This window comes from Homalodisca vitripennis, chromosome 4, assembly GCF_021130785.1.
Source record: "Homalodisca vitripennis isolate AUS2020 chromosome 4, UT_GWSS_2.1, whole genome shotgun sequence".
Lineage (NCBI taxonomy): Eukaryota > Metazoa > Arthropoda > Insecta > Hemiptera > Cicadellidae > Homalodisca > Homalodisca vitripennis.
Window position 1 is genome coordinate 68,417,370 of NC_060210.1, and position 144,179 is coordinate 68,561,548.

At 34.2% G+C, this 144,179-nt stretch overlaps 3 protein-coding genes across 3 annotated transcripts in view; 2 read left to right on the forward strand and 1 right to left on the reverse strand.

The window, feature by feature from the left end:
- The first annotated feature begins 654 nt into the window (after positions 1-654).
- On the forward strand, positions 655-9,667 carry LOC124359471 (huntingtin-like). Its single transcript, XM_046812234.1, has 3 exons — positions 655-1,034; positions 8,422-8,605; positions 9,294-9,667. The coding sequence occupies exons 1-3, from the start codon at positions 943-945 to the stop codon at positions 9,420-9,422; spliced, it is 405 nt and encodes a 134-aa protein (XP_046668190.1). The 5' UTR covers positions 655-942; the 3' UTR covers positions 9,423-9,667.
- Positions 9,668-12,584: 2,917 nt separating this feature from the next.
- On the forward strand, positions 12,585-110,970 carry LOC124359472 (huntingtin-like). Its single transcript, XM_046812235.1, has 33 exons — positions 12,585-12,791; positions 15,511-15,741; positions 18,276-18,466; positions 20,629-20,768; positions 21,541-21,733; positions 28,051-28,147; positions 32,456-32,632; positions 35,817-35,956; positions 37,537-37,650; positions 40,198-40,347; positions 42,455-42,602; positions 43,654-43,764; positions 45,747-45,971; positions 47,320-47,530; positions 52,965-53,045; positions 56,610-56,745; positions 66,046-66,195; positions 70,816-70,939; positions 71,873-72,003; positions 74,567-74,704; positions 77,267-77,343; positions 78,056-78,165; positions 78,506-78,706; positions 86,518-86,643; positions 86,940-87,052; positions 88,557-88,716; positions 91,111-91,249; positions 91,440-91,530; positions 92,118-92,280; positions 94,055-94,215; positions 104,841-104,928; positions 107,848-107,959; positions 109,863-110,970. Exons 1-32 carry the CDS (start codon positions 12,600-12,602, stop codon positions 107,944-107,946), a joined length of 4,608 nt encoding a protein of 1,535 aa, XP_046668191.1. The 5' UTR covers positions 12,585-12,599; the 3' UTR covers positions 107,947-107,959; positions 109,863-110,970.
- A 12,699-nt stretch (positions 110,971-123,669) lies between these two features.
- LOC124359473 (facilitated trehalose transporter Tret1-like) overlaps positions 123,670-144,179 on the reverse strand; it is a gene marked incomplete at its 5' end in the record, with an annotated part of 22,393 nt that continues 1,883 nt past the window's right edge. The window contains 4 exons of the mRNA XM_046812236.1: positions 123,670-123,858; positions 134,482-134,786; positions 135,819-135,927; positions 138,585-138,893. Of these exons, the coding sequence (XP_046668192.1) occupies positions 123,808-123,858; positions 134,482-134,786; positions 135,819-135,927; positions 138,585-138,893 (774 nt within the window). The remainder of the gene's footprint in view (positions 123,859-134,481; positions 134,787-135,818; positions 135,928-138,584; positions 138,894-144,179) is intronic.

Genomic DNA, 144,179 nt, shown 5'->3' on the forward strand with positions numbered 1-144,179 from the left:
ACTGGAAAATGATATTATTTTGTGTTTGACAAAAATCAACCCAGACATTCTACAGTTAGTTAATTCAAAGCAAGCTCAAGTTTCTCATTAAGTCATTCTGCTGGACTTAAAAAGAATGTATTTTTTGCAATGTATTTTGTGTAGTGTGCCTTTTTTAGAATAAGCAAATTTTGTCTCACAACAATAAGGCCTACGTTACGATACAAGCGGCGCGGCAGGCACCATCATTTTTAGCAGCGATGTTGAGTCATTTAGAGCTCCATTTGTTCCTTTTTGTTAATTATAGTTGTATTTTAAAATAGTATTGATTAATATTGTTAATTGATTAAATAATATACTTATTTTATATAACAAGCGGACTCAACTCAGTTTCTAAATAAGTATATGGTCGCTTCATTTGATATTCGCCGCTCATATGGTATATGGCCTGAATTTTTTAGTTTTTTTCATTTATCACCTATCTCGCGACCCCCCAGACCCGTCCCGCGACCCCCCTGGGGGTCGCGACCCACCGGTTGAGAACCCCTGGTTTAGTGTGTATATCACTCAACACATTTCCTCCACATATCCTTGGCTCTGCAAGATTGGTGTTTTTGCCGCCTAAGAAACTTTTGATTGAAGTGTTTTTTAACCTACTACTAGCACAAAAAAGCTACATGTAGCGCTCCTTTCGGTCAGCATTTCTAACTTTTAATAAAAAATGTCAAAGCAGACGGTTGTCTGCAACTTAGTTCATAATATACCTTTGCATGTGCGAAAATTGGATTGCACTATTCTATTTTAGTTTCAGATTGTGTCTGACTGTTGTTATGTGCTTAGAGATGTCAAAAGTAATACTGGAAGCTGGAAAGTGTCGTTTCTGTTTCGATGTTATCATAATTAGTATGAAATAAAGATTATTTTAACGTTGTGTAATAGTTATTGTGAATAGCCTAGTTGAAAATGGCTACTTTAGACAAACTTATGAAAGCCTTAGAGGCTTTAAAACTCAGTAAAGATCCTCCATCTACTATGGAGGATGAGGCAGCTTTAAGGTATGCTAGTAGAGAAAGTAATACCTATAAACTAGCCATAATCTACATAACCTCCATTTACACCTTAATCACAAAAGGGCTAATGATCATGAAATAATTTTCTTGGTAATTGTGAACTTACAAAGGCTGTTGCAGGAAAAAAATGAGTTGATCGCATTATTAACCTATTGCTATCGACCTTCTGAACAAAACAATAGCCTATAAGGTTTGAATGGGTGGAAATGACAAATAACGAAGTTATAGGACTAGAACAAAGTGGAAGTAGGCTACTTTTCTAGCATGGAGTAATATTTCATTGTCCTATGGGTGTCATGTGGTCTTGTTATGATTATAAGTTAACCTCCTATTAGCTGCTGCTGATGTCGGTTGTTACGCCATTTTTGGATATGTTAAATAACAATAATGCTAAAATCAGGGGAATTTCACCTAAAAGAAATTTTTGTTAATTTAGACCTAAGAAGAAAAGTTCATATTAGCCTGACACAATTTCCTCCGGCCATCAGCACTGGATGGGGCAGAGGTGCTGCCGGGTAGGGTACGATAAGCGGACCCGGTATTTTATATCGAAGAATGTAATCATCGATACCTAATATTCGTGTCACAAATCCTAGACCATCAATCGGTATAAAAGTATAGTCCTTAATAACAATCATATGTTTTATATTAAAATATTAATTTTATATTTACAGTGATTAAACTAATTATTATAACAAAAATTAGGAAAACTGAAGACAACCATATTTGCTCCTGTCACAGTTACAATTGTTTCTTTCCCGCAAATTTCACATAATGGGTTTTTCGGTACGAGTCCAACATGTTGAAATCACGTAAAAAATGTCATCATTTTTCAAAGCAATGTCGTGTATTTATCTAAAATTGACTGCCATTTTTAATGATCAAATGTTATTTATGTAAAATCGAAATATTACTTTACTTGTATTATTTGAAAGTGTTTACAGCTGTTGATATAGATTATTTGAGTTAACTATTCAAGTAATTTAATCAGTATCGATTGATTATATCGATTGTTATGGTTAAGTAATATCGTTTGGCAATTTTGATATAAAAAATCGGGTCCGCTTATCGTACCCTACCCGTGCTGCCCCTCGCTGATTTCAACATACGAAAAACATCCCTCGAGGTAGTACCTATCAGTAAAATATTAGAAATGGTCTGATCACTAATGCCTCCAGCCATTACTGTTTTTGAGGAAACGCAACTTGAAAGTGCAAACAAATATTGTAATTCCCCTAACCATAACTTCCTACTACCTTGCAAGAAAAGTAGTTTTACTTTTAATGTTCTAAAATTTATGATTTGTCATTTTCATACCCTAAAACCTTATATTGTTTTGTTCAGTTGGACAATAGCAATAAAATAATACATCAAATCTCGTTTCCGACATGAATAAAAATAAATTAGAAAATAATGCATAAAAAACTTTCAACAAACCAATAAATAGTGTAAAAAGAAAACACAAGTTTAATAAATAAGCCAAACATACGTAACCATAACTTCATATTTACGTACCATGTACTTATATACTACATGGTAACTTCTGATCATATAATAATAGCTTTTCTTGATTTGAAAATAATATACGATTACATAACACAGTTCTACTTTGAAAATACACGATTACCAATTAAAAAGAAATTAATTAATTTTGTAATATTTGAACTGATCACGTTATCCACAATCAAACACATAAATAACTTTCAAAATTAATTAACTGTATTAGAGTTAATGCGCCATTTTGGGTAATAGAAAGCAATTGAGGAGACAGTGAGGGTACTGGACTAGACAATTGATGTTACTTAACTGAGCTGTTCTGACCATAGAAAACTTAGACAAGCTATTAGGAGCAGATAATGCTGAAAAATCATAGATAGGCTAAAAAGAAGCACAGTACACAAATATAACCACAAATTTACATTTACATTTCTATTATTAAAAACCAAAGTTTTTTGTTATTTCCACCCCCTCAAACCATATACATTTTTGTTCATGAGGATGAGCAGTTTACGTTAATAAGTTGAAATTTTGATTGCCTATTTTGGCCCTTAGCCTCACTGATACTGTTTTCTTTAACACATCGCATACGGTGCAGTCACTGGCAACCGCCACAGTAATGGTGTTTGGGGTCATGAGTAACACTTTAGGTCATGCTAAACTTTATTTTTACATTTTCACTTACCATAGTGATAGAGTAGTATAGTACAGGAAATAGAATTGGTTTAGAGTCATCCGTTCCCCCGGATGTGACGTCATCAAGTTATGGGACGCGGGTCACCCATCAGCACTGCCGAAGATTCCACCATGTTGGATGCCGGCAGCCCACGTGCATTGCCGAATGTTTTAGTTGTATACCATAAATCTTTTGGTTTTCACAAAAGCTCTTGTTAGAAAATAAATAAAATTGTCACATTTACATTCCTCCTACTACCATACACTTTTTAGATGATTAGGAGTGGTACTTGTCAAAACAAGCCAACGGGCACAGGGATGATTCTCCAGGGCACTGTGCGCAAAAATATAGAGTACGCTTTTCCCATACTTCAGAATGGCAGACCCTGCACCACTTCCTCTTTTGCCGATTCATATTGTCTGTGCCCTCCATCATGGACATCACATGAAGTTCCCTGCCAGTGCTTCTTCGTGGGCGTTCTGGAGCAGGCTGTTCTTTTGGTGGCAGAAGGGCCTCAATTACTGAGAGTCTGAAATTGTATAGTGTTATGGTTGTGAGGGGATTTGCAAAGTTGTACAGTTTATGGGTGTTGATTACTGCCATTTGAACGATATGGACAAAGATTTTTTTGTACCACCGAAGAGATTTTCGTTCACTTGGGTAGTATGAGAGCATCTGATCTGCTCGATCCACTCCCTTCATGTAAGTGTTGTACTTTACAATGGGAAGTGGCTTTTCTCTAGGGACTCCGTGACGATTGTGGGTGATCACCATGTCATTCTGGAACTCGGTGGACAGGTATGTCACATCCCGCTTGTCCCTCCACTTTGCGACCATGACATTATCAGCATACCTGGCAGTTGTTTCCCCCTTTTTGACTTTTGCAGTCTTCATTTCTTCTGGGAGGTGTTTTCGATCAATTCGAAGAGTCCCAGTGCAATAGGTCTTCTTTGCAAGTAGTTCATGGGCCAAGGGAAAGCTGTTGTAAAAATTGTCCATGTACAACGAGTGCCCATGATTCAATTTTCCTCTCATCAGGTGAAGTACGACTTTTGTTGCGTGACCTTTCCCGCCTAAATTGCTAAGGGATCCTGAATAGACTAAAAAACGCAGGATAAGGCCACCTGGTTCACAAAGGGTATAGAGCTTGATGCCATATTTGTGGCGTCTTCCTTTTATATACTGCCGGAAGATGAGCCGGCCACGCCACAAAACCATTGCTTTGTCCAGAGACAGCTCTTTCGATGGATAGTAAATATCATCCATTTTTTTGTTAAAATGATCAACCAACAGTCGAACTTTAGAGAGTCGGTCTTCCTGGACTCCGGCAAATTCAGTGGTACCATGGGAAAAATGGATGCATCACAGAACGAGTATGAAATCACAGAAGCTGGTGACAAACGCACAATGGCAATAGTGGGAAACTAAGCGCGCCAAATGAACAAAGGGATTGGTTCCACCACGCGCACAAGCAATAGTTTTCTCCCTACAGAGCCTGAGCCCACATTGAAATGAAGAAAACAAGGCAAGATGGTGGGACGCCGGTCACCCATGCGCATGCGCTATGGAACCGAAATGGGATGCCGGCGTCCCACGCGCAGTGAACGTTTTAATAAGGCTGAGTTAACTGAAGATAATAACTTATCATCAGAGGGAATCTCACAACGATTTAAAAATCTGATAAAATTAACTTTGACTTCATTTTAATTTTTTCTTTCAGTAAGTAGATATAGGGAGTTCAAAAGTTAATTTTATGTTGTACAATCAGGAAACCAAAATAGTGTGTAGAGTAGTTGTGTAGTTTCTTACTTCTAAAAGCGTGGAGCCATTGTGGGCAGAGTACAAAAATAAAACGATTAAATATTTGTATAGCCTACTGACTGATACCAAATTCTCTATCTACTATTCAGCACTGTACGACTTCTACCACAGTTAACATGTAAAATGGTTTACTTAACTGTCACAGACTTGATTTATCTAATCTGGAGTAATGTTCGTCTGATGAGATCCAAAAAAGTCAGTATGAAGAAGCTCAAAATGTACTCTTTACATTGTTTTGGCATCAAAGACACCTTGAGTATGAAAAGTAGTGTAATCTAGGTGAAGAGGTGTTGCCCCATGCTGATGGCAATGAACGAAAAACATCCCTCAATCAAGTAAAATATCCAAAAGGCTGATCACTAATGCTTGAGGACTAAAATTATTACAAACTCACCTGATCTTATTATTGTACAAAGCAGGGCAATGACTGCTGTTTGCTACTATAGAAGTACACAAATTCACATTATGAAGTAAAACAAAACAACATGTCTTGTCCGTCCATTCTAACAATAATAAATAATATAGGCTACTATAAAATGCACTCATGACACTAACTGTTACATTAAATAATATGCAGAAAAAAATCATTCAATAGCACCAAAAAGGAGAATAACAATGGCAAACCTATTTCTGTTAATGATTACACAACCAAATCTTTAAACCAATCAGGAAAAGCAATGTCAAGATGCCCAAAGTAGTTGCACAATAGTCTATAAAGCTGAAATAACAACAGAAAAACAATGCATTATCCTCACCATAGAGTTAGAAACTGTGGTCATAATGAAGAAAAACATAAAAAAGGACTGAAGAACTCTTAAATTACCTTAAAATATGATGGTAGACCTATTCCCTAGGTGAAATTCTCACGTGGATGTTGAGATCTTTGATATCCCCTCCCCTTAAACCTACCCTTCTCTAGTTTGTTATCCTCCCTCAGAAACCCCATTACTCTCTATCCACTAGATTGTACTAATAAACATATAAGCTAAAATTGAAACTGTAATAATTTTTGTGCAATATGTAACTTAAGACCACCAAAAAATTCTTTTTGAAAATTAAAATATATGTACCATTTTAAGAAATTGTTAAAAGTGGTTTTACATTTTTCTTTTAGGAAACGTGGCTAAAGTAGTGATTATTCAATTAAATTACTATACAATAACAGTCTAGCAATGAAGTGTATCCAGAAAGTCAGTGTACTGAGGCTCTCATGGCCAGAAGAAATTTTTTTCACCATGTTGGCTACACTGCTGTGTAGCCTGATTCCTTCCCCCTGCAACAAGACTGGTTTGAAGTCAATACATTGAGAACTGTCGATGCGATAATATGTTTCGTAAAAAGTGTTAATCCAATCTCCCGCCAAGTGCGAAATATATGGTGTCTTCTGTTACCTTGTTTGGAAGGGAAAATTTCCAGTTGAGATTTATAATAAGGCAACAACCGCATATGGTGCATGATGATCAGAAGAATGAATGATCATCAGTTGTGACTAAAATTCTAGAAAAAATTTAAAATGCGATCCGTAATAATCACAAATTGTCAGTGGATGAGCTTTCTGCAATATTTCCGCAAATCTCCAAATCTCTGCTACAAAAAACCATCACAGAAACCCTTGGATATAGGAAAATGTCCGCAATGTGTCCCAAAGCAGTTGAAAAATCAACGTAAGTTGAATCGAGTGGAGGCCGGGCAGGAGTTGTTAGATGCTACAAATTCCTTAGAGATAAATTTATCCTCTCCATCGTTTTAAATTATGCAGTTTTTACCTTATTATAAACCTGAACCATAGTCTTTCCCTTCCAGGTGAGATACTGGATGAAACCGTGTATTTTACACTTGGCAGGAGATTGAATTGACATTTTTCACAAAACCATATTGTCGTATCAACAGTTCTCAACGTATTGACCTCGAACCGGTCTAATCATAATGAGACCGGTTCAAGGGACTTTTTTTTCTCTGCATCACAATTTAGATAAAAAAAAATCCCTCTGGCAGTGAGAGCCTTAGTAGACTTACTTTCTGGATAAGCCCTATATAATACAAGTAGTTAACAACTTCACTGCTGCTTTTTATTGTAGTAGTTGCACAAGAGAACCATTTATATCTTCTCTATATATTCTTATCATTTATATGGACGAGGTTTGCTGAGGTCCGGGGATTATTTCATTTAGTTCCGAGGTCTGTTGCTTGGGTTGCACCACATAACTTGGATATTTACAATTTAAATATCTACTACCTGAGCTACCAGAGTCTCTCATTCCTTAGAGGGCAGTCCGAGAGCTCACTTTTTCCATTTTGTACTGGGTTGAGACAGAAAGCTCTAGTTTCCACTGTTCTTCTTTTATCAAGACCTTTCAAATGAGGCGTCACTTAATGGGTTGGTCATTACATTTAAACATTTTGAGCCGCTCCCCTCCCCCAAAATCAATTTTAGGTATATGGACAAAGTTATAACAGTGGCTAAAAAGTTCACATAATTATATTTCTTAGAAAGGTGTCCTGAGTTCCAGCCCTCCCTCCATCTTTATGCATCAAAAACTAAACAGAGTGTATCCATACTTTTAACTCACAATGCATATTTTTCTCTAAATTTTGATATATTTTAGAAACATTTAGTGTAAGAATTGTTTTTGTGTAAAAATGGAAAATATTTGTACCCATCCATATTAACAAATTTAGCCTTTCATGCACTATTTGTGGTTTTTGCAATATATATATTGCTTCAAAATTGCTTCAATTGTATATTTTCTGAAAATAGATAAAATGGAGAATAAATTAGCTATCACATTAATGATATTATCACACTTTACCAGGGGCAGTTCTACCACTTGAGTAAAAAAATTGAGTAGTAATTTTTTTAATTGTTATGCACAATGATTATATGCTATAATTATCTCCACATAAAAAAAATCTATTAGACATATAGGTTTATAGTAAAAATGTATTTTTTTTACAAAATGTTTAAAGCATGTGTATAAAACTCTCAAAAATGGCCTGCCATCTGAGGAAAACATTCCAGGGTTAATATTGCTGAAAACATTAATGTTTCAATATATTGCTGTTGATTTACTAAATATGATTGTACTCAAATGATTTTTGCCCTTGAAGATAAGATAAATGAATACATTTTATATTTGTATACATTTTCAAAGGTGTTTGTAGAATAAGAAAATCATTAACCATAGTTTTCCAATCAAGAAGGTTTTCCAACATTTCTAACACTTAATATGATGGATGGTAACAGTAGTATATCTATTTTACATGTCTTTTGTAAATCTTTGCCAATACAGTATAATTATTACACCCCCTTATTTGGAAAAATGTAAAGAATTGAATAAACTTCTTATTTTTGTTTTGATCAAACTATATATTTTTCAGCCGAAAGAAGAAAGTGGATCTGTGCAGTTTTGTTGCAGACACCATGTGCTCTCCAAGTGTGAAAAATATTCAAAACTTTGCCTTTCATTTGTCTAAATCTATGGAGGCCTTGCTACAGCTTTGTGATGACCCTGACTCGAACGTCAGAATGGTTGCAGATGAAAGCCTCAATAGAATAATCAGAGTAAGTAGGCATGTGATGAATGCTTTTATTATTATATTAATCATCATGATGTTCCTTATATAACTGTACAGTATAAGACAACATCATATACAACAGGGCTGAGAATATATATCTGAGTTCCCATTCCATACTCTATCTATTATATTTAAACTTAAAATAATAAATGTGAAAAACTAAATATATAAATTATAGCCTATGCCAAAGTTTATTGAAAAACTAGCAATTTCCTTAAACACTACATTACAGTTGGATTGTTCAAAAATATAAAAAAAATATTTTGGACCTAAAATACTGTAAGATAGATATTTCCTTCACAAAATTTATAGTTTAGATTTAAATAACTGAAAACTGGGAAATATAGTTAATATTGCTAACTTTTTATAACCATAAAATATAATTTTTGTTATAAGCTGCTGTAGTTTTTCTAATTACGGAAAATATTCATACCAGGAAAATTTTATGATTTTCTATTTGGATAATTGAAGTGAATGGGACAATTTTGTTAGTTTTTATAACGTACACAATCGTTTTTATAATTGTATTATTAGGAGTGTGAGGGTCTTCTGGGACACATGGTACTAACTCCTTACCAATGACTTGGTTACGAAACTATTAGGTTCTTAAGCCTGGAAGTAATTAAAAATCCAGTCACATATTTAAAGCTAAAATATGTTTGCTTCTGATTTAGGCAATGATGGATAACAATGTGGTTAAAGTGCATATGGAGCTCCATAAAGAGATTAAGAAGAATGGCAATGTGCGGTCTTTGCGAGCAGCTCTCTCAAGGTTTGCCCAGCTTGCCCACATGATCCGGTAAGACCAGAGATAGTCAGTTTTGTCTTCATGAGAATCTTGTTTTATATTTATTTTATAACAACATTGGATGCAATAAGTTTTTGAAATAATCCTGGCATCAGTGGACTACAAAACATGTTGCAGTTCTTTTCCAAATTGTATGACCAAATTTAATTTTGTTTGAGAGCTAAAAGATCCTTAAGCTGGAGTTCTCCTGGAGAAACAAAAGATTTAGTTCCTTAAACACTTATTCTCTACCATCACTGAAGCCCAGAGACATTATAGTCGTAATCTGTGTCAGGCCATAAATATTAAGGTTTAATGTATTAAACCTCTTAGGAGATGGAGAAAGGTAAATAATTTATTCTAATTACTTTTTTCTGATCTTTCAAAATTTCATCAAGATTATACTTGCTAGTTTATCAATAAGTACAAAAAACTTATGATATAAGAATGAATGTATGAAAAGTAAATATTTGTCAGGAAATCCCTATTGCACAAAAGTGACATTTTTTATGGCATGAAGACCATTGTTTATTTTTTTGAGAAAGTGAGTTTACATGATCATTCCAATCCTAGTTTGAGTTTGCAATTCATATCTACAATTATTTTATAATATTAAATATTGTCGTAATAGTCTTTGTCACTGATGCTGACGATTTTATGCTCTTTTTCACTGTAATTGCATCTACACTATGGCACTCAAATGCTTAAAAAAAGACATTTTGTTTAAACACTCTTCTCAACTGTCTGTCACTCCTGTAGTCTCTGCACACTGACCAAATAATAAAGTGATATATTTAAATGTCTCTTCACAAGGTTGGTTTCTTGAGTTTAGACAATAGACAATAGACAATAGACAATATTCTTTATTTGTGCATTCTTAGAGAATTACATTAGCGTCAATACAAAATAATAAGATTTTCATAATGGTTTATGTAGTCCATTGAGTTCTCCAGCTCAGAAATTCTTCAATGGTGTAGAAGGGATGACTCAGCAGCCATCTTTTTAGTTCCTTCTTAAAGTTCAGGCTTCCTTCTTGAGATTTGATTCCCCCCCCCCCCCACCCCCCCCCCCCCCCACCCCCCCCCCCCCCCACCCCCCCCCCCCCCCACCCCCCCCCCCCCCCACCCCCCCCCCCCCCCACCCCCACGACGGTCTTTATAGTTATGTCTGCTGTTTTGTTGATGTCTGCATAATTGATTTATTTTTAGTTTATGTTTTGTATTATTTATTAGTAATATGGCTGATGAAGATACATTAAATTTTTAGGGACAAATCGAGTGATTGAAGATAACTGTTAACTGAACAGGAACCAGTGTCTAGTAAAGACAAATATAACAGTGTTCTGAAAACTATAGTAACAATAATAAACGGTTATTATTCCTTGAGTTTTTCAACCTCCAGTATTTATACCATGATGGCCCGACACATGGCAAGTCCACAGTAGTCAATCATACATCATCCCCGCTACAATATTTGTCAACACTGAGTTAGAATGGCCTGTTTGCACTGAGCTGCAGTCACATAAATATGGCCACCTCTATTAATTCTCCCACAAAATTTAAATTGAGAAGTGTTATTCGTATCCTGCAAACAGAAGGGAATAGTACAGCAGAAATTCATTGGAGAATGTGTATGTTTACTGAGAAAAACATCATAAGTGATGGTATTGTGTGTGAATTGTGTCACAATTTTAAAGATGGGCAAAATTCTATTTTTAATAGCCTAAATTTTCTGTAATTGTAACACTTCATAAGATTCCAAAGCCAAAGCATCCTATACTACTTAAGTATTTTGTGTGTGTGTGTGTGTGTGTGTGTGTGTGTGTGTGTGTATGCGCGCGTGTGTGCGTGCATGTGTGTGCAGGCAGTGCAAAAATCAGATTTTAATACCATGTCCCACCAGAGATGTAGGGTTTCAAACTTTGAAAAATTTAAGATTTAAAAATTCATAAAAAATTAAGGAAACATGTTTTAAGGCTCTATTTTATGTTAGTAAGCTACCCCACCTAACTGAGCAAAAAGTTTAAGTTATGATAAAACATACCTTTGATTTTTAAGCTTTAAAAAAGTTAGAATTCCCAATTGTTAATACCAAACTTTGGAAGCTATTTTGGGAATATACTTTGAATTTAGAGTTATAAAGAAGATAACAAATATTATATAAGAAATGTTTCTTAAAATAATAGTGTTGGTTTGAAAGCTCTATCGTAATCCAATCCAGAGATAATAAATTCAACGCTAAAGCAAAAGAAAAAAGCAAAATATCACTGGATTTTCATGAACAAAAGTGGCCTCCATACATAAACATTGAAAGATAAAATGGTCAAGCAACTAATTTAATTTTATTGGATCATTTCATATGGATTGCTCCATTTATTGTGAATCAACCGTTTTATCTAAGCACTTTATTGAACAAGGCCATCTGTAGTGACAGACTTGTGTGCTTGATCTTCTTCATTGTACATGTCAGCAAACTAGCTACTGAAACTCATCAGTGACAAATGTTGTAGCGTGGAAGATGCGTGATCAACTACTGTGGATACCATGGACCTATCGAGTGTCTGGATGTCATGGCATGAGATCGGAGGTTGAAATTAAGCCCTTGTATTATAAGATAGTGCAAAGTTAGAAAATGCAAGATTTTTTTATGAAGCACTTTCAAACACCGAAAGTTTTTTGAAAATAGTAATAGAAATAATTTGTTATTACTTTCCATTATGACTACACATTACTATTACTACACATTATGAAAACAATAATATATTATAAGTTTTATATTTGTCGAATTTTAAAAGGTATATAACAGTTTAATGAAAAGCTTACAAACGACTGAAAAAGGATGCTAGTACAAGAGCTGACACTACCTGTTCGAGGGCTGAGCTAAATATAAATTTTATTATATTTTCTGTCTTACTCTCATTTACACATAGCAGTGGGTAGTAAATCAGAGGTTAGGTCTTTCCCTCGTACAGCTTCATCATCACAAAATTAATTTCAGTATATCTAATGTAGTGCCAGCATAAAGAATACACTTTTAGGCACAAAATTTGAAAGCTCATCAATTAAGATTGGCTCCACATCCATATCTAATTTATTTTGTTTTTTATATTTCTCTATCTCTAATCTATTGCTTCTTAAATTAAAATTAGTTTTCTAATGATTACTTGAGGTATGTTATTCACATATCTGAAAATATGGTGTATTTGTGTAATGTCCCATTTTTCTTACAGTGTCAGGATGTTCACATAACTGTTGCAGGTATTCCAGCTCTCTCACCAGTTGTGGAACACGTGTTCATGACCACTAGCTCCACTAGTGCTTGGCAAGTCAAGACACAGAGGGATGTGGTGTTGTCCATGCTACTTAGGCTCGTGGAATACCCTCAGGTACAAAACTCCCATGCAAACCCGGCATTGTAACGGTACTTACTTGTATTGTACAGTCCCAACTAATATCCATTACCTGTTGTATTTTGTAGAGTGACCAAAAGTAATGATGATAATGCTGCTCCATTTTACCACTATTCTAATCCAAAATTGGTAAATTAGAACTTTGATCACTAATCATGTTGCTGTTTAAGATGTCAAATCCTACAATGTAAGGGGAATTCAGTTGTTATCAGAAAAAAATTGTTTACTGGTCTTCAGCCTTCCAATTTTGTTTAGTTTCCCTTAAAGGCCAGATTCATATTCACAAGAAACAGCAGACTATCTCTTAGGGTCCATCCATGAGGCTTGGAAGAGAATAAATTCATCCAAATCTTCTTTTATGACAATCCTATTACATAACATATGACATGCCTGCATATCCAATCTGTTTACCAATCGATGCTGCTCAGAGTACTGGATATGTTAAATGTTTCTTCTAGAATTTACAGTGTTTTACATGTAAAAGATCAAATTGTTATTGTTATACCAGGTGTTCTAAACGTCATGCACACTGAAGAGATCGAGGAAGTTATAAGAGATACATCAAAGATTAAATGGACAAAGTTGTGCGAAATAACTAGGCCAACAGATCAATGTTGTTAAGTTAATTATTAGTTGAATTAATTGCTGTGGTCAAGAAACAGTTTTTGGTACAAATTTTCAAACTATCATAGTTTTTTTGTTATTACGTATAATGGAACATGAAATCTGCTAGAAATTTCTTCTATTTTCAAGTATCGTAATGAAAAATGAAAAATATTTCAAGATAAGCAAGTAGGAGGTGTAAGAGTTTGAGTAAATTAAAAAAATGGAACAACCCATTTTATACTTAATCAAAAGAAAGTAGATTTTTTATTGATTTAAAAAAATACTATGTATGTTATACTTTCCTTGTGATTTTTGTCAAATGATCCATAAAATTGGGTTTTTTTAGTTGTTTGAAGGAAATTTTTATTCTGCTATTCGAATGGATGGAAACCTGACTGATATTTCACTGCACATAGTATTGGAATCAGATGTTAAGTAAAACATAGCAATTATTCTGACAAGGTCTGTCTACGAATGACTTTTATTGAGATTTTTTTGACTAATAAGCACAATGCCATGTTAGTTTCAAATATTGTTTAATATTTTATAATATTATAAAAAATAAACATAGAAATTATCACATAAACATAATTAAACCATTTAATATTTGTTGTATCTCTTATAGTTTCTAAGATTCCTTCATTGATCATAATATTTGGAACACCTAGTATACTAGCTCCAATACAAAAGCCTATAGTGCATGATTTATAATGAATTTGAAGTCTATGCCCTCAGGACAGTATAAAAGAATTGTTCTCTAAGTGGTTTGTAGGCTAGTGGCATTTATCAAAATGGTCCTCTCAGGTCAGGTTTACAGCAATACTGTTTTGTTTATATTTAATGGCATCAAACCCTGCATGTATTGTCGCATATTGTATATTTCACTGAATAGAGATGGTTTCTTGTGAATGTTATATATTGCTTGCTATTTTCTTAACACTTTTGTTCATATATTATTATAACAGCATCAAAATTTGCATGTATTGTAGCATGTTTTATATTTTGCTAAATGGAAATGGTTTCTTGTGATTTTTTTTTATATATATCAATGAACATAGGCTACGCTAATCTTTATTTTTTTCTTTCGTATTGTATTTGTTCATATGCATATGTATGTCTCAGTAGTATATAAGTAACTCTATATTTTATACGCTACCGGTACTTTAATTAAGTCTTTTTTACGGTTCCACCTTCATGTTGCACTTGTTTATGAACTATATTGCTGTTGTAATTTTTCTTTTTATTCACGATGTTGATGTTATTTGGCACTTGTTTTGCTTATTTTTTTGCTTCTGTTTGCTTTAGCATGTATGCATGTAAACTATTTATGTAAGTTGTTTATATCAAGCCTCTTGTATTTTCTCAATACCTATAACAAATGTGAAATGGTGTATACCGTATGTAAATAAATAAATAAATAAATAAATAAATACTGACAAATAATTTTGTTTCCCTAGCAATCTCCTATAATATAATACAAGGTAGTAGTATGTCACATCATGTGTCTAATAACAGGTTTCACCGAGGTTTAATTCCAAATTTTAAGTCTATAGCTCATATCATTATAGAATTTGGAAATTGAACAAATGTTCAATTTGGATACTCCTCATGTTAACAAGTATGAAGTTTTGTAATATTTCTTGAGTACTTCTAGTGTGCACCAATTCAGTTTTCTGTCTTAGTCTTCAAACTAGTTCTTAAATTGGTTTTTCATTTGGTTTCTGCTGATAGGGTCGTGTCATGTTTTTTGAGAAATCAAAGGGAGGCTTTCTAAAATCAAATAATATAGGTTCTTACAATCAGTTTTCGCAATTGAAGACGGTTAAATTTAAATTCTTTCATCTTTATAATGGATTTTGTTAATTAACACTCTAGAAGTCATGTTCATCATCTGTAAAAATTTAATTTTGCTTATTAATACATTATATGAGTGAAATTTTTGCTAACATTTTGTGAAATTACAAAAAAGTAATAGTGGTATGTAATTACTTATCTTTGATATAAACAATGAAGGTATGTTTTACTTATGCTGTTATAGTGAACAGTAAAGTACTGTTCTTGGATTGTAGCACTTCTGTTATTGTTGCAGGTACTGAGTTTACTAGCTCGGATCCTAAGTGCTGACAGCAGTGGAGAGGAATGCAAGCGCTGGTCCCACCAGACTGCTGATGTGCTCATGCCACTTCTGGCTCAGGGCAGAGTGAGGCTGGACTCTGCCGAGGCTATTGGTTCCTTGCTGAGTCTCCTCGGCAGCTTCTTACCCCGAACCCTTAGCCCCCCAGATCCTGTATTGAGGGTGCTCTTTACCTCCCAGCTCTATGTAAGTTGATTATGTATTTTTATGGCACTGCTTCTGTATTAATTCACTGTGCCTTGGCAATTTTCTTCTGCTAACTGGTAAGCTCCACTCTTTTGCTTTGAGAGTTTTTGCCAAAGTTTTGCCGCCAAACTGCTCCAGTTATAGGTTAGTTCTGTTATTTATTGTGTATTGTGTTATATTAATGCAATTGTCTGAGTTCTGATTGTGTTTTTATTGGTGATTTATGTTTTAAGTTTGATTTCCGGTTTTATAAATCCTGTTCTTTATGTGAGATACTAGTTTTGGCTTCTTACTTATTTTTTCACTGCAGTTACATGATGAGGAATTCAGAGTAGCTTCAGAAGGCTGTCTCGGATACTCGGCACGCCCGGTATCAATGCCTAGGTAACCATCTAACCACTTTTTGTTTCACTTGGGATGGAATTCTGCTTCAATGAATGATGTGCTACCAGACACCGAGTGCTGTGGTATTGAAAACTAGAGACAAGATTATACATATATTTCAATAATTTGGTTAACATCTTTCCGAAAAGTATCTGCAATGAGTGATAGGGGGATTTTTAAGGGATTTACCAGCCTAATTGGTACCAAATAAATAGACAGTAGTTGTGGAGCCTAGGCCTGTGTGTAAGTTGTATGTTCTTTGTTGATTTAATAGGGATTTTAAAAGAGCTGTCAATCCTAGTTTCATCTTGGAGCTATCCAGGTTGCAACTGGCTGTGGTGAATTGGATTCCTTTTTGGTTGGTTATCTGTGACCCTATTATATGGATGTCGTAAAAATGGCATCAACTCCCTCCCAGGAGGGAGGGAGGGGCAGTGGGAGAGGGATGAGGGGGTTTCAGCACTAAAATACTATTTGCTTGATAATAATAATATTTTTACAATTGAAAAGAAAGCGAGACACCCATATGGTATATGGATTTATTATTCTGTTAGAATTTAATAAATACAGGATATTAATTGCTGATGTATTTCCATTACTGATAGCTTCTTCAGAGCAGAGGGAAGAAGGGAGTTAAAATTAAATAGTAAGATTGTATTGATCAAATTCAAATCAAATTATCCAATCCATTATACTAAATGAATTTACATTTATTGACTATGTATGGTCTCCAAATTAAAGCAAAATAGAGCACTTTTTGTTCCAAAAACCCCAAAATTAAATATTATATCCTGAGAATAATATTGTAAACAAGTTAACTGTAATAAATGTATCTTTCTAACCCCATTGATCAAACATTTGTAGAATCTATAACAATTTTTAAATGGCACATCAACAAATCTGTACAGTTAAATAAAATTTCAGTTAATTTTTTAAAATAAATTTATGCTTTATTTTTATAGTAATTCAAATCTAAGAACAGGTCAAGGAACAAATAGAATCAGCTGTGAATAAGAAATGGTATCACAGTAAACTTCCATTAATCCAGCACAGTCAGGACTTGAGCCTTGCCAGCGTGCTGAATAATCAAATATTCCGGCTTATTGGATATATATCAGAGAAATATTGTAGACATAATAAACAATCACAGTAATACATGTTTTTATTATTCAAATACAACCTTCAGGTAGCTCTCATTGTATATGGATCTATGAGAACTATTTTTTAAAACGATCCATTTACAGTGTGTAATGTACACATCACAGTTGGGTGGAACATAGTCAAGTTCATCCTGATTCATCATAGCCTTGAATTCTCAAGCTTCTTCACTATGTCAAGTTTTTGAGTCAATGTAAGAGTCAAATGTGTGTTCTATTTTTTTTTTTTTTAAGACACATAGACTTTAGGACCCATGTCACACAAGCTCATCACTCACAAGCTTTTTTAGAGTACTATAACTGTACTGCAAAAGATTATTAAAAATTTATTACTGTACTCTAAAAATAAATAGCAGACTGATAGAATAGAATGATAACTAAGTGCAAACATATAACAAGATGAAACAATGGCAACTGGTTACACAGGCTGACAGCCGTTAGCCGTGGTTAGTCACGTGACTTAGAGTCTAATCGATATCACCCTAAGTTGGATGGATATGACTCCTAGCCTCCTGTCCACACCTGCATAAACAATGGGTCCACCACGAAAAAACTTCATTGCTTATAAATGATTGATGTTTTGTGTTGTTCAGGAAAATGTTACTTTTTCAAAAAGGCATGCCGGATTACCAATCATGCCGAACTATAGGATGCCGGATGAATGGAATTTTACTCTATTATACTCAGTAAAAGTATAAGGGAACCGGCTAAAATAGTGAAGCAAGCCTCTAATAATGTCTTGCTTTGTTATTTTACAATGTGCAAAAGAATATTTAAAAAACCCTATAATAAAAATGCTTGAACTCTAGTTAAAGCTGAATTAGAGAATAAAAACATTAAACCAATGTTTTTTATATTTAAGTACAATGTTAATGAAAATAAATCTCTCAAAGCTTCTTCTAAAAGTGTTTAAATATATGGTTATAGTTTAAATATAAGTGATGACAAATTGATGATGGTCCCCTCAAATAATTTTGCATTGTTTCCCTCCAGGAGGTGGAGTATTGTAGCCGTAGCCTGGGAACGATGTTGGCAATGCTGGTGTACATTGTTAGACGAAACGAGGAGGACAGTATGTTGGCCAGACTGGAAGATCTCAAGCTGTGTGTGAGGGAACAAAGTGATGATCCTCTCAATGCCAGTTCTGCTAATCTTAATGATCCTCCACAGACAGTTTTTGCAAGGTAAAATATTTAAATACATATTCATATTCAGAAAGTAAGTATTGTTTTATTGTACCGCTGTCGCAGTATTGCAGTCAGCATTCCAGGCATTACTGTCTCTATGTTCACTGACTCTACTAACAGCGTTTTGGTGGCTTTATGTTGTGTTTTCTGGTTGATGTGAACGTTTAGAATGTTTAAGACCATTACTGAGTCCATCGACTGTGATAATTCAAACGCAAAGAGTATGAAACGGGCTGAAATTTGTCATAAAATTGAAGGCATTTACAGAGAAGATGCAATAAGTGATGGAATGGTGAGAAATTAGCTTAGAATGTTCAATGAAAGTTGAACAAATGTCCACGGTGAGGTCTTGAGTGATTGTCCTTCTGTTGTCAATGATGATCTGGTAAGAAAAGTTGATGAAAAACCTTGAAATCAGAGGGTGCACAACAACTACGTTTTCAAATGAATTCCCACAAATTTCACAAACTGGTTTGTACGAGATTGTTACAGACCGCCTAGGTTATCACAAGCTGTGTTCCCGATGGGTTCCAAAAAGTGCCCACTGATGTTTACAAAATTATGCGACTTGGCAGTGATTTCAGCGGTTACTGCTATACAGCCCGGATTTGGCACCATCCCACTACCACTTACTCCTGCACATGAAGCGCAAGTTCAGTGAAGCACTTTGGATCCGACGATGAGTTTAAAAATGCTTTAAAATTGGGGCTATTCTTACTGGTGGGAATTTTTTATGCAGAAAGAATTTAAAAGCTGGTCACCCGTTATGACAAGTGTTATTGGTGGATACTGTGTCTAAAAATAATTTAGAGTATGCTTTTTCATTTACGAGGCCTCTCCAGAAATTGATTATGTTTCCGTCTGTAGACGCTACGGTGGGACAATCGTGGCCATTTTGATATCAGGGTGTTTTCTTCGTTAAGTGGCTATCCACCCTGTGTTAGTGAGAGGTTATTGTCACTCTTTGTTTTACAAATAGCAGTTTAAAATGTGTGATGCAATTGAAAATTTTACGAGTTGTGAAGTGCGGTTGGTAATACGGTTTTTGTTGACTAAGCCAATAAACCAATTGATATTTATTGCCATCTCTGTGAAGTTTATGGAAACGATGTGATTACTAAAGGTGGAGTGTTTCAGTGGTGCATTAGGTTTAAAAATGGCTGAACTAATGTGCATGATGACGAACAAAGTGGTCGGCTGAGCGTTGTGACCGATGAAATTGTCTCTAAAGTCGATGAGGTGATAAAAGAAGACCGCTTCACAATAACAGAACTCTCACTTAGTTTTCTTCGAATTTCAAGGAGTTTGTTACACAGAAGTGTTTTGAAGAAGTTAACTTAGAATTGTTATGAAGAAGTTAGCTTACCATAAATGTTGTTGTGAAAGATGGGTATCGAAAATCTGGTTGAAGTCTCAGGCGGCATAATTTTAAAACTAGTTTAACGCTATGATAATGCTAATGATCCTAAATGTGCATGATGACTAGATTGAAAAATAGCATTTTAGTGTAACTTTCAAATGTATATAATAACATTCTTTTCTTGTTTTTTTTGCTTATATCAAAATGAAATCTAGTTTCTGGATTTCATTTTTAGAAATTTCATTGCCACAAACACGGAGTGGTGTAACTGTTGTAGTTCAAAAATCATAATTATTCTTTTCTAAAATTGACTTGAATCATCAAATAAAGGTTTACTACTGATGATATGATTCTGTATGTAGAGAAAGATACTTTTGTATAATGTCCTCTAGATATATTGGGTTGATTTTTAAATGAGTTTTTATGTACATTCGTACATTGTAGCCTTGTCCTCCAAGAGTAAAACTGTTAACTATTAATTAAAATAATTTAACATACATTACATTATATTATTTGTTTAATATATTTTTGGCTTTTAACTCAAAACGTTTTGTGCTATGTCATAGATATACTATTTTCTGTATCCTACACATCAATTTAATACATGACGTAATTTATAAGCACTATTATTTAGAAATTATTTATGACAATTAAGCGAATTGTCTAATTAAAAATTCAGATATTCTCTTAACAAAAAACTTATGCAGTATATTTTAATGTTTAGGTTTAACGTTTGCTCGTTAAAGTCATTTGTTTTTATTAGAGTAATTTAAAAAAAGCCATCTCCTGTGATTAACAGGCTCCTGCTGCGTACCTTGCTCTGCATGACCACACAGCTTCATACCGCAGTGTTCTGTTGCCACAGTGACCTCTCAGTTCCATATCTGCAGTATCTGTTAGCCCACTTCCTGGTCACCTGTACCTACTTGTTCAAGTCCAGTGAGTTCAATACAAATAATATATTTAATATAGATGCCCTGATACCAGACATGGAAAAGATCCAAGCAGCTTAAAACTATTTTCAATTTACAAATAGTCAAGTATTCATTATTGTTTTCGGGTTCATCTCTCATAAGCCATTTCACATTAACATCCATGGACGTCCATTGATGAGAATGGAATAAATGCTTGACAAGTATATGAATGGAGATATTCATACTGGCGTATACAGACATCTGGGGATGCTTTGGATGCATCTCCACAGATTGCTTGTAGATTAGGTTAGGTAGGAGTCCACATGCCGTTGAATTGGCACATTCATGGATGCTGTGAAAAGATCTTTAAACTGATAGTCATTCATAAAATATGGAGTACAACCAATGGTCTTCCTTTATAATAACTTGAAAAGTTTGTAAATATTTTACTCAGTGTACATGGTTAAATATTTAAATATTTTATGATCAATAACAGTAAGATTTGTTTTTTTTTTATGTAAACATAGCTAAAACTTAGCAGTTTGAACACTGAACCATGTGATGATTTCGAAGAATTATTTTCATTGGATAAAACTGAAGTTATTCAAGTAAATTGTTTTCAAATGTGCTGTAGCAAGAATTAGAGAAACTATGAATGAAATATACAGTGGAACACAAAAAACCTGTGTGTGTGTGTGTGCGTGTTCGTGTGCGTGGGTGCGTGGGGACATGTGCATTATTTGTGTGTCGAGTGTATTTAAAGTGATCTCTCTAAATGTGGGGGACATTTGTTACAGACAGTCATCAGTTAGTAACTGCAGGCTTCACATCACTGGTGACACAGACAGAACCTGCCGCTATCCCGGATCTTAGCCGGACTGTTCTCTCCCTGAGGTGTAGATGTCCTCTGATTGTTGTACTGTGGGCTCAACTGCTGACTTCAATGGGGTATCAGGACAAGGTATTCTGGTCAGCAGTTAAAGATAATAGGTGAGTAATTTCAGGAGAAATGAGTTAGTGATTATTTTTCTGTAATTCTTTTAGGTTTACCATCAAAATAAATTAATTGACTCCAATTTAATAGTTCTCTTGTTGTTGCGTGCTGCTCTTTCTCATCTTTTTACTCCGATCTAGAATTGTACTAGACATGAAAGCAAAATGTATTGTAACATTGTATAAAAAAATGTGCAAATCTATTAACCCTTTGAGGTCTCAATAAAAATTGCTTCGACTGTCCTCAGGTCGTATTTAATTTCTGTTAGTTTACAGTTCAAGAATCAAGAATCAAGAATCTGTTTATTGTCGTCCCACAATATTACAATGCATTGACAAAGTCATTTTGTTATACATTTACACAGTATAACAAGATAGTATAAAATAAAATACATACTAGACACTTATGGTTAAAAGTACAAGTCAAAAGGAAATAAAATCTAAAAGGCTAAATCGTCTATACTACACAGAAGCATTTCATCTATACTATAAAAGGCTTTTCTTTTAACCACTTAATTACAACATTTTTTAAAGTTTTTACAGGTAACATCCTTAGCAGACATAGGCAGCTTGTTAAACAGTTTGATACCAATATAAAGAGTATGCCGTGCTGAGTTTTTGTTAGTCTAGCGTGCTTTAGGTCAATAAGGTCTCGTTGTCTAGTGCAGTAGTCATGCTTAGAGCGTCTAAGTTTAAAAATAAATCTAGATTTTCCTTAACATACATTAAGCTTTGCAAGATATAAATGGAAGGAACAGTGAGTATACTATGCTTTATAAATAGTGGCTTACAAGAGTCCAGTGACCATTAAAATTAAACATTATGCGCAAAGCTTTCTTTTGGCATGAGAAGACCTCCTTAGCCCCACCTGAATTTCCCCAAAGAAAAGTTCCATACAAAAGATGTGAGTGGAATAATGCAAAGTATGCTTTCATTAATAGACTACAGCTTGTACAGGTTTTAAAGTTTTTTTAGTAAAAATATAACTCTAGACAACCGAGCACAAAGAGCATCTGTGTGATGTTTCCAGGTAAGCTTAGAGTCTAAGTTAATTCCAAGTAGCTTAACTGACTTATGTTACAGAACTGGTGCTTAGGCTAAAGATGATGTTTTCTGTCTTATCTTCATTCACACATAGGCCATTGGCAGAAAACCAGAGGTTGGACCTTTCTCTCATATATGTGAGTTCATGGCTGCATTGATTTTCAGGATTTAAGTTAGAGCACATTAACGTAGTGTCATCAGCATAAAGTACACATTTATTAGGAACAAAATTTGGAAAATCGTTAATAAAGACAGTGAATAAGAAGGGACCCAGGACAGAGCCCTGGGGAACCCCGCTTACCCACCTGCTTAAGATCCGACCTCTGTTCGCCTATTTTAACAAACTGGTATCGCTGTGATATATAAGAAGTTATAAGTGATAATTCGTTACCTTCAACTCCATAGTACTTTAGTTTCTTAATAAGTTCTTGGTGAGGCACAGTATCAAAAGCCTTGCTTAAGTCCAATAGCAAAGTGTTAACTTCTTCTTTATTTTCAAAACTATTAATAATATATGAGACAACACTCTCAACAGCCTTAATAGTAGATAAGCTTTGCCTAAAACCAAACTGTGCAGATAAAAGCAGGTGGTTAAATTCAAATATAATACTCAATTTGACACTTAATAATATATTCAAACCAACTTAGATAAGACAGGTACCAAGGCAATAGGTCTGTAGTTATTTTTACATTATTTTTATCACCTTTCTTATAAATAGGGACAGTGACTGTTACTTTTAGGCACTGTGGGAAGAGTCCAGCGTTGAACATCCAGTTTACAAGAAAAGTAAAAGGATACAAAATTTCACAAATTATTTTTTTAATTACAAACATTGGAGAGTCCAAAGACATCCTCAGCTCTTGAGTTACTAAGCCTAGTGGTTGTCTTAAGAATATCAGTAGGATTTACAGTGTGCCATTTTAAAGATGGTGCCTTAGGTCTATTTATGCCAGACGACTCTATCATATCACTGGAACTAGCTGTATTTAAGCCTAAATTCACATTTGTACTATTTACATGACTAGAAATATTTACAAAATAGTTGTTAAATTCATTAACAGAGATAGGAGGTAGCGTTTGAGAGCATTTTTTTGAAGCACGCCCTGTTTCTGTATTAATTACTCTCCAAGCTGCTTTGCATAGGTTATGCGACTGTAAATATGAATTCATCATTGGCGTTCTTTTTTGCTAAGATTATCTGGTTCCGATATAACTTCTTAATTCTCCTATGGTTTTCTAATAGGTCAGGATTAATTTTACATTTTTCATAACTTACATCAAGTAGTATCTTAATTTTAGCTAACAGAGGTGTATACAACATTGGGCTTTAGTACCTTATTGCCAAGATTATTTCCTAACTTAGTTTTCAAAGGACAGCAGTCATTAAAGTTGTGAGACACAACTTCCATAAAGTTGTTAAAAAGCTACATCAAGATCATCTCCAGCAATTGCCTCTGTCCAGTCAGTGTTGCTTAGTCTATACTTTAATTTATTAATACTAACATCATTTAATACTCTGTAAGTATAGTTTGATTTTACAGACATATTAGCAGGCGAGGAAGAGACATCAGCATTCGTGCAGACTAATTTAAATATTAAAAGCAGACCCAGGTGGTCAGAAATATGAGCCTGTACTGTTTTACAACTATACATTGAGGGGTGAAGGTTTGAGACAAAATTATCTAAGCATGAATTTCCTCTAGTAGGTAAATGGTTGAGGCAAAAAACAGTCGTAGGGACCTTGAGGGTGTTGATAAATTTAGTTTTTTTGAAGAGCTGCATCTATTGAGATCAACATTTAGGTCTCCCGCAATAACAAATCTTAAAAATTTCGATACTTAGCATTGTTGTTAACAAAATCAAGAAGCTGAGACAACTTATATACAAAACCATCTAAAGATGAATCAGGGTACGATATACAGCTATGACTAACAATTTTATAGTACCAAAGGCTATCATTACAGATTCAAACAGTTTATGTTCACAAATAGAGTCAATATTTACAACCGAAAAAGGGTGTGGAAAGGCTTCCTTTACAAAAATTGCAGCTCCACCGTATGAAGATGTCCTGCAGAAGCTATCAGCCAAGATGAAATTTATCTGGTACATATAGATTAATCTCGTCTTTGGTACACCAATGTTCATTCACACAAAGTATGTCGCAATTGGTACTGCTGTTAAATATGTTAAGTAAGTTCAATTTATTCCTTATAGACTGGATATTAATGTGGGCTAAGTGAAGTATAGTTTCACAAGGTCCATTAGGCCCAAGTTGGGAAGCACTTAAAATAGGCTTTTGGCAATATACTTGCACTGACGATAATAGTCCTATGTACCCGGTTCCTTTGCACAATGCACAAATGCAATTTTTAAATCCTTTTTTCTACAACTTTTTTTATTTTTTTCTCTTTATATATCAATGTAAATAACCTAAAAAGAATATTTACATTATTTTATAGTATTTTTTTATAACTTTAAGTAACATTTAAAAAATATAAAAAAGAAGTATAAAAATATAAAAACGTAATTTTTATTTTTTTATACATTTGTAGTAAACCAAAATTACATGAATACAGGTGAAAAGGCACTAGGATCTCATCAGATACATGTTATTCATTACTTACTAGGTTATCTGAAGTTTTTTTGGGTGTGGTACTTTTCGAAGCACTCTCCTATATGCATTGCAGGTTCCTTGGGGCACGTCTTGCAGTATATTGAGCATTCTCTCCTCCCACCAGGTGTTTTTCTGTCACTGCAAACTGTGCAGTCCCTTGTTTTCTTGTTGGGTAGTTTATGAAGAGCATGAAATTTATTGTTTAGTCTGAAATCCTCATCAATAGAGGCAGGCCTACCTCGTTTTCGGTTTACATTTCTCACGTTGCCAACAAGTTGGCGGATTAGATTCTGTCTGAACCTCCTGTCTCACAGGTTTATCTACTGTCATATAGGCATTTACAACTGATGTTTCAATAAGCCACAAAAAAGCTTCCGCCACCATTTTAGGGATTTTCTAGTGAAACCATAACTAGATATATAGTTATCAGAAATGTCCACCCCACCCATGTTTCTGTTATATTGGCAGATTACACTAGGTTTGATAATTGTTTCGTTAACACCTTCTCTGACTATTCTAGACACTTCTTCTGTCTGGTTATTGCAGTAAGTTGACAGCATTGTAACCACTCTCTTATCCTTCCAAACCAAAGTCATGCAGTTGTCTTTCCGACATGAAATAATTTAATGATGTTTTATATTTTTCACATTTTTGGATTTTATAACATCTGGTAGACCAAGTCTAGAAGGCATAATTGTACCAGTTAAATGTACTTCCATTTTGAGTAATTCTAAGGCCAAAAAATAAGTGGTATAAAATCTATCAGTAAATACATGTAGGCCTGATACATCATTTTCTTCCAATAGTTTGGTTACTAAATGCAAAACTATCCTAATAGTAAATGGCTGTTCAGGGTGACTCAAACGGTTGGTTGGGACTGAACCATAATATGGCTCAATTGCACAAATGTAACCATTGCAGGAATCAGAAAGAACATAAATTCTCACTCCCCATTTGATAGGTTTTAGTTTGTTATAACATTTGAAAAGAACTTTACCTTTGAAACCTACTGTACTCTCATCAACAGATACATTTTTACTAGGACAATAATGTTCTCTGAATTTACAATCAAGGTAGGTTGCAATCTTTTTTACTTTTTAACTTCTTGTTAGGGGTGTTTGGGCAGGCCTATCCTCCGGTGCACACAAATGTAAAGTCCAAAAGATTTGGAAAAACCTATCTCTAGAAAAAATGTCTTTGAAAAAAGGTTGCATTAACCAATCTTCACTAAAATAATCTTTGATTTCACTTTTTCTATTCATAGCCATGTTCAGGATAACTCCTAAAAATGCTTTTATTTCCTGTATATCTACATCTCTCCAAGTATGCCAGATAGATCTTTTTTGTAAAGGAATATTTTGTTTTATTTTTTCCTTGGCATAGCAGTTTGTTTCTGAGGTTATTTCACTAATGAGTTCATCAGTAAAAAATAACTGCCAGTAGTCCAATTCAGTGGCCATTTCTTTACCTAATGGGGGCCTAAAATGAGGATAGTTATTGTAAATAAACTTGTGAAGGGGTCATCATTTTCCTGACACGGGTTCCAACCTATATTATAATTTTGCCTTGGTCCAGCCCTAGGCCTAATTTGGGTAACATGTCTAGCTCTTCCTCTTAGTCTACTAGTTTGTAGCCTAGGCCTACCTCTATTATTTGCATCTCCTTGTCCTACTTCTATCACATTATCCACGAATTGATCAAATTCTTCCCCATCGTTACCTAAAGTTTCCAATCCAAACACATCACTTTCGTCATCTAGGTTACCGGCGTCTAGGTTACCGTCATTTACCACAAATGTTTTCAGAAGAATTTTCACTATGATTCAACTCACAATCACTATCATGGTCTTCTTCAATAATCTGTTGTTCATTTTGGATACTAATTTCACTGAAAATACTATCACAATCATCTAATTCATCTAATATTTCGTCATCGTCAATAAAACTTGTACTTGGACCAGCCATATTTGTAAACACGACGCAAGTGCAGACGTCAGTTGTATTGGTCTTCTATTTTCACTTCCAATGCCTCCTATATCGTGAATAAAGATCGACGTAGCATTCACGTAACCAAAATAGAAGTCCAAAGTACCGAATAACTCAAATACCGAACAGCAATAGATTAGAAATGGCCAAACAAGCAGTGACATTATCTGGTCGACCTATTGTCGACATGCGAGTGTTCAGCGAAACTGCCGCGGTCGACCTATAGTCGACGACCGATCGTAAAGGGTTAATTGTTATTGTCTGAAATAAAAATTACTGCAACATAATGATTTTACTGAGTTGTTACGTAGCACTGATTGATATTTATTTCCTGCTTTTTTTTGGTAGCAACATGGTTTTATTTTATTATTCAAACTTGTGGTTTCAATTATTATTAAAATCTACTGTAACTATAAGAAATTGTGCAAATATATTTAAAAGTTTCACTGCATTGTATTCTGACACAGACTTTTCATATTATAACATTAATAATTAAATATCAGATTGCCTTTTTGTGATTGCCTACGTATTTCATCATGTGCATCTTAATAAAGTCTTATGAAAGAGTAAATTATTTAAACATTTGTTCCTAGTTACTTTACATCTTGATTTTACGTAAATTGTCAACAAGTTATAACATTATCAAATAAGATAAATATATATTTTTCAGTTTGGACACACATATTTTAAAAACAAAGAAGGAAGTGTGTTTGAACTCAGAAATCGCCCAGAGAGGATGTCTGATTGCATTCTGTGAATATATTGTGGTAAGTTTAATTTGGATTTAATGTAGGTAATAAGTTTTAAACTATTGGGTTTGCCAAGCAGAATATGACCAGAACTTGCGCAGGACCAGGTTATGCCTGACATATTCCTATAGGTGGATCGTAACTTACTAGTAATATTTCTTTCACCCATTTTCTATTCTTATCTCTGATTATCTGTCAGGCAGAAGATAACCAGAACCTTGCATAGGACCAACTTATGCCTGACATTTTCCTATAGGTGGATCGTAACTAGTAATCTTACTTTCATCCATTTTCTATTCTTATCTCTAATTATCTGTCAGGCAGAAGATAACCAGAACCTTGCATAGGACCAACTTATGCCTGACATTTTCCTATAGGTGGATCGTAACTAGTAATCTTACTTTCATCCATTTTCTATTCTTATCTCTAATTATCTGTCAGGTAGAAGATAACCAGAACCTTGCATAGGACCAACTTATGCCTGACATTTTCCTATAGGTGGATCGTAACTAGTAATCTTACTTTCATCCATTTTCTATTCTTATCTCTGATTATCTGTCAGGCAGAAGATAACCAGAACCTTGCATAGGACCAACTTATGCCTGACATTTTCCTATAGGTGGATCGTAACTAGTAATCTTACTTTCATCCATTTTCTATTCTTATCTCTAATTATCTGTCAGGCAGAAGATAACCAGAACCTTGCATTGGACCAACTTATGCCTGACATTTTTCTACAGGTGGATCATAACTAGTAATCTTAATTTCACCCATTTTCTATTCTTATCTCTAATTATCTGCCAGGAAGAAGATGACCAAAACTTGCACAGGATCAGCTTATGATTGCCGTATTCCTATATGTGAATAGTAATTAGTACTCTTACTTTAATTTATTTTCTATTTTTATCTCTAATTATCTACCATTAGGGACAACAATAACATTAATCAATAAATAAAACCTTTTTACTGCCATAAAAAAGATCATTGACAAAGTCTTATTACATCTATCATTATAAATATAGCCAAGTCAGTTATAAATCTTATATTGTCTATATCTTATATTATTAAATATAAGCTGCAATACACAAAGAATATAGCCAGTGGCTTTGGGGAATAAAAATAAAAATTGTTGTTATTCTGAAGAACTTGCCCAGTGCATACAATGGGTTATGTACTAACAGCCATAAGTAATATTTATTTTTAAAATGTCTTTTTGTTTTACTTCCTTATCATAAGGGTAGCAAGTGGTTGTATACCCTCAGTACAATAATGGAATGGCTTTCAAGAATCTTGCTCAATGTATTAAAATGAGTATGTGCAGCATTTTTTACTCTTGGTACTGTGGGAGTGTTTGATACTGCAAAGCCGCACTAATAGTGGGTTTTGAAAGATATATTTCATAAGATCAAAGAGATACAGGTTTATTACGATACGATTTTTACAAATAGGATAAAGAGGTTTACAATGTTCAAGTGTGGCAGAGAGTTCGTATAGATCTGTTTTGAAAGAGAAAGATCTCCTTCTCCTTAGATAATTTCTAAAGGTTTCTAATAACAATGCATGTTACTAATCTTGCTTGCATTGTCCCACACTACAAGTTCATATCATACAGCAGATTAAAAAAAGGCAAAATAAGTTGTTCTCACATAATGAGTATGAACAGAGTGTAAGTTATCTGTGAAGATAAATTACTATAGACAATTTAGTTGAAAGATAATTGATATGGACATCCCAATTTAAATTAATGTCAGTAAAGATTTCTGATTAGATAGGTTGCTTTAAGAATTGTAATTTACAGGTTTTCTTCAACTGAACAAGATATTTTTAGTTTTAGATACATTTAGATCGAAACTGTTGTTTTTAAACCAACTTGAAGCTTCTAGTGAAGTATTTTGTGTTAGAATGTTCAGTTCCTCAATGCCAATTGCTTGTATTTAAAAATGTTGAGGCATCTGCATATAAGATTGTTGCGACTGAGATCGATGACAGCAAGTCATTAATACAGACCAAGAATAGCAAAGGACCTAATATGGATCTCTGAGGGACGTCATATGTAACATTTACTTCCCGAGACCAGTTACCATTGTTATAAACATCTTGCTTTCTGTTGGTTAGATAGGATCTTAGAAATGAGAGAGGTACGTTGGTTAACCCATATTGTGATGATTTCATGGTGAGATCTTTGATGTCAACGCAAGCCCTGCTCAGGTCATATAAAGTGTGCTGAGCGATTGCCTCTCAAAGGATTGTGAGACATATCAAACTACTTTGTCTAGAACAAATGAAAGGTAGATTTATTTTCCTAAAAGCAAATTGCATAGAATTTACAAGGTTATTTGTTTCAAAATAATTAGAAATTTGCTTTTAATCCAGGATTTCAAGTAGTTTACCAACAATCGGAACTATAGAAATGGGGTGATAACTTTGAAGTTTATATTTGGAACCCATCTCAAACACTGGACAGACTCTTAAAATTTAAGTTCTTCAGAAAAATAACTTTAATTTAAACATAGATTAAAATATATTGTAAGAGGAACAACAATACCTAGAATAATTTTCTTTAAAATGTTATTGGATATGTTTTTTATGTCGCTACTGTCAGAGTTGCTTAGGTTTTTAACAGATTCGATTATATCCTCGGGTCTGATGTCTGTCATTTAAAGGTTTCTGATGTTAGTTGTTCATTGGTGAACAACTACCATCATGTTAATGGTTATAGATATTTTCATGGTTATCTATGTAAATCGGAGTTTGCATCAATACACTCGATACAAGCTAGATAAGGAAATTTATAGATATTACAATGGATCATTCAATTTATTGTCATGTAGTAAGAATCACTATTGACAATATCAGAGTACAGCAGATGTGCTGAGTCAACAGGTTTACAGTTAATTCAATAATATAAATTAATAACTGGTATTTCATTCTATTACTCCAAATTATAACATAAGTTATATAATATTTTATTTGACCATTTTAACAATTATTTTATTCTAACAATGAATTGTAATGTTGAAATTGAAGTATTCTTGATTATTAAAAACATACTTAACTATATCAAATACAAGATAAAGATTTATAATTATTGTTTTTATTTTTAACTTAATAGGTGTGGTTTACATTATTCGTATGGTTGGATTTATTTACTAATCTTACAACTTTTTCATCTAAAAACGGACACTCATAAATAAACTTGTGTAATGTAATAGGTTTTGTTAATAATTACACTTGTCACAACTTTTTCAACCATTCCTAATTACACTCACCACTTTAACTCATTATTCATACATACAGTAGAACACCTCTCATATCTGACCATAACGGGACCGAGCCATGGTCGTAAATCAGGAGGAACAAAAAACGACTCTCTTAGGTAGAAAAAACTACATCTATGCAGTGTACTATAATAACCAAACAACTTTATTGTACTTGTAAATATCAGCATTTGTGTGTTGCTGGCAAAGTTTCAAACATTTTTTAAACTAAGTTCAAGTTCAAATAACTTTTATTTATTTAGGAATTTACACGTATTACTACATTTCATATGCCAACATGGCACGTGCAAAATGAAAAAAACAAAAACAAATTTATACAATTATATTTAATAGAGTCCTTCAGCTGGCTGCGGTTTTACTTTCAGTCCCTAATATATAATCGAGGATAAAAGCTCAGTGTATATAATTTTCTATAAATTCTTTAGTAGCATTGTCATCAGCTGAGAGTTTTTCCTCTGCAATTATAACTTGTTGTATGCTATGACGCAATTTCCATTTATGTAGCCACTCCTTCACTAGCACTAAACCTTTGTAGATCACCTTCCAACTTGTCATGCAATTTTATGGCTTTTTCTTTACGATAGGGTCTGACAATGGTGTTCCTTTGCGCCTTTCGTGACAAAACCAAATTCATAAGGATTCATCAACAAGTTCCAGTTTTGGTTTTTTCAACATTTCTGTGCTTTTTAACACATCATCTTACCAACAGAGTATGGTCGGGTCACACAGACGATCGGACACAAGGTCGGATATCAGGGAGAGTCGGATGTGGGGATATGAGAGATTCTACTGTACATTAATCCCATTACAACCATTCATAATAACGTTAAGTCCATTGCTTCAATAATGCTGCACAACAGGGAACGTTCCAAAAGTAGTTGATGTTCATTAAGTTTTTAGTTGTCAATTCTGGTTTGTATGAGTTAATTCATGCAATGCGGTACGTTGTTACTAATAAAAATAAAAATGTTATGCATGCAGAGTTATTTTACCTCAAGGCCATGTGTTTAATATGATATGAAGTTGTTGAGCAGATATTTGTTAACAGAATAAACCAAAACTGATAGATGAGAGTGCAGTTCTGCTGTCCAAGCACTTCACACACCTGTTGACTCTGTATAATGAAGGACCAGTAGCAGAGTATCTAGAGACCTGCAAAAACAACCCTGCGACTAGTGGTCTGCTGCTGCCAGCTGTTGCAACTGTGTGCGCCAATAACCCTCAGGTGAGAGTGCAGTTCTACTGTCCAAGCACTTCACACACCTGTAGACTCTGTATAATGAAGGACCAGTAGCAGAGTATCTAGAGACCTGCAAAAACAACCCTGCGACTAGTGGTCTGCTGCTGCCAGCTGTTGCAACTGTGTGCGCCAATAACCCTCAGGTGAGAGTGCAGTTCTACTGTCCAAGCAATTCACACACCTGTTGACTCTGTATAATGAAGGACCAGTAGCAGAGTATCTAGAGACCTGCAAAAACAACCCTGCGACTAGTGGTCTGCTGCTGCCAGCTGTTGCAACTGTGTGCGCCAATAACCCTCAGGTGAGAGTGCAGTTCTACTGTCCAAGCAATTCACACACCTGTTGACTCTGTATAATGAAGGACCAGTAGCAGAGTATCTAGAGACCTGCAAAAACAACCCTGCGACTAGTGGTCTGCTGCTGCCAGCTGTTGCAACTGTGTGCGCCAATAACCCTCAGGTGAGAGTGCAGTTCTACTGTCCAAGCAATTCACACACCTGTTGACTCTGTATAATGAAGGACCAGTAGCAGAGTATCTAGAGACCTGCAAAAACAACCCTGCGACTAGTGGTCTGCTGCTGCCAGCTGTTGCAACTGTGTGCGCCAATAACCCTCAGGTGAGAGTGCAGTTCTACTGTCCAAGCAATTCACACACCTGTTGACTCTGTATAATGAAGGACCAGTAGCAGAGTATCTAGAGACCTGCAAAAACAACCCTGCGACTAGTGGTCTGCTGCTGCCAGCTGTTGCAACTGTGTGCGCCAATAACCCTCAGGTGAGAGTGCAGTTCTACTGTCCAAGCAACTCACACACCTGTAGACTCTGTATAATGAAGGACCAGTAGCAGAGTATCTAGAGACCTGCAAAAACAACCCTGCGACTAGTGGTCTGCTGCTGCCAGCTGTTGCAACTGTGTGCACCAATAACCCTCAGGTGAGAGTGCAGTTCTACTGTCCAAGCAACTCACACACCTGTAGACTCTGTATAATGAAGGGCGAATAGCAGAGAATCAAGAGACCTGCAAGAACAAGTGATTATGGAAGATGGTGGTATCTTCCAACCATCACTTGTCTTAGATTGCTTAGGATACTAATTAATAAGCAAATTTCTAATTATTTTGAAACAAATAACCTTCTAAATTCTATGCAATTCGGTTTTAGGAAAAATAAATCAACCTTTCAAGCCCTAGACAAATTAGTTAGAGATGTCTCACAAGCCTTTGAAGAAAAGGCAATTGCTCAGGCTCAGGCCACTTTATGTGACCTGAGCAGGGCTCTTGACTGTGTTGATATGAATAATCTTACCATGAAATTATCATACTATGGGTTGGGCAGTGTACCGCTCTCATTTCTAAAATCATATTTAAGCAATAGAAAGCAAAAGGTTTATAACAATGGTAACTGGTCTCAGGAAGTAAATGTCACATATGGCGTCCCCCAGGGATCCATACTCGGTCCTTTGTTATTCTTGGTCTGTATTAATGACTTGCCGTTGTCAGTCTCTGCCACAACAATCTTGTATGCAGATGACTCAACATTTTTAAATATAGGCAATAGCATTGAGGAACTAAACACTCTAACACAAAATACTCTATTGGAAGCTTCAAGCTGGTTTAAAAACAATAGTTTCCATCTAAATGTATCTAAAACCCAAAATACCCTGTTTAGTTTAAGAAAATCTGTAAACTCTCAAAGCAATCTATCGAATCATGCTAAATTCTTAGGAATCATTATTGACAGAAATTTAAATTGGGATGCCCATATTAATTATATTTCAACTAAGTTATCTAGAGTGATTTATCTTCTCAGACGGCTTACACTCTATGTTAATACAAATTATGTGAGAATGGCTTATTTTGCCTTTTTTCAATCGATTATAAGGTATGGACTAATAGTGTGGGGCAATGCAAGTAAAATTAATAACATTCTTATTCTTAAAAAAAAAATCTATAAGAATTATTACTAACTCACAGCCACTTGAACGTTGTAGACATCTTTTCACTATTTGTAAAATTCAGACCATAATAAACCTGTATCTTTTTGATCTTATGAAATATATCTTTCAAAATCCTCAATTAGTAAAGCCTAACAGTATAAAACACTCCCACAATACAAGGAATAAAACTGCTGCATCTATTAATTTTAATAGATTGAGCAAAACTCGTGAAAGCCATTCTGTTATTGCACTGAGGGTGTACAACCATTTGTTACCCTTAGTCCAAAAGTACAATAAAAAAATATTTTTGAATAAATATTACTTATGGCTGTTAGATAACCCATTTTATGCACTGGACGAGTTCTTCCAATTAAAAAACATTTTATTTTAAATTCCCCAATGCCACTGGCTGTATTTGAGTATTGTGGTTTATGTTTATGTAACTTGAGATATAATTGATCTAAGCTTTATAACTGACTTTGCTATATTCATATAAAGCTGGAATAAGACTTTGTCAATGATCTTTATTTTATGGCAATAAAAAATGTTGTTTGATTGTTGATATACTAATTGTTAAATTTTATATATTAATTTTTAAATTTTATATATTGATTATTAAGTTTTATATTTGTTCTTGATTTTTATATTTCTTGTAGAATTTTATACCTATTGTTGATTTCTATATTTGTTGGGGACTTTTGTTAAATTGTGGACATTTGGTTACAATCTTGTTGCTTTTAACAATTGTTAATGCTTGTTCTAACTATTTTTAATGCAGCCTGCTTAAAGAAACAAAAAGTACTAGAAATACTGTCTCAAACCACTAAGCTTATACAATGTTGCTGTAAATGCTACTTTTGGACCTCTGTATGATGTTTATTTTATTTAGTGTTTAGTTAATAGTACATTTGACTTGGCCATCTGGTGGCAAATAGACATTGTCAATACTTGCATAAGTCTACGACAATAAACATAATTTGAATTTGAATTTAATAAATGATTGCCCATCACATTACTTTGTATTGGGGGAAGTGCTTTATTGGTGACTGCTAGCAGATGAGATACTGTGTTTGGGAATTCACTTCATCAATCTTTCCAATTCTTATAAGCTGCAACATCATACTTCCTGGAATTCTGAAAAGATGTTTCCAATTGGAATATCCATTAAAATAATAAATTTACCAATAATTTTTCCCTTATTGTTTTGTAAAAGAATATGTTGAATATGTTTCAGCCTCGCTTGGTCAGCAGAATACTGGACTATCTGGTGTCAGTGAGCCTGGACGACTCAGGATCTGTGCTGACTGTGCTGTCCTCCCTGTTACAACACCCTCACCTAGTGCTTGCTCGGAGAGCTGCCGTATTGGCCTGCTCGTGAGTCTTGTTTTGTTGAAGAAATTATCGCTTAATATTTTTAAATTTCCTCTGAAAATATGTCTTTACTAAAAGTCAGTAAGAAATAAAAGTTCAAATCGTGTGTTGAAGCATTTTAGTGAATAACTTTCACAGGTTAAACATTGACTGTTCATAACTAAAGAGGCAAATTTCTGTATAGCATGCAAGATGTTGTATGGAGGAATATATTTAAGTGATACACCAATATCTTGATCATGGGGCTAATGTTATAAAATATTAACCAGTTTTATGTACAGTATCTGAAATTTCTTATATGTTTATCAGTGTTTAAGAGTTCAGACAAATTATAAGAAATTCTGAATCTATATAAGAAATTTGTTTGTAATTAATAAATCATTTGCATGTTCTTAAATTCTTACCATATTGGGAATTGAAGGTTCATTCATATGAATTGATTCTGGTTCTAGCTTTGGAATAATATTTCCTCACTTTCTTTACCTGATAAAGATTTTCCATCTTTTTATAAACATATTTATAATAATATAGTTCTTGGTTTGCTGATTTGTATATAGAGGATTGTAGATATATTTATTTGGGTTAATTGGACTCAAAGAGGCTTTTCATTTTCAGGATTGAATTCTTGACAGAAGTAGTAGGCTATTAAAAAATTGAAGACATTTTTATGGGTTTTTATTACCGAATTTAAAACTAGAGGATATGACTATATTGAAAATACCACATATATATATATATATATATATACAGCGTAAAGTATCTTTTAACCCATTACGGATCACTGACGAGCTGGGCTCATCACGCAGCGGCCGGGCCTAACTGCGATCAACACGATGAAGAGCTCAGGTCTTTTAAGTTTCCCTCCAAATAGTTCTATTAATGTCTGATAGATCGGGCGATCGTATTCACTTGTCAACTAAGAGTGTTTAACAACGGTCTACGTTTAGAGTTTTCAAAAGTTTTATAAATATCCTACAGATCGCAGTTGTATGTCGAAGTTGAAAAATCATTTATATGAGTTTACTCTCTGCTTTTTAGCGCTTCTGATTGGGTGTTTTCCTCAGTTGTTATTATAATACTTTTGAGGTTAGTGACATAGAACTAAACGACGCAGACGTACAATGTTGGCGGGTTTAGTCTAGACAAAGGCTCGGATGTTATAATCACTCCGCCCAAGCCGCTTTATTTAGACTATGATTCAGACATCATCCCTGCCACCTCGAAAGCTTGCTTGCGTGTTATCGTTCCTACATTACGGATACCCCAGCAGGCCCATGTTCCATTTGAATGAATACCTTCACAGCTGAATTTTCTAGCGATACGATGTGGCGCACCATTCCTGTTCGTGCGGCCACTGACCGTAAATTAATTCGTGCCCGCTGGTGCCTGCGCGTCATAACAATACGATCCGCAATGGGTTAAGAAGTTTGTTGATTGCTTTGATACTTTTTTATATCAGTGTTTTATTTAGCTAGTATTTATTCTTTAGCTAAGCAGCTATTGGCAGAGTTAAATCTTTTATTAATTTAATAGTAAATAGTTGATTTATTTAATTTTAAACATAAATTTATTTCATTTTCCAGAAGAGTGGAGTATTTGTTGATCCTCGAGAGGGAGGAAGTTATCAAACTATTGGATCAAGAAGATCTGGTTAACTTGCTGAAAATGTTGACCACCAATAGTAGATTGGCTTTGAAGTGAGTAATTACAAAGCTTAATTACTTTGAATTCAGATGTTATTTTATTTACATTTTATTATAGATATCACATATTATTATTGTATTTGAAAAGAAATACTGTAAAACAGTATTTGTTAATAGCTTTTATGTTAAATGGAAGTTAGTAACTCGCTGTAGTAATTCTGGTGATTGTGTTCTTCTTCCAAGGGGTGGCCTAATGCCATGCACTTACGCCTCAAGGGCCTTTCGTGCACCCCAGTAGTATACCATGAGGCCAACCAGTTTATGGTGTCAGCAGTTCTACCAACCGCTGAAAACAACTGATTAGATCCTTCTTGGAAAATTCATCATCCTTGTCCAGTCTACCAAAGATGGTGTAGCACTCCCTTGCTATTGCAGGACAGTCAATGAGCAGGTGTTCAGCAGTCTCCTCCTGCTCGCCACACATTATACAGAGTGAATCCTCCCGGAGTATGCTGACTCAGTGAAGATGCTTCCTCAGGTAACCATAATCAGACTTGTAACCCGAGAAGACACCGATCTACTTAAGGAGAAAAGGAGGGAACCCATTTTGATACAGCTCTAAAGGATTCACCTATAAATACCTCAGAACGGTTAAGGTACCATCATGTTGGAGGTTCAACCGAAGTTGCCCAGGGCATCAGCTCTTTCAATCCCGCAGATTCCCTCATGACCAGGAACTCAAGAAACATTCACATCGTTGATTCTGTCAAGGGAGAACAATTACAATCCCAGAGAAGTTTGGAGTTGAACACACAAGAGTTCAACACCTTTAATGCTGCCTGGCTATCTGTGAAATTGCCAGTTGAATCGTATTACTCCTACTATGGCTCTAATTTCTGCTTGAAAGACTGTGGGATAAGGACCCATAAGGACCATCAGCTTCCTACATGGTCTCATTTCCACAATTCCAGCGCCTGTGCCTTTGTTTTAGAGCCATCTATAAACCATTCTAGCTCCGCTGGTGGAAGAGGTTTCCTACCCTCCGACTAATTCTCCCTAGAAGGTATAACAATAAGGGTTTGTCAAAGGAAAATCTTTGTGGCATCTGATCAGAAATGCCTTTGGTTGTCCTTGCACTGTTACTCGCTCCCATAAGAGTGGTAGTAACCAACCTATCTGTGAGTAGTGCCCTTATCCAGTCACATATTTGGCTATTAAAACCACATCTCGAGATCACATTTACAATCATCTGAGTGCCTGTATTGTCAAAAGCTCCTTTGATGTCCAGAAAGACACCTATGGCTACTTCTTTCGCTGCTAGAGCATTTTCAATTCTGCATACCAATTGATGCAGGACTGGATCACATTATCTTCCTGAAGTGTAACCATACTGATTTGGATGTAGATGGCACTCCAAAAAAGATCCCTCCCAAACAAACCTAGCAATCATCTTCTCCAAGGTTTTTAGAAGAAAGGAGGACAAACATATCGGCTTAAAGGATATATCGATCCAGGGTAGACCTCCCCTGCTTCAGTATAAACACTACTCTGGATACCCTCCAGGATAGAGGAAAGTACCGTAGGGCCACAGAGACCCTGAACAGCCTGCACAGCAGTGGAAAGAGAATATCCAACCCCTGCTGTAAGCAAACGGGTCTCACTCTTACTCCCCTGCTCTTACTGCTGCTACTTACAGCTGTGGAGGGAGACCTACGAGCGTGCCACTCACTCACTCAACCCTTCTGAAGGTTATTACACAATATGCCAAACTCCATTGTGAGTAAGTGGCACGCCCGTAGGTCTCCCTCCACAGCTGGGTGGTTGATCCTTGTCATAAGTAATGCAGTCCAGAAAGTGTGTTCCCACCATAACTTGTAGAACTCTCTCCGGTTCGTTAATATATCTTACCAAGATCTTTCTTTAGACTACCAAGCGGCGAGATGGGATTTATTACTAAATGCTTCTGAAGCCTTGCATGACCCTGCATACATTCAATGTCAGTGCAGAGTTTCTTCCAGGCTCTTAACCATACAAACTTTTGGTTGTACTGTGCAAGAGCCTCATGGTAGGACTCCGAATTAATTACCTCAAGTAAATTTTGCTCTCCTGAATAAGGCCCTGACTCTCTTCCTCAAAGAGTCCAGTCCAGAGCTCCGTCCATCTACTTTGGATTTCCTCCTGTTGATAAGTTTTTTTACAACCAAAAACAAATTAAAGATTACACTTCATAACTGGTGGGATTTTCGATTGCAGCGCACATTTCAAATTTGAATATAAAAAAAACGTGCAGTGTAGAGATGTTCCCGTGGTAATGGCTAGATTCTGAGCACAAGCTCACCATTATATACGCAATTAGTGCGTGCCTGGTAGCGTCTGTTGGAAATGTTACTTACTTTCTGAATAGCCCTTGTAGAAAAACCATGTGTTCAAAACTCACATTAATGTATTTGTAATAGGTTATTTCAAATAGGTTATTTAATTGCTCATCCAGTTTTGCTAAATTCACTCACTCCTTTTGTTAGTATATTTGATCATACTCAATATGTTGCATACTCTTACATGTTTGTGTATAGCGTTAATAATTTATAATGACTATTGCAGGCACAGTGGGCTGGTCAGCCTGCTCAACAAGTTGGCCTCCACCCACTACAACTTGTCTCCTGTGTGTGACCAGGGTCGCAGTGTCAACACAGCCAACATTCACACCATCGCCCTGGACAAGGCTTGGTTTCTCACCCAGGTGCGGCTCAGGTAGGTCATAACTAATTAATTATTCTGTTTCTTGGAAAGAATAAGAATAATTTATTTTCACTTCTTTTGTACATAATTTTTTTACAAAAATAAATACTTGTACAGTAAAAAGATTCTTAGAAAAAAATTACAAAATGAAAACAATAAAAGAGAGCACTAGGTAACACTAAGAATAATAGAGCATCATGCCAGGAATGACTGTACAAAAAAAATCTTAGTCAAATTTACATTTAATCTAGGAACTAAAAAAAAATATTAATAAGTATCAGAGAAATTATTACAAATTACATACAAGTATTTATATTAAATCAAAAGTGAAAATTTAGGACCTCTAAGGTAAAAAACCTGTTTAGAGGCTCCATTGCTAAAATAGAAATAACAAAAATAAATATCAGCTCTCAGAGACATTAGACATATAATAAAAAGTAATTTTCTAGTGCTAAAACAAAATATTTCACGAGTCTAAAAAGTTTATAAATTAGAGATAGCTTATACAACTTATATACAGCAATATATAAAAGAATCTAATTAACAGTTAAATAAAAAATTTAACTTATTCAGAAAAAAAAAACAAAATACTACATTTGAATATTTAAAAGAAAGTTTACATCTTCAAATTTCAAAAGCCACTGTTTCAGACGTTTTAAGAAGGTATTCTTACCTTTTGATTGCTTTAAGAATGGGGGGATTTTATGATAAATTCTTGGAGCTAAAAAGTTGAAAGTTTTGGTAAAAAAAGTGGTATATGGTTTCAGTAACAATGCTTGATTTGGATTTCTTAATATGCATTTGTAATTATTGTATTGTTGTGTGTGTCCACTTCTGTTATAAAATAGCTTTAAAACCTTATATATAAATATATATATATAAACAAATTTTTTATATATAAAAAAAGTACAGATAGATTCTAACAATGACTTTAAAACTATATTTATATTCTGGCTTACTGGCTTACTACTTGTATACAGATTAGTGGTAAGATATGTATGTTAGGTGTGAATGGTAGTGTTTTTTAATTGGGGTAGGATCAAGTGAAAATTATTTTGTTATGGTAGTATTGGAAAGTTTTAACCCCCATAAAACTATCCCTAAAAGATATTTGAGAATCAAAAACCTTTTTACACATCTATAATCTATAACCGAAGGACTTTATTTTAACATGTCGATTTTGGTTCAGTATAAGGACGATAGACTTTTCACAAAAATTACATTCACGTATTATATATTCACCTATTTTTCAAAATTCATTAACCCTCTGAGTTAAGTGATTGGGAAATAAGTGTAGATTTAATACTCTGTAGAATATTGGGGTATGATGGATTCACAATTCATGAATAGTCAGAAATTTTCAAAGTGTAGTTGGTTTTTTCCTGTTGCAAACTTAGTAGATTACTCATTAAATTCTATAATGTTTGTGCAACTGAAATTAAAATTACAAAATTAAAATTACTTAAGAATTAAGTGACATTTTTAGATTATGGTAGGCTAAGGTTATAACTTTGAAAAGAAATGGTGTTTTGTATAATACATCACATATTTTACAAAACACAATTGAAAATAATTAAGATAATTTAATGAATACAAATTTTGTTCATGAATTTGATTCTCTACAAACAAATGAACAAACATTGAAAAATATAATATTTATTTCTGAAAATTAACCTTTTAAAATTTATTGAATATTTTTCCTTTTCAGCAGTTTTAATGTGAAACTATAGTCATAGCCTTTATGCCAAAATATGTCATTGAATTATGAAATTCAGCAATTCTGAATAGAATCATATAAATCCATAATAGCACTTTGAACATGAGAAAGTGGTATTTGTGCTAATTGTAAAATCTGTTGAGAATGTTCCATTTCTATAATTTTGAATTGTAGGCATACAGTGTATTGCAAAATTAGGGGGAAATTTTCATACGAATCATGGAAAATATTAAGATGATTATTTGTTACATATTATAAAAATGTAAAATTATTGAAGGATTGAAGGAAAGATAAAACAAATTTATTGTGAAGCTCTTTAACAGTCTGATGTATTAATAGATTTACCATGTTGTACGGTTGAAGAATTTGTATAGGAGAGTTTATGGAATAATGCTAGTGCAGATGTTGCCAGGCTGACAGTGCGCAGCAGTGCAGCCAACTGTTGAGTCAGCTGGAGTATGCAGATATTGTATGTGTGCTGCGCTGCCAACAGTTCAACAACTGTATTCTGCAGCACTGCTTCACTCTCGGTACCCAGCTCTCTATACAGGTGTGTTAGCTCACCAATTTATGTATTTAGAAAGTAAGTTCATATAATTTTACTTTTTACACAGAAGTATAGCACTAGATGAAGAGAGAAGAAGGTGGCTGTGATTGTGCTGTAGAACCCACTGAATTTTCTTATGTTTTGGGGTATGAAGACCCCAACACTCTCCACTCCCTTCAAACTCATGATATATGTTTAACTCTTTAAGTGCTGCGGCACTTTGCTATATTGTATGCATAATTCACTTTCAGTTACGCTATCTTATACTCCATTTAATTGTTTACAAAAAGACATAAAAACTGTTTTATACTTACAAATAAAGTTTGGAAAATAAATATGAAAATATGAACCGCTACAAAACTAGAAAGTTTCTAACCTAACCTAACACTCTAGTATTGTCTACACTGCTAATGCTTAAATCTAATGCCTGCAATACTAGGTCTTCATTGTCAGCAATGTTTTTATGTCTCATTGTTTATAAATATCTCTGAACAAACATAAAAAACCATAAAACTATACAAATGTATTTAGTAAAGTACTAACTGCTTACATCACCGTAACTCACGGTTAAGTCATTGTTCTACTTACACACAGACTAGAACAACATACACAAACGAAATAATATGAAGATACTAACACTATAAACCAAACATTTTCAATATTTACAATCATTTGTGAAATAAACACCAGCGCAAACAAAACATGTATTGTCATGTAGCTCGTCCGTCTAGCTGTCGATTCTAAACTCGATGCGCTCTTTTTACAACCGCCGTAAAAATCAGAATCTACCCAGAATGCAACAAAACCTTCATCAAAAGTTACGTTGAAGCCTTTGGAATGCGTATGCATAGTCATTGAGCCAATTTAGATAATACCATATAAAATATAAGCGTTACTGCAGAAGTTGCAAAACGATTCCGGCATTTCTTGCATATAATGTAGGATCGCAAATAGCGATGCTTCGGCACTCAAAGGGTTAAACATTTATAATATTTCGAGTCCACCAGAAGCTGATTTTTCTAAACCCTACCAAACTGTGCATTGCTGTGGACAGGAGAGCCAGACACAGGAAGGGGAACAGCTATCACCTCTGTATTGTGCAGCCAGAACAGCTTTACTGCAACACATCCACCACCTGCTGTCCCAGCTACCCAGAGCGCACCAGGTACACTATCAGATCATGCTTTAATCTAAAACATTGAAAAGAAGTTTCAATTTGATATAAATTAAACTGGTATTAATTCAGTATATATTTATCTACATATCACACTTCTATGAATATATATTCCATCAGATATTGAATTAATATATAAATATAGATTATTTAAAATAAGAATGACTACATTAATTAGGCCTAAAAAAACTTCAGTGAATATTAAAAATAATTTAACTAAAAGTATTTGTACTTGTTTAATATTTATTCTGATCCATCTTATTTTCTATGCAAATAGTTTTCTAAAATTTTGTTTCCAGTTGGTAGATTTTTAATAACACATTTGGTACAAGAGATTATAACAGCAATCCTTCTATACTTAAGGTGGTCATCATTGGGATCTCTGAAAGCATTCAGTTTACAGTAAACTTAATTGGTAACTTCACATAATTTTTGTTGCTGATTACAATTAAAATTTCAATATTCAATTGTCATTGTCCAATTTGGTGATCAACTTTAAAATTTTGAATGGAAACCACTGTTTTTTTTTCTGACAAATTTAGATGTAGATTATTTTATCCTTGGTATTAATTTGATTTATTTCACACTTTAGGCACTAGGGGTACTGAAAGTTTCAGAAGCTCTTTTTCAACAGTAATTGAAGAAGCCGTTTTATCATTTTCTTAAAAAATTAACTCAGAGTGCAATATTTTTGTGCAATTGAATGTTAGAAAGCTTCCACGAATACTTTATTTTGTACTTAAATTACTGTTAAACGTAGTTAATTCTTATGATGACTTAAAGCAGGCTTTTAAAGTGTTCCTCCATCCTCATAAATAGATGTGTGCACCTTCCCATTTAGCAAGTCAAGTCATTTACAGCTCATGCTAAAGTGTTATGGTGAAAGTTATGCAAAATGTTGCACTTGGTTGCACATTTCTTCCACCGTATTGGTGTACAGTTCGACCTTCAAGTGTCCTGTAGTGGGGTTGCAATTATGTTGCTGGTAAAGCTACATTTGCGATTGAGACCAATTTTTTGAAGTGTTAAACTGTCAAAAAAGCCATTATTGATCAATGCTGTGATCGAAAGAGAGTATGATCGCCAAGTTAGATTTTCCATAAACTGCTTGGACGCCTTATTGGATAATCGTATCTTGGATGTCCATTTTTATCATGGCAGTTGTACAGAAACCCCAGAGTTCAGTTTAGAGAAAGCTTTGTTGGCCACTATTTGCCACTAGCTGATTTGCCGCTGAATGTGAGAATGCAATTTATGTTTCAACAAGACGGAGTTCCAGCACACAATGCTCACACATTCTGAATTTCTTTTTGCAAATGATAAAACACGCCTCTGTAATAACTGTTGAAAAAAAGTTTCTGTAACTTTCAGCTCCCTAGCAGCTAAATAGTTACTTATGTAAAAATAATACAAAGAATACAACAGTATTAGAATTGCATGTTAAAACCCAAATCATCAGAAGAATTAGTTTCTATTTCGAATTTCAAAATTGACTGCCTATTGCAAAATGTCTGAATTTTGAAACTTTAAGTACATAATTGGAATAAGCATAAAAAATACAGTAAAGTTAGCAATTTAAAGTACTCTGTCAAATTAATACTTGTTAAGTTCCCAATGGTGGCCTCCTTGAGTTGACTTCCAATATAAGTCAAAATTTATGTTTTAAACTTCAACTTATATTAGAATAATTTGTATTAGAATTATTTATATTACTGACACATGCAACACACTTGTAAAAAAAATTGTCTACTGGAATAAAGAAAATTTGAGAATAATGACTTATAGTGGATAAGTGTTTTGTACTATTAAGAATTATGAAAGCTGATGAAAAAAGATTAGGTTACAGAATGGTATTGCAAGAGCAATGAGCTTTTACAAGTGTACAAAATATAAACAAAGTAGATCTGCGGCTCACATATCTTAAGAAGGTTTTATGTCACTCAGGTGTACTGACATACTGTTGTAATGTCCAGGTATATAGTCCTGTTGGACGGCCGATGTACCCGAAGGAGAGCAAGTACGCAGACCGGCTGAATGAACTATTCAGTGACACCCAGTTCCTGGAGACCCTCTTCCGTTTAGTGCCTGCTGTCACGAGCTACCTCCTATCCCTTACGGAAATGTCCTCATCAGTACAAGCAACCATACCTTCTGAGGCCAAAGATGATTTGGCCAGATTTGGAGTCCTTTGTATGGAGGTATGTCAAGAAATCAGTATGCATGACGTTAAACATTGAATGTCTGCTGAAGTAAATGGTTTAATTTCATAACTCTCTGTAGACAATATCAAATGTCTTGACTTTGTCTAAGATCAACTCATATTCAAAGATTCGAAGTTGACAAAGAATTCCATGGAACGTTTGGTACCAATATTGGTGTCAATGACTCATTCTGAATCTTTGAGAACAGTTGGGGCATGAAAAACAGAGAGTTGACCACTTCTTTTGTTCATTATGGAATATTTTTCTGGCTTTTAATACTGTTTTTGTTCTTGTGCCAATCCACATATGTATTTTGTTCCTGTTGTGTTACAAACTGTCTATACAGAAACTTAAATCTTATTTAATTTATGTTTAATCATGTTCTATTAAGATTTTCGTTTATTTTCAATTAAAAACAATTTACTGTAATTTTCTTTTGCTTTTGAAAATGCAGAAAATTATATGTAGAAACAATATTTTACATATAAGACCAGTGTAAATTTAAGCTAAAAATAAGTTTTATTACTCCAAATGATACTGATATAAACTAGTTTCAGTAATGTAAAATTGTTTCACATCAGTCGTGTTTTAATTTCAAGAAAACCTATTTCACATATTAACAGTTTCACACGCTCACTATTGCAGCTTACACAAGCTCACTGTTCCTTATTAATATAAAACATCAGTGTATGCTATATAGTGTGTAATAACTCTCAAATAATACAATCTTATGTTATCATACAGCACACTTTCCATGAAGTGAGTTACTACTATCCTTGATCACAGTTTATTGATATTTTGCCTATTTCCTTAAAGTGATACATGTACTCTAGAATGTTCTACATGTTTTATGCAGTCCATTTTAGGTTTAGAAAAAAATAATTTAGAAAACCTATTTCACATATTAACAGTTTCACATGCTCACTATTGCAGCTTACACAAGTCCATAGATTTAAAAATGTTTTACAATCATAAATTATCTATATACAACATTGTTATACACATATAAAAAATGTGTCTGTTTAATGTAACTTGAATGGTGAAAAATGGATTATTTTTTATATTTTAATCATATTGATTTGAATCTATGCATATGGCTCATGATGTGTTGGGTAAGTATAAAGTTGCAGGGTATGAACCAATCTATCAATCAATCTCTTTTTGCTAAACATTTTTTTGTACAGGCATGCGTCACAATTCTACAATTATTCAATGTATTAAACTATTATAATATTATACTAATAAAACGCTGTTGTTAGTTTACTCCCTAGTTTGCCTCATCTACCTTTGGACATATTAATATAGATTAGGTTTTAATCATGTAGGTTTCAATGTGTGTCTTTAGGTGGTGCAGTGGCTTGTGATGTGTGGAGGTAGCCGCTGCAGGGGGTGGCCTAGTCTGCTCCATCTTGCTTTGGAATCTGCGGGGAGTGTACTGCGCCTGGATTCTCTTAGTGGTCAACTATCTGTCAGTCAACTAGGCTCAGTTACATCGGCCTTGGCCAGCCTGGTCCACCTTGCTACAGGAAATGACCTCTCCTTGCCCAGGCACCCAGGTACAATGTGTGCTAGCATACCATGGTCGCATGATCTGTAAATACTGGTTGTGGATTTTATCAACAATTCAAAGTAGATACATTTCTTTGGCTTGCTAATCACTGTTAGCTATGTATAAAATATTTCAACTAATAATTAAATAAGTTTTGAAAACTTGTTGTAAAACAAATGCTACAGGTAGAGGTGACAGTGGAAAGTTACTTTTTATTTTAGGTCATTCATCTTATTTGCAAATAAAAAAGACATTAATACTGAAGATAGAGCGTATTTTGGTATTTAATGTGTGGTAGTAATAAAAATACTGTACACAAACCAATAACTACATATGTTTTTTTTTGTAAAAGTCTGATAAAGACAGCCTTGCTGTTGAAAATCCTTTCAAAATAAAAGGTACAAAAGTATTGGTTTGTGTAATTTTGAATTTAGTGGTATATTACAGTAAGTGGTGCAAGTGGAAACACTCGGCCCAGTTTTAGCAGAATGGGTGAAGGGAGGAGTGGGGATTTTTTCATGATTTCTTCTATGATGAGTAAAAATAAATCAACAAAAACCCAAACCACCTAGAGAACTCTAGCAGCTCTCAAAAAGTGGATGAAAGTCCACAAAAACCTCCTTTCCTAAGAAGGAACCCACCCTGAAAGAACCATCAGTTTCGGTCAGGCACTGTCTCCAAACATTCCAAAAATATGGACAGGGATGGGCAACCTGGGCAGATGGTAAAGAGATGTAAATATACACCTCATTCAGATAAACCTCCACCATGCTAAGGGCGCAACTGACATGTTAGGAAGGAGATTTATCACAACAGGCCTGGATTTATCATCCTAATCCAGGAACCTTAGGTCAACAAAGGTGAAATAAGGGACCTATCGACTCAGGTTGGTAGTTATATATATGATCAAATGAAAACCCAAGAGCATGTGTCTTGCATTCAAAACATATAACTGGTTTTCCTGTTACAAATCTAAATAGGCAGTGAATGTAGCTTCACAACAAGCGGGTAAAGATAGTTTTTGCCTCAGCATATTTACCTAACCCTTTGACACACTACCCACCAGTGGAAATACAAAGGCTATTGCAGTATTGCGATTATAATGATATGATTATAGAAAATAGGGTGTCTAATCCCACTTTTATAACTAGAGTAAGACAAGAGGTTTTAGTTATTACCTTATCCAAAGGTCTTAAAGACGTTAAGATTGTAAGCTGGCATGTCTCATAAGAGACCTCACTCTCAGACCATTGTCTTATTAGGGTCTACATTGAGGGGAGAGTAGAGACGAATGTGACACACAGGGTTCCAAAATTCACCAACTGGAAAGGATACATAGTGTCCCTAGCAGAAGAGTTGGAAGAAATAAAACCCTATCAGAAAAATTAATTTGAATTAGAAAGGTCGGCTCAATTGGTAGAGAATGCCATCATAAAGGCCTATGAGAAAACCTGCCCCCTCAGACACAGACATAGGCTAAAGAAATCTGTGCCTTGGTGGACTAGGAGACTAGAAACACTCAAAAACAAAACGAGAAAACTTCTTAAATAGGTAAAAAGAACAGATTACTGGTTTCCATACCAAAATGCCTTAAATGAGACAATGGTCAAAAAGAATCTTTACCTCAGAAAGAATTAAATGGGCAATAACATCCTTCAAATCCTTTAAATCTCCTGGGGCAGATGGAGTCTTCCCGGTCCTTCTTCAAGAGGGGAAGTTAAATACAATATCGTTTTTAGAAGCAACCTAAGATTTATTCCAAAGAACTGGAGGACGGCACTTGTGGAACAAAAACAGCTACCAAAAGGCTACAGAGTCTTCAAAGATTGGCTTGCATAAGCATCACAGGGACAATGAGCTCCTGTCCAATACTGACACTTGAACTCTGGGACATACTCCTCAGGGGCATGAGGTGATGAAGACAACTGCATTAAGTGCTCTGCGGAGAAGCAGAAGAAGCAGTGGAACACCTATGGCTAAACTATCCTGCCATATCAAATAGTAGGAAACAATTCCTAGGGGATAACCAGGGATATCAGGGAACAGGAGCCCTCTAATTTGATTGGCTTCTGTAAAAGTATCAGATTCTGACAGCACAAATATAAGTAAAAGATTCGCAAAGGTCCTTTTAGGAATACGTTGGAGGCAACTATCTCTTTCCCTCAAGAATAAAAAAAAGAAAAAAAAACTGCTTTTATTTCGGTTTTAGATAAGTTTGCAAAAGTTATATTTTCAGCAATAATTAGTAATTTTATGTAATTGTTAATGTTTTGTTAGGGTAATAATAATTACATATGAAGATGTTTGTAATGTTAATAACATATGAATAATTTATACAGTTCTTTTAATTTATAAAAATAATCAAGATTGTGATTCTTATTAGATTTTTAAATAAAGATAAACACAGACATTGTGACGATAAAACATGTACAATGTAGAAAATACACAATGCGTGTGGACATAGTGCTTAAGACTGGCACATCAAATTGGCATGTGTCTTCCGTTTTCTTTCCTTTTAATCTTCCTAGTCAAACTAATCTTCTACACAAAAATAAATCAATAAAAAAATATTTTGTTTATCTCAAAAATATTTCTGAAGACAAAAATTGCCTGACCAAAATAATAAACTTCCTCACAAAGTTACTTTTCCATTTTACATCTCACAACATTGTTTTTATAGTTTCATATTTCATAACGAATATAAATGAAAAGATAATTCAATTTTACAATCACTACAAGCAACATCTGCTACATCCCAAATTTCAAAATTCTATTCAACATTTCCTTGTTTAAAGTGCATTTATTTTATGAAACTTTTCAGTGTAAGCGTAGGTTTGTCATTGATTTGAGGCAATGTTTTTATAGGATAGTTTTGTTTTATCGATCTTTCAAGTGTCTCCATTTGTGTCACTTACTGTAACTGCTGTAATTAGTTTGTGCAGCCTACAATATATAACTTTCTTTTCAAACAAAATTATCAATTTAATTACAATAAAATGTTGTACTCACAGCTACTTTTATAGCGTAATACATCCAAAATTAGTTATGTAAATTAGTTTAAAAGTAAGTACCGTTTTTAATTTGCCACTGCAGTGCTGTGATTGCTGCTGCATGCGCAATGTGTAGCTACAGGTGTTGGGAAGCCACAGAGGCCATTATGGAACCATTCGATTAAGTCTACTACATTTGTTTGCGTGATTTTCAAATGCCGTCTCCTATTGAGAATCCCGCCGGCTGTGAAGTGCGTGCAATAGTGCATAGTACATTTTCTCAGTGCTAATGGCTTTCAAGCAGCTGAAATTCAACAACCAAATCAGTGATTTTTATAGTGAAAATATTATGAGTGATGTACTGGTGCAGAAATGGGTAGGGCCTAAGTGGAAAACATTATGTTTTTTTTCTCTCTTAGGATAAGAAGCTTATAAATTGCACTTAGTCCTGTAAGAACCTTTGTGCTGCTTCCGGAGTAACAGGATATTCAGGATGAGCAAGGTTAGGGAGTAGGGGCCGCCTCCTATCGAGATCCATGAGGAAGAATTAGAGCACTACATCTCAAAGTCATGTCTCCCCGGAAGAAGGGGAGGCCAGCTCTGAACCTGCCTCTCTAGTCAAAGTAGGCAGGGGTGGCACACCCTTGTTGAGGCTAACAAGAACCTCTGAGGTTAGGGAACAAACCCCACCAACTCCAGCAGTCATCTCCCACTGTAGACTAGACTTATCGAATTGCCCATGAATCCCAGAATCTCGACATTTGCGGTTAGTAATGTGCCGCTCTAGGACATCCATAAGGTTGCCCAGATTTAAGTGACACATCGGTTTTTGCTGTGCCCGGTAGTGGGTTCAACTGGAAGGTATAAACCAGCCAGAAGTGTTCCCTGCTGGGTAGACAACCTTCAGTCATTACCGATGACTTGATTCAAAAGTGGACTGTAAAATGAAAGAGAACAGACGATTCACAATTTCGTCTTTATCTTAAGAGTTTCGTGCTGTCCTAAGAATTGTTCTTTATGAAACTGTGTCCGAACATTTGAATTAACGAAAATTGTGCTCATATTATCGTTTTGTTCCACAATAATGTTTGTCCACATACAGCAAATCATACACAAGACCTTATCACTTCTTTTGGCTGAGAACAGTTGGACCACCCTCCATACATTTCAATTTGGCGTCGAGCGACTACCATTGGTTTCTGCACTTGGAGACACACCGATGATGACAAAGTAAAAACGACCATGATGCAGTAGTTATCTAATCAGGTGGCGGCCTCCTTTGACAATGTAATACAAAAGCTGGTCCCACGTTACAATAAGTGATATTGTAAGCCTTAATATTGATGGGAATTATGTAGAAAAATGGGTAAAGGTATGGTCTTTCAAGCGAATAAATAATTTTTGAAAAATGTGTACTTGTTTTTTTTTATTTCAATACGGTACTTACCTTTAAAACACGCCTCGTATATTGTAGATACATGATCTAACTTAATATGTTAGTTAACCTCTTATAAATTCTGTTACAATACAGAATTAGTAATAATAGTTGATATCAAGTGCAATAAGAACTGTTAATTTTCTAAAAAAAAAAATGGGTAAAGGATTCATTAGGTTTTCTTTATAGACCGAGGTTTGCCTGCTCCGACATTAAAGAACCCTCTGTGATTTAGAAAGAAATAGATTCTTGTGAGGTTTCATAGGATCAGTTTGTTTGCCACCATGAATTTACAAATCAAAAGAGTGTAATGAAATGCTGCCTTAACTGATCACCTTGCCAATGGTGTTAAGTAACATTACAGGTCATTGGACTGTTTTATTCTTAAAATATTAATATTAATGAAATTTTTGATTCTTGATTCTTATAGCAATAGCTTAATCTGATCATTAGCTGTGTTTGTTTTTGTTAATGTAGATTTGGAATTTTGTTAATGACTCAGATCTGTATTCTATAAAAACTAACCATCCTTCTTTAGTTTTATACATCAACTTTGGACTGCACTGCCAATGTACCTGGAAGTGATAATAAGATGCACATTTACCTAATTATTCTATTTTTTGACCAAACCATGAAGTATACATCGAGTTCAGGAAGATCCTATCTGACAGTAGTAGTGTACAGATCATCCTACCAAGAGTGGTAAATAGAAAGTAGGCAAACTTCTGTCTATAAACATGTGTTTCTTTCCTTAGTTAAACTAGAAATTGCCCGACATATGCTTTATTTTGTCTTTTAGGGATAAATAAAGAATTTGACATGTTTAAATCCTTAAAATTTCTACAGAGGTAATATCTCTTGTTAAGAAATAAATTACAAACTTAATAAGGTTTGGTTCTTCTACTGTTATTCACAATTTATTAATTTTATTTCATCTTCTATGTTGGAAGTAATCTTTATAATTTTGGAAATGCAACTTAGTTAGCTTTTCTTGAGATATTTGAACACTGTTTAAGGGGATTCGGTAAATGAATTGCTCACGGTAAGGATTCAAGATGACTCTAACATTTCTATATCCAAGTCACCAGAATCTGAAGGTAAGTGTTGTTATAAATATATTGTAAACATAACAAATATTACTAAACCATAATTAATATTAGTAATAAAATACAGTAATATATAAAGGGTTTACAAAAGTCCAGGAAAGGCAATTTTTTGAACTATTACAGATAAAGCAACAAAACTTTACATATAAGTAAGTACTCTTCCTAAAAATCAACTTTTTTAAGCAAATATAAATTTGTCCATTATTGGCTTGGTTTAAAGTTGCAAACGTGGGCTTTGTTGAATAAAGCTTAGTTATCATTCCTTGTTTTAGACAAAATAATGAAACCCCAAAATCCTCACAGCACACAAAAACATTTGTTCTGAATTGTGAATGACAACACCACATTCGAAAACGGTTTAGGAGGAGACCTTTGAAAATTTTCTGCACGTTACAAAATAACAAAACTTTCAGTTGTTCCAGATGAGGTTAACATTATGTGGTGTAACATGTTTGGAAATGGTCTAGGAGGAGGTCTGTGGACATTTTAAATGTAGACCTTTACTAAATATTAACTTAAATGAAACTGCAATTTTAATCAATCATCATGAAGACAACATGGAAAAAAGAGTACTGCGGCAAGTAATGCCTTCGATCACAAAGTTAAGAAATTTTTAAACAATTTAAAATTAAATAACATTGACTCGACAGTTAAGTTAGCTTTTTCAGGCATCTTGTACATACCAATTCAGATATGCTCCTTATCAGCTGGTGTTGTGGCCAACAATAGGCTATTAGTAGTACATTAATCGTTGTTTGAAGAAATCCCATTTTCTTGTCTTTCCCGGTCAGATGTTGGAATGTGTGCACCTCTAGTTTATTATTATAATTGATTCTACTTAAAAATGTGTCAGCGTCAAGAAAATACTTGAATAATACAAAATCAAAGTGGAAGTTGAAAAAATTATTGTACTGATTATGAGAGGATACAGCTATCTACAATCATACCAACAGGTAGCTGATCTATGTAATGATAGATTTCAGAACAGACCATCTATTTCAAAACATGCAGTTAAGCCACAGTCCGACACTTGAAAGAATTTGGAAGTGTAAAAGATCGTCTACTCAGTAGTAGACCTAAATCAACGACCTGTGATGGATATGGCTATTGATGTGCTTCTATCTTTTGTTGAAGATCCACACTGTTTAATTACAAAAGTTGTTACTGAACATGACACAAGTAACAGTTCTGTGGTTAATATTTTAAAACATAACAAATAACACTCTTTCAAAGTAAGACTTGTATATGAACACGATCTGAACACATCTGAACAAGATTGTGAACAGTGTATGGATTACTGTGATGCAATGATGTTAAAATTGGATGCAGACCCAAATTTTGTGAACAACACAGTTTTTAATGATGAAGCAAATGTATGTTAAATAGAAATGTCAATCGACATAACAGGAGATATTGGGGTGATACAAACTCTGACTGGATGATAGAGGTCTACACTCAAAATTTGAATGTGTAGGCAGGCATTGTAGGACAAAGTATTATAGATCCTTTATTATCAATGGAAATTTGAATGGAGAAATTTACTATGACATGTTGGTTAATAGAATTAAACTTGGATTCGGTTTGGTTCCAAGATGGAGCACCCCCTCATTATGCAGTGGACGTATATAATGTTTTTAACCAAACATTTTGAGAACATTGGATAGGTCAGAGAGTTCCAATTGAGTGGCCTGCTAGGTCACCTGACCTGTCACCTTTAGACTATTTTTTTGGGGTAATTTAAAAAGCAAAGTTTATGAAACAAAGCCCTCTAACCTAAATGTTATGAATGGTTACTACAACTGCCTTGTTCACTGTCAAACTGCAGAGGGAAAACAATTTGACCATCTATGTAAAAAAGGTATGCTACAATGATAACCTCATCTGGAACCACTAACAGTTTTATTATTTTATGACAGGCAGATAATTTTCAAAGGCCTGCTACTAAACTGTTTCCGAATGTGGTGTAAAGTCGTTTATAGTGAGGAAAAATAGTTTTTGTATGCTGTGAGGCCTTTAGAGTTTCATTATTTTATCTACATGATAAAAGAATGACAACTAAGCTTTATTAAACATGGAAATTCTTGGAGTATTAGAAAGATTTTAATTTAATATCACTAGTAAATGATTACACATTTTCCAATAATAAAAATAAAATTAGTTCTTTCAGCACATTTTATTATTAATTATTGGTTTTAATAATAAAAGAACTTTTGGCTGCGGTGTTTTACAAGATTCAGAATGGAATTTAACCAAACATAAGGAAAAGTGTAAGTAATGTACTTGTTATACCTGGTTGTGTATTATTTAATATAGATGCAGCATGTGAGTTTATTTTTATGCATGAAATGTACTTTGGGTTATGTTATATTTCTTAATTCTGAATATAAATAGTATATGCATATAAAATTAATCCTACAACCATTAAAATGCAATTAATGGTATTAAAGCGTAATTTGAAAAGTCACAGTAAAATAAAACAAATGTGGTTTAAATAAGTTAGTTAATATTCTATGGAATAGATTCAATAGTAAAAACAATATACATGTTAAATCATGTAATTAAATCTCAGTTCCAACTAAGACATGAATGAAATTAATTTTTATTTACTGAGGCGATTTGTGATTACAAACTCTTTCGCTAATCAATCTCAAAGGGAAATAGTGAATTTTCTAAGGATTATGAACACAATTCCTGCCTAGGGAATTTTAAGTCGTCTTTCCTGTGTCTGCATTTAATATAAACATTCATGAAAATTTTTAATTTCCATTCTATAGCTAAATTGGTTTGTATATACAGTATACACACTAAGAATAAACTGTTGTTTAGATTATCATGCATGTTGCCAGTTTAACGTTCAAGCAGAAGTTTTATTTTCTTAGTATTAGTCCGGGTTACCCATGACACTAAATTATTTGAGACTAGATTAACACAACCTATATTGTATAGTATGTCTCATCGTTGAGTGTTAGTGATTTGATCATTTACAGATTTTCTTACTAGTTAACCCTTTCAGTCTCATGTGTGCAGCAGCAGTAATTCCCTTCCTGGCTTGAGCATTTTTCACAAAATAGTAGCTTTTAGCATTATAACGTCCAACTTTTATAATGAGATAGCAATTTTTCTTTGTTATTGTTATTTTTGCTAAAGTTTGATAAACCCAGACATGTAATTTTGGAAAGACATTTAAATATATTATATCTTCATCAGTAACTCATTTCCAATGAGATAATGTAACATATTTGTTTAAAAACAACCAACAAGTGATGAAATCTTCAAAATATTGAGTCATTAAATACTGACAATGTAGACAGATAAAACCAATTATATTATGAAAAGTGCTGGTGTCATGAACAATTCTGGATCTGACTCATTCCAATACTCTTTATAGTATTAAATTGGTTGGTCAGTGGTGCACCAACAGAACTCAAAGGGTTCAATATACATTGTGCACGAGATAATGTAGTAATGATTGGTGAATATTGACATGAAAAATCCAGAGATAAAAAATTATTATTATTATTGTTTGGTGATATCAAAGTTCTGGTTACTGTCCAGACGAAGGAGAGATAACGGAACATGAAGCTGTTGTCAGTCTGCATACTCGCTACCAGGTGGCAGGACTGGTCTGCTGGTTGGAAAAGTCTCCAGAACTATTGGCTAACGTGCCACAGTTCATCTTCCAATCAATCAGGTCAGTTAAGTACCAACTAAAACATTAGGTGGTTTCGAACTAATTATTTTTTTGTTCCAAAACAATATATAGGGAGCGGCAAAATGATCTGACGGTTTTCGATGCCGCGCTGTCAAGCGAGTGAGTGGTGGGGGATGGTGGGGATAGGGGCGTGGCAGAGCCTACGTGCGGACATTTTTAGTAGCCATGGAGCGGTGGACGGCTGGGCACCGTGCGTTCGTTGTGAAAGCATTTTTTAAAAGTGGCGATAGTGTTGTTGCTGTTCAGCGGCAGTTCCGCAGACGATTTAATGTGGCTCCAAGAGGGAAAGTGTCAACTCGAAACACCATTTTGCTGTGGGTGTGTAACTTTAGAGCTACCGGTTCAGCTTTAAAACGAAAATCAACAGGCCGTCCAAGGTTAGCCCGGACGCCAGAGAACGTCGAGAGAGTGAGAGGAGCTGTGGAAGCCAGTCCTCGGCGGCCCGCACGTGAACAAGCTGCAGCTCTGCAAATGTCTGACCGCTCGGTAAGAAGAATATTAAGGTACGACCTGCACTTTCATCCGTACAAAATGGCTATCGTGCAACAGTTGAAGCCCAGTGATTATGCAAAACGCATTGAATTTTCAGAGCAAATGATTGATTTGCTTATGGATGAAAAAATTCTCATTATGAGCGACGAAGCTCATTTTCATTTGAATGGTTATGTTAATAAACAGAATTTCCGATATTGGTCAGAAAACAATCCAGAAGAACTGCATGATGAACGACCTCTTCACAGTCCCAAGGTCACTGTGTGGTGTGGCGTAACAAAAAATTGTGTTATAGGCCCATACTTTTTTGAAGAGAACGGTCTAACTGTAACCGTCAATTCACAATGATACCTGACTATGTTGAAAAACTTCCTGATCCCCGAAATACGCATAAATCGCTTCAACCGCCACAGAATTTGGTTCCAGCAGGATGGGGCAACTGCCCACACAGCCAATGTGGTAATAAACTTCTTAAGAAGCAAGTTTCGTGGCCGAGTCATCTCGCGTTTCGCGGACATTGCGTGGCCACCTCGCTCCCCGGATCTCAGCATCTGTGACTTCTTCTTGTGGGGACTGCTGAAATCTAGAGTATACACAAACAAACCCCGCACATTGGATGAACTGAAGGAAACCATACGCCAAGAAATAGCCAACCTCTCTCCTGAAATGTTAGGGAAAGTATTTGACAATTTCAGTGCAAGATTGGAAGAATGCATCGCCAAAAACGGACATTATTTGAAAGACGTTATATTCAAATCTTAAACGGATCAACTCGCCCTTTTTTGGTTATTTTTATAAATTTTCATAAATACAAATCTGAAATCTGCAATAAAACACTTTGTACCACTTTAAACGTTTGAGTTGTTTACATTATAAAACCGTCAGATCATTTTGCCGCTCCCTGTAGTACATGAAAGTTGCATTTAATATACAGTAAACTCTTTATCATCCATCCGTAAGCAGTTTATCCATTGTGCTGATTGTCTGGGAAACTCTTAAACATTAGAATAATTTTTCAAATTAAAAAAATACCCTGTAAATATGAAAGTTCTGTAATACCTTAACCAAAATAAATAGCCACTATTGGCTGTTTTGTACCTAGTATTAGCAATTTTGTGGATTATACGCAAAATTTACTTATCCCTGATGTCCACAATGGTTAAATTCATGGATAATTGAAAGTCTATTTTAAATTTAAAAAAGGAATCACAGCAATTATTAACTGATGATATTTTATGGTCACACACAACCACTAAAATTAAAAGAAGTTTATTCATTTTCTTATTTCTTTGTAATTACAGTAGAGTCCCGCCAATCCGAACTAATTGGGACCGAACCTTGTTCGGATTGACGGGAAATTCGGACTAGGCGGATTTTTGTTAAATAGTACCATTTATCAACTTTCAAGTGCAATTTACGTGGTTTTAAAACAATTAAATGCATACAATAATCAAATGCAATAAACAATAGTAAGTACGTATTAAACGTAATAATAATATTACAGCTTCCTGTCTTTGTACGGTAACATCGCGTGGTCGAAACTGAGTGCCATTGTTTGTGCGTAATGAATCTAGTAGAAGCCACCTGTCTGTGGTGGGCGGGGCGAGTTGGTCGGTGACCTTGAAACAGTGTGGCGCGCAAAACTGTTGGACTGCCACTACCTCACCCCTATCCCCTCCACCACCCACCCCGGTGACGAGTGGCGAGACGACAGTTTAGTGCAATCTTCCATACGCGCAGCACGTGCTCTTACTGTGTATTCTGTAGTTTGTGGTTTGCAGTTTTGTTTGTTCTTTGCTCTGCTCTGTGCGTATATCCGATATCATTATGGCTAGTAAACGTAAACACAACTCGTGTACGTTAAAAGAAAAACTCGAAGTTCTCAAAAGACTAGACAATGGTGAAAGTGCTACTCAACTTTCAATTGAATTTGGTGTCGGTAAAGCGACGATCAGTGACTGGAAAAAGAAGCGGGCAAAAATCGAACAATTTTGCTCTGTTACAAGTGAAAACACTCTAGAAAAACGTCAAACTACTACTGTGTCATCGTATGACAAACTCGATGAAGCACTTTACTTGTGGTTTTCTCAAGAGAGACAAAAAGGCATTCCCATTACCGGCCCTCTTATTAAAGAAAAGGCGCTTCTACTAAACATCCTTATGGGAGGCGATCCGTCATTTTCGGCTAGTTGCGGTTTTTTAGATCGGTGGAAAAAAAGGCACGGTATCAGGCAACTGACTGTAACTGGCGAAAAGATGTCTGCAGACAGCAACGCAGCCGCAGAGTATCTTCAGGAGTTCAAAGAAATTACATCCTCCTACTCACCCCAGCAAGTGTACAACGCTGATGAAACGGGGCTAAATTTCAAAGCGTTGCCAACAAAGAGCCTAGCTTCAAGAGAAGAAAAGTCCGCTCCAGGATTTAAAATGGATAAGCAACGACTAACCGTATTAGCATGCAGCAACGCTTCCGCCACCAATAAGATACCTTTGATGGTTATCGGTAAATCCAAAAAACCTCGATGTTTTAAAAACATGAATATGAACGCTCTGCCGGTTTACTATAAAAACCAAAAGAAAGCTTGGATGGATCGTGCTTTGTTTCAAGAATGGTTTGAGAAACAATTTGTGCCCAACGTGAGAGCCTACAATGAAGAAAATGGACTGCCTGATAGAGCGTTGTTACTCATAGATAACGCTCCGTCCCATCCGGATGACTTAGAGCTGGTTATTGGTGATATAAAAGCCATTTTTCTACCACCGAACGTTACTTCGATCATACAACCAATGGACCAAGGAGTTCTACAAGCGTTGAAGCAAAATTATCGGAAAAAGCTGCTCCGAAGCCTGCTTGAGGAAAATGAAGACCTCACAATTCTCCAAAAGCTTAAGAAAATCACGATCAAAGATGTAATTTTCTGGGTGGCAGAGGCTTGGGAGAACACAAGCGTAGGAGCTCTGCAGAAATCTTGGAAAAATCTTTGGCCTGATCTGCAGTTTGTTGAAGAGGTTGTTCCACCGGTAAATGAATGCGAACTTCTTCCTCTTGTAAAAAAAATACCGGGATGCGAAAATGTAGAGAAGGAGTGTGTTGATGAGTGGACGGCTGTAGATGACAAAGGCTTCGAGGAGTACACAGACGAAGACATCGTGGCACAGGTGCAAGGAGTCCCAGCTGATGACTCATGTAGCAGTGAGGATGAGGGAGACGCCCAAACTACCGATATTGTTCCACACAGCACAGCTGCAAGTGCCTTTGACCTCGCTCTACGCTACGTCGAGCAACATGCCGCTGCTACTCCCAATGACGTAATGTTCATTCGGCGTTGGCGAAACATTGCATCGTCCAGTCGTTTTAGTGTGTTGCGTCAAAAGAAGATCACTGACTTTAGGTCTTAAGAAAGTGTTGGGTTTTGCAGTGTTTTGTTTTACGTTTTTATCCCTTATTGTGTCCAAGTTAAAGTACAAATTATTTGCTAAGCCTTGCGTAGGGGTTTGTACATTATAAATACAGTACAGTACAGTACTATGTTTCATTTATTAACAGTATAAATTCCGTACAATGTATGTATCATCTAACGTTTCAAATGTAATTTCAGTTTCTATATGTCAGTAAGTAAATGCTTTGAGGAATAAAACTTACGTTTTACTATAATAACTGGTTTTAATTTATTTTCCTGCCTTTTTAGCAATTTTATATTTTCTCCTAGCCGTGTTCGGATTAGGCGGATTTTCGGATTGGCGGGGTTCGGATCGGCGGGACTCTACTGTATTAAAATATTTCAGATATATGAGGCCTATTTAGAAAGTGAAGAACGTTCGTGGAATTTTAAAAAAAACCAAAAGTTCTTGCGCATGGTTTGCCGTTTGAGTTGAGCATTGTCATGCAAAAGCAATGTTTTGGACAATTTTCCTCTGCGCTTGTTTTGGACAGCTCTCCAAAGGTTTTGCAATGTTGGAAAGTATTACTCAGAGTTTATTGTTGCATCACACTCGAGGAAATTAATAAGAAGAACACCTTGCCTGTCTCAGGACATTGTTGCCATGATCTTCCTTGCCGACAAAGTTTGCAGACATTTCCTTGGTTTTTAAGAGAACATATGTGCCCCACTCCATGGACTGTAATTTTATCTCACAATTCACATGTTTCATCCAGGTTTCGTCTCCTGATACAGTTCAATCTTGTAGTGTATTATCATGACTGTGGTAGGTCAAAACCTTCAAAACTACCATCATTTGTTATTCTTTATGGTGATCTGTAAGCATTTTCGGCACCCATCTTGCTCAAAGTTTGTGGTAGCCGAGCTTCTGTGAGACAATTTCAAACAATAAAGTCCGTGAAACTTGTGGGAACATAGAGAAAGCTCAGTTATTGTGAAACAGCAGTTTTCATGAATCTTTTCGTCAACTTTGGTAACTAGATCGTCAATCACAATGCTCGGATGTCCACTCTTCTCTTGATCTGAAGTTTTTTGCTAACTAAAATGAATCACAGACTGCACTTTACAACTGGTGGGATTTTCTATTTCAGCACACATTTCAAATTTGAATAAAAAAAAAAACAAACAGGCAGCATGGAGATATTACAGTTGTCATGGCTGGACGCTGACTGAGGTGCCGAGTACGAGCACACCAATACATATGAGGTGTGTTCAAAAAGTATCACGAATTTTGTGTATTTTCAAAAATTATTTATTTATTCGTGAATATCTATTTTGTCCCCTTCAAAGTAATCCCCCGGGATATTATACACTTGTGCCAACGTTTTTTTCCAATCTTCGAAGCACTTCAAAAAATAATTTTTTTGTATCTTGTTCAGCTCCTCCTTCGATGCCGTCTCTATCTCGTCAATCGTGGCGTAGCGTCGTCCTTTCATAGGTCTCTTCAGTTTCAGGAACAAGAAAAAGTCACAGGGGGCCAGATACAGTGGCTGCGGTATCATTAGTGTGTTGTTTCTAGCCAAGAAGTCACGTACAAGCAGCGATGTGTGAGCAGGGGCGTTATCGTGGTGCTAAAGCCAATTTTTGTTTTTCCACAAATTCAGGCGTTTCTGGCGGATTGCTTCGTGCAAATTGTACATAACTTGCAGGTAATATTCCTTATTCAGCGTTCTACCTTGTGGCAAGAACTCATGATGCACCACACCCCTGCAATCGAAGAAAACTGCAAGCAAAACTTTCACATTTGACTGAACTTGGCGTGCTTTTTTCGGTCTTGGTTCGTGCGGCAGCTTCCATTGAAGTGATTGAGCTTTGGTTTCCATGTCATAACCATAAACCCATGATTCGTCACCAGTTATGACCTTCTGGAGCAAATTCGGGTCATCGCGGACAGATTCCAACATCTCATTAGCAATATTCATGCGATGCTGTTTTTGATTAAAATTGAGCAATTTTGGTAAGAATTTTGCGGCGACCCGTCTCATGCCCAAATTATTGATTAAAATCGAATGGCACGAGCCAATCGATATGCCTAGGTCCTCGGCAATTTCTCTAACGGTGATTCGACGATTGGCCAATACCATTTTCTTCAATTCATCAATTGTTTCATCTGTTGTTGAAGTGCGTCCGGCACGCTCTTCGTCAATCACATCTTCTCAGCCTTCTGAAAATATTTTTTACCACCGATAAACGTTGCTTTTGTCCAATGTAGCTTCTCCGAATGCCACAGTCAACATTCGGAATGCATCCGCACACTTAATTTCGTTTTTCACATAAAATTTGATACAGGTTCTTTGTTCCATTTTTTTGAATAGGTAAAAATCGAAGACAAACCAAAACACGTGCAAGCAAAGCAGCTGTCAAAAATTAACTGAACATTAAAAATGGCCGAAATTGTCAACATAAGTGAGAGACATATGTACCAACATAACGCCGAAATTCGAATATACGTAACCCGTGAAATTTCAAAATTCACGATACTTTTTGAACACACCTTGTATGCAATTGGCACATGTCTGGCAACGTTAGGAGGAAGCATCCCTTACTTTTTGAATAGCACTCCTATATGATATGTCTTCATTTATTTGCCTAATGAGTAAATTTTTTAATCAGTAGTGTTCATATATGAATTTTATTGAATCAGGTTTGAAGACAGTTAGATGTTAGCAAATCATCATTATCCAAACTGATTGACTTTTAAAAGAATAAGATCAATGTTGTTAAGTATAAATTCAGTATTTCGACCTACATGGGAAAAAGAGGCTTTCGCTTAATAAAACTGTAGTTATCGACAGAATGAAATTATAGTTGCTACCTATTAAAAATATGCCTATATAAGATTATTAAGTCCATATTATATTGACATACAATAATAGTGCTTTAGGACAAAGGAAAGATATCAAAAGTTGCCAATTTCAAAAGGTGTAGTCCATTTTACACAGACATAGATTAATGGTATAGTAACCAAAGTAAAGATATCGTAGAAACCAAGTTTCTAAAGGTTAGGTTCATATTACATGGCCATAGATGAGCATTACAGTAAATTAAATGTAGATATCAAAGGCTTCACAATTTCAAAAAGTTAAATCTGTATCATATGGTCAAAGATTAACAATAAAGTAATTGTATATATATAAAGTAAAAATAATACAGTTTAACAAATTCCAAAAGGTTGGGCTCATATTACACTATTATAGATTGGTAGTAAAGTAATAAAGCTATTTAAAAATTCCAAATTTTAAAAGCCAAAGTCCATATTGCGTGCTTATAGACCACACATATCTTTTACTTTATGATATGTAGTAAAGATATCAAGTGTTAAGTCCATATTTCACGGATAAAGATTATACATTAAATAGTTAAAATATAAAAAATTCCAACATTTTAAAGTGTTAAGTCCATATTAGATGGACATAGATTAGTGGTACAGTAAGTTAAGTAAAAATATCAAGGTAACAAAATTATTGAGTGTTAATTTTGTATTACACAGAAATGTATATCTGTACTTAATTCTTGCATACTGCAGCATTTTGAAATGAATATTACAATATAAACATGTCTTTGTGTACAATTTTTTTAATGTCTGTTCGTGTTCAATCTTAATCAAATAATTAAATCAACATTTAATAATGTATGGAATAAAAAATTATGATTAAAAAAATAATAAATTAAAATATGAAAACTTAACATAGTTATATATTAGAAATAAAAGTTAAATATTTACATGGTTTTGCCATTTTCATTTTGTAAATAATGTTTCTCAAGTCCTTCTACATCTACACAGGCCTCCTACCTTTCCTGCATACTTGCAGTTACCTTCCACTTAATTTATTATACACTGCTTTAAATAAATGCTCTAAAATGATGTCTCGGGGATTAGATACAAGGATTCTTCAGATAGCCTCATAGCCAACAGTCATAAGACGTAGTCTGAGGATTGTGGAAACCATGAAACATCAAATCATAAAATCAGGTGTCCCGGAAAGAGTTGTAAAAAAGTCATTGAGAGTTGTGATGTATACAAGTCGCACCATCCTGCTGAAACCAAACAGCTTTGGTTTACATTTCTAACAAGCGTAACTGTGGCAGAAGTAAACTTCTTTTGGTTGACCAGTTACAAACATTTTGTTCATTTGCCTGACAATTCAAAATGTGCTTCTTCGTGTATAACAAAACTTGAAGGAGATTCGCTTCATTTGCAACATGCAGTAGTCTATATTCTGTAATACAAGGTAAGGCATTAAAGTCTGTCATTCAGTACAGGAAATTTATATCTATATGCAATATTCAGAGCACAGAAGTGTCACAGAGTGTTTATGGGCTGATCAGAACTTTTCTGTACACTTGCATGAATCATTTTAATGTTTTCCAGAACTCACTGGGTGTGATTTTCAAAGCAGAAGCCGTATCCTGGAAATTATAAACTCACTTTAAATTCATATTACAACAAGGAATTGCACCATGACCACGATTAATTGCCTAATGTTGAAGTGAGCATTAAAGTATTGTTGAAACCCGTGAATACATTTATTAGCACTAAGTGGTGTTTCATGGTGGCTCCTTACTAAGTGATCTTGACAATTGTTATGAGACTACTGTGCAAGGCGTCTGCTACAGTTAATGTGTTAAATTGTTGTAAGGAAACTCAGCAAAACAAAATTAAAGAGTGTAACTTTTTATGGTCATTTTTAAGAATTTTGTAGAAAAAAAACAATGTTAGATAAATTGAGATATGTTATGTTCTTAGAATAATTATGATTATTTTAATGGCCTCAATCTCGTGGTAAAATTTAGCTCATCTTTTAGTGGGTAGTAGCTTATCTCCTGAGCCCAAAGGATAGAACAGGAGCCTTCATATCTCATAGGTTTCTGTAAAAAGCCTCATATTCTAAGGGTCTAAACTTAAGTAAGTTAGGCGCAAAGGTTCTTTCCAGACTATGAGCAGGGACTAAAACTTTTCCCTCTATAACTAAATTTTAAAAAAGCATAACTTTGGCAAATGTATGAAATCCTATTATCCTTCCATAGCACATGTTGTTTTTTTGTTCTATCTGTAATGACGTGAACTTTGCTTTCTATTCCATGGATATAAATTGTATTATTAATACTTATTATCTACAGGTAAATGGCTTGGAACATCACATCTGTTGACTGTGTATTAGAATTTATACACTTCAGTAATAAAGTCAATTATATCAGTTGTTTATGGAAAAGATCTTTACAAAACCAAACCACAATTAAAATACAATTTTTATACACAAGTTTTGTAATTATAATTCACTAAATTGTTAGTTGTAAGCATTTAAATGGAAAATTAAAAAAAAAAGTAATTTATATGTTGTTACAGAGATATTGTTAAAAGTATTGGCCGTTGCAGTCTGGTGTTGTGGTACAGCTGCTCCCCTCCAGATACATGGCCCACCTCACCTCCCTCTCAGCCTCCTCTTCCCACACCTCTTCTACAGGACATTGATATGCTGCGTCAAGTCATATTCAGGTCAGATTAATTTTTATAACAATATTTCTCTACTTAAGATACGCTAGCTGTTGTCCGCAACACATTTTCTTACACTTCAACCGAAAACGAAATCCAGCATTTCTGAGATAATTGATTGCTATTGAAAATCACTAACTTTGAAACCTTTTATGATTTGTTGACTGTCTTGAACATTACGAACAGTGGTTTAGAGCTGTAATGATGGAGAGCAAAACTTGATGATTGACAAATTAGGGAAGACATATAGCTTTATGTCTGGTATTGGGAATGCTTTTTGCGTGCCTAAAATCAGCTTTTACACTTACTGGTCTTCCTCTGTAGTTTCAAAAAGAATAAAAGTACTTAGTGACTCAAATTCTGTGTTTTGCATGCTAAGTCCTTATTTGCATTTACATTCCTTGTATGTACAGCTTGCTTTGCTTTTATACATTGTATGCCATTTTGTACATAACAGATTTACTTTGGAATCTTTTGAAAACATTTATTAAATGTATCACTAATTTAAAAATATTTAAAATATATTAAACTAAAATAAAATATCTTAGGTATGGTACAATTTTAAAATTGAATACAACATATAGCTGCACTATTTGGTAATTTAAAAGCCTATTTGCTGGTTATAATAATACATTTCATCTCGGCCTTAAGATAAATTGTTTATAGATGATTTAAAAGTTTAAATTGATAGATTTTTACATACCTCTCTATATTATAAATTTTGAATGTTTAAATTATATTCTTTTCAATGCTCATGTTAACTTACATACAAGGTGTGGCTAGAAAATTACTGAAATGAGGCTGAAAATAAAAACAATCTTTACTTACAGATATTTACAGTTTGATGTTATTTTCTTACATGTACTCCCATCCTCGATCTGTAAAAAGTCTGCATCATTATATGTGAAATTTCCACTGCGCAAAACAATGGGTGGATGATCTAAGACAGGGAGTTAGTGTTTGGCAAAAACGTCATCACCAACAGAGCTTTGTGAGCTTTAAGCATTGTGCTGGTGGAGGATTCATTACTTGTTTTTCCACAAATCATTCCGTTTTATCCTTACATGCTCATGTAGCGTAGTCAGGACTCTAGTGTTGTAATTCTGATTCACTGTCTGCCCCTCCGGTAACCAATCAATGACCACGATCCGTTTGATATAAAAAACACAATCATCATGGCCCTGAGTTTTGATTTTGTCATTCATGCTTTTTTTGCCTTGGAAAAGCAGGATATTTCTAATGCATCGATTGACGTCATCACTGTACACTTGAAACATTACAAATGTATCACTTGCAGATTTTACAAGTTTGAAAAGAAATTTCATGTTCTTATGCTGTTCTTTCTGGATACTCAAAATGTTTGCAGAGACAGAAGGTTAACTGCTTATAACTGATGCTACAGGCAGAATAATTATGGGAGCCAGACGAAATTCAAGGAGTGGTGGAAAGGGCAGAAACATGACCGTCCATATGATGTTCAGCCTAATTGCGTTTGTTCTGTGACTCTGTCAATACTAATCCGGTTTTTTAGCCATACTTCTTACTATTGAATTTCATTCAGTTCTGTTAATTCTGTTAGATTTTATATTAGTTTGTGAAAGATCCAGACATAACCTCGTTTTTTAAGAATTTACCATCAAATCAAAAGTGGGTAGTCTGAATTTAACCAGTGGTTTTATTTTGACCCTTTAGTTTAATTCAACTGTAGTGAGTAGAAGTTGAGAAAACCATTTGTAATGTAAACTAAATAAACTAAACTTTTGGAATTTTCAGGGAAAAACAGAACTAATCTTAAGTTTCATGTCCAAATATTAAGCTTATATTACAAAGTGATAGAACATACTAATGAAATGAAATCATAATATTATGGCTAAACTAAAATGCAAAAACTAAATTATAAAATGAAGATGTTCTTTTGAATTGTACTTGGTGGTTGTGTAATAGCAATTTACAAATGCATTTGTAATTACCACCCGATTTTTAACACTGAACTTTGTTTTAATCATATTAACATTAACAAAATTGACTTCTACAGTTTTACATTGATTGATTATGCATGCTAGAATTATTATTAAATAAATACATATAAGCAGCTTTATTATTTTAAAATTAATAACGCAAATTTATGTTAATACAACTGGGCATTTCATTTTACTTTTCATACAAACTCCTAAAGCCAAACGTCCTGAGATCGGTTAATAAAACTGTTATTGAGTGTGTACATATATCTGTTGGAACATTTAATCAATCACAAGATAGTTTAAATGCTATATTAACCCTTTGAGTGCCGCAGCGTTTTGTTATATGGTATGCATAAAATCCCGAGCGATAATGCCTGATTCTGCAAGGGTCTAATAAAAATTCATAACAAAATTATTTATTGGTATAATGTCCTGGTTTTTTGTTTTTTTTTTTAGATAAACATATTTTCTTTATAAATAATACATTGATCACTTATTTTACGTTTTTATACCAATAAAAAAAAACATTAACAAACATTTTATGAGCAAAAACATTTTGTTTTTTATTTTGACACAACTTAATGTTATTGAAATATTTTATTTTCACTTTTAGTTATTCTATCTTATACTCCATTTAATTCTTTACAAAAAGACATATAAAAACTGTTTTTATACTTATAAAGTTTGGAATATAAATATGAAAATATGAACCACTACAAAACTAGAAATTTTCTAACATAACCTAACACTCTGTGTATTGTTTACACTACTAATGCTTAAATCTAATGCCTGCAATACTAGGTCTTCATTGTCAGCAATGTTTTTACGACTCATTGTTTATAAATATCACTGAACAAACATAAAAAACATAAAACTATACAAATGTATTTAGTAAAGTACTAGCTGTTTCCCGCGGCTTCGCACGCGTCTCTTAAGCTTTGCCCGTATATTTCTTTGCCTTCAAATAGTGTTTGGATATTTTAATATACGTAACTACTGTGTTGTAATTGCAGTTTATAATGTGCAGGCGCTTTGATAACTTTTATATCTTGCAGTACAGCCTGGTGGTTAGTTACATCAATGGGCATTGCGTATAAACCTTCTACATAGAAAAATACAAATTTTCATAGTGATCGGTCCAATAGTTTCTGAGTCTATAAAGGACAAACACACAAACATTCATTTTTATATATTATGATTGCAGAAACAGTTTAAACAAAATTTGTCGTTTCTCTTAAGCTTACTCTATGCTTTAAAACTATAAGTGTAAAGAAATTTATATATAAATATATTTTTTGTCGCATTATATATGTTTACAAAGAACAGCTGATTAAAAATTTGAAAAGACTCTTTCACTTAATAACATATGTTTGCTGCAATGCATTTCTTACGGGTATTTCTGTAACCAGTGGGGCGGAATCATGAATCGGGAAAGGGATAAAAAGTATCCTATAACCTTCTACAGATCAAGACGAACAAATTAAAAAAAAATTAGGCGAATCCGTCCAGCCGTTTGTGAGTGATGCTGTTACACACGAACAGTTTCATTTTTATATATATAGACTAGCTGCTTATGATCACCGTAACTCACGGTCAAGTCATTGTTCTACTTACACACAGACTAGAACAACATACACAAACGAAATAATTTGAAGATACTAACACTACAAACCCATTTACACTTAAAAACTGTCAATATTTACAATCATTTGTGAAATAAGCATCAGCGCAACAAAACATGCGACGGCTCCTCCGCGTAGCGGTCGATTCGAAACTCGACTGACGTGCTCACTTTACAACCGCCGTAAAAATCAGAATCTAACCAGAATGCAACAAAACCTACATCAAAAGTTACGTTGAAGCCTTTGGAATGCGTATGTATAGTCATTGAGCCAATTTAGATAAATACTATATATATATATATATATATATATATATATAAGCGTTACTACAGAAGTCGTAAATAGCGATTCTGGCATTTCTTGCATATAACGCAGGATCGCAAATAGCGATGCTCCGGCACTCAAGACAAATTGTAATAAATTTAAAGATTCATGAAAATAAATTCTTATCTGATATATGTTTTGTCTACTTATATACTGTTTCTTTGTAACCCCATCACCATATAATCTGATTTATCAGATTTGTTTTAAATAGCCACAATCTGATATATCAGGCTGTTTATTTTATATATTAATATTTCTTCACTTCTGACCATCCAAATGCTTTGAAATGGCACAAAATAACAATTGTATTAGTTACACAAGAAAAATATTTTATTTGTTTTGTATGTATGTAGTAAACATACTTTGCATTTTTTAATATTTTTTGTGACACAAAAGCTTGTACAATAAACAATATTACATGTCATACACATTTCAACGTAAGACTAAAATTTTTCAAGAATACTAGAAAACAACCTAATAATAAAATACATTTTTTTGCAAAAGCCTCATATTGTTTGGAAGCATATTAAACTACTTATAATTAAAACATTACAAGTTTTCAAAAAGTTATTTACGTTAAAGTTTGCATTTAAAATTAAGTATGCATGGACATTTTTAGCTAAATAAAAAGTGTGGAAGGGTTAATTAACATGGAGTTACGATGAAATAATTCAAAAACTTTTCAATTCCAAGGAAATGTTTGTCTTACAAACCAGGACATCACTGTTTGGTTGGACGAGCAGAACACAGTTTGAGGAGACATGGATGTCCTTGTTGACTGTCCTGAGTGCCAGCCCGAGCCCAGACTCTGAACAGGACGAAGTGCAAGCCATCATGCAGGTCAGTGCCATCTACCCTCTATTGGTGAAAGAAGACTATCAAGAAAATAAGGCTTATAGCACGGAGATAAATCCATTCCAGAAACATTTAATTATAATTAAAAATTGCCATTTAAATTTTTTATTTTGACTTTTGATGTAAGAACATGGCTATACAATATTTTAATTGTAATATCGTCATTGCATGTAATAAATGTTGGAAAATGTACCAATTTTAATATTTTATCATATTCCGAGAATTAAAATTCTTACTATACATCCAAGGTGACAAAAATATGAGGTATAGTAGACTGCATAGTGAACTACTATTTCACCACAACATTGTTGTTTGTTTTTTAGTTATAGCAATAAGACACTACCCTAATATAAGTGTCATATATTTTATTGGGTAATGATAACCTAAGAGTTTTTCACCCTTCAAAGAAAGCAGAATAGTGTGGATGTTGTTTTAATGTATATTGTTATTTTGTTTCCTTTAGTTTATACTCGTAACAAGTCCATTTTAAACCCTAGATCTTATTTATGCACTTAAAAACTATGGTAGTGTTTAAAGTTATATGTTATTGCTACCGAAATGGTGATTTTTATGGTTAGAAACTTATTTTTGATAATAAATCATTTTATGTACTGCACACTTTTGGGAGCTTCAGTAGGATCTGTCCCATCCATATTAGTGATAGTACTGTTATTTACAATTACAATTTTAGGGATAATGTCCTCCGCATATGTGGTTACCACCATGATCATTAACTTTATTCTGAATCTGCTTATATACTCATATTTTTAGGTCTATATGTATATAGGTCTGAGGAAAAAGAAACAGCAAATGTAACAACATTGGAAGCAACAAAAACAAGTGCTAATTCTTCTAACTGATTACTCAACATTAGTGACCAGTTTCGATGTAAATAGTCGTGCTTGTGTTGTGTTGCAGGGCAACAGTGTAGCAGTGCAGGCCATTACATCTCTGCTGGTACAGACTCTGCTGCTGCCGACCCCAGGCCACCCCAATACTGGCTGTCTGCTACATTCGTCCAGGGACAAGACTCTGGTTCTGCCGTCTCAGTGAGTATAAAAAAAATACTCATCACTTATGCAGAATCTGGAAGAATGGCACACAACGTTTCTTATTTGGCCAAAATAGCATCTGTGATGTGGGATGAAGAAGATAGTGGCATAAGGGGGATAGGCATAACAAAGATACTTTATCTTAAGATTGAAATAAACGTTAATTTATGAATACTGCATCATAAAATGTGGCTTTTAGAAAGGTTTGTGGGGGAAATAATGTATCAAAACCAAATACAGTACAACTTCATGTATTTGGACCTCATTTATCTGATTCTCCAGGTTTCCTGGATCGGTTTTATAGTGTGAATGGAGTTAAATTTTTAAAGAATAAACAATTTTTGTTGAATTTCCAGGTTAGTTTCTTTATCAACACATGTTCGTCGTTCAAAATAATGTAACATGCATACATCAGAAAGGTCAATTCCAAGCCCTGAATCAAACTCCTTGAAGGGTCGACTGAAACCACATACCGATACGGACATGATCACAATTGACCAAGCCGTCCACTTATGATACTCGTCCATCAACTCGTTCAGCGGTTCACCATGAGGGACATCACTACCTAGTAAAGTCACATTGAATTGAGCCTTCAAGTGTATGTTAGTACCTACAAGGTGGGGTTCGACCTTAGATGCGTTCATGCATAATTTTATGGGTTGTAGCTTCGCACCGACAGATTGGTTTGAGCAAACCGAATGTCTGAACATGTGGTTGCTTTTGTTATGAGAGCAGTCTTGTACAATTACAACTTTTTTTTCAGTAGGCATAACTAACCTGCCAAATGACAGTTAAACCCAGCCAGTTCAGACCACATTACGTAATAAACCGCTGCATTGTTATGCTATGAACCATGTTCTAGTAGGCCTATAAGAGGTTGATAATAAAATTTTGGAAATGTTAGTAATTGCCTTTAGACCACCACTAGCATTGATGAGATGATCGGCTTATGAATTGTTTTGGTCTCTTAATCTTCAATGGTAACAGAAGACATTGATAATGGTTCTGACAATGAAGATTTCATGACATCCTGATGCCATGGTGCAGATAGACCTGCGCATGGCTATTTTGAGCTACAGTCCATCACTTCATCAGTAACTAGCCTTATAATGTCTGTATGATCGTACTTAACAGAAGCATTGGACCATAGTTGAACAAAAGAGACTGAGTAAGATTTTTACGAAACAGGAAACAACATCACTTTCTTTTGTTATTTTATTCATTTTCTCTCTATTGTTAATCTCTATAAATCAAAATTATTGATTGGCTCTTTTTACTATCATATTAATTTGTAACAAATAGATTCCTCATAACCTTTAATCTGTTATGATTTTACTATATTCCCAGTTTATTCAGATATATGTTTATGTATGAGACATACATACTTATCTGTGTGAGTATGATATAAAAGGCAACAAATCAGTAGTCTTTTCCAGTATAGTAAGAGAAAAACTGAGTGTATTAGGTCATCGATAGGAACAGCATCAAAAGCCAGTATCATGAGAGCCTCATTTTCTCGCCATATGTGTAATTGTAGCCTGTTGATGCAGTGTAAGTAAATGCTCAATTTGGAAGAACTAGTGGATATTAGAACAATTGGAGCAAATAGAACTATTCAGCAAACTGTATGTAGCTAGTTGGTGATATGTGTGTATCTGTATCTGGTGTAGCACTGGATGTGTACGGATGGGGGCCCAACCTGGAAGGAGTCGTGGACAAACTATACTGGAAGTGGAAGGAGTGTCAGAGAATGACCAGGACTAGTGAGCATGTCTAGCTGGTGATACGTGTTTTTGTAATCTGGTGCAGCACTGGATGTGTAGTGTACAGGTGGGGGTCCAAGCTGGAAGGAGTGGTGAACAAGCTCTACTGGAAGTTGAAGGAGTGTCAGAGAATGATCAGGACTAGTGAGCATATCTTGCTCTAGCTGGTGATATGTGTATCTGTAATCTGGTGCAGCACTGGATGTGTAGTGTACAGGTGGGGGTCCAAGCTGGAAGGAGTGGTGGACAAGCTCTACTGGAAGTTGAAGGAATGTCAGAGAAAGATCAAGACTAGTGAGCATATCTTGCTCTAGCTGGTGATATGTGTATCTGAAATGTGGTGTAGCACTTGATATGTACAGGTGGGGGCCCAAGCTGGAAGGAGTGGTGGACAAGCTCTACTGGAAGTTGAAGGAATGTCAGAGAATGATCAAGACTAGTGAGCATATCTTGCTCTAGCTGGTGATATGTGTATCTGTAATGTGGTGTAGCACTAGATATGTACAGGTGGGGGCCCTAGCTGGTAGAAGTCGTGGACAAACTCTACTGGAAGTGGAAGGAATGTCAGAGAATTACCAGGACTAGTGAGCATGTCTAGCTCTAGCTGGTGATATGTGTATCTGTAATGTGGTGTAGCACTGGATATGTACAGGTGGGGGCCCAAGCTGGAAGGAGTGGTGGACAAGCTCTACTGGAAGTGGAAGGAATGTCAGAGAATTACCAGGACTAGTGAGCATGTCTAGCTCTAGCTGTTGATATGTGTATCTGTAATGTGGTGTAGCACTGGATATGTACAGGTGGGGGCCCAAGCTGGAAGGAGTGGTGGACAAGCTCTACTGGAAGTTGAAGGAGTGTCAGAGAATGACCAGGACTAGTGTGCGGATCTGTCATTTACATCACAGGAGTAACATTGATAGGCTCCATAATTCATGCAGGTTTGTGTGTAGTTATTTGTTAACCCTTTTCACTCGGATTTTTTTCACCAGTCTGCCCCCTCAGCTCGTATTTATTTCAGCATATTTTCAGTAAAAACCTATTTTTAGCAAACTGGAAGTCAATAAAGTATATACATTATTATATTGTATAATAATTTTATTTTATTTCTAATTTATAGTATAGATTAGTTATAGTATAGATCGCAGCCGACCAATCAATGCCGTGCGATCGCAGCACCAATCGGAAACATCGTAGGCCGGCTAAAAATTAAGTAAAGCTGACGTCATTGCAATGTTGGATGGCGTCCGACACACGAGTGGAAAGGTTTAAGTATTGATATTAACTATCTTAATTTTTTTATGCAATGTTATGTTAAAATATTTTTTTAAAGTAATTTATACATTTCCTGTTCACTTAGTTGGTATTATTAACATGTTCATTAGCTAGCACCACATATGTATGCTAAATCCATTCATGTACCGACTGTTGTTTGAATATACAGCATTCCATACGGCACTGTAAATAACTGGTATGATGTTCACCACAGATTATGAGCATAATTTTATTCATAATTCATTTTCATAATTTACCTTAACCCTAGAAGTGGCAGGCGCCGGAATTCCGGCCCGATTACGTTGCGTCGTATTATGTTATTTTTGAAGGAGTAAATATAATCTGATTGTGATAAAAATCATATATTTGGAAAGATGAAGAATCATACTTTACAATGATAACGTATTTTATTAGGTTTTATACTATTTATAGATATCCTCTATGGATATATATAAACAGTTGTGCAGCAGACACCTGGCCCGCCCGCACAACATTTGTTTACTTTCTATTGTTGTACCAAATCCATAGTTTGGAGTTTATTTCAGCTAGTTATTACTTATGAGCTAAATAATAGTATATTACACATATTTTTGTTAATAATTTGTGATAAAATGAGTGAAATCTTTAGAGATAGATCAAGTGACTTGAGAGAACTGCTATTCAAACTACTTGAGGAGCTGAATTCTACACTTGTCTTGTATATATTGTAAATATAGGTATGTAACATCAATGCGTTTTATATTTATTTTTTAGTTGATTTATAACCAAAATGATTCATAAAGATGGTTTTAGGGTATTGAATATACATTACATGTCAACAATAACATATAATGTATCGGCCTTATCGGCTTTAAGTCTTACCCCTGTGCATAAAAAATAAGTGCTTTGGTCAATTTCCGTAAGAAAACACAAAAAGTGTAAATATGGATTTTAAAAGTCATATAAAATATATATTTCTGATATCACCAATAAATTCTAGATAAAATGTATATATTAGAAATGTTTTTTTATACGCTTGAAGTCAAGTACAAAACGGAATCCAAGGATAAAATTTAATTTTTTACTTTTTTAAATCTTTTTGCCGCATCAAAAATTTATGACAAGAAAAATATTTGTTTTTTGTAGAACATGTTTTTCTGTGTTCTTTTATAAAAAAATGATGTATAATATGTTAAGTTTAGAGCATTAGTTGAGGTAGTAATATATATTAGAAAAATACATGAACAGTTGGCCTAAAACACGGTGCCACTACAGAGAATTTACAATGCCATCTCTAGGGTTAACCTAATAGTACCTGAAGATGGATTCCTAGAATTTGGAATGTACATTGTACGAAATAAAAAAAGATCAAAAAGTGTTAAAAAGGTTTATTATTGTGTATGTATATATATATATATATATATATATATATATATATATATATATATATATATAGTAAGAATAAGCCTATGTATTAACCAGGGACACTAAGAATGTCCATGTAAAATTTCAGTACAGTTGGTTTTTATGCTCACTTTAGCATCTCTAATATATATATTAGGATGTCGGCTTTTCGTTTAGGGGTAAAACTAGTTTACTCACTATTACAGAAGTGTAGAACAAAAGTATACCACTGTCGTCATACCAACTGTAATGTGATGTTACTAGTCCTATTTTAATGAAACCAATGCTTTTGTGGTGCCTAATCTATAACTTTGGAATTTGTTTAACATGGCGATAGAGGACTTGTTAAAGTAGACACTTTTAGGTTAGCTCTATATTTAGCAGCTGAATATTACTTTTTGACTCCTGAAGATTTTCGTGAAATGTAGAGGAGAATACTTGGAAAAGATGTAACCAATAGAACGAATTTTTAATCTTGTAACCATTGTATTGTAATCATGTAAACATTTTTAGTATTCATTGTGTGTCAGCCATTGTGGATATATGTTATGCTTGTTATTATTGTATTTTAAAACTAATTGTAAAATAATGAAATCTGATCTCTTCAGAACATGCAATTAGAAAACACTTTGTCACCTTATTGTTCTACAAGTTGTGGACAGAAACTGACTCTGTGGCCTTGTAAGGGTTCAGAATCCTGAGATTCTTGTATCAACTTACAGCGATTGCTCAGATTTTCAAAATGTTTAATTTACCACAAGTTAATCTCTTCTCACTTCAAAACTTTAGTGAATGATGTAGTGGTTTGCTATTTACTTTTTCTGTTAACAAAGTCTGGTTTGTAGGTATGGATATGGGCAAGTGTCTGTTGATTTCCTCAAGACTGCTGTCATGTCGGTTGAGGAAAGGGCCACCAGCACTGGTAAGTATAAATAATTCATTTTTACACTTGTCTTTTTAAATTGAACTTTTGTGAATATAACAGTTCAAATGGTTTCTTACTTTAATTGTTTAATTCTTGATACTAAAGCTTGAAATTCTTTATTTTGTACTTTTTATTGTATTTTAGTTTATTCCTAACTTGTGTTACTGTTGAATTTAACCACCTGTATATATTATGAGCAAATAATTATTACAATTAACATATTCACGACCTCAACTCTTTTCCGGATTTGTTTATTTGTCATTGAATTTTTAAATAATAGTTGCAAAAACCCAAAATTGGTTATTTTACCTCAAACAAAGACATTTAAAATTAAAATTTAACTAACCATCAAGACAGGCAAATAATGAAAACACAATTCATAGTAACATGTACCCCATCGGATGCACAACGCACTTTATAAAAGCCTGGTGTGTACTCAATGAAGTACATGGCAGCAGTTGTGAAAAATCGTGTGCACCCAACTGGGAATGGGGTACACGTCGTCGTTAACGTGTTAATGTTACAGGACTTCTTAGAAGAACAAATATTTTTTTGAAATATTGGGACCATGACCAAAATGTGAAACTGCAATTTAGTTATATCAGCTTTGTGAATAAATGCAATAACAATTTGTGTCCATATTCTTTTTATTTGAATAAATGTTTATTCCTTAGAACCATTTATACTGATTGTTACTGTGATGATACAGTAAACCCGGACTACCTGGAACATCAGAAGAGGATATCTGAGAGTGGATTGGACCTGCAGTCTTGTCTACAGTTTCTGTTAGACCTGTATTCACAGTGGACTCAGCCCAAGGTAACATGGTATTAAAATTTAAGTTAGATTTTTTGGTTTTTCATGCTTCAAGCTTCATGCAAAATGTAAAGTCTATAGGTAAGTTTTTTTTAGACATCATGCAGTAAGTAAGACATACTAAAAGATTTTTCCAGCCCCTTAAGTGATAGGCTTTGCTAATACTCAGCCAACTACAACAGTCACATAACTCTAAAAACTATAAGTAAAATTGTCTCATTTGTCTCTGATCTGTTCAACTTATGGTACATTTTTAGTATTATTACTAGTCGTTAATGCAATAAATAAAAAACATTATGAAATGTTGTAACTTTCCTACTAACAGATGATGTATTGTTATCAGGTGAATGTTACCTTAAGCCTGCTGTTGGAAATTGTACGCTCAACGGTTACTATCTCAGATCTATTCTCTGAACGATCACACTTTGCCTGGCTGTTGGACCTGTGTCTGGAGCTGTCAAACAATCATCCCCCAGAGGATGAGATCCTACACCAGTACCTGGTAGTGGCAGTGTGCAAGGCTGCTGCTGTTCTTCCTGCCCTGGTGAGTTGATGTTACTATCTCAGATCTGTTCTCTGAACGATCACACTTTGCCTGGCTGTTGGACCTGTGTCTGGAGCTGTCAAACAATCATCCCCCAGAGGATGACTAAAATTCGGGAACTAAAATGTGCTTGTATGCTGATGATTCTAATCTCATTATATCAAACAAATCTTTGCAGGTAATTGAAGATCAAGCACAAAGTGATTTGATCTTAGTCAGAAACAATTTCTCCAACAAAAATTTGTTACTTAATCTTGAAAAGACAAATTTTGTCTTATTCAGTACTCGCCAAAATAAATGTGTAGACAGTCCAAAGATCGAAATTGGACAAGTAAAACTTAATCAATTAGACAGTACTAAATTTTTAGGAATGGTTTTAGACAAAAACTTAACGTAGAATGAGCATACACATGCAGTTCTAAATAAATTATCTTCTGGGTTGTATGCTTTAAGGAGCATATCAAAATTCTGTAGGTTGGATGTTTTAAAATTGGTTTATTTTGCCCATATACACTCCCATATATCTTTTGGTATTGTGTTGTATTGTGCAACAAGTGATCAAAATTTACAAAGTATTCTTCACATTCAGAAACAAGCCATTCGTATAATGATTAATCTGGAGGATCGTGAATCGGCAAAGCAACATTTTCAAACTCTAGGTATTCTTACTGTGTATGGCTTGTACATATTAGACACTGTGGTGGCTGTTAGGAAGGCTAGGGATAGACTTCCTGTATTGGGATCATCACATGGCTACTTGACTAGAAATCGAAACCAGTTGGCAGTACCAAAATTAAAATTAGAATTTAAGAGAAAAAACCCATTAGTTGCTGGAGTAAAGTTTTACAATAGTATCCCCGAAAATATAAAAAGCATTCCTAATGTCAAATTGTTCAGATTAAAATTAAAGGAATATCTTGTTGACAAAACATTATACTCATTTAATGAGTTTTTTGAGAGCAGGGTGGAATAAACTATAGATTATTGGTTAAATATTAATTATACTTTTGTTTAAATACATACTGTTTTAGCAAATTAACTTATGTATTTAGTTCTTAAATCTAAGTTCATACTATTGACACCGTTTATATTTGTATATTTATTCTTGTAATGTAATGTGCAAATGGTAAATAAAGATTGTTTTGAATTTGAATTTGAATGAGATCCTACACCAGTACCTGGTAGTGGCAGTGTGCAAGGCTGCTGCTGTTCTTCCTGCCCTGGTGAGTTGATGTTACTATCTCAGATCTGTTCTCTGAACGATCACACTTTGCCTGGCTGTTGGACCTGTGTCTGGAGCTGTCAAACAATCATCTCCCAGAGGATGAGATCCTACACCAGTACCTGGTAGTGGCAGTGTGGAAGGCTGCTGCTGTTATTCCTGCCCTGGTGAGTTGATGTTACTATCTCAGATCTGTTCTCTGAACGATCACACTTTGCCTGGCTGTTGGACCTGTGTCTGGAGCTGTCAAACAATCATCCCCCATAGGATGAGATCCTACACCAGTACCTGGTAGTGGCAGTGTGCAAGGCTGCTGCTGCTGTTCTTCCTGCCCTGGTGAGTTGATGTTACTATCTCAGATCTGTTCTCTGAACGATCACACTTTGCCTGGCTGTTGGACCTGTGTCTGGAGCTGTCAAACAATCATCTCCTAGAGGATGAGATCCTACACCAGTACCTGGTAGTGGCAGTGTGCAAGGCTGCTGCTGTTATTCCTGCCCTGGTGAGTTGACGTTACTATCTCAGATCTGTTCTCTGAACGATCACACTTTGCCTGGCTGTTGGACCTGTGTCTGGAGCTGTCAAACAATCATCTCCCAGAGGATGAGATCCTATACCAGTACCTGGTAGTGGCAGTGTGCAAGGCTGCTGCTGTTCTTCCTGCCCTGGTGAGTTGATGTTACTATATCAGATCTGTTCTCTGAACGATCACACTTTGCCTGGCTGTTGGACCTGTGTCTGGAGCTGTCAAACAATCATCTCCCAGAGGATGAGATCCTACACCAGTACCTGGTAGTGGCAGTGTGCAAGGCTGCTGCTGTTCTTCCTGCCCTGGTGAGTTGATGTTACTATCTCAGATCTGTTCTCTGAACGATCACACTTTGCCTGGCTGTTGGACCTGTGTCTGGAGCTGTCAAACAATCATCCCCCAGAGGACTGTGTCTGGAGTTTTTCAAAGCGTAGGAGCTTATAGTAGGCAATTTATATATTTAAAGAATTTTCCCCAGGTACTTGTTTTATTATTAGTTATTTCTTTCTTATATTTGGTTAGGCCACTTTTATACAAATTCCATTTGCCTGTCATCTTGACCTGTCTAAAGTATTTCCTCTTAAATTTTTATTAATTTGTTTTGTCTACCAAGGCAAATTTTTCTTAAGGCTATTGCTTCTAATTGAACAATTTTGCTAATTATATCTTTATTATGGCATCTTCTACCATTTGAGCATTCTTTTCAAGTTCCATTTAATTTTTCTGATATGGATGTATCTATAGAAACATGAATGTGTGTTCATATTTCTTTTGAAATGTATGTGTGTTTATTAAGAGCAGTTTTGGGTTACACTCAAAATAAGCAGGCTACTATAAAATAGCAAAATAGCTCATCATGTGTAATAAGGTAATTGTTGCAATTTACTTGTGGACATTTTTTTTAATAATTGATATTAAATTTGACAAATAGGCTCTGACACATACATTTACATCTGAAACACAACATTATGTTTTAACTTATGAAGAGGGTTGAAGAAAATGGCGGGGTGATATGGTGAAGTGTCTGTGCGGCTCTTGCAATAAAACGGTACAGGACCGGCACCATGCCTTGTTATGTGAAGGAATATGTGGAAAACGTTGGCATATTAATTGCGCTAACATTAATAAAAAGCAATTTGAGGTTTTCAAGGAAATTGAGGACATGCAGGGCTTAAAATGGTACTGCCCAAAGTGTTTGACCAAAGTGACGTGTACAGAATTAAAGAACTTTAGATGACCATTTACTTTTACAACATACTCAAGATAGTTCCGCTTTAATTAGCATCATAACATCCGAACTTGAAAATATTACCAAAAACAATTTGGTTATATCTGAAAGACTAACTCAATTGGCAAGTGAAAGTGAGGTTATGAAAATACAGTTGAATGAAGTTGTTCAAAATAACTGTAACCAACAAATCAGTAAGGAGAGTAGTTTCAGTTGAATCGTATAGTTCAGTGCTCGTGAACGGTTCCGTGGGAGGGAGTAATTCTCCACTTCCCGACCCGGTACGTATCGGATGGTACAGTACAAGCTACGTCATCCCAAAGCAGAACTGCAAACTCCGTGTGTGCTGAGTTGTCGTCTACCGACTCCGGCGACATTCGTGGATTGGACTCGGCTGTTACATTGGACGGCCTAAATCGTAATAATATGTGGAATACTGTGGTTGCCAAGAAAAACAGAAAACTGAAGATCAGTTCTGAGAATTTTGAACTTATAAAAAAATAGACAATGTGTCATCTGAAAATTCTAGGTTATCCAAGAAGTGGTTATGCTTAAGCAAGTGATTAGTGAATTTTGGTACTGAGCCTAGGCCTACCTCAACGTTGAGTAAGCCTAGTTCTAACGAAGCAGGGTCAGATTGAGAATTATGTACCCAAGGTCTGGTCCTAGTGAGAATGTGGAAGGCACTATAGAAAGATGATGACAGTGTCCAGCAAAATTCTAATCGTGTGTTCACTAATTCTAACCGAGGTTGGAAAACTGCGAGTTATAGAGGTGGAAAAAGTGGAAACAACATGAGAGGGAATATGGACAAATCTAAGCCTAATGTGAGACACATTTTTGCTACTGAGCATAAGACTAAAGAAACTGGTTCATAGGGCCTAAGTATGGTGAAGGTATAGGCCTAGTTTTAGTGATGCAGTGAAGTCAAGTAAGAACAATGTGGTGCATGGTACGAGACAGGTGAGTGAAGATTTTTTGTAATCAAGCCAGCTAAGAAAATGTTCTGGGATGTTCCTCTCAGGGCTCGATCCTTCAGTGAGCTCGGAGGATATAGTTACGTACTTGAAGTCGTTTTAAAAGAGTCTGAGACATTTGTGTGTGAGAACTTGAGACAAGATACAATACATATAGCTCTTTTTAAAATTGGAGTTTCTTATGCTTTGGGGGAGGAGCTTATGCACCCTAACTTATGGTTCGAGGGATGCATTATTGGCAAGTACCGGGCTCCTAGGAATAGGCCTAAGCCTTTTGTGAAAAGAAATGATTCTTTTTTGGACAGCAACAATCAGTCACTTCGGGCCACCTAAGTGAGCCTAGTTCAGATCCCTCGCAATTCAATATGTAGACTTCACAGTGGTTCACTGGAATGTTCAGGGTGTCCTTCATAAGATAGATGAAATTAGTCTTCTCTCTAACAAATTTGGCTGTCATGTGGTCTGCATATGTGAACATTGGGAGCATCTAGACAATCTTGCAGAATTGGTCATTCCTGGGTTCGTATTGGCAAGTGCGTATCATCGGCCTTCAGCTAAACGAGGCGGCACAGCAGTTTTTCTCAAATCTGATTTGAAGTTTAAAGAATTGTCTTTTCTTGTAAATCTCTCGTACCTTCTGTGTGTGAAGTAGCGGCGGTTTATATTGAGAATTTAAATGTTATTTGTTTAGAAATTTATAGAGTTCCTGTATATGAAAATTTTTGATAGTTTTATTGAAAACTTGCATAATGTGTTAAATATTTTATCTGATAAAAATTAAAACTGGTGCCTCGATTATTTTATGTAATGATTTTAATGTAGATATTTTAAGTGACAGCTTGCATAATAGGGTTTTAAAACAACTTGTTTTGAGTTTTAACTTGAGGAATACTGTGTATGATATTACTAGACCTTAGCCTATATGTTATTCTGTTGGTACATGTATAGACAACATAGCTGTATCTGTGCATCCTGATAGAATTTGTTCTGCTTTTGTGCAACCAATGGCAATGTTCTAACCACCATAGCGTGGTTTTTTAAAGGTAAATTGGATCCATGTCAAAATGATGTCTCAATTGGTAACAAAAATTTTAAAAGTAGGCCTAATTTTTAAGATATCCAGATCAATTGATAATGTCACTAGTGCATATTTTGGGTTCCTGCTAAGCAAGGTTAACTGGTTGGTATTGTATTCGTTAAGCTCAGTTAATGATAAGTTTGAGTTGTTTTTAGCTAAGTTTTTAGAAATTGTTGATATAGCCTGCCCTATTAAATACAGTAGGGTTGTTAAAAATAAGCCTAAAAAGCCAAACTGGTATAATGAGCAGCTTAGATTAGTGAAAGAGCAATGTTTTTGTTTATGTATGAATTGTTTAAAAATACTGGTCAGGTTTGTTTTAAGGATTCATACAGAGTTCTGAAATCAAGGTATAAATGCAATGTAAGGCAAGCCAAGCGAGTCATTATGGTAATAAAGTTAAGAATGCTATAGATAAACCTAAAGCAATCTGGTCAATTGTAAAAGAAACCTTAGGTGCTAATGAATGTTCCTCTGTTAATAAGGTTGATGTAAATTTAACTAGTAGTGGTTTTAATAATTTTTTTCGTAAGTAAAAGTTGAGTCTATTGTCCAAGAAGTGCCTCAGCAAATACATGATATGTCATACTATCTTGATAAGTTAAGATTAACAAGTGTCATTAAAGGTAAATAATGTAAATTCAACTTTTTTCATTTGGCTGTGTTAGTGTTGAACAGGTTCATAAAGCTATTTTATCTTTGAGTAATAGTTCATGTTTAGATGTATACAATCTCAACTCTCATGTTTTAAAATTGGCATCACCATTTATTGCTGAATTTTTGTCATACTTGTTTAAATATCTGTATTGAAGGGTGTATTGTCCCACAATGTCTTAAGTTAGTGAAGGTTGTTCCCTTGCATAAGAAGGGCTCAACAGGTGACTATGTTAATTATCGTCCTGTGTCAATAGTACCTGTTGTATCTAAGGTTTTTGAAGTTCTTTTAAATAAACCAAGTAATTAAGTATTTTGAACATAATAATCTTTTTTCCAATAGTCAGTATGGCTTTAGACCAGGGAAGAGTACCAGTATGGCGTTAGTCGATTATGTGAAGGAGTGTACAATTAATGTAGACGCAGAAAAATTTGTGGTTGTAGTTTTTTACGATATGTCGAAGGCCTTTGACACTATTGATCATGTGATACTTTTAAATAAACTCAAATTTTATGGATTTGATGAAAAGTCTGTTAAACTTGTTTCATTCATATTTATCTGATAGGTTTCAATCAGTGTTTTATAATGGTTGCTTCTCTCAATACTTGGAAGTAATTACAGGTGTGCCACAAGGGTCAATATTAGGACCAACTATGTTTATTGTTTATATTAATGACTTGCCCTCTGCCCTTAATAATGTTTGTGTATCATCTTTTATGTATGCAGATGACTTCGCAATACAAATTAGTTGTTCAAATATAAATCTAGTAAATCAAATAATGTCTCATTTTAACTCTGTAGCTGAGGATTGGACTGCGGCCAATGGTTTATGTCTAAATAAAGATAAAACTCAATGTATTAAATTTAGTTTGAGTAACTCTATTGATGTCAATGATGTTAAGTTTTTGGGTTGTGTTGTTGCAGTCAAATATTAAATGGGAGGCTCATATTGTAAATGTCTGTAATAAGATTTCTAAAGGTACCTTTATGATTAGAAGACTGAAACAATATGTAACTCTAGATGTATTATTGTCAGTATATTATGCATACATACAAAGTCATTTATCTTATGGAATCATTGTTTGGGGCTGTGATAGTAATATAAAAAAACTTTTAATCTTGAAAAAAGAGAGTTTTAAGAATTATGTGCAATGCTAGCTGTAGGGACTCACTGTAAGCCTTTATTTAAAGATTTAGGTATTCTGACTGTTACATCATTGTATATACTACAGTTATTATTGTATGTTAGGATAAATTTAAATGTTTTACCTACAAATAGTTCAATTCATGATCATGATACTAGACAAAGAAACTTGCTTAGAATCAGGCAATGCAATTACCAAGCAACCATTAAATCAACATATGAAATGGGGATTAAAATTTATAATATGTTACCTAGGGAAATTAAATGCTTAGATGACAATAAATTTAAAATTAAGCTTAAGTCATTGTTGATTGAATTAAGTATCTATGATGTAAAAGAGTTCATTTTATATTGTACTAATTATTAAATACATTTATTAGTATCACTGTTTAAATATTGACGATGTCATACATGTATACAATGTTGTTTATGGCAATAAAGAATTTGACTTTGACTTTTATAATAACTGTTCTTCTAAACTAACTGTATTGCCTGTAGTTTTTCAACTCCCGTAGGTAATGTGTTTTTTTTACAGCTACATTCAGGTCAAACATTACAAATCGATGCCTCCTATGAGAAGTACCATCTGATTAGTTGTATATCGTTGAGGGCTTCAGTTAAATCTAACACCACTTGCCTCACCTTTGCAATAAAAGTGGGTTCTGCCCCTTTATTAGTTAATTTTAAATCAAATAAAAAAATAAACCAGGAGCTCCTCACCCCAGAAGGTATGGTGGGCATGTTATCACAACTAAAGATCAGTGCACTGCTACTCCCAACAACCCTCCTCAGTAGTGTCCTCTGCAGTATTCCAACAACCTTTCCTCTTCTGTTGGTTGACAGATTGTAGATGGGTTCAGGAAGTACTGTACAATGAGGCTACCCTCACTTTTCTGTTGTACTGCATTTTTACTTTCTAATATCTTTCTATTGATAGATTGATTGTATAGCAAAATAATGACAATGTTATGTTGACAGGAGACTGAAGTGTGTGAGCGAGTGTTGAGGTTGGTGGAGTCAAGTCTCAAGTGTGTGTTTCTGCCCACCAGAGTAGCAGCTGTCCATGGTCTGCTGTACCTCCTTGAGAGTTTTATTCACATCAAGGTGATTTCAAGTTTTGTTTTGTGACAATTGTATATAGTACAGTGAACATCTTATGTCATAACTCAATGATTATATTTAAATTTTCAATACAAAATATTGAAGTGTTATGATTCCATATCATGTACTGTGACAATATGTTAATAAAACAGACATATCATTGGCAGTGTCAACAATAAACATAATAAATATTATAAAGCATATTGGTATTCTCAAAAACTATTTTTGTGATTAGAAAAAAATAAAAACCAATTTCTTACATAATTAGAAATTTTCTTCAATATGCTAATGTTGTGAAGGAGGAGGAGCTAGTGAGTGAGGTCTCCAGTAAAACTCCAGACACCAGGCAGAGGCTACTGCAGATGGCCAGGGAGCACATCGGCAGACACTTCCCACCTGAGTCTTCTGCAGGGTTAGTGCTCAACTCAAAGTGTGATAGTGTCATTAAATAAATCAATGGTGATGGCAAAAACAATAGATACATAAAACAATATTTTGCCATTAATGTGAGTCGTTGGCAAATTAAGTTCCTTTGCTATCTGGTTTCATAAGTATTAGAAATGTAGAAAGTCAGGTGAGCAATTCGAGACCATCATTTGGATAAATAGTGTCAGGTAAAGTCTCTCTTGTGGTAATCTACTGAACAATGAATTGTTTTGATTTGTACTAAGTCATTAAAGGAAGCAGACGTACCTGAGCCGATACATCTTGTTTTGTTGTGTAAGCTTTAATTTTATTTGGCTAGTAGTGGTAAACAGTAGTCAAATATTATTATTTGAGATTCCAGTAGATTGGAAAAATTATCACCTAGTTTCATTCAAGTTTAAATATTGACCTTCTTATAATTTTATTAAAGTTAATTATAAGAAATTATAGTTTTCATTACCGGGATACTAGCCATAAATCGTATCCAAAGGTCACGAGGGAGCAGTGGAGCAGTCAGCCATTTTTTATTAATTTAAGAAACAATAATAAATTAATTACAAATCTCTTATCTATAATTTACATCCCCTTACCCAAACATTATTAATCTAGCCCACAACAAAAAGTGTACAGGTGACAGGATTTTATTTTTTGAATACTAAAAAGCTTGCGACCAAATTAGGATGTACAAAATTTATGTACAAGAACTTATCAGAAAGTAAGGAATGTTTTGGATTTTAAAACACCAAGTACAAGAAAAACATGTTATTATACATGTGAAAGAGAGACTTAAATACTACTTTTAGAAGTGCCTGTGCCATTCTTGAGACCGGCATGTCTGTGCCACTCTTGAGACTGGTGTTTCTGTGCCACTCTTGAAACCGGCTTGTCTGTGCCACTGTTCAGACCGGCGTGTCTGTGCCACTCTTGGGACCGGCGTGTCTGTGCCACCCTTGAGACTGGCGTGTAAGCTTTGTTCCTATGTTGTGTTACGACTGAGAGGAGTTTTATTTCTTTGTAATAGTGTTTGTATATGTGTCTGCAGTGAATTCTGTTTAGTGTAATCATAAACTACTGGCTTATCCAGATGGTGAAAACTTTGATCAATTATCAGTGACATTATAAAACAAAACAAAACAAAACAACAAAAGTATAAAAATATTTGTATTGTATTAGCACACTAGGGGGAAGTACCGAAATTTATATTCAGTGTTTTAAGGATTAAAATAGCTGCCTAGAGTTTTTTTATAAAGGGAACTTATTTTCTGAACAACCATTGTAGCTCCTTGGTACGAGAAATGAGAAAAGATGGTTCACAAGGTCAAAAGGTTAAATTATAGCATCTTTGTAGTGAGTAATGTAGTGAGATGGTAGGAAGATTAAATACATATCTACAGTTTTGTTAAAGATAGTAGAATCCACACCTAAAGTAAAATATATGTACTTTTTCAAATTCAAAAGTCATGTTTTTATTAATTTATTTGTGTGCTCAGGCAAAGTGAGGAGAGTCAGCTGGTTCTGTACAGTCTGGTTTTGTATATAATGGAGCACTCCCCTCAAGAGCTATCACCAGAAGTACAGTCACAACTGTTACAACTAGTCATTTCCACCTCCAGCAGTCGACAGATAGTACTATACCAAGCACTCATGCAGGTAAATGCTCTTCCACCGTAATTTTGTTTAAATTTATTTTCATTCATTATCTAAAAGATAAATATTGTAATGATAATAAAATTATAGGTTGTGATATAAAGAAATGTATGAAGAAACTCTACATAACATAATACTTGAAAAGCAGCATTCAGTAATTCTTTTCTTCAATTCAATATTTTATAAAGGATTCAATAGAGTTCTATTAGAAGTGATCTATGTCCTCTCAGTCATGCTCTTTTTGTTTTCTCATCTATCTAACTTCAGTACACTTTATGAAACTATACAGTACTACAAGGGTTATTCAGTAATCCAGAAACGTTTTGATTTTTTTTTAACCAAGGACAAGAAAAACATGTTATTATATACATGTGAAAGAGGGACTAAAATACTACTTTTCTACATAATCACCATACAAATTCAGGCACTTATCTTAGTGGTGGACAAGATTTGAATATCCTGCGTCATAGAGTTCTGCTGCCTGTGATCTCAACCACTCAGTGATGCGTACATGGAGCTCCTCATTTGTTGTCAAAACGCTGTGTTGCTAGCCACGTCTTCATTTTTGGGAACATGTGAAAATAACTTGGAACAAGATCAGGACGGTAGGGGGGATGAGGAAAAACTTCCAAGTTGAACAAGTTCAAGAGTTCTTGCATACCATTTGCCTTGTGAGGTTGGCCATTGTCAAGCAAAAGCAAAATTTTGGTTGCCAATTTTCCTTGGCACTTGTTTTGGACAGCTCTCCTAAGGTTTTACAATGTTTGGGAGTATCGCTCAGAGTTTATTGTTACACCACGCTCAAGAAAATCAATAAGAAGAACATCTTGCCTGTCCCAGAATACTGTTGCCATGATCTTCCTTGCCGACATAGTTTGCAGACATTTCCTTGACTTTTTAGGGGAACTTGTGTGCTCAAACTCCAAGGACTGTTATTTAGTCTCAGAATTCACATGTTTCGCTCAGGTTTCGTCTCCTGTTATGGTTTGATCCAGTAGTGCATCACCATGATTGTAGTAGGCCTCCAAAAACGTTAAAACTGCCTTCATTCGTTGTTTCTTTTAGATTTGGTTGTTTTTATGGTTTAGAGTGAACTATAAGCATTTTCAGCACCCATGTTGCACAAAATTTGTGGTAGCCTAGCTCATGTGAAACAATTATTGCAAACAATAAAGTCCGTGGGATTTGTAGGGAACAGAAAAAGCTCAGTTATTGTGAAACAGGAGTTTTCACGAATCCTTTCATCAACTTTCCACCATATCGTCTAGTCACAATGCTTGGACGTCCACTCTCTCTTGATCATAAACGTTTGTTCTGCAATTTTTAAACTTAATACACCACTTACTGAATGATGTGTCAGTTATTATATTGTTCCTGTACACTTCACACAATTCCTGATAAATTTCTATTGGTTTTAAATTTTTTGCCAACAAAAAATGAATCGTAGACCGCACTTTACAAGTTCAGGATTTTCTATTGCAGCACACATAACAAATTTGAATATAATAAAACGGACATCGCAGAGATGTTCCCGTTGTCACGGCTGGACACTGACTGAAGTGCTAAGCACAAGCTTGCCAATATATACAATCTAAACAACTCTTCCAAATTCCTATGCCAAAAAGTTTTTTTCTAGTATATTAAAATTAACAGTGCCTTGCTAAGATAAAAAAAGAACATGCAGCAACCTTATTCTTTGCACTGTTTCAATAAATTGGATTAGTGTTGATTTATTTGGCCTGAAGCCGAATTGTAAAGGATTTAATTTATTATTAATTCCTAAAAAATGTAAAATTTGATTATAAACTACTCGTTTTACAATTTTAGAAAACGATGGTAGAAGAGATATTGGATAATAGCTGTCCCTCAGAGTTTCCTCCCCCTCTGACAGAGAGGTATCTTTGAAATTTTTAGTCTCGAGGGCTCTAACTCTCTATCCTGTGATGCTCTCATGAACCATTATTGATACTCTCAGGACTGTCTTTCCTGTGACATAATAAACAATGATTCCAGTATGGAAAAGGTTTCTGTTGTGAATTTTCAAATGAAAATTTCACTCTGTTATATTGTGCTTTGTACATTTTTGCTACTTTTTGAATGGAATGTTAAATCACTAATCTAGTGTTTATAAATAGTGAACTAAGTGAGCTGGGAAGATGGAAATTCTTATATATGGTGATGAAGGAGGGAGGTTGGACTACAGCTACCGCTGTATGTAGATTGTCACTAACTTTCTAGCCAAATCTTGTACATCATTTACATGTATACTATGCTCATCCACACTGTTTTAGACATACTTTCCGCAATTTAAAATAACCCAATTCCATACATAAATTATTCCAGTGGGAGATGATGAAGTGTTAGGGTAGTACTAAGCCCAGTTTGTATGGGTTACAGGGGCTGTGTAGACTGGTGATGGCAGGAGTGTCTGGTGTGTGGGAGCCTGTGACAAGACTGGCCATGGACAGGCTAGGTCAGTCAGATCCTGCGGTATCAGTGGTGGCACTCAAGCTGCTGCTCACCTGCATGTATTCTGGTTAGTCATTTTTATTTTGGTTTTAATATCAGATTATATTTTTATATTTATATTTTACTCGTGAAACATGAAAAAATGTACTTCTGACCATAAAATATCAGTCAGTTTAAACAACTGAGAATGTTTAAAATACGTTTAAAATGATAAATTGAAAAGAGAAATTTAAAAAAAAAATGTGTTATTTGTTTAGGAGAATATAGCAAGATGAGAGGAGAAGAGGGTATTGTTGATCCGGAGCAGATGGTAGCTACGATAGAGAAAACATCTGCACTATTTGATAGGTAATGTTAATTATTCCTACTTCGGAGATAAAGTGTGAGAAAGGCATGATGAAAATACTCGTAATTAGAATTTTACACTGTTCCTGTGACCAAAAAAAAGTTTCTCAAGATTTTTGTAACGAACAGTGGCTATAAAAATCTGTGTTTTTATGGTGAATTTGAGGAGGTTAGCTACTGAATTGGTTTGAATTATAAATAATTTAATTATATAAGTAATGTCTCTGGTGAATTTGAAAGCAGTTTGATGATTTTAGAAAAAGTTCAGAAATAATTCTAACAGAAATGGAAATAATTTGTTGGGCTCTACAATGTTGATTGGATCAAATGGGAATCCCATGGGATAACTTATGGATTCTTTGTCGGATAGTTTTACAATGGTGAATCAATAGAAGAATTCTTAACCTGAATCCATACCTTGTGCTAAATAGAAAATTCAAAAACTTCAGAGGCTTTATAATGGTATAATATCAGTGGAAATATCTAAAATTAGAATATGTTTATACTTTAATAAAATTGAAATGCTTTCAAGATTCTTTCTAAATTTAGCCTTAATTTAACATGTAAAGTTAGCAAGTGAGTGTGTGCAGGGTCAAGAAAGGGAGTCCGCTGGAAGTAGAATGTGTGTGTGCTGTGCTGCCTTACTTGCTGGCAGATTTCTTCCCAGCATCGGAGGTTCTCACCAAGGCCATTGGAGAGTTCCTGTCTCCCCACCAACCCCACCACCGACCTCTCTCTGCCGTCATTTTTCAGGTTCAACTGAGAAGTTTGATAATAATTTTTTTTAACCCGTCAACTTTTATATCCTTGGGCAGTTTTTTTATGAAAACTTTTTGACAAATAATCAATTCTTTTGTAATTTATATCATTAAACAGGATATATCTTTACTCAGGAACTGATATGAATCATGTATTATGATTCTTAACTTACATAGTCATAATTTGCTTTAAATGTTTTGTTGCATTACTAAGCAACCGCAAGATGTGTTTCTATAAAACATGCACAAATTCATCTTTAGTTCATTCTTTATATAAAATGTAATTTAACTGAATATTTAAAATTATGTTTTTTGCTATAAATTTGTCTCAAAGAAAAAAAAAACGCTTCAGTGCCTAGCCAGCTGACGTGTTTTTCATGATTGCTTCTCAACATTACAACTGGACATTGTTTATTTCTGTAAATAACAACACAAATGATTTGTATTAATCCATTGACATTACAGATATTTTGCAACAGGAAAGTGATAGTTGTGGTGACGAAATTGGTTTACATAATGAGGATCTAAATACTGGATAGTGTGTTTTTTTTTACATTACTTGTCAGGTACATTGTTTTGGTTTTTAAGTGTATAATGAGTTTATCTTTAGTTTTATTGTAGGTACATATGTTTCCAAAATATTATTTTTTAATGAGATGGTGAATATTCTCTTTACTTGATATTCGTTATAGGCAAATTATATCTAATGCTATTAGAGCAATTGTTTATTGATATATACCTTTTTTGTTAATATTACAAATTCTCTAGTTTATTAAAATTTGATAGAAATATTTTTATATGAAGACTGTTTTGAACTCAGTAAGTAATGTAGTTATTATTTTTAGTTCTGAATTGGGTTCCAACATTCATTGGAATTCTCATGCACCATTAGAATGGTGTAACATATATTGTAAATGAGTTCAATATTCAATTACAAACTACATAAAGACAGATAGACACAAATAAAAGAATTGACACTAGACTATTATCTTTTTAGTGCAAAATATAATAAACAAAAACATTTTTTATCCAAGGAATAATTTTGATCCCTTAAGTACTGATGCTATCTAGTTAAACAAAGTTAAATTTTTTAAACATAAAGAAAGCATTATATAATTATGAAATAGTCCTAAAGCTATATAATTCTATATTTGCAATTGTTCGAGAAGAGTAAGAATGTAGGAGGGTAGGTTGTGGTGGAGGGTTTAATTTAGAATAGTTTTATTATGTATAATATTATAATGAAAATGATAATACACAGAAACACATACACTATGAAAACAGCAGATAGTGAATTCACACCAGTGATTTGGAGTTTCACGGAATCCAAACTGGGAGTCCAAAATATGTTGATAAAATTGAAAAAATATTAATATTCTTCTCCTAACTGCTTTTGCTAATAATTTTGAAAATATAGAGAGCAAGGAAATTGGCCTGTAATTTTCAAATGAATGGATTGATCCAGTTTTGAATATATGAGATACTCCAGAGTGTTTTGGATATACAGAATTAGTTTGGATACATTAGATTGGTTTTAATGTAAGCAATTGATTTGGATATAGCTTTGAGTGGTTAAACAGAAATTAATTCTTAAATCAATGACAAAGTGTTAAAGAATATAGTTTTATACTGCTATAAACCAAAAATTGAATTCAGCTCTTTTAGTAATTTGAATTTGATTCAAATTTTACAGAGTTAATAGTAACAAAATATAAATGTTGCTAGTAATGTGAGTTAGTTGTGTATAGAATTGATATTTCTGTTGACAGGTGTTGTCTCAAGCCTGCAGAGAGGACCAACTGCCTCTGTTACAAGCCTGGTTGGTCATGTCTCTACACATCTTCACCCAAACATTGCCTGTTGCCATGGCCACCTGGTGCCTCTCCTGTTTCTTCATCAGTGCCTCCACCAACCCCTGGCTTAGAGCTGTGTATCCTTCCAGGACATACAAAGCCATTGTTTAGTGTTACACACACACATAACGAAAGCAATTAAAAATGGCTGACAGACTATAGTCTATGTGAAGTAGCTCCCAGTATAAGTGAATTTAAGTGTGTAATTCCCTAACATATAATTACTCACTTGTGTGGAAGCTTATCTGGTTACTGTAAGTTCATTTTTACTGTAACACTAAGATTAATAACATCAATATAACAAGAATATAACACTCATTCTAAAATACTCAAGAAACTGACATCATTCTTGATCTGAGGCAAACAATTCAGATTATCATGACTTCACTAACTTATAAAGAGATTCTTTTCCTCATAAAACTTATTTACATTTAATTTGATTGCTTTTCAAGTATTATACAGAAAAAGTTATAAGTAATACATAAGTGAACATATATGGCATCAATGAAGGTCTAATAATAACAACAACTGCTGATTTATTCCATCTGCCACCACTGACCTCCCTCACACAGCTGGCTGCAATAAATAACTTACTACAGTACAATAACATATACATCCTCACTTATTGCAATAGTAACAAAAATAGAAAAAGAACCTAAACTTTACAGATATTTTCATTAGTATCAATTTGACATGTACTAGTAAAATAGCTTATAACAAGTGACCTAACTGTCAAGTCATGATCTACTTGATATCAAGTAGCTACATCATTGCTTTCCTGACACCCAGCTGCTTGACCACTGACCCAGTCCCTGTGTCAGCATTGTCCAGCTGCAGACCTCAACTGACGGCACCACAGCTATATGTCGAAATATTTTAGAAAAAAAGACATGAACAAAGGCCACCTATGAAATATAAATTGGCAATGCATTGAGTGCAGGGTGATTCAAACTCCAAACTCTTCAAGCCATGGAATAGTTGACCTGGTAAAAATGAATATCTCTGATATCATTCAGGACCTGGAAATGAGTATCATTGAAAATGACTAACCAGAGAATTACAATAGTCGAGAGGATGAGCTACAGATAACTGCCAAAATTGGAATCTGCATTAGCAGCTGAGAACGAGAATTTAAAATTAAAGATACAGAAAATTATTACAAAATAATGCAGATATCCAAGTCAATATGATAACGAGAAATCCACGTAGAAATCCAGAGTACTTTTCATGATTTCAAATTAGATGAAATCATAGATAATTATGCAAAACAAATAGCTGAATTTGAAAAAAAAACAATTCTGGGTTGAAAGAGAAAATTCAAAGCAGTGAACTAACAAATAAAACCTGTAGGGATTCAATTACACGGATATCCTCTCCTGTACAAGATGCCCAAGTAGCTGAGATCAATCACACAGCTCTACTTCTGAGTGTCAGATATGAATATCAAACTTGACAAAACGGCACTTACTATTAAACTTTAGCTTTGGACCCTGCAAAACATGTAGCAAAAAACAAATAATACTTTGACCTTGTCCACTACACACCAAACAGAACACTCCATTATAGAACTAACTCACAATTTAGTAAAATTCTCATCTAGTACAGTTCTTGAATTTGAAGACACCGTGAAGATACATGGTAAAGAGGAGAAATTAGGTCAAGTTAACGAATTAGAAGATGTAAACCAAGAAAATTCACTTTTTCCTAAATTGGTGCCAACTCAAAAAAACTACTTCAAAATTCTGATGAAATATAAACAATCCAACAAAGTGCAAGACAAAATTGAACTAGCCACTTATAAAAAAGAACTACGATCTTAGACTGAGAGAGTTAAGAAAAGAGGGTTCAGCCATTTCATAAACAATCCATCAGTCAAGGCCAATTTGCATGAGCAATAAAACTGGCAGAAGTGATCCCAATATACAAAAACGGCAGTAAAACAGAAGAGTATAATTACAGACTGGTTTAAATCATACAAACCTCTAAAGTTTTAGAGAAAGTAGTACTAGAAAGGCTTTTGGACCACTGTGAGTGCTATAACTTAATAACAGACAAAGTTATGAATCAAGAGCTATCTTGGAAACCGAAGGCAAATTGTAGAGATAAAACAAATAAGAAATGGGGCTACTGAAATTCAGATCAAGATCTCTATCTGTAAAACGAGGAGTACCACAGGGATCAGATCTAGACACTCCAACTCATCACCATCTGGAATAACAGCTGTGAGTGTGTCAACTCAGTCTAGGAGTGATGACCGGCTGCTGCTGTCACTGCAATCACACACATAACTGACCTCACTGTATACTGCTGCCTGGCTTCCATCGCCTACTCAGCCTAGATATTCGTACCTGACTAGGAATTTGATTACACCTTGTAATCAACTACAATAATTATACTCTTGACCCTCCTCAGAAAATTACATTTTTTAAACAACAGACTGAGAAACCCAAAAAACTTTTTATACAAACAACATTTACAGTTTGTTCCCTAATACTCTGACACACATTGAAATGCCTGCCAAGTACCCATGTGGAGTCTGCACCATTGGGGTCAAATGCTCAGGAATAAAATGTACAGGTCCATGTGGTATGTGGTATCATGCAGGATGCCAGGGTGTGTTGGAAAAAAATCTTAAAAAATGGGACCATCAACAGACTACAGTTTGGAAATGTATAAAGTGCAAAGACCTCTCACAAGAGACAGACTCAAATACAAGGTCCCCTATTCAAAATGTACCAAATATAACTACCAAAAATGATCCTGACTTCCTGAACAATTCTGTAAAAGAACTTGAAAACAGCCTTACGGAAAACAATTTTTTTGAGAACGAAACTAGTGAAGAAGAAAAACTAGAAATGGCTGCAAAAATAGGCTCTGTTCTTCTCAACGAGAATAATTCTTTAAAAGAACAAAATCTTAGAATGAAAGCAGAACTTGCCAGCTGTGAAGAAAAAATTGAAGACATGAGAAATAGGGAAGATAAATACACTGAAAGACTTGAAAACTTACAACATCAACTGATAGAAATGCAGGCTCAACTTGACAGGGAAAAACAACTACGACTAAATAGTCAAAATGTCTTTGAAGAGCACGACACTAAACTAGGACCTATAATTGATGACTTCTCAAAAAAGATAGATAATCAAGAAAAAATTATCAAAAACCTAAATTTAAAAATTGAAAATCAAAGTGACCTTATCAATATGCCTGAATCAATTAGTATTTCTACCCAAACCCCAAACAGCGAAAATGCAAATTCATCCACAGCTAACTTTTCATCTCTGCTATATGAAATCCTAAATATAAATAAAAAACAAGAGCACATGGAAGATATGATCAGAACACTGACATCACAGATCAAACCTTTTTTTACTACCACAGAGATAACAGATATTATTAACCTGACTCCTAGAGTCAGCCAAACCAGTCGAGAAAAACTGAACCATCACCATTTGACAAATACTGAGATGACTAATAGCAACAACCCGACCCCTGGAATCAGTCAAACTAGAAGAAAAAAACTGATCAAACCTCTTTTGACAACCACAGAGATTACAGATATTGACAACCCGACCCCTGGAATCAGTCAAACCAGAAGCAAAAAACTGATCAAACCCTCACTGACAACCACAGAGATGACAGATTAACAACCCAACCCCTGGAATCAGTCAAACCAGAAGCAAAAAACTGATCAAACCTCTTTTGACGGCCACAGAGATAACAAACTGACCCCTGGAGCCAGCCAAACCAGCCAGGAAAAACTGAACCATCAGCATTTAACAAATACTGAGATAACTCATAATAACACCTTGACCCCTGGAATCAGTCAAACCAGAAGAACAAAACTGAATCATCATTCTCTGATAAAGGCTCATCCCATAACACAATACCAGATGGAGGAGGACTTTAAACAACCAAAACAAACCTTGAAGAAAAATGTTTTTAGTGTCTCCCTCCAAGCAGCAAAGTATCGAAATGCATGTAAAGTTGACTCTCACTCCAACCAAATAAGAAATACTTTCAACGTTCAAATTGGCCCACCAGTGACTGCCAAACTACTAGGAGAAAAGGAATCACTTGAAGAATTTTTCACAAAAAATATAGAAGAAGCTACCAAATTGCATATCTCCTTCTCTTCTATCACTAACCCAGGATCCTTGAGCACACCAGGACATCAGATGAACTGCCAAAAAAGGGAACCTTTTTTAGCCCAACCCTCAGAGAAAAAAACAAAATTCAAAACTGGACAACTATAAAATACAACCCCAAAAACTATTTAACAATACTGCACCAAAATATTTGTGGGCTAAGAAAAAAATTAGATAGACTTCATCACCTTCTTCGTGACATAAATCCAGCTATTGTGGTCCTTACAGAACACGGTTTAAAAAGAGAAGAATTAGAACTAACACCAGTTGAAGAGTACTCTTTAATAACACACTATAGCAGAGAAAATCATAAGTTAGATGGAGTAGCCATATACGCAAAGGATGTGTTAGCCCCCAGCTGTAAATCAGTTGACATATCCCACCTCTGTCTTCAGTTCAGCTGTGAAACAGGAATGGTATCTATTGAGTCTGGAAAAAACATTGTACATATTCTCGGAATATACAGATCACCAAGTGAAAATGTAAGGGCAAGTGTAAACACTCTAGCAAACATCCTCGAGCATATACAATCACACAACAAACAGCTCGTACTGATTAGTGACATCAATATAGACAGACTGAAGAATACGGTGGATCAGTCAAACCAGAAGAACAAAACTAAATCATCATTCTCTGATAAAGGCTCATCCCATAACACAATACCAGATGGAGGAGGACTTTAAACAACCAAAACAAACCTTGAAGAAAAATGTTTTTAGTGTACCACTTTAGAAGATGAACGTACTTCTCACCAAATCAAAAGACTGCCTTTACCAGCCACCCGCATCACCCATAATACTGTGACCTCAATTGACTGTATATGCACAAATTTACCAGAAGGCAACATCGACACGGCCATAATTCAGTCCGGACTCTCTGACCACACTGCACAAATTTGCAGGATTCACAGCTATGAATTGAAAACTTCGTCAGAGTATGCTTACAAAAGATGTTTCAGTAAATGGAACCTTGATACGCTTACATCTATCCTTTACAATAAAAATTGGGACCAAATTCATCTCGCTAGTAACTCAGATGCAGCATACAATATCTTTCAAGGGATCCTACAAGCGTTTCTTGACATTGCCTGTCCCAAAAAGAAATGTATTAAGAAAAGAAAAAAGAGAACTTTCCCCTATGACAATGAGGCAGAAAATTTTAAATTTGACTTTCTAAATGCTCTACATAAATATGAAACAACAGGAAATGTGCAAGACAAAGAGATCATGGTAGAAAGGAAGAAAAATTATGACAAGAAACTCAGACAATTAAACCAAAACGCAAATGCAAATTACATCAAATCAGCTGATAACAAGAGTAAAGCCCTATGGAGCCTTATAAACAATGAAAAAAGAGGAAAAACCCAACTAAAATATCCACAAATGCATATTAAAATTAATAACAGAGAGACTGATAGCCCTCAGGAAATAGCTGAACATTTTAATACTTATTTTACTAATGTAGCCGAGCTGACGCTGAAAAAGAATAGACAGGTCATAGGGAACCATGACATAAATGCACCTGACCTTCAAACAGAAATAATCTGCCAAGAGTCCTTAATTCTTACACCAACAAACAATGACGAGGTCAGGGATATTATAAACCCCCTTAAATCAAAACAGTCAAGTGGAATGGATGAATACTCATCTAAGCTTGTCAAATACTGCAGAAAAGAACTGACTCCACCTCTTTCCTGGTGGAGTATAATAAACAATGTAATGTAAGTATAATAAACAAATCATTCAGCCTAGGCCAGTTTCCCTCTGCATTAAAGTTGTCGAAAGTATACCCGAAGCACAAAAAAGGATCTACAAATGATGTGCAAAATTATCGTCCTATCTCCCTGATTTCTACATTTTCAAAGATTATTGAAAAAGTTGTCCTCATCAGACTTATGACACACCTCAAGAAGCTAAATTTAATCAACGACTGCCAACATGGATTCTCAAAAGGAAAATCTACCATTTCTGCCATAATCAGCCTAATTGAAGACATTATTGACCAAATAGACAAGGGACAATATATCTCCGCACTTCTTCTCGATTATAGTAAGGCATTCGACTGTTTGGGACATGACCTCATCTTAAGGAAACTAACATTACTGGGAATCACAGACACAGCAAACAAATGGTTTGCAAGCTACCTGTCAGGACGAACCCAAGTAGTTGAGGTATAGACAACCACACTTGGAATTACAAAAACACACCAGTCAAAACCACTTCCTATTCTCCGAGGAGTTCCACAAGGGTCTGTACTGGGCCCAGTCCTCTTTATTCTATTTGTAAATGATTTCCCAACACACACCCAAGATAATAATACATCATGCGTAATGTACGCAGACGACACAACACTCCTGATAAGGAATCTCACTGCAGAAGGTGTTTGTGCAGCTGCTACAGCCTCTCTAAACAAGGCTCTGAATTATTGTAAAACAAATGACCTGGCTATAAACCCACAAAAAACAATACAAATTAATTTCAGTAAGAAAAGAGACACTACTCCCAGCATCGCCAATGTAACAGTTGAAAATCATGTAAAATTTCTTGGAGTCATTCTGGACAGAAACCTAACCTGGACTGAGCAAGTGAACAATGTCTGCAAAAAATTAACATCTGGAATATATGTTGTTCGATGCATTAAATGGATCAGCAACTTGGAATCAACCAAAACAGCTTACTACTCATTAGTAGAAAATCACATGAGGTATGGACTTGCGGTTTGGGGTGGCTCCTCAGTTGGAAACCTTAATAGAGTTCTTACCCTACAGAAAAAAGCCATCCGAGTTTTGGCTGACTTAGAACCAAGGCAGAGCTGCAGACATGCCTTCCAGACACGCCAAATAATGACTGTTACTGCGCTATACATCCAAGAAGTTATCATGTATGCACACCAGAAGAATCTCAAAACTGGAAAGGACCTTCATCACTACAACACACGTTATGCAACAAGCTACACTCTACCCATACACCGCACAGCACTTTTCGAGGAGAAACCAACCTACATTGGGCGAAAGCTATGGAACCATCTACCACAACCATTAAGAGAGCTTCAGGGTAATCCTTTTAAAAAAGCACTCCATGACTTGCTTGTTGGACAGCCTTTCTACACCATTGACGAATTCTTGAACCAAGACTGGAGGCCTCAACTGGAACTCAACAATCGCTCTCAAATGTGATGCATCATCGGACTAAAAAATTATTTTTCCAAAACAAGTTTATCTAATTTCTGACTCTATTACTGTTCTTGATGAATATGCTAATAAAGAAGTTTGTCTATTGTCTATTGTCTATTAGGATCAGTATTATTTATACTGTTTACAAATGACTTACCTGAATACCTTGAAACTTTCTGCATAACTTTGATGCATGCTAATGACACCACCTTTCTCTTGAGTGGGAAAAAAGACAGATAATCTTGATATTAAATGTTACACCATTCAACATGGCTTATCAATATTGCCACTCAAATGACCTTGTAGTTAACCCAGGGTATGACAAATCAACTAGCTTTCGGAAGATGTGAGAAGTTACAGCAATTCCGGACATGGGCAGAAAATCCCAAGTAAAGTTTCTGGGAGTCATTGTTCATGAGAGCCTCTCCTAATCACAGTATATTGAAAATCTCCTTCCTAAACTTAACTCTTCACTTAATGTTATAAAGTGAATAAAATCAATAAGTAATACAACTACTGCTAAAGTAACTTATCGCTCTTTGTTTGAAACACACCTTAGATATGTCCTAGTGTTATGGGGAGGAACCTCAACAAGTAAGCTTCAGAGAGTATTGGTGTTGCAAAAGAAGGCTATAAGAGCCTTAACAGGGCTAGGCTTCAGGGAAAATTGTAGAGAAGCATTTATAAATCTGAAGATCATGACTGTAGTAAACCTCTACACAAAAGAGGTTCTAATGTATGCTGTTGGACAATCTATGACACGAGGTAGAGATCTTCATGACTACAACACCTGATATAGCACAAGATACTATCTCTCAGCTCACTACCTTTTCCAATATGGGAAGAAACCATCTTATATTGGCATAAAGCTGTTTAACCCTCCAACTGTTAATCGACAAAATTTTGTCTGTCATTGCCGCTTCTGTAGTGTTAACCGACAAAATTTTGTCGGTCAAACATTCCCTCGTATACTTTTTACAATATACTCCGGTAACGTATCGATTTAATTCATTGAATTCGGGAAGAAAAATGCTAGGAGACAGATAAGTTTTATTCCTCTTTGTATTATTGTTATGACTTAGCAAGCTTGTTATTTTAAAAGTAAAAGAAAACGCGACGTGGTTTGTTGTGACCGCCATGTTGCCACTGCCGTTCAGTATCACTTTCGTGCCGAGCTGTGGATATTTGGAAGTTTTAATAGTTTTATGCATGTTTTAGTGTCGTATTTAATGTGTAGTGTGTTGTTGGATGTCGTAGTAGTGTAAACATATATATTTTAGAATAAATCAATTTCTATTTACTGAAATATGTTTGACAAATTATCGGCTCTGTGTAGGCTATGGCAAAATGACTTGGCTAAAATTCATTTCACATAGTTTGTTATTGTTTTCACTTACTAAACGTTATTTATAGCACTCTTTTAGCTCTGAAGTAACTATTTAGTTTTGGTAAATAGATATTTTTCACAATAAAATATATATTTCCTGTAATTTCTTTGGTTATATATAAAAACTGTTTGGGTTATTCTATAATTTTTCCATATATTTAGTTATATTTATAGTTTTCTAAAACTACATAATATTTCCTGTTACTTATAAATCATAAATTTAAAAACTTTGATATAGTACAAACTTTAGAAACTATTTTATATTTTGCTGAATGAAAATTTGTCGCAAAAGTTTTGAATAATGGCAAAATGTAACTTTTTTTACTTTTCAAAAAATAATTTATGGAAATTATTTCATTAGTACTGTACATTCTATTTTATTCTAAGTAAGAAAATATGCAATACAACATATATTCACAGATAAATTAATGTATTAGCAAAACTTGTTTTACCAAAGTCTTATGTGTACACCTGATTTTCAGAATTTATGCGCATCACTGCTTTTTGTTCTATAGCTTTATGATGCTTTAATAAATGTGTAAAATGTTTATGTTTTTCTGAAACTAGATAAAATTTGACACAGAATAGCTATCTCACTTTTAAATATATCTCACTATAACTTCATTTGCTAGGTATGGTCCCCCCAAATTTAAAAAATATTTTTCTTAAATTTTATATTTGATTAAAAAAGTGTTTATTAAAAAATGTTGTATGGTTAATTTTACAATATAGTGTAATTCTACGTTTAATCCTGAACACAAAAATATATACTTTTATTTATATTGCTTTTATTTTATATTTTTAATAATTTTTTTTAAAAAACCTTGTGCGAAGCTCCATAACAGGCCGACACTACAGGATGAATGACTGCCAGTTCTAGGGTTAACGCACTATCAGAGGAAATGTGTCTCTCTGGAGGAAGGTTAGAGAATGCTCTTACTGATTAGTTAATCAGCAATTCATTCTACTCAGTGGCTGAGTTCCATGAAAGAAGACGATGAACAATCTTATTTTATTTAAATTACTTAACACCATTTCAATATTTAATGTATTTGGAAATAAAGTGATTTTGTATTCGTACAATAAAAGAAAACATTTAGAGGACTGAAATATATCCTCTTCTGCAAATGTCCAATACTGAAGCATAAGTATAAGCATGCAAAAGTAAACTAATTATATATAATTATGGGCACTCTAAAGTCAAAGTTAATAATAAAACACTTTAAAACAAATTTTCTTTTGTTGTTACAAATAGCAATGTAAAATGTCTGTAAGCTTCTTCTCTTTCCAAATCATATATCATCAAACTTAAACAAAGAATATGGTGTTGTTAACATTAGTTCAGCTGTACCAAACTTCCAACTAATAGAAATAACTATGTAAATTATTTATAACATTATTTTATTGAATTGTTGATAGTATGATATGTACAGTTTCTTTGTAATAAGAAAAATTCCAATTTATTTTAATAGTAAAATGGGTAATTGCACTTAAAACCCAATATTTTACAAAAACCAAGTCTGACAATTTTTACTAAAACAGTATTTTAAGTGCAGATTTATTTCACACTATTTTCATAAATTAATTAAGCTGCATTTCTTACTGTTTCCATGATCCTTGTAGTGTGCATGAAACTAGAAACACAGTTTATATACATGTGTACTTGATGTTGAAATAGCACATACATGTATTCTACAGTTTAGAATTGATGTAAATTTTATCCCTTCGAGTTTTGATGTCGCTATGAAGGTGACCATATTATTAATAATTCAAAAAATGTTCTTGGCTGCCTTTTTACTAATTTATACCATAGGCATTGTATTTTAAATTTTGTATGTTTTTTAAGTCTGGACATAAGCAAACAGTCTTAACCAATATTTTGTATCTATTCCTCTCATGTTTGCAATACCAGTTATAAAAGCTGACATCTACTAAATAATTAGAATACTTCAGTATAACACAATATTAGTAGTTGAAACCTTGACTCCAAATCAGTTTCCCACACGTCCAGTCTCGGATGGGCAAGTGCACTTATGAGGACCGCAAGTTGTTGTGTATAGCAGCATCAGACTTTTACAGACAGGTAATTAACATTTGTAAATTTATAAATGTCACCTATCGAATTCATTGTCATATAGTCATGAAAAATAAAAATATCATATGATTTAATATTGCATATTACGAGGCGTGTTTTTTTAGTAAGGTCCGTTTGAACATAAGTACACAACGAAAGGTTGTTTCAAAATAGTAAATTTATTTTCAGAAAGTACATACTTCACTCTATTTTTCGACATAGTTGCCAAGTTTGTTCAAACACTTATCATACCTCTCAATCAATTTAAAAATACCCTCTTCATAAAAACTTCCACCTGCTCCTGTAACCAAGAGGTCACTGCCGTTTTTACGTCGTCGTCATCATTGTAATGGTTGCCACTGAGATGTTGTTTGAGATGGAGGAACATATGGTAATCGTTCGGCGCAAGATCATGACTGTAAGGAGGATGGTCAAAAACTTCTCAGGCAAAACTGTTCAATAATTGCGGGTCTGACGTGCAGTGTGAGGTTTGCATTGTCATGGAGAAGGTCAATTCCCTTTGTCAGCATGCTGCGTCTTTTGTTTTGAATCGTTTTGCGTAGCTTTGTCAGGTTTGGCAGTACGCTTCCGCATTGATAGTTATGATCTGACTCAAGAAGCCGTCACCTTCTTCCTGATATCAAGTCAAGAACTCCATCGTACACTCAAATCTTTGGTTTTGTGGTCCTCTGTTAGAAGTTTCAGGACCCAACGGGAGCACAGTTTCCTAAACTAGATGTTCAGAAATAATTTTATGAAGCACTGATCTCAACATGTCAGGAAATTCGTTTGAGAGACCTGTTATTGTGAAGTGCCTGTTCTCATGAATCCCTGCTTCAACTGAAGCTACCAAATCGTCTGTAACCAAAGAAGAGTGACTGCAGCGGTCCTCGTGATGGACGTTGTCACGGCCATCTTTGAATTGAAGTACCCACTTACGCACTTGCTTTCACTCAACAGTATCACCATACACTTCACAAGTCTGTTGAATTTTTGCAGCAGGCAGGTTCCTTGCTGACAAAAACTGTATCACTGAAAGAACCTCACACAGGGTGGGTGAGTTGATAGTTTTAAACATTTTGAAAGCACAGAACAGAACTGTACAAATTAGCTACAGAGCTGAAACTGAGCACAGTTTTTCCCAAGGCTTGCACACGCTCGTTGCGGTATGCACATGAACTACTAGTATCTAGAACAAAACAGACCTTACTTACAAAACACGCCTTGTATATATTAATTCATCACTTATGTACAGCTGCAAATTCCTAAACAAAGTGAAAACCGATATTCAGATCAGAGTTTCATTGTATGAAATTATTGCACTGCAGACCTCAAACTCACTGTGCTGGACTGCGCTCTGCCCAGCTGCTTATGATAGTATATGCTAGTAGTAGTTAATTAGTTCTTTTTATTTTTTGTCTGAAATGGATACACATTTTCCAAACATCACAGAATGTTAAAAGAAGAATATGTTACACATACACCGTGTTACATCAAAACATTGAAAGACAGAGATATAAACAAAGGTGACAGACGGGATGAATTGTCATTGTGAAACTACTCTTAGTTTGTGATGAAGTTTTAGTGTCACAGAAGTGATATTTTTTTCATGTACAGAATTTTTCATGGCACTCAAAGTACTAATTAAAGAATTACAGTTGTATAGGTTTTTATTAAAAGATTCACAGTTTACTTTTCCGTAAAACTTGCAAACAGCGTTAGAGCTATGATCTCTAATGTAAGAAAACAGCATTATTCATTTATCTAAATAAATAACAGCATTATTATTTATGCTAACTTAATAAAAAAACAAAATAAAGAACTAAATATAATATTGGAAACTAGGTTATCCGTAACTCTCAGTTGTTTTCATTGTATATTAGCTTCATGTAGAGAACAAACTATTTTAGGGCTCATACAGTAAGCAAAAATTACTAAATAACTATAATAATAATATAACAAGGTACTATATTTCATGCTCTTTCTTAATATATTTGACAAAAGTCATTTATAAAAATATTCATACTTAAAAATGGAATGTTTGTACACATCTGCTTTGGCAACAAATATCTGTCTTTGCCAATTCAGATGGACCTTTGGAAATGAGTATTTATCACATACTAGCTCTGGATTTGCCTGATTAATTGGAAAACAAGGTTTGATCCTAAGTTTTTTCAATAACTGGCTATAACTAGTTTATGTTTTCTTGTATTATTGTACTATATAGATGTTCTAGCAGATAATTCTTTATACACATGTTCATGAGATTTTGTGGAAGGAAACCATGTATTCTTGTATCCTTTCCTTAATTAATTTTCTTCGTTTTTATTGGTTTTGTATCTTTTTTAAGTGACAATAATGTACACAAGATATGGAATACAGAAGGGAAGAAATACAAAACTATGCTATTGATAGATCTTTATTTCAGCATCGTAGACCAGAATTATATGCAAAAACAAACTTCCAAAATGTGTGCAAAATCTATAAACTAATAACGTATAATGGAAAAGACATTTCTTAGATACTTCCACAATAAATTTATTAAAAATAGCGCTTTCGCCGGTTAAGGCATCATCAGTTAAAACTTATGATGCCTTAACCGGCGAAAGCGCTATTTTAAATAAATTTATTGTGGAAGTATCTAAGAAATGTCTTTTCCATTAAAACCCATCTACTTCCACCAAGGATACAAAGCAGATAATAACGTATAACTTCAGATAAGATTATAGATGGTATAAAATAAAATAAGTAAGAATGTTTAATATCTGATAGTTACATTTATATTTAATTTATGGGTTAAAAATAATAATCTTATGATATACAGAAGAGATTTAATATAATATTGTACATAAAAAATAATGCACTTTTCCTGTATTCAAATACCTCAGTTTCTAGTATTTTAATCATCCTGTTATTGATATGTTGCAGTTAACTGATGTTCAGCAAAAAGAAACATTTGTAAAGACATTCAAAGAAGCAGCGTCTACACCCCGTAGTCCGTTTGCTGATGTCATTGCCAGTTTGTAGATATTAAACTTCTGTAAGTCATTTTGATCTAACCAGCATCTTTAGTAGTGCTTTTGTTAAGCCTCTACTCTGGAAACTGTTAAAAGCAGAGTGCTATGCCCAACCTGCTCCATGTCTAAGTGGGCAAAGTCACTGGCATTTTCCCACAATATGATGCTACTAGCAGATACTCTTGTAACTATTAAATGACTCTTCATCCAATTGAACATGATTTTTCATTGTTTCTGCATATCAGTGCCATTGTTTTAACACAAAATAATATTGCTTTTAGTTGTTTATTTGTGTGAAAAAGGCTGGCTAAAGTCTTAATGTGCGAGTGAAGAGGATCACAATTTACCAAATGATTTAGGAAGATCTGAGCTCTAGTGGCAGTGCAAATTTGCTCTGAAAGACAGTTAATGAGCTATAGTGGCCTCTATTTGATGTTTTTTCCTAGAAGAGTGGTAGTAGTTACCATCCCATCTAATGAGAAAAGGCCCTTTTCCACTTTGACCATAAATGCTGTGTCCCACGACTGTATCACTCATCACCCAAGTGCCAGTGTTGTCAAAAGTCTTCTCAATGACAAGAAAAGCTCCCAGAACATTTTTTTACGCTGCCAGGGCTTTCTCTATCCTGCACACCAATTGGTACAGAGCAGAGTCAGATAATTTCCCTGAAGTGTAAGCATGTTGATTTATATGAAGAGGATGCTTCAAAAGACAACTCTCAAACTAACCTTGCAATCATCTTCTCCAAAGGTCCTAGAGAGTTAAGGATGACAAACAGGTTGGTCTAAAGGATTTAGGCTGATTCGCACAATCTCCAAGACAAAGGAATGTTTGGAGGGCTCACATTCCTCCATCAGATACCCTGATAGCAGTCCTCACAATTGAGGAAGGAAAAGGTCTAACCCGCTGTAAGCAGATTGATACTGTTCCTCCAGGTGATTTATAAGGAGTGAAACAATTTATCCCTCACTCAATCCTTTTGAAACCTGGTGCACCAAACTCCATTGTGAGTGACTGGCATGCTCTGCAGATCTCCTAAAACTAGTGGTTTATCCTCGTAATGGATAATGAAGTCTGGAAAGTGGGTGCTTGCCATTAGATTCAGTACTCCTCCAGCTCTGTAATGTATTTGCATTGGTCGCTCTTGCAACTACTTAATATTTAGGTAGAGTCTTTTATTTTTAATTTCTAAATAATCTCCATAATAATCAGTGCCGAATTTCTTCTTGGCTAGTCTTTTGGCCATGAGAACTTTACCACTCTTTTAAACAGTTTTACTAGAGTTATCTGAGTTTTGTTACCAAGATTGATTTACCATTGATTTCTGTATTGGAGTATTTGTATTTTATTTTATCTTGCATCTCAGACCAAATCTAATATTTACAATTAGTCCAGAATTCCTTCTACCCTATGAGGAAAAACTTAAATTGTCCTCAGGTATCTATTTTGGGCCAATTAAAAGTAGGTAGTTTCTGATTAATTGTCTTGAAATTTTACCAAATTTGTTGACTTAACATTATGCATGTCTTTTTGCATTGAAAATGTTATCAATTTTAGTATAAAAATGTATTGATCTTGCATGTATAAGTATATACATGTTCATGTACATAGGTCTTCATGAATGAATGTGAGTCTTACAGGTTCTTCTTTTATGACATTCAAATACTTTAGAGTTAACTAAGTGGACATGCTTGCAACAATATGTTAAAATACTACTATACAATTACATTATCACCTTTGTATTAATTAATCATAATAATTGGATCAATGAACAAAATGTTTTTGGTTCATGCTGTTTTCCCAAGAACCGGTGACATGGAAATCATCACTGTTGAACGAATAATTTCAAATATAACAATGTTTGAAGTAGTTCTTGTTTGTAATTTTTATAATATTGTGTATAATTAAAAATAAATTCTGTTTCAGAAATGGCTCTAAAATGAAACTTCCATCGAAGAGGCTCAAAAGATTTAGCCCCCATACATATACTTACGTATACTGAAAGTTTTGTATTTATTTTTCAAGGATGATATGTTGTAGATGTTTTGTTATGTTTGTAAATTGTTCTTTATTGATAATCAATTTAGAACTGAGTTTTTATTGTTGAATAATGTGATATTTACAATAGGGATTTACAGTCATATTGATAGACTTAATGCAATGTACAAGCACTCTATTTTAAGTACGCTTTTAAAATCAAAGTCTAACCATTACAGTTAAGTTTTATTGTACATCCTTCTTAGTCATAGCTAACCAAAGTCCAAAAACAGTACAATTGTATTAATAAACATTCCAAGTCAAGTCTTCTTATACTTTGTTAATTTTGTTAATCATTAGATCTTTTTGTCTTCTTATGTACATCTTATAGTTATGTAAACACAGTTTATTGTAGACTTTTACTATCTTATATAGTGAATCATATTTCCAGTCTTTCTGACATATTATGTTCGTTTTCAGTTTATGACTATGTTTTGTAAATTTAACAGTAAATTAATTATATTTTACTTTATTGTCTGTTGCTATGCGACGGCTTACACAGACATATACCTTAGTTTCTGATCTTATGAGGATTAAACTGTAATTGCAAGTTTTAAAATTATATATTAAAATTACAACAATTTATTTTTTTACAAACCAATATAATTTTAAAATCAAATTGCAGTTAAACATAGCCAAGTGTAAACATCATATTAACTTACAGATTTTTGTAGCAATATTATTTGAGAAACCTCGAAAAAAGTATACAAAATATTTACTAGTTTTAAATTGGAAGAAATATGTTTTTATTTATTTTAGCAAAATAAATAAAAATGAACTGTTTTACATACTACTAAACCTTGTTGATATGAGTTTGTGTAATTAAATATAAAACAAATGCAAATTGATTCAAAACTATTACTTTCCAACAGTACAGTAATTATAATAGTGTTAAATACATCAACACTTTAAGGAGTGCGTGTAAACGCTACATAATGAGTAAGGACGTCATATGATGTATATTCTTATAGTGGCCCAAAGGAGTACGGACGTCTTATGACGTTTAGCCTCTGTATTTTTGTATTACCGTAAATGCATTGCTATTACTGATTGTGTTTAGGTAGATGTCTGTAAAGTGGTTCCATCTATCGGCAACATACTTAACTTCCATGTTTGTGCTCGCATTCACTTGTAATCTGATTTTACCACCAGGTTGCAGTAGCCACCGACTCAAGGTCGCGTTGCGCGCGCATAGCTTTGCTGTCAGAATATGCTGCTACATTATATTAGCCATTCCTTGTATACTGCATTTTTGGCCATATTTATCTTGTGAGAGTGACATATTTGTTAAACAACCATCTAGTTTGTTACTGTTGTCCAAATGGCAGACAATACTGATTGAGTCTGCCGTAGTGAGGAAATAAGACATTTTATTATGAAAAAGTACTGAAATATTGACTTGTAGAACACGTCCTTTTTTATTAAGCTTTCAAATGTAAATAAACATTTTTAAGAGATTTTAATTTTTTACTCCTCTTGGTATTTTTTTGGGATTTCATCCATTACTCATTTTAACCTATCAAAGGATGACATCACATGACGTCCATACTCCTTAAAGGGTTAAATACAAGGTGATTGTTGAGAGGTGGCTTGTATTAGTGTTCACTAAGTATTTTTTTTTAATGTTATCAAGCTCTAATACAAGTTATCAATTAATAGTAGATTAGTTTAATGAAATGAGCATTTGCTTTGTAATGGAGTCTAATGGTGGGAAAAGTGTAGTAAGAAGGCTGAGTGAATTTCAAACATCTCAGATAGGCTCACTGTGCAAGTTTTATTTAAACAAACTCATGTCAAACTAGCTTTGGTGCAAATATCTCCAAGTTACAGAATTAATATAAAGTACAAGTTACTATGAATTATAACTGGAGTATTTTAAACTAACGAAAATAGCACAATCACAAATCTAGTATTACCAAGGCCTTGAATTTAATACTTAAAACAGCTCTATATTACATTTACAAACAATATGCGTACTTGGTTTTTAAGCACAATCTTTGACAGATTGGTACTTTTCCCGTCATGTAAAAATTGGCATTGGGCAAGCATGTTGCTTTTCCGATTTCAGACAAACACAAGGGCTGATTCAGAGATGATGATGTCTTCTGGTGAGTGTTTATTGGTCTGTTATTACTCATGCTGGAGGCCATTGAGAGAGATTGTCCACTTACTGCACTGCACGAAGACACATGAAATTGTGGAGTAGACATCACCCAATATTGAGGGAGGAGTATTCCTTGTTGAGAAATTCTGTTATAACATAAGTATTCAATGTCACTTTTAATGTCAGAAATTATGACTGCAGTGTTTTGTCTACGTGTCATAATTTCTCCTGTCATATTTGGACCCTCATTCTGGACCTCGATCAGTGTGTTCCAGCAGATGTCCTCTGATTGGCTGGTCTTAGTCATTAGCTCATTGACATTACTGACCGATTCATTATTAATTACATTTAATATAAACTACTTACATATTCGTTTGAAAATTAAACATGGATCAAACATGTTATTGTTTAATATGAATCAAAATTGAGGAATCTCGTTAGCTTTCTATTGGATTTCGATAATATAAATTTTTTTGGGTTAAAAATGTAATTTTGTGTAAGGTACTTAATGGATGTTTTTCTCAGAACTGAAGAACAGTGCTTTGTAACAAATTGGAACATAGGTCAAATTTTATGTACCTCAAATCTCTGTAGATAAAATAACAAAGAAGTGATTAGACAAATAGCCAAAAACTTTAAATGATTTCTATACATACAAGATAATAAAATAGGTGTTGATGTAAGTAGGTTTCCTGAAATAGGTATTATCAGGGCGGGGGAAATAGCTGTTTCTTTAGTTTTTCCTGAGCACTATGTCTTTAGTAGCAGATTTCTCTTAAATTAGGTAAACATTTTTCATGAAAATACACAGTTTTTGCCATAGTACATGAGTAGATACTTAATAAAAGTATTTATAAAACCGCATCCTTGCTTGTGGATTTTAATTCAGCTATGTTATTAGGAGCACAGTTGGAATGCTTAATGTAAATGTTGTCATAGCAGAAATTAAAATGATGAAATGTGACTTATTAAAATAATGATATTGGATAAAATACTGTATTGTCGCAATTCATTTTTACTTTTAAACTCTGAGCTATTTTCGAGCCAATTTGCTAAGGTGTATGATGTATCGTATATTATAACAAAGTCTTGTAGTAAAGTTATATCAATTTATTTTTATAGCCGGAACTCTTAAATTATTCATAACCTGAGTGTAAACTTGTTAATGTAACATACTATTACTATATTTGTATAATGAATTGTTGTGTAACTAACACCTACTGTATTTCCAATTAAAAGTGAAAGTGTAATGTATTTTTAATGAACACAGAGATATAGAACTATTGTTGAATTAAAAGTAGAGATTTGCGAATATCCCAAATGAAATAAATGTCTCGAAATTTTTGGATATTTAAGTGGTATAGAATATTTAGACTAATAACTAATATGGAGTAGGAAATGAAACAATTGGAGGAAATTACTCCTGAATTATCATTGATATGTCAGCTCAGTAGATGATAAAAATATACCTATGAGAGGAGCTATATAAGGAGCTATATATTGATACAGTGATAGACAAAACAATTGATTAAATATCAAAGAAATATGTTTTTTTTTTTTTAATAAGGCAAGTTAAAATTCTTTTATTTTAATAGCATTGAAATTATAGGCAAGTGTTTTAACCTAAAGCAATATTTGTGTGAAACATCTAATAATCTAATTATTCTAGTTTTGAATTTATTTATTGTTGTTGGATACAACAGAACAGAAATTGTATCTATCAAGTTTTTTGTTGATATGCAACTTTTAAGAGTGTTTTATTAATTTACTTTCTAATTTGTTTTAAATTTCACTTCATTCATCTTTTTTATATCTAATTACAATCCATTTAATTATTAAGAAATACTTACAGTGCTATTGTGTAAAATAATATTCTATTAATGTTTTATAGCTATTAATGAAAATACAATGATGCACTGAAGTACGTGTTACAGAGTTTTTAAAATGGCATAATATTGACAGAATTATTATTAATTTACATTAAATACTATACCTCTAAAAAATTTAATAAATTCAAATGATTAAAGTTAAAAAATTGTATTTATGAGTAACCTTTTCTTGGAATGTAGTATATTTTATAGTGCTTAATTTTTATTTGAACAAGTAACAGAAAAGACTAAAATAGCTAATTTGAATCTTTTTATTTGTGTAAATCATGTTTTGTGTTAAATTACCAAATAATTCTTAGTCATTATCAACAATATATCAAATTTGGTTTTAAAATTAAATGATCAATGAAGGACAAAATTAATATAAATACAATGAATAACAAAATTAATATACAATATAAATAAATTATTGAACCGGCAAGGCTATGTAAAAATAGATATTAATAATTTTTTCTTTGGAAGTATTTCAGTAAAGGACGTTCAATAGTCGTAATGATTCATAAATCATCACTATACCGGAATTAGTTTTCTTATATAAATTTCCAACTTCTTATACTAAGCAAAAAAAGCATTCAATGAAACATTTTAAATCTTCTGCAAAAAATAACCCTTGTGTTATGCTCACCTTTACTTTGTACATTATTTATAAGGTTTTGCTGAGGTTGCATGCAAAATTTCAAGTCTATAAATCATTTCATTAGATTACAAGTGTTACTACATCACATGTTAAAATTCCATATAATTGTGTGTAGTTTATTACAGATGTATTTTACGATTTTTCTGTTACAATCATTGTTACTCATAAGACCTATTTAAAAATTTTTCATAATGTTCGGCCAAATCCCTTAGAGTGACATGCACCATCGTCAAACTAATGTTGCTTAAATAAAAATGAAGCTTTCATTCAAAGTTTTGTAAGTCTATAGATTAGTTCGTTCTTAAGATATGATGCAGAGAGATAGACAGACATAATATTTTTCCAGCCCTCGAGTAATAGGCTTTGCTTACTCCCAGCCAATTAATTATCAAGGTTCTGTATAGTAATTATAAGAGAAATAAATGAGCTAATATTGGCTACTGTTTCAAAATATTTGGCTATGGATGTTCATCAATTTTCAGCTATTCAAAGATCATTGAATATTTGATTATTAGTTACACTCTTCAATTAAAAATGTAATAATTTATACACTCTTACTGAAAAGATGAGAAGCAGTGTTAATAATATTAGAATTAGCTCAGGAAGGCCTGCCTTACCTCTCCAAATGTCTTTTTCCTATTCAATAGAGAGCTATAAGATTGTTGAGTCTCAATACTACTACACTGCTATGTTCTATCTGTCATGCCTTTGTCTCCTCTTTATTGTGAAATTGCTTCTCGAAAATATTGTTTGTAATTTTTGAACATAGGAAGAAGTATGCCATAGTTAGTGCTTTCTTTACTCTTCACAAGCACATGTGACTGCACGTTTCTTGTATATGTAAAAGCAGTGACGTGTTGAACTCCCAAACAACTTGGACTAGATCCAAGAGGCCTCAAATACCCTCCTTGAGTGGTCTCACTACTCTTAATTCAACTATAGTCATGTATTAAGCTCTTTTCTGATTTGTTATTGAAAGAATCAAAATGTCTTATTGTTGCAGTTACCAAAAAGAAATACACTATAGAAACAATATATTTTAAATTTATTGTAATAAAAGTAGTAAGCTTCTATAAACATTGGGTGTATAAAAAGGGAATTAGTTTCATAAATTTGACAATAAGTTAATTTAGTAATGTTTAAGTAAGGATTGGTTGGTACCAGTTTTTCAATTCGTATATTTAATAAAAATAAATCTAAATGACTGCAATTGAAGTCAAATGATAAATTTCCAAATTTTCTATGTTGTGTTTGTTGACAAATCACTTAATGTTATGTAACGTTTCATAGTGGTTACATTGCCTGTTGTTACTTTATACATTTTTCCATCAATTACAGTTAAAACTAAAAAAGTACTCGATAGCTATTTAGTTTCCACCTTTCGTAATTTTCGAAGTTCTTTTTTATATATGACATCTCACATTTACACTCTCATAGGATAAAAACCTGAGTGAACCTTTTTTTCCAAATAACTTTCTTATTTTTAAGACAAGTAGGTTGCAAAGGAACGGAAGACAACTGAGAGATGTTAGCATCAAAATCTCTGCAGTTTAAAATTTTTTTATATTGAGCTTCAATATATTGTGGTATTTATTTTTCGATCTATTACAAACTCTTTATATTTGAGCTCAATTGTATAGTTGTTAAGTTTTCTAGAACATCGCTTATGTTACACTTTGATAATTTTTAATTTTAGTACCCGCAAATAAGCATATCACCAATTACTCCTAAATAATCTTACCATAGGATTAGAATGACAATTGGTTTTATTTTGAAACAAACTATGTAATTTTTTTGCCTATTTCATTAGAAATATTAATTCCATTTCTCAAAGAAATAAATTAATGGATCAGATAACTGGAACCAACCTGTGCTTAATTTATTGTAATAAAATGTTCAACTAGGTCTAATTAAAATTGTTTTGTTGCTTATTACAAATTTATTTGCAGATTGTGTACAAATGGATTTTATTTTTTGTTCATAACTATCATAATCTCTAGCAAACTATTTCAGTGACTGTTTTTTAACCTTTGATTCAAGAAATGATATGAAAATAAATTAAAAAACTATAAAGTTATAAATTTTAATCATCACATTTTTGGCTAGTTAATTAATAACAAAATTCATTAAACCATTTACACAGAATAAACGAAACCCAGAAATATTATTAAAACACTGTTCACAGAAATGTGTGACGGCCAGGCCTAGAAACTACTATTGGTGGGACGTGCGTTACTAGCGAATTTTCATTGCTGCTTGTAGTTTAACCTGAGTGAGAAATCTGGGTTTGGAACGTCTTTGTTCACAAGCAATACAGCCAAAGATTTATAAACATTGGTAGATATATTAACCCTGAAAGTGTGTTATATGGATATCTCCGTACCATCAAAATTGTGGTAAATGTGATCTATGGAATAATTGTTATCGACATTTCGTTTTATGATGAGATGCAGCATGCAGATACTTTTTCCAAGAAATAAAACATAAATTTAACTTTGGCAAAAACAGTTTTTTTTATATCTAAACTAAATGAACTGAGCCCAAACTATCTTCAGCATTTTAAGGGTTACTATGTTTCCATTAAAGAAGAAGAAAGTGAAAGTTAGTGCTTTAATCACAATTCTACACATACAAGGTGTGTTCTGAAAGTAAGTACGGTTTAAAAAAAACAAGTTTTGTTCAACACAATTTTATTTTTACATGAAAGTCCAAACCTTAAACTATTTTTCAACATAGTTTCCACCGATGTTCAAACACTTGTCGTAGCGGGTGATCAGTTTGTCTATACACTCTTTGTAGAAGGTTCCTGCGAACGAATGTAGCCACAACTCCATGGCAATATTCACTTCATCATCCGTTTCAAAGCGTTGGCCGCCTAGCTCGCGCTTCATGTGCAGGAACAAGTTGTAGTCAGACGGTGCCAAGTCCGGGCTGTAGCGTAGGTGATCGAACTGTTCCAAACAAAATTTTCGAACCAATGTTCGAGTGTCGGCAGTATGGGGCCGAACATTGTCATGGAGGAACACAATTCTGTTACTGAGCATTCCTCTCCGTTTGTTTTGAATTGTTTGCCTTAAGGTTTCACAATACCTTGCCACATTAATGGTTTCACCTCTTGGGAGAAAATAAATCAGCAAAACACCTTTCTGATCCCAAAAGACAGTGCACATGATTTGTTGTGCAGACATTGTGGTCTTGAATATTTGTTTCTTCGGGGATTGCTTGTGCCACCACTGCATTGACTGCTGTTTGGATTCCGCTGTGACATGACGGACCCAAGTTTCATCACCTGTCACAATTTTGTTTAAAAAATCCTCACCATCATCACTGTACTGTGTGAGAAAATTCAAGCACTTCCGAGTCTCTTGGTTTTGTGCACGTCATTGAGCATTTTTGGAACCCATTGGGAACATAGCTTATGATAACCTAAGCAGTCCGTAACAATTTCGTACAAAAGAGTGCGTAAAATGTGTTGGAAATTGTCAGATAGCGTTGTCATAGTGAAACGTCTGTTTTCTTAGATGTTTTCGTCAACTGTCCTTACCAGATCATTGGTGAAGAGAGAAGGCTGACCGCTCTGATTCTCATCGTACACATTTGTTTGACTGCCATTGAACATTCTAACCCACTTTCTCACCATTCCTTCACTCATCATGCCTTCCTCGTAAACATCTCGAAGTTTATGATAAATTTCAGCCGGTTTCACATTCCTTGTATCCAAAAACCTTATTAGAGAACAAATCTCACAGTCGACGGGGTTACTAACTGTCTGAACATTTTATATGTTCAGAGAAAACTGAAAACACAATATAGAACAAATAAAATGGTGTGATTCGACAGCCAGTGGACAAGGATGACCAGTGGGTAGTGCGGAACACCGATTGCAGCACTACGGCGGCAGTAGAATGAAATGGTACTTACTGTCTGAACAACATCATATATCCAATATTATTGAAGTATAAATTGCTTAAATTATTGTGGTTTACATCAGTTCAGTTATTAAATAGTAGAAAGAAAATGAGTAAAACAAACTAGAATTATTTTTCCAAAATTGCACGTAATTAAATTAGAATTTTAATGCTGTTATAAACATATTAATACTTTAAATATTGCAAAAACAACAGAAACCATTGATTTCTTGAAAAGGGATCAAACATGTTTTAGTTAAGTTCCCAGTAATTATTAAATTAATAGCAAATCTAACAATAAAGAACACCTAAGTGATTTCAAATTAATATAAAATGTTATGAATTAAAGAAAAAAGTGTATTATAATTCTACTTGCGATTATTTTTTATATTGTTTTACTTGTAAGTATATCTCAGTTAGATTGGTCTACTATTTTATTTTTTTAATGTTAATGGTTTAATGTCATTGTTTGTATTATGGATAGTAATTTAAGTGTTTGAATTTATTGCTTATAAACCATAATAATTTTTATTTGAACTAAATTGTCCCTTCTGTAAAGTAATATCTCACACTGTTCTTCAATATGGAATGATTTTTATTTGATATTATTAATTCTAAACAAATTATTTTTAATTTGTCATTTTACTATTATTTGGATGTATTTTTTATTACAGTATTAAAGCTATTAATTTTAATTTTATATTTAAAGTGTTTTTAGCTAATGCTTCCATTTTTCCATTGATGTCCATTTTGGTAGCAAGAGTACAAAACTAATCTGGGATAAGATTATACTGTCAAAATTGGATATTGTATTTTTATTATTTTACAAATACATGCAAATAGAAAAAAATTGGATGTAGTTTCTAATCCCTGAACCATATAAATGTTGTATAACAACCAGAAATAATAAACTCTGGTTGGTAGCATGAGAAACTTTTTACTGTTCATATATTTGAAAACACTTAAGTTAAAAAACCTTTACTGTACTAATTAATTGTTCACAACAGATGGCGGGACACTTCTGTCACAATCATGAAAGTTTGTCCATCCATGCTTCCTTTTATTGCAGTGTCTGGTATCTGACACTTTCTCAGGCTTGACACCTGGAATTTGAAGTCATGTTCGCCTGAAGAGATCCATAGAATTTTGACGACAAAGAAGCTCAAAATGAAACATTTACATTGTTTTGACATCAGAAATATGTATAAATAGGTGAAGTAGTAGACATATTGTCTCATGAGATACACAACTACCTACCACCAGTGGTACGTGCATCCATTCTTAACTGAACATATCACTTTTGGTTCATACGTTTAAGATCTTTAGTGCAGATTAGTGAACATACTTCAAATTTAGTAAAACTTTTTGTTGTATTGTTCATTTTGCCAGATTACTGTAAACATAACATGCTTTTTCCACCTTTTCGAGGCAGGAGTATGCCATACTATGTGTCGTGTAACAGGATTCGCTGAGGTTTCTTGCAAAATTTCAAATCTAGCTCATTTAATTCTTGAGATGTCCTTTGGAGATAGACAGACATATAGTCAAACAGAAAAGTAATGATTAGATCCACCTGGCAGACAAAAGAGAAATTGTGTTAGCCTATTGAGTGATAGATAGCCTTCAATGATGCTCAGCCTAATTTCATGATTGGATATGCACCATCATAGAACTCAATCTTATCTATGTAGAGTTGAAGATTCATGCCAAATTTAAAGTTTAAAGATACACTGTTCAAATAATAAAAGTTCCAGTGAGCTGGGGAGTTCCAGTCTCACATGATTATACTCAGTTTTTGTATTCTGTTATTTCTTATTGCCTTCCCTATTGCCCATATGACCAATGTAAAAATACTCACTGACACTCACCATATAACAATTAGTATGCCTTTCTACAATTTGCAAGTAAAGGCATAGTAAGTTACCGTTGGAATGAATACAATGGATTTTAATTTCAATCCACTATTATCTATTGAAGGAACAGGATTTTTCCGGACATTTGCCATCGTTCAGTGAAACAAGAAATCAGTAACACTACGTTTCCAGATCTGCAATCTGATCTCTTCTTCAGGTAAAGAACTAACCTAATACATAATTACAAACTAGGTTAAAATAAACAAATCTTACCAAAGCGTTGTGGCACGCCTATAAAGTCAGGAATCACAACCACCATGTTGTTTGTCAACTTCACTAACTCTATAAACATGCACTTAATAAAAAACTATTCATAACACTAATCATTAAAACTGAACTACGGAATACAGGTCACAATACGTCTTCATTCGTCTACTAACCACCTACGACTGACCAGAGGGCACCAGCCAATGGTAATCGTCACGGCAGAAAAAAACAATATGGCGGAAATAAAAAGGAAGGGGGACAGGAATGGGCCCTTTCATTATTATTGGTTCATACGAGATGAACTTCTTAGAACCATATTGTGACTCCGCATTGTTTTATTACAAATATCTGATCCGTTTGATACTTTTGGTTTTCTATTTAGTTACTTTTTTAGAATTGGCAACCAAAGCGGCCTAATCTCGACTGATGGTTGACTGACTGGTTGGTGTGCCAATTTAATGTATGTTGCCTCAGTTAATTTCCTTTTGAAGAAATGTGGTTCCCGATGTATTATGTTGGCTTCATCCCAATTCATATGATGGTCTTCGGACCAACAATGGTGTGCAATTTTTTACTTTTCTGTGAGACCCTTTCTCGTGTTTTCTTTGTGCTCTTTTATCCTTACGTTTAGTGGTCTTTTTGTCTCGCCTATGTATTACCTATTGCAACTACATTTTATACTGTAAACACAGTTTTTGGAATCTTGTGTGCCATTTTTTGGTTTTGTTTTTACGAGACTTTGTCTAAGAGTGTTGTGTGTTTTAAACGCGGTTCTAATGTTGTACTTTCTACCTACTCTTCTAATTTTCTCTGATAATCCCGCCATATACGGGATTGACATAAACGCAAATTTATCACAATTCTGTTTTTCTGAGTCAGGAATGATTCTTCTGGTTTGTTTGCACTTATTTATTATTAATTGAGGGTATCCATTGCTTCTGAGATCCGATTCAACTTTCTTAAATTCCTCTTTTAATCCATCTTTATCTGAGCACAAGCTCTTTGCTCTATCAAACAACGAGTAGGCTACTCCTTCTTTGACAGATTTTTGATGGTTGGATTGATAATTTAAATATTTTCCTGTGTATGTTATCTTTTGAAAAACTGTTGTCTTAAGGACATCCCTATCTCTTAATACACACACATCAAAAAAGGGAAGCTTGTTTTGGACTTCCACTTCCATTGTGAGGTGTATGGAAGGAGAAGTACTATTAATGTGATTCAAAAAAATTATTTAAATCAATGTCTCCATGAGAAAAAATAACAAAGGTATCATCCACATACCTACACCAAATCTTCGGTTGGAACTGAGCTGAAGCCAAAGCTTTTCACTCAAATTCCTCCATAAAGATATTGGCGAAAATAGGAGACAGTGGATAACCCATTGCCATCCCCTCATCTTGATGGTAAATTTTGCCCTCTAACTCAAAATAATTGCATTGAGTGCATAGTTCTAACAGTTCCTTAATTACTGACATGGGAAGTTTAGTTCTATCCTTTAATGTTTGGTCTTCTTTGAGACGTGATTTAATAATTCCGAGAGTTTCTGGAACTGTTACATTTGTAAATAGACTTTCAACATCAAAGGTTACCAGTTTGGCAGTTTCAGTCAACTTTAGGGATTTTGACTTCTCTACAAAATCCCTGGAATTTTTGATGAAAGAGTCAGTTTTTCCTACCAATGGCATTAAGATGTCCAAGAGGACTTTAGACAATTGCCTGTAAGGTGAATCACGAGAACTAATGATGGGCCGAGGGATGGTAGGTTTGTGGATTTTGTGAAGGCCATACATATGGGGGGATTTTGGAGTGGTGAGGAGTTAATTTAGATCTAAATTTATCAGAAAAAAATTCTTTGTGTTTCCTTAAGGTGTTTGCTACTTTGCATTCAAATGAATCAGTCGGGTCTTTATTTAAAACTGTATATGCCAGTATTTAAAGTTTCCGCAATCTTTTCTTTATACGCTACTGAGTCAAGTACAACAGTAGCGTTGCCTTTATCGGCTGGTAAGATTTTGACCTTTAAAAAATTTCTGTCGTCTTTCCCAAGGATCGACATGGCGTTTAAAAAAAAAAAAACCTTCAAACAAAGAAAAGTATTATCTATTGCTCCATGAAAAGAATAGTTCCCTTAGATGAAACCTCATTATGTGGTTTGACATCTTTACAATCAACAGCCCTGCATATGGTTCTATCCTGAGGTCAATTCTTGAATTGATCCGAGTAACCATTAGAGTTCATTATAGACAAAATAAGAAACACATTTATATTATGTTTTGTTCTAGTTGTTTTATTTTTCTGAATACTGGCAGTATTCAACAGACTTCTGTCAACTAATGGGAGTAAACAAGGTAGTGAGATTTGCTTCCCTGTATGTTAGTGAAATAGATTTATCTTTAGAAAACTGTTTGGGATTGTGATGTGTTATTGCAAAACTGATAAGTTACAAAAAGGACAAGCTTAGGAAAATGGTACTGATTGGAAAATATTTTTGTTGTTGTCTGACAGTAATAATTAATTTCAGTAATACAAAAATATAATAAAAATATTATTATGGATTTATTGTGCGTTTTATGATGAGTATTTTAGTGAAAAATGGTGAATAAAAAAAGTAACTAAAGTATTAAGGTTTTGCTATTAGTTTTGTTCAGAAAGTCTTTCCGTAGCTGTCATTGTATATGCTAAAACAACTACGTCAAATGGTTAAAAACAATTTAATAAATCAACTTTACTTTTACGTGTATAAGTTGTTGCACTGCTGAATTAACATGAAATGGTTGCTGTAGTGCTAATACATGTAACGTCTCAAATGCGTACCCTGTGATTGATTCCCGGTCAGTCTTTTAACAATTACATAGAGCAACATGACATCGCAGAGTTTCTTGTTAATTAGTGAGAAAATATTAGACTGGTGGTGTGAGTTCTTTATTGTTTGGCATAGTAACTTTACTAAACTAAGTTGTTAGTTTGCATAGCAGGTCTATTTTTAATACTTATGAATGAATACAGAAATATCAGGCCTTTAAGAAACTACAATATAAATAATAAACTGTTTTATTAGTACATTGTACATTAGTACAAGGAATATTGTAGAATAAGTAATGCTCAGTAGGCAGCAGGCAACAACAGGAAGTATCGGCTGTTCACAGAAGTGGGTGTAGCCAGTTTTAGACTGGTTAGCAGTCGGTCCTGGGAGAGATTCTCTCAGATAGGAACAACTGGACAACCTGATCACACACACACAAAGTCATGATATGTATTCATATTTACAAAACCTAGTTGAATCAACATGGCTGACTGACTACAGTCACAATAAAGTGAACCTCAGGAAAATTATGTATTTAATGATCAACAATAATTATTTACTTGTGCATAACACTTAACTTGGATCACATGTATGTAAATAAGCTGTTTCTCCTTCATGCAAACTTCAAAAATATATTTAAAAAATGAATCAGTATTGGACATTATCAAGCAAGTAAACTCAAGATTGAGCCAAGCTAAAGACTTGGAAGATTTAATCATAATACGTCACACAACTATAAGTTCACTCTAAAATGTATAAGCCTTTCAAGAAAATTTCAACAGCTAAAATACAATCTCTGGATTACCATCTATGCCATAACCAAAAAACAGTGACATCACTGCCAAGTCACAATCCAACTAATATTCCGCATCATACAATGTTAGCACACAGTTGCTTGGCCTCTTGTAACTAGACCACTGACCCAGACGCCTTGTCAGCGCTGACCTATAGCCTTGATTTATGAATCATTCTGAGAAGATAAATCATCACTACGGGACGGGTGTGAACAGCTTGTATACGTGGTTCACGTTCCCGCTACCAGAGTCGCATCCATCGCTTCACACATCAGACCCTCCCTCCCTTAACCCCTCGCCTATCCTCAAATGTTCGGAGCTTGTCGATGGTAGTCGGAACTGCTCCGGCTCTGTTACTTTTACTAAGAGCCGTTGCCCGTTTCAGGCCTCTGAAATTTTATTCTAAACTGCGCGAGGTACACACTAGTTCTACGACACCGTTTGGCGTTGCTCGCCGGTCACTAATAGTGCGTGTTTCTAGTGTTAGCCGCTAGGTGGCACATAAGTCGAGGGATTTCAAACGGACACAACTTATAGCATTGAAAAGTTTATTTTCTCAGATGGATTCATAATCAAGGCCTACAGCAATACAGCTAGCTGATGTATTCATACTATTGACATGGCACTTGATTACTACTTAATTTAATCAAGAATACTGATATATTTTGATAAATGCAATGTTTTTGCTATCTGACACAACAGTTGACTAGCTCATCGAAATAAAATAGAGTGTACACATTTTTGATCATTGATAAAGAACTATAAATGTTACCTGTAATCTCTCCTTTAGTCTCCTCAAGAATTACAATTAATTACTATATTTGCTGCACTGGAATGAATTTCAAATATTAGATATGAAATTCCTACATCACAATACAATTCTACTCCACAAAGTAGGAAATACCTAAACACTGTTAATCGGAATTGTTCCTCACCATGTCTAGACACCCCTGTGGCATTTGCACCACTGGAGTTAAATACCTGTATATATGCTGTTCTGGGCTCTGTAATACGTGGTATCATTCCAGATCCCTAAATTGGCCTGACAAAAAATTTTGAAACCCTACTTTAAACAAATTTATCATGAGCATGTGATAAATGTAAACAAGACCTGACGATCACAAAAACAACATTGAATACCTTGAAACCAAAATACAAAATCTCACAATCTGATAACTTGGACTACGAATCAAGTCCCAACAACCTAATTCCAGTAACAGAAGTTGGAAATGCATTGCTTTGTGAGAATTTACAATTCAAAGAGAAACTCCATGGACTGAAAAATACTTAAAAAATCTGAGTATTATCTTGAACTAGAATACAAAACAGTAGGAAACAAAGAATTGATCAAGGCTCTTACAGTTGAAAATAATAAACTCCAAGATGAACTCAGTCATCTGAAGAATAAAGTGGACAGTTAGCACAAGCTGAAACATGATTTGATTGAACAAGAAACGCTTCCATTTCACACCCCCCTGTACCCCCACCATTCCCACAAAAATGTGGGAAACCTATCAACATTACAGGCCGACATTCACCACTCTGATTTTTTTAAAACTGCACAAACATGATAAACAGCAGGATTAAAAACTACTATATAACTCAAGAAGGTGTTCTTATTGGGCCCAAAGCAAACATAATAATTGGTCATCAAAATGTTAACTGGCTAACCAACAAATTGGTAAGAGTGAAAAACTATTTAACTAGAAGAAAACCCTAATTTATTCTTTGTTACAGTACATGGTCTCAACCAGGAAAACCTGCAAACACCAGGATAATAAACTATTTCTTTGTTGGAGGTTTCTGTAGACAACACCATACAAAGAGAGGTGTAGCCGCATTTGCTAAAAATGAGTATGCGCAACCGTGTTAGATCATTAAAAACAGCCCAGACTCAAAACTTCTTTCTGAGTTAGCACTATTTAAAATTCAAAGGAAAAAGTGTAACTACTAGTATTAGGGGTTTACCTACCACCTACTGCAAACCTTGATGCTGCATTGAATCATCAATCACAGCATCAATATACTACACTCATAAATCTCAAATAATAATATTAATTACCCAAAACATCCCTATTCCAAAACACAAAGAAAAAAGAAGAGTTTTTAGTGACAATCCATACACAAACCTAAGCTACTCGTAAGCAAAGAAGATTGGACAGAGAATCATACAACACTTATTATTGACATAGCTTATGACTTATTCTGCCATATAGTTCACTACTCTCTGGATATTGCCTGTCCATATGTTACTTCTAACAAAAATCTAAACAGTATTTCTGGGATTACGGAAACAATTTGTTAACTTATATAAGTAAAGAATGTCTTATTTTACCAGGCGAAGTTAGGGCTAAGAAGCCCTCTCTAACACTTAACCTGGGGACCAACGGCATAAAGGTGACTTCCGAACCACCACCAATGGCCGGGCAGGCGGGTTGCTTGCAAGGATAGGATTACTCAGCGGTCACTCATCCAAGCAGCAGCCACGCTCGACGTTGCTTGATCTGGTTATCTTGCGATAACCGCCGTACCCGCTACACTACGCCATTGGCAATGAAGTGAATATACAGGTGAGTCAGAAATATGGTAAAATATTTTAAGATGTGATTGTATAGCTAAAAATAAGAAAAAATTTGTATATATATATATATATATATATATATAAATTTATATAGGTCCGGAAACACTCCATTAGTGAGTAATGGCTGCCGAAAGATTTTGCTTTATTTTCAGTTCACCTGATGAAATTAGGTAAGTGATTCTGAAATGTTTTGTTCTTACTTTTTAACTCAAATAAGGTGGATTTATAAGGGAAATCACCTGAAAAACCAAATAAAACCACTCTAGAGGTTGTAGTGTTTGTAGAGGGTGTACAGTTTTTAAGAAAAAAGTATGAAATTTGCCATAAATCTAAAACAAAAATACCGCCTTAAATGTTTGATGTCCAATAACATTGTAAAATGACTAATAAACAAATTGTTTTTCCTAATACAGATTGTAGAGAATTTAATTCTGAAAACAACAATAATAAGCAAAGTTAACTAAATATGTAAAAAGGTTATAAAATTGACTCCTCGCGTATTACTATACACAGTAAACTTTTGCTGTTTTATAATAAGGAATGAGTGATTGGTAACAGCTGGTAATAATTAATAATTTGAACAACAGCTGTTTAAACATTTTTAAATAATAAATAATCAGCTGGGCATTTATTATTAGATGCCATATGTCACCTCATTGTTGAACAAAACAACAAACTGTAAAGATACTGTATGTTTGTGATAAGTATTTAACCAGTTATTTTCATCTATTTTATTAGTGATTTTGGGTTGTGTGTTTCATTTATTAAAAATGGAAGGTAATATTCATGTGTATTCAAACTCTGAATTAGCAGACATGCATTTAATGTATAGTTTGGGACGCTGCAATAGTACTGCAGCAAGACGTCTGTATCAAGAGAACTTTCATAACCGCAGGTGTCCAAGCGCAAGGTTTTTTACCTCTATTCATCAACGCCTATCTGAAACAGGTTCTTTGAAGTCTTCAAAGCATAGTAATGCCGGCGTCATGTAGGACTGATGAATCATCTAGCATAGTTGGTTCTTAATGAAATTTCTGATCATCCTGAAAAGAGCACTAGAGAATTGTCACTACAGTTCAATGTCAGCCAATCTAGTATTCGGAGAATACTACACGAGTACCAGTCAACGAATTATACTAATGGAACGCGCTCTGGGCCGGAGAAACCGAGCTGAAATCCTGGGCTGCGTTCCGAGTCTGCAGGCGCTGGAAATGGGCAAGAACTCACTCCGCCCATATGGCTAGCATTATAGTAATGATCTAAACGCCTTCTAGACAATTATATTGTTAGATACCACAATTTATTTATTACTACAAAATAACTGCTTTTACCATAGATTTTTATTTTTAGTAAAAAAAACTGATTTTTGTACAGTATCATAATAACTGAGATTTTGACTTGGTATTTTACTTATAAAATCGGAAACAAAGATTACAATTAAAATATTTCCCAGGTGAAAAAAACTAATTTTTTATTGACAGTATTTTATTTCAAAGTAAACGACATAAAATGTACAAACTCCAATGGCTGTTGCATATGAGATGGAAAATAAAAAAAGTTGGAGCTGCTTCACTTTTTAGACATTTTCTTAGTGTATCAGGCAAAATTAAATGGTAATCACGTTCGGTAAAATGTTTACTGCTTAATACAGTATGTTTTGTTGGCTTAAAAGTTTTTTCTCTGTGTCACAGTAATCCACTTTTTAAATAAATTGTCATCATTCAATGGAAAGCTAAAACAAACAAATTAAAAAATAATAAAATACAGGTAGCTGAAAAATCACAAAGATCCAATAATTATAAAGTTGAGTAGGTCAGTTGTAGATATTGTTTTAGCAATTATTTATAAGTTTATGCATTTATAAGTGCTATAACGACCAACATTGATATCTTGGATCAATGCGGATGAAATAATGGAGTGATAAGCATGTTTTACTCAACTATATAATTATTGTTCATGATTAAAAAACGATAGCTTAATAGGCTAATTTACTCATTAACAGTCTTACCGTACTTTTAATTATTTGGGTAACCCAGTTAATAAGTTGGTAGTACAGAAAATAATATTGGTGAGAATTACTATTTAGGAAGCTGCAAATTGACATGGTTGATACAGTAAGAACTTACTTGTGAAAAGAAATGTGGCTGTTTTAGTTCATCTTTAGTCCAAATAACAACAATAATTTTTGTTTCGGCATGAAAATCCGTGATGCCGTATCGTCCCGTTGATCGCCGCACAACTCGGTGAGTTCTTGCCCACTTTAAGCGCCTGCAAGTCCATGGATACACCTGAAACGCACAGCTGTGTGCGACCGGAAAACACAACATGTGGCTTATGGGCAGTGCGCGTTCCAGTAGTATAGTTCGTTGGTACCAGTACACCCATACCACTTCCAGCATGTCCAAACTCTTTTGCCACAAGACTACGCTCCCCGTGTTGCTTTTTGTTGATGGCTTCTGGGAAAATGTGCTGATCCGAACTTTTTAAATACAATTTTGTTTACCGATGAGGCTCACTATACAAGAACAGCTATCATTAACTTCCATAGCAACCACACTTGGGCAGACAGAAATCCTCATGCTATCAAACCTAATCGCCCACAACATCAGTTTGCCTTTTCCTAGCATAGAACTGTTTGGCATAGAACATCATTCTCAATTTTAATTCTGTTAATATCTTTTGTAATATTTGCTTTTTTAGATTCAGGGGCATTTTAAACTCTAATTCTAATGATGACAATGCAGAAGCATTAGGAAAGAAAAAGGAAAATTACCTCAAGCTAAAAAACTACGTAATCAGAATGCAGCGTATAGATGAGAACTTGGCCTGTCGAACTCATATTGACTAACTTTGTCAAACAATTCAAGTTCAGAAACATATGTCATCAAGTGGATCAAACAAACAAGAGGGATTAAAACAGCTTAAATTGCATATTTTGCACTTTTTGAATCCCATCTAAGATATGGCCTGGCAATGTGGGGTGGAAAAACAAGCCCAAATCTGGAAAGAGTGCTTGTACAGCAGAATTAGTGATTTGGTGCCTTGCTGGGTTAAACTAACAAAATTTGCTGTCGAGAATCTTTCAGAGAACTTAAAATACTAACAGTAGTGGCACTGGCCTTAAGAAAACCCATCTTTCATGCAGTAAAATCCAACCAAAAAAGGCACAGATATTTACATGAACATAACACTAGACACGCAATAGATTTTTCTTTGCCAAATCACCATTTAATTTTTTAGAAAAAGAAACCTAGCTACTAAGGAGCCTTGTTATACAACAATACGCCTAGACACCTCAAGAAGAAAACTGGACAACGACTGACTAACAGCGTGGCTGGAAGGCAGACCCTTCTACTCAATGAAAGATTTCCTGGAGAGAGCCCTGGACTAATGAAGGCAATATAATATGAAGAATTTACAAGCACTTGCTATTAGGCATACTCATTTCTGTAACATGAACATTTCTCCTTGGCCTTTCTTCTAATCCCTAAGAATATATATGCAATAAAGAATCTGAATCATAAAGGCAAGGTATCAATACCTAGTCCTGGATTGAGGAAGAGAAATTGTTTATTAACACTTTGCATGTGGCATCATCAGAATTGCTTTCAACGTTTTATAATGATACCACTGTATTTTCACATATATTTTATTGTTTAAATTACTATTCATACAAGTGCCATAAATTTGCAAGATTGCATACAGTCATTCATTTAGTGACCACCGGAAAGCAAACAAATACACGTTGCACCGATATCGGAGAAACTCTAGAAGGAATCATCACAGCACTTCAGGACAAAACTAACCCAGTGGCTACAAGTACATCCTTCTACACAAAAAAAAGAATTCTCAAACTAAACTAATATTTAATATGTACACTCTTATGTATACGAACAATGTATGTACTGTTCTATAGCAATACATCAATTAAATCCTATGTCTATTGTCTGTAGGTGGTGAATAACTAAGAAATACTACAGTTAAGAAATACTCAAATGTATTTCCAGTGCCAAAGTTTTCTTTATTTTTTTGTTTACTTTTTATGTCACTTTAATAAATGATAACATTATAAAACTTACCTATTTTGAACTTGTAGTTTTCTCTTACAGGACACAGTACTGAATGTTGAAGTAACTTTTATTTTCAGATCTATAGAATGCCTTATTTATTTTCACTCAAAATTAAAAGTTTGACAGAAAGAATGACTCAAAATGAAAAAAAGTAAACACAATTAATTATTTCACATAATTCTCGCATTATACTGCATTATTTATTAGTTTAATGATGTTGTACTGTGTAAGTCGTTGGGGTTAAAGAGTTATTGTTTTTAAAGGAGAAATATGATTGATATGCTTTGTTTTTTTTGAAATACAAGTGTGCAAATGCTACTAAACAAAACATTGCAAAACATATAACATGCAAAAAAAATGTGAATTGTACACGAGACAGAAAAAGCAGTTATGGATAGAAACATGGAGAAATAAAATCAATCGGCTAGTTTTAATTATTTCCCTTTAAATATGATGAAGCCTTGTTAATTTATATATGGTGACTTTGTTATGGTTAATTTCTTCTTCTTCAGCTATCATAGGTGCGAGTTGGGTACTAAACCAAAAGGAGCGCTAGACAAGATACCTCAATTTAATTTGGTGTTACACTCTCAATGTCAAAGTATCAGCAGAGATAAATACATTAGTACTATTAATTATTATTTGTCGGTTGACAGTAATGTTTTCATTATCAAAAAGTTGTCAATGTGATTTATTCATATGACAAAGGCGAATATAAGAAAGGGTGGAGGAGGCCTGAGCCCCCTCCTCCAAAATAAAAATAGATAAATAAACAATGCCTCATGCAGTTTAATAAGTATAAGTTAACACTAAAAATAGGAGTTAGTGTTAACTCCATAAATCGATATACTGCCTTCTATGAAGTTTGATACACATTTTTTACTACTACTTTAATTTTCGTGTAGCCCTTTGGGTATTACTATTGTTATCATTAATTGTAAACAACAATGTGGCAATATGACAACACTGTGCGGGACGTTCTCGGCGCATGTGCAGATATCTTAACTGATCTTTTGACAGACCGGTGGTAGCCGTAAAGTATCAATGTTGTGTTGACATTTTGACAGCAGAAACCTAACCTAGAAATTATTTGCCTGTGTTGGTTGTTTTCAGTGAAACGTCAGTTACGAACTGCAGCTAAGTGATGTTGAGTTCGTTTTATTTGTTATTCGTTAGTTATGTTACGTTACTTTTATGTTCTATTAAAACTGCTAGCAGTTCTGCCTGTTTCTGTGGGAGAGAACATTCCCAAGAAGGCTAAAACATAATTGAGAAATGCCACTCCGGAAAATAGGCTTAATGGGCTAGCGTTGCTTTCATTCCACAGAAACTTTTAATAATGAGCGATGAAGAAATTCTTGAGTTTTCGAGTATACCAAGAAACATCGATTTTGTGTTGTAAACTTAACATACAAAAAACAAAACTCTTTTCAAGTAATCATAATTTTAATGGAATTATGTTTGAGTTGACAATAAAATAAAGCGCCATGTTCACCGTTATAAATATTTGCTTACTTTGTTACAACACATTGATAACAGCCAAATCATACAACAGTTTACTAAAAAAGAAACTAAATGAATACAAGTATATTGTTTTACTCATAACTCTTGCACATTTGGTGTTGGCATATGTCAGTCAAATAAATGACAAAATAAATCAGACAAGAATAGTCTCAATAGTCTCATGTGCTGTGTGCTCTTCCCATCGAAGGCAAGTTCTAGTTGTGCCACTGACTTGTGTATCGCATAAAACTATATATCATTAAAACATATAAAAAGTTCACCCATCACCTACAATCTCTGCTCCTCTGTACTTGTCATGTTGGTGGACTGGGTACAATAGTCCTGAATGGCACACTGTTCCCAAATCGAAGTTGGTGAACTGCTGGACAGTGGTCTGGGTCAGCAGGAGGCCCATCCCGCTCCTATTCTCCACACTTGTACTTTGCCACTTAGGACAAGAAGAAAACCTCTCATTGCACTTAGTCCTAAAAGAATGTTGTGTTCAGTTCAAATTAGGATCAGTTTCAAGCTGTTCTTTTAAAATAATACATGCCGCAATTCTATGTTCTTTTATATGGTTTTTAGTCAGAACCCAAGACATTTAACAGCATCCTACTAATTCACAAACCTTCGGTTAAAATTTCCTGAACCAAATTCTAGACGTAGAGTTATAACAATTATACTTAGGTACCTATATACATTTTATATGACCTGTCAGCACATGTTCGCCAATTTTCTCAACATTTTTGTTATTTGTCCAGTTGATTGTAACCTATTTATGAGATACATATCAATGATCTACATAAATCGTTACTTTCACTCTTGAGTTTTTTCAACAACGTCATCTTTGTACGTTATTTTCAAAATAAAAAAAATGCTTTAGTAGCATTTTTACCGACTACGAAGAAATATTTCACAATTACACTTTGTTACTCACTCACCCTCTTAAAGAACTAAAAGAGAATAAATATCACTACTAAAACAACTACGAAGAGAACAGCCAGATCGACGACACAGGTAGCACAAATAATGCGGTGCAGAGAAGGGGATTTGTCACCATAACTCTCATGTATGCTTAAGGGTGTTTTGTGAACATAAAAAAGCATTTTTTATTGTACTTCTATTAGAGGTCCTATAATGCTAAGATTGGATTAGCATAAGGAAGTGAATTGTGGTAATAAAGGTTAAATGTGCTTTGTAATGTTAGACATAATAGATGTTTTAGATAGCTATGGGATATCTTAAATTCCAACTAGCGTGGAATAAGACGGGATTGAGAACGGGTATGATATCATATACATGTGGGGTCATGTTACTACATTCCAAATATTCTTAACAACTCGCCAACCGATAAGGTTTTCCTATTGGCAATGGTTTGCGTTGATGAAAATATCTTACAGAGACCTGAATGATGCCGTATAACTTAGCGTTCGTATCTTAGACCCCCTGAGATGACATTTTTAGATCACACAACACATAATCAATGAAGCCACAAAATAAAACATATTGCAGTGAAATACAGTAAGCCATGTACATACTGCGAGTGAAGCTGCAGGTAATAGCAAGTCGTTGATTTGAGAAGTGGATAATTGTTTTAACCGTTTATGAGAGTTAATTTTGGAAAACTTATTAATTAACTTATACGTGTTTTCAAGAATTGCTAATTACCTAATAATTCTGGAAATAACGTTAGAGGTATTTTGTAACATTTAATGTCGGATTTACAAAATTATTTTATTGGTAATCAAAACAAATTAGTACATACAATTTAACTGTTCTTAATAAACAGTTGAAGCCCTGGTTTTATGGAGAAAACACATAGTTCATCAATTTCTTGATGGGGTTCTAATCACACAATAAATCAAAATGTTCTTTAATGTTCAATTAACTTCACTGTGAATACAAGAACGCAGTTCAAACTGTTATGTTTTTGTGTGCTTGTTCAAATCTACATCACTCTATATCGGATCTATATAAAAAGGGGTAAACATTAAAACAAACACATAGGGAACAATATATACTAACATTAATGATATATCACAGTAAATTATGTGTACACGACAAACATTTAGGTTAGTAATCATGATTTATGCCACCTCATTATCAGATTGAATTTTGGGTTTAGCACCATGCTGACGGTTGAGCAAGTCCAAGATCTCCTGAAGAGTCAGGCCTCTTGTATCCGGCAGGACGAAAACGGCAAAAAGGAAGTCCATAAAGCAGAAGATCGACAAGAGGAAGAAAGTAAAGTGGGGACCGAGGCTGGCAGAGATGTCGTTGAAGAACAGAGTGAGCAGGAAAGCCATAAACCAGCTACTTCCGGCCGAAATGGCGGATCCAATACCCTTCACATTCGGCGGGAACATTTCACCCATCACGGTGTATGGCAAGATCCCGAAACCTGAAACATTCAAATAGCCAACATTGTAGCTACATTCAGGATAATAATGAACATAAAGAAACAGAAAGTATAAAAGAATTTTGCGAAACATAAAGTTTTTTAAAGTAGCCTAATTTAATTTGTTGGATTTTGATTGGAAAATAGTTTTGAAATAGTAAACATTTTCCGAGGTAATATATGTGTTTGTATTAATGTGGTAGACACTTTAAGTAAGAGGTTCAGCATGTGAGAGAGGTCGCCGGGATCCGGCTCCGTCAGGGATCTTCTTTAGAAAAACAAACTATATGTGCAATCCTCTAACTTTAAAAAACTTGTCTTCGTGTAAAATTTTTTTAACAAAATCGAGTTTTCTGGGAATATTTTGTTGTTACAGTATTTCATGGTTATGACCAGCCAAGTGAAGGTCAAATCGTTCCTAGTTATTACATCATCGTAGGTATCCAAAAATGCATGACTTGTTACTGGCAGAAAGTTGACATTTATATTTTTATTCATAAATTACTTAATTTAGTTATATATTTAATGATCATGTTTGATGAACATGTGAGATAGATCAACATTTAACTAAACCTATTAATATCGGTATATATCTAGTTTATTATTTCTTCAAGTACCATAATTTATTGTACAATTTTAAATTCGAGTATTTGTCTATCGAATTTGTTGCAATTTATTTTCGTTTGCAAGTGACATTTCGTTTGCCTATTAGCCTACTACACGGCTTGCATGCTTTTATCTCCAATCTACAAATGATCAGAAATTGTACTCTATGGGTTTGTAGGTACTTCCTACAAAAATTATTTTCGAAATATTTATGAAAGATGTACAATTACTTTGTCTAGTTAAGCCGAATTATTGGAACTATTTTTCTGTTCACTATCTATTTAGAATCGCACATTAGCAAGTTTAAATGTTATTATACACAAACAGTGCCTATAGTTCTACAACTAGTTTTGTATACATCACGGATATTAGCTATCAGCGTATTATGTTTGTAACCCCATCAGTGTACATTGCAACAGATCAGCTTACCTATTGAAAACAGTATGATGAAGCCTACTAAACTGACAAGCGGCCACCACGGATAGGAAGACATGTCATAGCCCTTGTTGATCAAATAAAAGAACATACCTAACGAAATCTGAAACAGAGACATATTTTGAATAATAACTTAAAGAAAATGCAGCTTCTCACGTAAAAGTAACTTATTTAATTGAGGGAGTTGTATAACTCTGATGTTATAGCCTATTTGTACTTTGTAATAGTGTATGATCATTTATCTGGAAATTTCTGAATTAGCAGGTTTCAGAATTTTCTTATTGTGAGACTTATATATCAATTTCGCGTTGGTTTTTGCCAAAGCTTTGTGAATATTTAGCATAAAATAATTAAAATTTCCCTGCAATTACAAACTAGTTTGGAAACCAAAAAGACAAATTATGTGACTTTAGGATAAAATGAAAAGAACATTTTTAATGTTGTTCCAGCATAATACCTACAGTTATGGATTAATCCCTACAAATGTGTATTATTGTATACAGAGAACTCTTAATTTTAAATACAATTATCCGTTAATAATTATTGTTTAATATTTATATTCAGTATACATTATTCCATTAGCAACTCTTATATTGAACAAAAATTATAATAAACAATTTAATATGAGCCGATAATTGTATTTTTGAAAATGTTCTGGTATGTAGATACTAAAATCTTGGTTTCGAAAGTGAAATGTTGACAGATGTGATACAAGTTCATATTTCTAATGCAGTTTTAAATGTTGATGGATTTGATACAAGTTCATATTTCTAATGCAGTTTTAAATGTTGATGGATTTGATGCAAGTTCATATTCTAATGCAGTTTTAAATGTTGATGGATTTGATGCAAGTTCATATTTCTAATGCAGTTTTAAATGTTGATGGATTTGATGCAAGTTCATATTTCTAATGCAGTTTTAAATGTTGATGGATTAGATGCAAGTTCATATTTCTAATGCAGTTTTAAATGTTGATGGATTTGATACAAGTTCATATTTCTAATGCAGTTTTAAATGTTGATGGATTTGATGCAAGTTCATATTTCTAATGCAGTTTTAAATGTTGATGGATTTGATGCAAGTTCATATTTCTAATGCAGTTTTAAACTTTATCCCTATGCTATAAACGGAGTCTCAAATACACGGCCGTAGTTAACTATGCGTCTCCTCTTAAGAGACTAATATTATAGTGTAACAAAATAAAATAATTAAAAAATAAAACCTTCAAATACTCTAAAAGCAAAAAAGAATTGTTAAGAAATATTTTCGAAGCTATTTCTTATATTTATATACGGACGGATGTTAGAAAAATTAAAAGTCTCAAATAGCTGAATTTGTAAATTTAGTGTTTCCTAAAACCGAAAATCATTAAAATTTTCGTTGGATGGTTTCTTAACAATTATAACGTGTTAGTGACTTAAAGGTAAATCCATATTCGGAATAAAAAGAGTTTTCTGAATTGATCTGATTACTTAATTGATTAAACTCAGCTAATACTTTTACAAATATTATTTATTCCAAATTTGTTGTCTCTTCTATATAATATTTTGCGTTCGAACGTTCAAATTGAAACACTTACAGTCTGTTTGTTACTTGTACATATAATGGATATACGAAAGGTCCAAACCTCCTACCTTAATTTCTGGACAGTTAAACAATTTCAAATCCTTTGGAATATGTAATTAAATTACCTGAGAACGTTTAATGGGTTTAAAATTATGGCTTTCCCCCAAAATGGAGGTGTAGGTGCAACATTTTCAAGAGGATGACCTCGAGTGTACTAAAAATTAAAAGTTTTAGACAAAACAAACGGCAACAAAAAATCCAATTTTTACCCAATCCGTCCAAAATGGCTAACATTTGAATAAATGTAAAATTCTCCCTCCAGTTAGGTAATTGAGATGAACGGAGTCAACTAAAAGATATTTCTAATACTCACTGATATTCTTTTTATCAAGATCATAGCAGCGAAGTAACAAATAATGGTGTTACTATTAAAAATAGCTTATCTCTTCCCCAAAAATGGGAGTTTGTTGTGGCGAATAAAAGATTTTTAGCAGTAACGCCATTGTATGAACCTTATTTTAAAAGTATTTAACAGTAGAGGGTAATGGTCAAGTTTCAAAGTTAGCTAAACAGCCAACAACACCCATAACAATCGAAGCAAATCAACAAGTTAGCCTTTCAACATAGCGTTCCAATTAAAGTTAGAAACTTCATTTATGCGGAGATCATTTTGGAGAGAGAGGTTAAAGATTTATTTCCTTGGTGTTTTTATATTTTTCTCGTTATACCTTGAGGTCATTGTCCTGTTTTATTTGTCCTCCATTTTAATTTTTTGAGAGAGGGTGTAATTTTAATACCCAACAACACCCTCAAGTGATATTACTTGTATTATATACATCCACAAAAAATTGAACATTCTCAACCATTCATAAGTTAGAGTTGAGGGGGGAAACTTTTAGAACAAGTGTATACTGAGTTTGGTATAATATATTACCTATACTTTTGTACTTTTGAGAGTAGAGATCAAAACCGCTTTGTATGGATTTTCCAATGAGCACTGTATCGAAACGGATTTGACCTAAACATGTGCCCTCAAAATAAAAAAAGTAAAATATTGAAGGAAAAACCGACATGTAAAAATATGTTTCATTTGTTGAATAGAAAAGTAACCGGTTAAGTGATGCATTCAGAACTCGTGTAAACTAAAACGTAGACTGTAGCAGTTGTGTAATTTGTGTTAAACTTGACACTGACCTGGAATACGGTCATCCCTGCAGCCGAGACAATCAGTAAATTCTTAGAGCCAAACGGCTTGGTGAGTGGAACTGCCAGTCCTTGGACTACGAAGAGCACAAGACCGATGATGATGGAAGAAACGCTAGATGAGAAGGAAGTGCCGGACATTATGAAGATACTCTCCGCGTAGAAGAGGATAGCGTTAATGCCGCTGAGTTGCTGTCCGACCAGTAGACATACAGAGATGATCAGCCCTTTGAGGTTACCTCTAATTCTCACCAGATCTGACAGTCTTGCTTTCTCTGCCATCGATTTCGTGACTTCCTCCTAAATTTCATCGATGTATAGAATGAGGAACAAATTAACTATTTAACTAGTATTAATTATATCAAGTATTAGACTACTATGAACCAAATGAAATGAAAGTCATTAAAATACCAGTATATACAATGTTTGTATAATTTGATATAGAAAACATGTAGGCTACTCAAACCAGAAATAATGGAAGGTCACATCATCTTAAGAACCAGTTATAGTATTTAAACCAAATTTGGTGTAGCACATATTATAGCAAAAACATTTTTATCTTCAGAAGTGAAATGATCACCTATTTCATAATATTCATAACATAAATAAGCAGGTTATGTTTTAATTTTATAAAAATAAAAAAAAATTCCAAATCCATCCCAACCGCTCTTAGTCTAAAAGTACTAAGTTTGTTAAATTATTTGATAAAAAATACATATAAAATACTCGTATGGTACTTAGTAGGATATATAGTAAGATTTTAGTATAACTCTGATATTTTTACACTCAAATATCGAATTTCAAATTATATTTTTCTATATTGATTTTTCTATAGAATTGTTTCAAAACTGATTATAATAAGTTTAAAATTTTAAAATTCTATTTTTTTAATATGCTGCCAACTTAAACATTAAATATTATTTTGTTATCTCATTATTTAGTTGAAATCGTTTGTTGTTTTTGTTATTCAATAACAGGAAGATGAAGAACAAGTCTGCAATTTTTATCTTTGTACTATGGAAAATACCAATTCCAGTGTTTGTTCTTAATTGTATCTTGTCTTTATTGCGTTCAATCTCTATTGGCTTCCAGAATATTTGCGCTGTAACAGGTTTCTCATGTTTGAATGTTCAGTATTACATCATAGACTAGTTTTCCTCTGCGATATGTTGGGCTTAAACAAGAATAGTATGCAACCAGGATATAAAACTGACATAGGTGACTATTATTGGGGAAAGATAAGAACTAGCAGATAAGGTTATCTGATACAGAGATTGTTCTCTTAAAACGGGACACCGCACTGTGCAGTTTAATACTCAGCGATGTTAATATTGTTTTAATATATTAAGTTATTATTAAAACAGGAATTAGTATACAAATAGACATTTTTAAATGGTAATAATGAGTCGTAATAGCCAATTAAATAAGTTATTTTATACACAAACATTATTCTGTAGCAAAAGTCAAAATATATTACCTTACATTACAATATATTGTATTTTGGCTAGGCAATTAGAAATCGTTTAACAACTCTATTTTTCATTTAAAACCCCATGTCCTAAGAATTGATAGTTTCCTACATTTAATGGTTTCCTGCGTTATTATCAATAACTATTCGAAGTTATAAATTTAAAAATGTACTTTTATGCTGCTTCTAAATTAGCTTGAAATAATCCAGAAATAATAATTATTATTTCATTTACGATACATTGTACCAATACAATGGTACCGAGTTTATAATTTGTTTATTAGAGACATGAGGACAAACAAACACAATTTATATTCGTAACTTTTTATATCTGATGTTAAATTACGTATGTTTAAAAAATTGCAACTTGTTAATGTTGGTATCCATATATTAGAACATTAATATTACTTACTATTTATGTCCAGATTTTCACAATGGCATAAGCAACGGAACCAATATTTGACATTCTTTCAAATTAAGACAATCCACTAGCTGTTTTTATAAAAGAAAAGATGATACAACTTTTTACAAATAAAAGCACACTAAACGCTGCATGGAAACTAATAAATTACAATGCGATTAAAATTTTTTAAATCTTTTCATAATGATTCCTAAATAATTTTTCCATTAATTTAAACTTGCTCTCCACCGAAGCGACTGAAACTGAAAAAGTTAGGAATATTTGGAGTTATGATGTGATGTTTGGATTACCTTCGTCGAAACAAGTGTTGCTTGTAAGTAATAATTTTAAAAGTCGATTGAGGTGTAATGTTTCTAAAATTGTTATCCATTTCAAGGCCATGCCATTTAAAGTCCTCTATATCTTTGACCAGTTCCTCTTTGCTTAAATCTTCTAGATAAGTGTCAGCCAATGTCTTCGCTCCGATTATTAAGCCCTGTAAATATATTTCGTGTATTTGAGAGTAGTGGCGTAGACATACAAAACGCCGAGCGGGGCGCGGTCACGGGCAAAGGGAAGGTGGATGGAGCTCCCTTATGTTGGACGCATGCTGGAGGAACCAACAACCATAGGAACAAAGTGTCGTGAGTCATTTTGTCAAAAGCATTTTTACAGTTCGCTCCTTCAGTGTGTGATAGCGCATTGTGAATCAAGAGGTAAAACAATAACTAGTTTGTTAAACCTTCAGCGTAAATGAGCAATGAAAATTTAAGGTTGCAGAGTGCTTACGACAGTTTGTCCAAACGTTGGATATGTTTCATCCTGGTTGTGTTTATCTTTTATAGTGACGTGTATAGCACTATCTATCTTTGCCTCTACCATTACCAAACGTTTGCCCTCTTATACCATTTCGTCAATAATTTCTTCTGGCATTTTGAAAGGAACACGTAACACTAAAGAATACAAACAAATGAAGAACTTGACTAAAATAAGGTTATTTAATTTGCAGTTGTATGTGCATAGGCGGACCTTTTGCTACCGGCGGTTGTCGTGGTACATAAAATTTAAGATAGGCGTGCGACACTGTTTCAAGTCCTGAAACTTATGTGGTCTCGACACAGGCGCTACCTTCGTGTGCGGCTGCCCATTCGAATGCAGGTGTCTGACAAAATTGTAAGGAGCAAATTAACTCGCGATACAATGCCCTTGAAAGGATTTTGGATGTCACTCTTACACTTGAAACATGCAATGTAGCTTTCCGCGGCTCCAATGAAAAGTTACAAAGCAGTAACAAGGGAAATTTTCTTTCCATTATTGATCTTTGACAATAAGACCCAATTTTGTAAAATATTTTAAATCGGCCTCAATGCACGATTAAGTGTTTGAACTCAAAGGTTCAAAATGAACTCATAGAGTTATTAGCTTCTCGTGTTCGGAAAAAAATCGTAAGCGATCAAAAAAGTGCCACATTTTTTCTGTAATTTTGACACAACCTAGATATCTCGAAAACAGACAGTGCAAGTAAGGTTTATCGATATGTAAGTAATGAGAACGATGGTTGAGGAAAACGAAAGAAGGTGAGCATTTCTGAAGTGCTTTTTTCACAAAAGTCAAAGGCCAAACAGCAGCAGAAGGCGTGGATGATATTGAAGACGGTGGAAACTAAGAGCTTGGAGCTGAGCAATGCCGCGGGAAAGGACGTGAAGGACCTGTAGTCATGAGTGGAGTTTACAATGGAGTGCGAAAGCGGATTAACAATAAAGCTCCAAATGCTTATTTTGTTCATTGTGTGGCCTACAATCTAAATCTCGTATTAAAAGATGTTGAAAAAAAACGGGAACATTTCTCAATTTGTAGAAACCATGCAACAGGTTTACTGGTTTTTCAGCCACATCATTACTCGCTGGGAAGCAATTCATCAAAACATAATTGAAATCTCTAATTCCAACATGCTGGGTTGGTACATTCCATGCTGTCAAAGCTTAAAGCATAGATTTTGTGACGTTTTAAAGTCCCTTTCCAGTTTGATTTTGACCAGCAAAAAGATGAAGGAGGTGAATGAAACGATCGATCTCAGAAATAATCTTGAATCGTTCCACTTTGTGATATTGCTGGTCAACAATATAAGATTCTAGAAATCCTTGATATAACATCGAAGGTCTTGCAGTCTGAAAATGAAGACCTATTATCAGTTTCAAAACTGTTTGAAGATACCCACAAAAAATGTCATAAATGAGGGGTCAGTTTAAGGAACATGTTTCAGAGGCTTCAGAAATCTGTAAAAGTTGGAGCATACCACAAGGGTTTAAACAGAAAGGGATTGCCAAATAAAAAAAACACATTTTAATGAACTTTGTAAAGACGAAAGGTTGCAAGAACCTGTATCTAATTTTAAAGTAACAGTCTCTTACCCCATGATTGACACACTGTATAACCAATTCCACAACCGATTTAAAGGAATGCAATCTATCTTAGAAGCATACAAAAGAAATTCAGCCTAAATTTCACCTAAATGCAGGTGGGAAAAAATGTTCGAAAAAGTAGTTGAATTTGTGAAAACATTCCCTGATGATGTTTATATGTCCTTCTCTTCGCAAAGGGCTAAATAAAAAAAAACTTCAAAAAATTGCTAGCGTTAGAGAATTATAGGCTATATGCAGAAAATTGACCATAGCACATCATCGTCGACTTACCCTGACGTGTGCACAGCCTATATTATTTGACTATCCTTGTAATCGTCGTTAAAGCTGACCGTTCATTTTCCAAATTGGAAGCTCATTAAGAACTATCTTCGAAACTCGATTGTACAAGAAAAGCTCAGCGATTTGGCATTACTTTCTATTAAAAATAAAGGTGACTAAATTCAACTTCGAACAGGTCATCGATGATTTTGCCTCAACAGCAAGAAAAAAGACTTTCAATAACAATTGTGCTGGGTGAATTCTGAATACATGTAAAATGTATTGAACAACAATTTGTATCTCACATTAATTACAAAGATGTAATTTTGGTAACAAATTGTGTGATTGTCTTTAATATAACCATTTCCCCAAGGAGACCTCTGTCAAGGCCTACCTCAGGGCTCCCATACTTATGGTTACGGTTCTGCCCATGAGCCTTTTTGCACATCTTGTGGCGATTGAGCGGTCTATTCTAATCCAAGCGAGACTCTTCAGGGCGCTGGACATATCGTTCTTACGGCTACTGTGATATACTCAACTAATATTACTATCAATAATGATAACTGCGATGATAAATCCATACCTGTATCCCAGTGAGCTCGTTCTGCACCTCTTGTGGCGAGCGGTCTGTTCTAAGCCAGGTGAGACTCTTCAGGGCGCTGGACATATCGTTGTTACGGCTAATGTGATATACTCAATTAATATTACTATCAATAATGATAACTGCGATGATAAATCCATACCTGTATCCCAGTGAGCTCGTTCTGTACCTCTTGTGGCGAGCGGTCTGTTCTAAGCCAGGCGAGACTCTTCAGGGCGCTGGACATATCGTTCTTACGGCTACTGTGATATACTCAATTAATATTACTATCAATAATGATAACTGCGATGATAAATCCATACCTGTATCCCAGTGAGCTCGTTCTGCACCTCTTGTGGCGAGCGGTCTGTTCTAAGCCAGGCGAGACTCTTCAGGGCGCTGGACATATCGTTGTTACGGCTAATGTGATATACTCAATTAATATTACTATCAATAA

Excerpts from the sequence above, each read along its gene's own strand:
- LOC124359472 (XM_046812235.1), top strand. The coding sequence starts at position 12,600 with ATGGTGTATTTGTGTAATGTCCCATTTTTCTTACAGTGTCAGGATGTT. Across the intron at positions 56,746-66,045 it reads TTCATCTTCCAATCAATCAG|AGATATTGTTAAAAGTATTG; the intron begins GTCAGTTAAGTA and ends ATGTTGTTACAG. Across the intron at positions 86,644-86,939 it reads AGAGTTTTATTCACATCAAG|GAGGAGGAGCTAGTGAGTGA; the intron begins GTGATTTCAAGT and ends AATGTTGTGAAG.
- LOC124359471 (XM_046812234.1), top strand. The coding sequence starts at position 943 with ATGGCTACTTTAGACAAACTTATGAAAGCCTTAGAGGCTTTAAAACTC. Across the intron at positions 1,035-8,421 it reads GAGGATGAGGCAGCTTTAAG|CCGAAAGAAGAAAGTGGATC; the intron begins GTATGCTAGTAG and ends TATATTTTTCAG. Across the intron at positions 8,606-9,293 it reads GCCTCAATAGAATAATCAGA|GCAATGATGGATAACAATGT; the intron begins GTAAGTAGGCAT and ends CTTCTGATTTAG.